This window comes from Myripristis murdjan, chromosome 8 (genome assembly GCF_902150065.1).
Source record: "Myripristis murdjan chromosome 8, fMyrMur1.1, whole genome shotgun sequence".
In the NCBI taxonomy this organism is placed as follows: Eukaryota; Metazoa; Chordata; class Actinopteri; order Holocentriformes; family Holocentridae; genus Myripristis; species Myripristis murdjan.
In genome coordinates this window covers 8,994,487-9,126,986 of record NC_043987.1, presented here as the reverse complement: position 1 = coordinate 9,126,986, position 132,500 = coordinate 8,994,487, and the positions used below count along the sequence as shown (strand labels likewise).

General features: G+C 41.8%; 6 protein-coding genes across 12 annotated transcripts in view; 3 read left to right on the top strand and 3 right to left on the bottom strand.

The window, feature by feature from the left end:
- Positions 1 to 5,756, top strand: part of litafd (LITAF domain containing) — an 11,054-nt gene extending 5,298 nt beyond the window's left edge. The window contains exons 2-5 of the mRNA XM_030058349.1: positions 2,480 to 2,534; positions 2,923 to 3,024; positions 3,564 to 3,762; positions 4,609 to 5,756. Coding sequence (XP_029914209.1) covers positions 2,489 to 2,534; positions 2,923 to 3,024; positions 3,564 to 3,762; positions 4,609 to 4,726 — 465 coding nt within the window. The 5' untranslated portion in view covers positions 2,480 to 2,488 and the 3' untranslated portion in view covers positions 4,727 to 5,756. The remainder of the gene's footprint in view (positions 1 to 2,479; positions 2,535 to 2,922; positions 3,025 to 3,563; positions 3,763 to 4,608) is intronic.
- A 4,564-nt stretch (positions 5,757 to 10,320) lies between these two features.
- Positions 10,321 to 48,219, bottom strand: usp7 (ubiquitin specific peptidase 7 (herpes virus-associated)). 6 transcript variants are annotated; one of them, XM_030058558.1, is made up of 31 exons: positions 47,999 to 48,083; positions 43,161 to 43,265; positions 40,648 to 40,846; positions 38,334 to 38,472; positions 37,861 to 37,949; positions 37,157 to 37,265; positions 36,211 to 36,341; positions 35,222 to 35,276; positions 35,059 to 35,139; positions 34,522 to 34,612; positions 34,103 to 34,185; positions 33,257 to 33,366; positions 31,939 to 32,116; positions 31,306 to 31,450; positions 29,720 to 29,850; positions 28,511 to 28,645; positions 26,935 to 27,036; positions 26,725 to 26,830; positions 26,341 to 26,433; positions 23,338 to 23,405; positions 22,971 to 23,071; positions 21,478 to 21,631; positions 19,559 to 19,626; positions 18,072 to 18,180; positions 16,866 to 16,943; positions 16,547 to 16,647; positions 13,992 to 14,091; positions 12,888 to 13,007; positions 12,595 to 12,666; positions 12,245 to 12,335; positions 10,321 to 10,885 (listed from the first exon to the last, which is right to left on the bottom strand). In XM_030058558.1, the coding sequence occupies exons 1-31, from the start codon at positions 48,081 to 48,083 to the stop codon at positions 10,779 to 10,781; spliced, it is 3,336 nt and encodes a 1,111-aa protein (XP_029914418.1). In that variant the 3' UTR covers positions 10,321 to 10,778. The 6 variants fall into 6 exon arrangements, with proteins under 6 accessions (XP_029914418.1, XP_029914419.1, XP_029914420.1 ...); XM_030058559.1 differs by having other exon boundaries at positions 10,749 to 10,885; positions 18,072 to 18,174; positions 47,999 to 48,219; XM_030058560.1 differs by having other exon boundaries at positions 10,749 to 10,885; positions 26,935 to 27,024; positions 47,999 to 48,219.
- A 3,195-nt stretch (positions 48,220 to 51,414) lies between these two features.
- hapstr1a (HUWE1 associated protein modifying stress responses a) lies at positions 51,415 to 60,034 on the top strand. The gene is made up of 5 exons (XM_030058565.1): positions 51,415 to 51,787; positions 52,888 to 52,968; positions 53,870 to 53,937; positions 54,163 to 54,373; positions 56,333 to 60,034. The coding sequence occupies exons 1-5, from the start codon at positions 51,592 to 51,594 to the stop codon at positions 56,635 to 56,637; spliced, it is 861 nt and encodes a 286-aa protein (XP_029914425.1). The 5' UTR covers positions 51,415 to 51,591; the 3' UTR covers positions 56,638 to 60,034.
- A 2,767-nt stretch (positions 60,035 to 62,801) lies between these two features.
- dctn5 (dynactin 5) lies at positions 62,802 to 66,308 on the bottom strand. The gene is made up of 6 exons (XM_030058708.1): positions 66,138 to 66,308; positions 65,890 to 65,958; positions 65,472 to 65,590; positions 65,163 to 65,274; positions 63,495 to 63,597; positions 62,802 to 63,374 (listed from the first exon to the last, which is right to left on the bottom strand). The coding sequence occupies exons 1-6, from the start codon at positions 66,183 to 66,185 to the stop codon at positions 63,277 to 63,279; spliced, it is 549 nt and encodes a 182-aa protein (XP_029914568.1). The 5' UTR covers positions 66,186 to 66,308; the 3' UTR covers positions 62,802 to 63,276.
- A 432-nt stretch (positions 66,309 to 66,740) lies between these two features.
- On the top strand, positions 66,741 to 71,550 carry ndufab1b (NADH:ubiquinone oxidoreductase subunit AB1b). Its single transcript, XM_030058979.1, has 5 exons — positions 66,741 to 66,960; positions 69,160 to 69,279; positions 69,801 to 69,888; positions 70,728 to 70,843; positions 71,248 to 71,550. The coding sequence occupies exons 1-4, from the start codon at positions 66,790 to 66,792 to the stop codon at positions 70,817 to 70,819; spliced, it is 471 nt and encodes a 156-aa protein (XP_029914839.1). The 5' UTR covers positions 66,741 to 66,789; the 3' UTR covers positions 70,820 to 70,843; positions 71,248 to 71,550.
- Positions 71,551 to 72,744: 1,194 nt separating this feature from the next.
- LOC115364147 (trinucleotide repeat-containing gene 6A protein) lies at positions 72,745 to 126,731 on the bottom strand. 2 transcript variants are annotated; one of them, XM_030058594.1, is made up of 26 exons: positions 126,519 to 126,731; positions 120,969 to 121,020; positions 111,543 to 111,641; positions 102,637 to 103,049; positions 101,946 to 101,993; positions 98,488 to 100,557; positions 98,165 to 98,363; positions 96,580 to 97,070; positions 96,269 to 96,400; positions 93,216 to 93,383; positions 90,168 to 90,359; positions 89,666 to 89,826; positions 88,815 to 88,892; positions 88,222 to 88,389; positions 86,682 to 86,801; positions 85,795 to 85,932; positions 84,103 to 84,177; positions 83,723 to 83,897; positions 83,314 to 83,457; positions 82,312 to 82,482; positions 82,004 to 82,144; positions 81,720 to 81,827; positions 80,878 to 81,111; positions 80,492 to 80,568; positions 79,504 to 79,643; positions 72,745 to 79,084 (listed from the first exon to the last, which is right to left on the bottom strand). In XM_030058594.1, the coding sequence occupies exons 5-26, from the start codon at positions 101,989 to 101,991 to the stop codon at positions 78,736 to 78,738; spliced, it is 5,577 nt and encodes a 1,858-aa protein (XP_029914454.1). In that variant the 5' UTR covers positions 101,992 to 101,993; positions 102,637 to 103,049; positions 111,543 to 111,641; positions 120,969 to 121,020; positions 126,519 to 126,731; the 3' UTR covers positions 72,745 to 78,735. The 2 variants fall into 2 exon arrangements, with proteins under 2 accessions (XP_029914454.1, XP_029914455.1); XM_030058595.1 differs by having other exon boundaries at positions 126,658 to 126,691.
- Positions 126,732 to 132,500: the final 5,769 nt, after the last annotated feature.

Below are 132,500 nucleotides of genomic sequence, written 5' to 3'. Positions count from 1 at the left end.
CATGAAGTGCACAAGGGTCAGTTGGCAAACAGAGATGTACAATTGTGTGTCATCAGCATATCAGCATAAAGATGGTATTTGACACGATGATGGTCAATAATGTTTCCCAGTAGGAGCATGTATAATGAAAACACTATTGGTCCCAAAATACTTCCTTGAGGAACACCATAATTATTACCATAATTATAAGATGAAGATTCAAGAGAGAGAGACAGGCAGAGAGAAAGAGAGAGACAAAGAGATGAATGTGTCGCTCTTGTCTGGGTCATGTGCATCTACAGGTCGAGTTATTCCGGTATGGGATCACCTATGGAGTCGGCGTTTTTTTTTTTCATGGCATCAGAAACCGGGCTGACAGCACTGGATACAAACAAAGGTGGAGGCAGATGTTTGGTGAATGACTGACACTCTCACTCTGCTTGAATGCCATTCACACGGTGGTCAGGCTCATGAGGAACAATCAATCATAAAACAGCACCATGCTTCCAAACATGTGACCCGTTAGAGAGGCTAATCCACTGTATCATGACACACACTCTGCACTAATTCCCGAGCTGTAGCGGGGCAGTGGCTCCCGTCCTGTGAGTCAGACTAGTGCGCTCAGTCCAAAGCCCAGATTTCTTATTTGTCACTGGAAAAAGTGGAAGCACCTCGGCTCTGCCGCAGACTAATACAAGTACTGTGAATTTCACCTTGCAAATTTTCTTATATGTTTTTTGTTAATTATTTTACTTTAGCTTTATTTATTAATTCATTTATTTATTTATTTTTGTTTTTTGTTTTGTTGCTATTTTTTTTCTAATTGTGCTAATTGCTCAAAAATGTTTTACTACTTTCATGGTAATGTTTTGGTGTGTTTGTTTGTTTTATTTGCTAATTTTCAATTAATTTTCAAACAGATTTTTTTTGTTTGTTTGTTTTTGTGTGTGCAATTTTCACGTGATTTTCTGGCTATTATTCTTTTGTTGTTGTTGTTGTTGTTGCCAATTGTGTCTTGTCAGTGTCTTGCTGTTTATTTTATTTTATTTTTTTTTGCTCATCTCCTTTTCCCCCACAGCTTTGAAAGAAATCAGCTATCAGCGGGTTAATAACCCAGCTTGCTCTTCATCTGACTGTATCATATCTTCTGATGTTTTTTTTTAGCTTTTACTCAGTAGAGTCATGCTTCTGTTTGAGATAACTTCAAATGCATTTTTGGCATTCCTGCACTGCAGTGTGATCATGGAAATGGTGCTGGTACTTTTTGATTGGAAGATCGCTAACCTGAGATTAATGCACAGAGTTTTAAATTAGAGTAATTTTCTGTATTCACAGCACATTACAGTCAGGTTACAGCTACATCCAGTAGCTTTGCAAAGACCTCAGTTGCTGACTGAGCTTTGGAAAGTACCTGAACTTGGTCTCATTTTGTGCATTTTATGAGAGGTCAATTATAGGCAATTATCTTCATGCAAGTTTTACAGGCGACATTACACAGTTAAAGAGTGATGTGTTCCTCAACCTGCAGGTTCACAGGCAGCGTGTTCTTTTCTTTTCTTTTCTTTTTTCTTTTTCTTTTTCTTTTGAACATGAACAAATAAATAAACATAGAACAAAATAGGTTTACTTAATAGGTTACAGCTTTGAGGCATCAGAGAGCAGGTTTTGCCTTCAGCTGGAACAGAGAAATTGATTCCAATGAATTAAGAAAGAGAAAGTAGAATAGAAAAATAGTGTTGTTGTGGTGATAAAGCAGGTGTAGGACCAAAGCTGCAGTGCACCCACATCTTTTTTATGGGTTACAAATTCTCTGTCACTCTGCTGATGCCAGCTTGCAAAGGAAGGGACTGAAAACATGGGGTACATTTGTGTAACTGTCTATCACACTTCTACAATCATATTGCAAATTAAACGCAACAAAAAAGTCACTGTAGGTTTTATATCTGAGATGTTTTACATTAAATATCCAGTCTGTTGCCAGCAAGTGTGAGTCTTGCCAGATTTTCTGTCTGAACAATACAGCCCAAAGCGCTTGAAACAAGCTGTCACACCCAGACGCGGTCACACCCGGGCATTCCTGCCCACCCAGCTCTGCTGACAGCAAACATCAACACCGAGAGGCACCTCCACTACTGTCAGTCAGGCTGTGGCTCCATCTAGTGGTCAATACTGGGATAAACTCAGCTGTGGCAGATGCAGAGTTGTGAGATTAGGGAACCGACAACCCCAAAGTCAGCTTTTGGGTCAATGTAAAGATGTTTGAATGAACCTGATTTAATACAGGGAATAGGCGTCATGTAAGAATGAGGAGGCCTTCAGAAAAATTCAACTGCATTATTTAAAAAAAGACAGAAAATAGAGAGAAGTAATGTTTCTGAAACAATGAAAATTTGTTGAGGAAACCTGTATTTTGTGCAGTACCTTTATCTGACTGTATGCAATAATAAGATGATTGTAATAATTGTAATAATCCTCTTTTTCTCTCTTTCCCTCTCTTCAGTAAAGAACAATGGCTTCAAATGGAACAACTGAGCCTCATCCCTACACCTTAGAAGGTAAACTCTCTCTCCCTCTCTCTCTCTCTCTCTGTCTCTCTCTCTCTCTCTCTCTCTCTCCCTCTCTCTCTCTCTCTCTCCTCACCTGTCTGGTCGGCTGATTTCAGCTGTTTCTATAAAGACTGTGGTGTGCAGGTTCATTTTTTGTTACTCATAATTCACTTACCTCTGTAGTTGTACTGTTCCAGCCCTTTAATCCATTCAGTTCAGCCTTGTTTGACTTGTATGACAGAGAGTACAGTTAACAATGCTTCCACTGCCTCTTTAGCTGCATGTGGTGTACCTCAAGGCTCACTTCTAGGTCCAGTTTAATTCACAATATACACGTTGCCACATGCTCATGTCATGCTCTCATCCCCCTCTCTCATTCTCTCTCTCTCTGGTCCAGTTGCAAGTCAGGGACCGGCAGACCAGGTGAAGGTTTACCATGTCCACACACCCTTCACCCCACCGTCCTCCGATGATGCCAGCGCTTCTCACTCCAACCAAGGTAAACTTACACTCTAGGTGCTCCTCCAGACAGCCTCACTGGCTGTACTTGCAAAGTCAAGTGATTTTGACTTGACAATAAACAAAGTTATGCTTGTAAAATCTTAACTCTAGTTACTTTAAGTTTAGTCCTTCTCTGTTACACTTTGCAATGCAAAAACATAAATAACACCAAACGTACACACTAGCTACTACAGTTTTTACTTCCTTGTGCATATTACTAATTTTTATGTTTGATGTATGTTTGATTGATTAGGTCATTGACATGTGATTTGTGAACCAAATTGATAAGCTAAAGATTCACACCCCAACTCTGGAGTTGCACTCACTGCATTTCTCCTCCAAAAAGATGAGTTTTTCTCATTTCTCCCCACTTTGCCTCCTCACTACTGACTTTCACCTCCAATTGACCAATTTTTCTTCCTTTGCCTCCCACTTTGTTTCCACCCTACTCATCCTACTCCCTCTCCACCTGCCTTCTCCCTCCTCTCTCTACCTCCATCTCCTCATCCCACTTTCCTCCTCTCTCCCTCCTGTCAGTTTACACCAGCGGAGGTGGTGGGCTGGGGTCAGGCCTCGGCGGTGACACCAAGAGGAAGTTTGTGAGCTACGACACGGAGTTAGGCCGAAATCCCGGCATGACAACCTGCGCCTCCTGCCAGCAGCAGGTCATGACCAACGTCACCTACAAAGCTGGAACCTACGCCTGGCTCATGTGTCTACTGTTCATCTGCTGCGGGTGAGTGCAGGAAGACATGAGGAGGGAGGCATGGGGACTTTATGGAGGCATAGGGAAGCTCTAGGGGAGGTGCATTAAAGTAATACTTGACATTTTCTGTCACTTACTGAAATCTTGTGGAAATAATTTGGTGGAAAAAAAAATCAGTTCCTTTCGTTCACTGGCAGTGTAAACAATTACAAGAAAAGACTCAAGAATATCCATATGTGAATTCAACACAGAATTTGAGTTGTCACAATCAAAGAGGTGTTCCATGAGTGCTGATATACAGTCTAATGGTGTGTTCAGACCAAACGCAATTTGTGTGGGCAATGCAAATGACGCAAATTTCCCCATCATGAATGCCGTGAACACACAAAATTCATGTCAGATGCATCATTTGCATATTTGTGTGAGCTGAAACTTTTTCAACTTGACAGAAAAATTGCATCGTGTTTGCATCATGCAAACGCACAAGGAGGAGCAGATCAGGTAGCTGCATTGTTAAATACCGCTGCTTGATTTCTGATGGAACTACTTGTGTTGGTGGAGCTGGACAATTGATTAAATGAGCAAGTGGACATCATCACGGCTGGGATTATCTTCAACACCCGGCCTGTGGTCTCGTGCCTACAACTGAATCACAGCTGTGATGATATTCAGTATAACAGCACTCCATCTTGCTTTGCTTAAATGAATGGAGAATCCTCAATAGACATGACATATGGCTGTCTGACACTGACTCTGTGTGTGTGTGTGTGTGTGTGTGTGTGTGTGTGTGTGTGTGTGTGTGTGTGTGTGTGTGTGTGTGTGTGTGTCTGTGTGTGTGTGTGTGGTGTGTGTGTGTGTGTGTGTGCCCTGCTCCAGATTAGTCCTGTGCTGCTGCCTGATTCCTTTCTTCCTGAAAAGCTTCAAGGATGCATACCACACGTGCCCTCGCTGCCACAGAGTCCTGCACGTGGACAAGAAACGCTGCTGTTCTTGAGGTGTGGGACAGTCAACGTGCACCCATAGAAATAAGACATCCTGCTGCCTTTGCCTGTGTTTGGATAGCCCGGAGCCAAACTTGCAGTGGTCACATTTCCTTCACCTTGTTCATTAAACGTCTGTGAGCGAGGTAAAGGAAATGTTTACGAAATACAAAGAGAAAGGTCATATTTTCTGGTTACAGTCCAAACTTAGCTTATTTCTATGGAAGAGGCATTCAGATGGCCTGGGTAAAATCATACTGAAAAAGTTTCATATTATATCAAATTGCTTGCAGAAAAACCAAGAGTGTTTTTCTGTTGCTTAACAAAACCAGCTAGTATATATTTTTTGCAGCTCAGGAAAGTTAAAAATCATGCACACCCCTTGCACTTTTAGGAACCTATTTTCAAATATTATTTTGTCCAGGTCAAGCAGAAAAAAAATATATATTATCCTACTCAGAAAGTTTTGCTTTAATTATAATGTAACAATGAAGGCTTGTACATAGACTTTGTCAAATATCTTTTTTTATGTCAAGGGAGGATAGTTCAGCTGAAATTTCAAAATGTTTGATTCTTTGCCTTGAAAATAATGCAAGGGGAGGGAGCAAGTCAGTTTGAAAGGGATCAACTTTTGAAAGGATTACTATTGTCAAACAAAGCTACTGTTAATGTTCATCTATAGACTCTTGCATTATAAATAAAGCACATGCCAAGTTGTTCAGTTTGCAGATCTCTCTGTTGCTAGTATCTATGCTCATCTGAGTGTTTTGTAGGTGAAGCTTGTTGAAAATAAAAGATTCGGTTAACTTTCTAGTTCTTCAGTGATGCATGAGTGAATGCAGCACGTGGGCGATTTTTCACACAGAGCAGAGGGAGAGACAAAAAACACTTCCGTTTAAGATCTATGACAGAAAAGCGATGTGATGCCTCTTCATGCCCTGTCATGTTGGGTGACACTGAACAGGCCAGGACCTCTGTATTTACTATTATTAACTATTTTATAACATTATTTCTCTAATAAAAGTACACCACTTATACACTGAAGACATGTGGCGTGATTTTTCTCTCCCAAGTTTGTCATTGTTCAAAGCCTTGCACCATCTGACACCCGTTTACATCATGGCCAGATTAGGGAGGTTTTTACAAAAAGTTGCGGTCTTTTGTGGATCAGCAGAGGCTTTGTGGTTGCATCACAAATCCTGAAGCAACCACACGACCAGTGGAAAGTCCTCTGAGCTCAAATAACGGCTCGATACATAACAAGAGGGCAAGAAAAAAAGAGCAAATGTCTGCTAATAAGGTAGTTAATAAGGGCAGATGTGACCAAAATATTGGAATATTGGATGTCAATGTCTTTGTGTTGCCGGTCCACATTGAATTTTTAAATAATGTTGTTTAACAGTATCACTCTCATCTTTTAAATTTGGTTTGCAATAATCTTTTTCATTAATTTTGCCTATTCAAACATTTTGTTGGTTTTTGTTCAAGTTTGCCCATTAGGTAAAAGTTTGAGATACTATCAGATACTGGAAACTGTTTTTGGAACCACCTCTGTTGAGGTTCCATGCGAGCTGAGCCGATACTAAAATAACATGAAACGCTGCCAACCACTGATTGGTCAGAAAAGAAATTGCACAGTGAAGACCTGTCAGTCACGGTTTACATCCATGAAATACCAAAGCGAGATTTGTGGGCCTTGTGTCATAGCTGATAATCTATTTGTGTAAAAAAAAAAAATATTTTTGTAGACACTATGTAATGGAAAAGTGACCTAATCAAATCCGGCCCAAGAAGAAGAAGAAGAAGAAGAAGAAGAAGAAGAAGAAGAAGAAGAAGAAGAAGAAGAAGAAGAGAAGAAGAAGAAGAAGAAGAAGAAGAAGAAGAAGAAGAAGGAAACTTCAAGCATGCAGACTTCCTCACTACACCTAATCAGTGATGCAGCCACAGGTACTTTGCCGCTGCCAGGTGCTAAAAAACACCTGCAGCAACATCACAGTTCGGGTGTGGCCCAATGTGCAACATGTCCGCAAGTCTCAACCCCTAGAGGGCAGTGCAGACGTTTTCTACCTTATGTGATTTAGAGCTGAACAATTCCTTTAAAAAATATATACGAACACAATAAATCACACACGGCAGAAAACTTCTGCAGCTCTGCTTTCAAAGGTTGAAATTTTCAGGCAGGCTCAGACATTTTTGCAGATTTGGACCATGGGCCACCTCATTAATTATGCATGCTGTCAGCCAATCAGATCATTCATTAAAACCAAATTATGTGTGACATCATTTACACCAGGGAGTAGACTGGAATTCAAACAGTCTGTTGGCAAGCAGAGCAAGTTTGAATAACTTGGGTAACTTCACATCAGTTGGTATTTTATTAAATGATATCATGAAACTGAGAAATGCAGCTCTGATTGCACTTGACCTTTAATAGCCTCTGAATTAGCCACTTGGGTTGTTTGTATCGTTCATCTGTGCAGAATAAATTACAGTGATGGAGCTATGGAGGCACACTGCAGACGCTGACGACCTTGAAGAGCAATAAACCAATAAAACTGTCAAGGCGCGCGCACACACACACACACACACACACACACACACACACACACACACACACTAATTGAAAACTTTTGGATTAACATCACTGATAAATTCCTCTTTTAAGTCATCAGAGATGTCAGTTTGAGGATACCACTGCAGAAATTCCCCCATTGCCTTCGTAATCAGGAGACAATTTGGGAATAAAACCTGCTAACCCCTCCCTTTGCAGATAAATAATCCCACTATAATGGCCTCCGACGCTGACAGCAGTACATCTTGAGTGCCTCCCTCTGCGTTCAAGAAGCTCTGCCTCCCACACAGCCTCATTCACTGATGGAGCCGCTGGGTAGAACAAGCAAGAGCAGAGAAATGAAGGGTTTGTGTCTGGGGGGAGAGGGCTCCTCCACTCGGTACCCATCAGTATGAGTGAGACTATTAAGAGTGAAGTATTGACATTAAAAAGACTCACAGCATTGAGTCTGGATAGACCAAGAACAATCTCTTTCAACTCACAACACAGATTTGAGAGATTATTCTTAATAACGGAGAGCTATGATCAAAGTGATACTTATTCAGATGTCTTATTTACTTTCAGAGGTGGAGATAGATATAAACACCTATTTCTTACAGTGGAGTCTCTTTTCATTTCAGTATCCGTTTCATTCCATCATGAGCAAGTTGGGAAGAGTGACTGCCACATTAGAAAGGCACAGAACTGAAACACTGTTGGAAGGGTGGTCGTAACAAGTTTGTTCTATCTAACATACTTTATCAGGGAAATAATCAAGCAAACAGATCATTATCGATTGAATTCAAACAAATCAAATAATCACAAATGCAAGTTTGGAAACCTTTTGAAACCACAAAGGTCTTATTAGCAGGATGGTCAAGGTATTAATTGTGAAAACCCAAGTTCAACTTCTTCCATTTAAGAGCCTAAAAATGGAATTTGCTTTCACTTCATTTCAAAATACAAAGCCCTCTGTTCATTTTCCCTACATAAATATACTGTTATGCACTCATCAACAATGAGAAAACACTGAAAACCAGGAGTCGTCCCTGCTTGTTTCTTAAATCTGAGTACAGGGAGGAGAGAAAATGAGAGGATGCAGTTTATTATGCCCGGAGGAAGAGCAACTTTCTCCCATCGTGAGCAGATCTCTCATAACTTTTCTTCAGCTGAAACATTCAGGTTCAACCCTTGACGATGCAAAGCTTCCATCATGCTCAAATTCCCTTGAGCAAAACAGTCAATCCCCAATTTTTGTGCAGGAGGTGGAGGGGAAAATTTCTCACCACTGAAAACACGCTCTGTGTCAAGCAAAAACCTTTCCACCGAATGTACAAAGTGCTTCAGGAAGTGCATAAACCTGCTTGTTTGCCTCTAATCCAGTTTCAGAGACAATCCCCTGTGAAAAATGCACGTGAAAAGGTCAAAATCAGCCGTCACAGCAACAAACAACACACAAAGGACATGTAGTCAAAGGCGTGCTTTGTCCTGGTCTGTTGCTTCATCTACACGTATGGACAAGCAGCAGAGTAGTGTGTTTGTTTTTATAGAAAATTTTATTCAACATACATTTTCCAGCAAAAAGGCAATATACAGGAATAGTTGTCGTACACTGCTGCTACACTGAGGATTTTAAACTGGAAAAGATCAAATTAAGGTGTGATTCTGCAGGTCATCTTTGTACTGCACTTTTAACAAGACAAAACCAATGCAATTAGTTTTGGAAAAAAAAAAAAAAAAGTCAAAATGTAGCGGAGAGGGAAAAAACCTTCAATGGAAAGTCAGGAACTCAAAAAAAAAAAAAAAAAACCTACACACAAGGAATATGAACACCTGGCTCCTTCTGTACCCAACAAAGGCGTGTGTTTCTCTTAAATTTTACACGTTCATATTTTTAAATATACAATTCTTAAATGTTGTCTTTACAGAGCCAACTATGCGCTATAAGGGGAGCATTCCTTCTGTGCTTTGAAAAGAAAAACAAAAAAATAAACAACAAAAAAATTATTATTCAAAGGGCGTAAAGTGTTTTCTTACAATGCTGGTTTTGTCTCTACACGATCCTCAAACCAGTGGGCTCTAAGTGTCTGCAGCTCCTACCAAGCACAGCGCAGTTATACCGCTCCCAACCACTTGGGGGCGACAGTTACCATCATCATGAAGGAGCAAGAGAGGGAGGGAGAAGAGAGAGGGAAGTGTGTGAGTGTGTGTATGCGTGTCTGTGTGCTTGAGATGGAAGAGTGTAAGGACAGAGGGTGAGGAGGGATGACTGACGGAGACAGTAAGCCGGGGGAAAAAAGGAAAAATTAACAAGGGTGAAAAATAAGCAGATGGTTCCTTTAAAGTTACTGAGCAACTCAAAAACCACAACCTAAGTTTACATTTGCCAGTCCTGAGAAATGTAAAACTTTCTGACATTAAGTGCCGACGTGCAAGATGAAGTACAGACAATTTCATCCTTATGTTTTTTCCATTTATTTTAAACAGATGCTGTGATTTTTATTATACAAGATTTTGCAGAAAAAAGACAAAAAAAAAAAAAAATCATTTTTCCTCCAACCAAACTAAGTGAGAAACAACTGTGTGTAAACATGGAATTTTTTTTTGTTTGTTTCGTTGACTAGTTGCACTAAAGGGAGGGAGCAGAAAATATAAGAACCACATCAGAAGCAACTAGAGTGCCTCAGCCATCTGCACCACTTTTAAAAGGGGGGAGGGGGGCACCAGTTCGCAGCTCCTTTAAAAATTCTCCTGCAAATTGACCAGTCGCTTCTCCCTCTCTCTTTCTCCATCAGTCCGACATCCCTCCATCAAACTCTCCACAAAGCAGCACGACACCTCTTGCCATAACAACTCTATTTAAAAACAAACCCCAACGTAAAAGAAAAAAAAAAAAAAGTGTTTATCTGAGGTGTGTGGGGGGGAGGAAAAATATTAAGTCTAGAAGTTCATTATCTATATATATATATATATATATATATATATATATATATATATATATATATATATATATATGCTGTTATGCTGTTTCCCACTTCCTCTCCCCTTCCTGTTTATTTTATTGTAAAATCCAATTTAATTTCTCCCACTTCCAGACGGGGGGGGGGGGAAATTATAGGCAGTCAACAGTTAAAGAGAAGCCAGGAGAAAAAAAAAAAAAACCCAACAACAACCGAACAGTCTCAAAAAGAGAGAGAGAGAAAAAAAAAACAGTCGGGAGTTGGTTGGTGCAGTTTGTTTTGTGGGTGAAGGTTAAGCCATCAGCTGCAGTGAAATCCATATCGCTGAGGGCTCAAATACATAGTGCCGGTGTGTAGAGCTGTAGAGGTGTCCAGGCGGGGTGTTAAAAGTGATGAACACACACCCACACACACTAACAAGCACGCACGCTCACACACTCTCTCTCTCTCTCTCTCACACACACACGTACACACACGGTTGGTTACAGTCTGTGGTTATGGTGCGTTAAGTAGGTAGGGAGGGAGGAGGAGGGAGAGGAGGAAGGGCGGGCTGCTTTAGTTGTGGATCTTGATTGCTTTCTCCAGGTAGGTGTAGCGACCTCTCTTTGGAGCTTTATTGAAGTGGTCCAACCCTAGCCAGGGCCGCGGGTGAGACATGTTACCTACACACAAAACAAAGATGGAAACAAGACGCAGATAGACACATGATCAGAGAGCGGATCATCACAAGTTAAACTCTCTGAGCTTCTGATAACAGTCATTACTCTGAGAACAAGACAGAGTGTATGAGTAGCAACAGTAGCTGCAGTGACAGCAGTAATGCTAGAGAGGCAGTAATAATAACAACATAATTAGCAAAGAGTTACAATAGCAACAACAACAGTGGCAGCACTAACAGGAAAACTACAACACTGGTATTACACTGGCATTAGTGGTAGTCAGCGTAAAGAAAGAGCGAGTGTGCAGTAGCAACAGCAGCATTATTATTGGTAGAGAAACAACAGTAACAGCAGCTGTAATATCACTACCAGTGGAAGCAGTAACAGTGGTAGTACCACTCATGTAAGCAGTAGTAAGAGTAGTAATGTTTACTGCACCAGCAGTGGCAGCAGTAACTGCAACAGTGATATCTGTACTACAACTGGTAGTAGCAGCATTAGCAATGGCAACAGCAACAGCACGAATCACTAATGCTAGGCAAACGAATCACTAATGCTAGCATTGGTAGTGCTAGCATTGGTAGTGCTAGCATTAGTGATGTAACAGTGCTAACATTAGCGATGGTAAAAGCATTTGAAACAGCAATTGTAGCAAAACAGCATTAGCATTAGCAGTAATGGTAGTTCAAACAGTACTAGCATTAGCAGTGGTAGTAGCAGTATACATAGCACTAGCATTAGCATTGGCAGCAGAAGTAGCAGCGTATATAGCATCAGCGGTAGTAACAGTGGACATAGCATTAGCATGAGCATTAATAACAGTTGACATAGCACTAACATATGCAGTAGTAATAATTTAAGTAGGACTAGCATAATCAGTGGTAGCAGTTGACAGTACTAGCGATAGCTAAAACAGCAGTAGCAGTGGTAATAGCAGTAGAGGTGGCAGTGCTAGCAGCACAATCCTTAATAGGAGCAGTAATCTTGGAACCCACTGGCTATCGTCTGATGATGATTTAGCCTCTGGGGCTGGTAGCCAATTCATGTTTATGGGCTGTTCTAGTGTAGCTGCCAACAAGCTGGAAAACATCTCCATTTCTTTTACTGCACAAGTCAAATGTTTTAGGTCCAGACGCCGTTTCTGCCAATGTGTTCCGCCTCTTTCGCTCCCCACATTGACAGTTAACCTTCACAAAAACACTTGGACTACAAGCTGCAACTACTCGGACTACAAGGGAAACGAGTGTTTCCGAAAAAACACCAAACGACCAAAATCTTGTCCTTGCCTGCAGGTTTTATGAACATATTGATGCATGTATATAGAATCTGTTTCTAGAGATTACAGTGGCGGTGACTGTGTACCTGGCTGTGGTTCAAAGTCCTTCAGGTTGACCTCGTACTCGTCTTCAGTGATGTACTGATGCCGGCCCATCATCACAATTGCAAACTTGAACTGGGAAGGCACACATGCACACACAGACACAGACACATGACTCTAGGTTACATACGGACCACCAGTGTCCAAAATGATAAAAGCTCGATGGTGGCTTAGACAGCCTAGCAGCTATACTGTGTTTATCATGCTGTCCACTTCATTCCTTCAGGTAATGTTTTTAGCTCTCACTGATACTGCAGAGTGCAGAACAGTGAAGAAAAAAAAGGGAGAATTCACTAGAATAAAGTGCTTGTAGCAGTGATGCATGATGATATACCTTCTCAAACTCTTTCTCCTGGATGTCAAGCATGGTCTGGATCCTCCTCATCACCTCCCGGAATGACTCACCCTGCAGGAGGGATGGAGGGAGGAGAGGAGATGATACAGGAAAGGAAAAAGGAAAAGGAAAAGTAAGGAAGGCAGGAGTGGACAGAGGAGCAAGGGAGGAGACAAGCAGGCAAACGAATCACACACATGAGCAAAAATAATGCCACTACATGAATGTTTACTGTCTACGAAGACCCACACACTCAATCTCTAACTCACTCTCCGTCTCTCACGCACACACACCTGTCTGATCTTGAGCAGGAAGGGGATCCCGAAGGTGCCGAAGACTTCCTTATGGAAATGTGCGACAGGAATCAGCATCTCACTGTCCTTGTCCAAGTCTACCTGGTCCACTGGAATCTCCTAGGTAAGGTAAGGTAAGGAAAAAGGGAGAAAGGGAGGGGGGATGGAGAGCAGATTGAAATGGAAAACATTACAGGTGAGATACAAAGGAGACAGGGAGAGAGAGGAGAAAAGACAGGGGTAAGTAAACCTACCAGAGAAAAGCAGGTTAAATTAACTTTTTAAAACTTAAAGGTGATGTTAGACAAGGTTAAAAAAAAAAAAAAAAAAGCACAGTGAGTTTGCTGCATTCACTTGAACCGAGAGGGCAACAGTCGAAATCCAGCTGAGGTCATTTTCAGGCTAAGCCACTGACTTGAACCTTTTACCCCAAGCAGCTGAGTATCCCTGCTGCTATAAATAGACTAATCAACAGAGGGTTCCTGTCCAAAGCTTCAACAGTCTATATGACAAGGCACGGCCTCCAGGGGCGCCCTCTGTCTTTAAATAAGTGAAAGGAAAGAAGTTCTGATCCTGACATGAACAATAAGCACCGCTTACTGACATGAAAATACTCCCATAGTGCTTTGTGAGTGAATTTGCAGAAATGGAAGTGGGCAATCAAAATGCAGCAAAAGGAATATCTGACCATGCAAAACTAAAATGTTCAGTATGAGGATAGGCCAGGTATCATTACCAGGTTTCGTACAATCATATTCCAACTGAGCTGTATTGTATACATGTGACGGATGAAGCCTCTGTTGATTTCACCAGCCAAAATTTACTTTAAAACAGTAAAACTCCTCCAAACAATGGAGAGTTATCTGGTTGAATAAACAAACTAAGCAGCCAAAGATTTAACAACATGGATGATGGCTTGTTAATTTCCTCATCCTGTTGATGATGAAGGTAGACAAAAGAAGGGAGCATAACAAAATGGAAAAGAAAGAAACTAAAAGAATAAAAAGAGGAAGCAGCAGCTGGTTCTTCTGCATGCGCATGCTCTCTCTCTTGCTTGCGTGCTTGCTTTCTCCCTCTCTCTCTCTCTCTCACACACACACGTACCTCTATTCTGAAGGTGCGGCTGGCAGCCGGAGATAAACATTCTAGCAGCTCGTCCTCCTGGTGCACCCCGATGATTTTATAGCTTACTATCTCTAACAGCCTGGGGGAGAAAGGAAGAGAGAGGAGAGAGAAGAGTGGGGGAGAGAATTGAGGGAGTGTGGAATATGAAAAAAAGAAGAATGAAGGAGGGGGAGATGGAGAGAGGGGAAAGGCGGTCAGACAGGGAGAGAGAGAGCAGGATGGGGAAAACAGACAGGTTGGGGGAGTAGAGGAGGATTAATGCCAAACTTTATTTCTGTCGCAGCTTTGTAAAAAGTTTGCAAAACAAGCCTGCAACAGAGCATGCAAAGACATAAATACAAGGATTACATAAGACAATTAATATACACAAGAATTATGTTACAGTTTATACAAATGGGTTTTATGAAGTGGGTAGAGTCCCCTGAAATGACAAGTGAAAAAATGCCAACATTTTTACCTCTTGTATATCATGCTGAACCAGGTGACAAAAATAAAAATCACAATTAAAACTATACAAATTTTGTAACTATCCTGCTGGTCCAAAGAGGCTTGTAATGATTCCGATATCTTCCTACCCATTATAGCTGATACAGATACAGATATGAATTATGCGGTGCAGCTGTCTGGTATCAGATGTGGGCTTGTGCTGCACAGTTGGCAGGTGCTTCAGTCTCCATCAAGACTAATACAGTCAGCCAGCTGTATTATCTTTTTTTTTTTTTTTTTTTTTTTTTACACAGGAGAGAAAATATCTCCAAAGCATTTTCATATTTTCAGTAACATATCATTTGGAATTTGTCTGACTGTAATGTTATTTGTGTTGAAACAAAATCTTATGTTGTTTCAGTGAGTTAGATAATGATATCTCAAATGCTAGCCTAGGTCATTTGGCGTTTTTGTATTTTAGTAGTTGCAAAATGACAACATCCCAGCTACACTTATAATTTTATTATTGTTAATATAAGAGCAGATACCTCCTTTTGTTTAGTCAAGTTGTCTTACAATGTTATGGTTCATTACTGAGTTATCAGTGAAGTTAAAATAACGTTAGCTGCTCAGGGCTCATGTTGCCATGGTGACAGTAAACATGAAAGCAGGGTGCAGGAATGACTATATTGTAATCAGGACTGGAGATATAGTGTAAGTACACTGGAATTTGTGTTTTAAGCATAGAGCAAAGAAACACACCAACACACACGAACGAACACACACACACACACACACACACACACACACACACACACACACACACACACATACACACACACACACACACACACAGGCCACGTTTCCAATACAGATATTGTTTTTGAAGGTGATGCACACAGTCTGCAGATACATTGTGTACTCCTGCATTTGAACACTCCCTCTCCATTTTGTGTTGTGAATGGGTCATTATCTATCAGGACATAGAGCAAATTCAGAAACTAAGGTCCAATTTGAATGGGGCGTCTGAATGACTGACTAAATAAAAGCTCCTTGACACGTTCCACTATGCAGGGGGACGTGTCAAACTGAGACTGCTGGGTCATTCTTAGTCTCAAGTGTTCAACAAGAAACTTAAGGAAGTTTATTGTTTGAGAACCTCAGGCTGCCCTCTGGCTTGACGCAAGTTCAGAGAGGTCAGAAATGTAGCTAGAAGCTGTGCCGTGCTGTGCTTTAGGCAGTAAAATTTAAAATCTATTTTAAATTTAATAAGCAACCTCAGCAGGGAGGTTAAAACACGATGTGATCTCTCTGTGTGGCACTGAATGAAGAACACATTCAACTTATTGATTCCTGATCAATTTTGTGTGTGGAAAAAAACATAGGGCTACACAGGTTTTCTGTGTCAACACAACTGAAAATATGCAGGAGGAGCCTCCATATTCTCCCATCTCCTGGAATTTGAAAACCCTCTGGCAAACCACCCCTTTTTTTGGTAACTGAGAGAAGGACAGATGTGGAGGTATTACCTGCATATTTTCCTGATCCTTTTTTCTGACTAACCCAGAGAAGGTAAAATACGGAGGCACTGCTGTCCTATCTCCCCTTCTCCGGTGCTCAGACTTAGGATAAAAGCCTCCATGCTGGCATTGATAGGAGCTGACAAGCTTGGAGGCGTACAGTTCAGATTTTCAGAGACGTACGATTCTGGTTCTCAACTGGAACCAGTTCTCAATTCCCATCCCTACTTAAGAGTCTGTTCCAAATCAGAGGCTAGAATAAAGATTCAGACGCAGGTTTGTGAGCCAGTGCTTGGTTTACTCCAAGGCTGGCTTGGGACAAGCTGAACGGGCAAGTCTGTTAACCCCCAAAAGTGCCTCAGTGTGCCTCCAGTCTGTCGGGTGTGAAACTGAAAATCAATATGAAGTAGGGCATCTGCTGAAAAATAGCAGTTAAGTTTTCACATTGACCTGTAAAGAATGGCGAAGTTTTCAACATTTCCATTCCTCAAAATGCTATAACTCCAATGAACCAAGGTAAAACAGCAATACTGTGACTTTTGTGAGACAATGATCCACACATACAAACACACACTAAGTGGTGGTTACCTCAGCTTCTCAGAGCCTTTGTCAGAGAGCTCGACTGCTTTTTTACATTCGTCCAGCAGGTCCCGAACACAGCCGTGCTTGTCAGGATAGAGGGTGATCTCCTGCAAAGCGCACACACACACACATAAAGAGTTGATTCTCTGCTTGAATTACATTTGTTGTGTTCCATTTTAGTATGTCTGAACGTGTGAGTGTGTGAAACAGCATGTGAGAAAAGTGTGTGAGAGAGTCGGAGCGCCTGGGTGAGACATAACATGTCTCACCCAGCTATGTATGTGCTATGTATATACTGTATGTGTTTGGTTTGTGTGTGTGTTACCTCCTCTCTGAACTGACTGTTGAGCCATATGGACTTGAAACTCCTCCTGTTCTCAAAGTCTGTGATCTTCATTTTCAACTGGGGATGGCAGGAGAGAGGAGAAGACAAAAAAAAACATATAATAGAACAGTTAGAACAGTCTAATAAGTTCAGAAAATGTCATTAGTTTACTGTAATACAGCCTTTATGACCAGGAAAAGCCAACACTTTTATCAACATTACGATATCCAAAATCCCAGATGATATCAGTAGAACTGTTCTATTTCCCAGACCTAATATAAACACATTTGCAGCAAAGGCATCAGCTGTAATAAAGATATGTACTGGAGCCTTGATATTTCACAGTTGAAGTATCTTTGTCTCCAAGTAGTTTTTATTGCAATATGAACATACACAGTGATACGGCTACATATTTTGTCCTAAATCTGTTCTCCCTCACAGTAAATAAATAGCATGTTAACTGCAATAGGCTTGACTGACTGTCACTGACACGATGCACAGAACAGGAGATGCTGCCTCACGAGCTGAGGCCTGTGGAAAATGTGGACCCTGCAGCTCACTAATCAGCAGCATTGTTAAAATTTAATTGTTTTAGAAAAGCCCCCAGGCGATGCTAACACAATCTGCTGCCTTGCTGCGGGGCACAAGCTGCTTGCCTGACAGAGCCTTCTGATGTGCAAGACAAGACCAGTAACAGTCAAAGCATGCTACAATGTTCAGGGTACAAGAAGTGTCTTTGGCAGGACTGGTGACAGAGACGAACGGTACAATTTAAAAAAAAAAAAAGAAAAAGAAAAAGAAAAGAAAAAGAACAAGTGAATATATGAATGAAAGAACGGCTTGGAAGCAAAACTAAAACAATGACATTTATGATCAAAAGAAAAAACATGGGTTATAGAGGTGCAGAAAAACAATGAATGGATAGAAAGAGAAACCTGAATGCAGAAAGATGACAACCAAAGGCAGAACGAAAAGAAGAAAGAAAAGACGATGGACCCAAAGAAAAACAAACAACAGTAAACAAGTCATACTCCTCACTGCCAACCAGTAACAAATGTGCTGCCTTGTTTTGAAGCTGTAATTGCAGCTTCCTTCCTTGGGCCAAACTGTGATGTTGAAATTGCCAATAAGAAGACAGACAGATGGAGACAGTCAAAAGAGGGAAAAAAACACAACAACCAAATAACCAGATTTGCATTTTCCTACCTGCTGGTAGTAGAGTTTCTTGGGCTGCCGAGGCTTGAAGAACTGCAGCAGGTCCCGCAGCGTTCCCTCATAGTTGTGTCTGAGAGGATTCCCTGGACCGTCCCTGTACCTGGCCACCACACCACCAGGCAGGGGGGACGACAGGAGGAGGAGGAGGAGGAGGAAGGTGAGAGCAGGAGAAAAGAATTAGAGGTGGAGGAGAAAAAGAGAGGAGAGCGGGGCAGGAGGAAACAGACCAGAGGTGATGAGGAAAGGGGAGAGAAAAGGAGGAACGAGTAGGTCAGGAGGAGAGAGCGGATGAGGGGAGGGTGGGAAAGAGAGGAGAGGAGAGGTGAGGGAGGAAGAGGAGCGAGGGGGAGGAGTCAGAGGAGAACAACAGAGACAGATGGGGGGGCAGATTACACAACATTTCCACTGAAACTGCATGTAATATCATGAGTGGAAAAACAGTGGAGTCAAGTGTATAAATTTGATTGTACATGTCAAACGAGGCTGAAACATTCTCACAGTAAATTATTGCAGTCATTAATTGTTTCAGGCGTAAACTGTCAGTTATGATATCGCTGCTGCAGCTTAGCTTACATTAGCTTTAGCACTGTGCTCATACCTACTAGGAGCTTTTTAGTGCTTTGCCTCAGCGTTCAGGATATTTTCACAACATATTATCTTAAGCTATGTCACCAATGCAAATTTACATTTAAATGACTGTATTTCTGCAGTGTAATGAGTAAAACAACCTTTGCAACAAGGGGTTTTATAGCAACCTCCATGCCTCAACTGAAAAAAGCTGGTTTCCAGGAAATAAAAATATTCTCAATTGTTTTCCCGTTTCAGGTTCCTCACTTGATTTGTCTTTATTAAACCTGTCTCTGATTTCATTTTTTCCCAAATCAAGCCAGGCAGACAAAAACAGTGTAAGAGTAGAATGCAGCTATTTAGCCTTTTAAATAAAACCAAAATAAAATAGTAACTTGTGACTTCACTTTCGTTTTTTTTTTTTTTTTTTTTTTTTTCATTTTTAAAGTTATGTCACAGCAACACGACAAACATTTTCCAAGTAAACATGCTTTATATTCATTAAGGAACTTTGTTTTACTCAAAAATACATTGCAACAACTTGTTGAGAACAAGTTTTATGTTAAAAATCTGATCCGAAGTACTTTTTTATTCTGGCCTGCTGGACATGCTGAGTGAGGCTGTGCAGCTGTAGTAAGCCATCATTACTACAGTCCCACAGTTCTGTATTTCAGTCTTTGTTTCCCCGGTTTGCTGCAGGGCTCATCTTCCGAGCTGCAGCGTGCATCCGTTGTTTTCAAAGTACAACAGAAATTGAAGAAGACAGTAGGCCTGATAATCTGACAGCTGACAATTTGACAGCTGCCAACATCAATGACCATGTCTAATACTTGTTGCAGCCCAGTGTGTGTGTGTGTGTGTGTGTGTGTGTGCGTGCGTGTGTGTGTGTTTGTATGAGACAGGCCTCCTACCCCTGTGACTTGAAGAACTGCAGCAGCATGGGGTCCGTGTTCAACCTCTGTGCTACTGTCTTGGCCACCTGACAGACAAAAAGAGACAGACATGGATCATTGTCAGGCTGATCAGTTTTCATTTGCTTTTAACGACTGAAAACAGTGTTAACTTTGTTGCCTAAAACTATGACAAAATCTATTTATCAACCACTCTTTTTCCAGGACCAAGCCAAGACACAAACTAAACCAAATGAATCTTCATTGACAAAAATGAGGAAATACCAGGACAGACAATAGACCAATGAAAAACAGCTCCTGACCTCAGTTTTTATGCCAACAGATATATCGGCAAATTTTACTTTTGATATTAAGTACAGTATAAAAACAAAAGCTAGAAACAAGTTACAAGAACCAATAATGAAGAATTCAGATCAATCTATGTATAAAGGCCACTAACCAATAATTTTATGAGGAATTTAGTGAAAATGTGAAAAATGGTATCAGTAGAATTAAATTAAAACTTTGAGTTTCATTGACTAAAACCACTAGAATTAGGCTAAAACTAACAAAATCCAAATGACTAAACTGCGACTAAACTAAAACACATTTCAGTCAAAAGACTAAGACTAAAACTAAATCAAATTTGGCTGTCAAAATTAACACTGATTGAAACATCAACAAAGGTATTATATGAACAACTGCAATCAGGAAAATCCGGAAATTGTATTGGAAAGAGATTCAATAATATTTGTCGTGAAGGAGGGGAAGAAAAGAAAAGCTGCTTGGGAAGGTGATTTCATCTGTGCCTCGTCTCTCCACACATTCAAGGTTGTGTGTGCTCTCAGGCAGTGTGTCCTCTGGGAAAGTGCACTCATAATGCCAACTTCTTATTCTCGTTACTTTCAATAGAAACACCCAGCAGCGCTGAGAGCTGGGTGCGTTTTAGTGCTTAGAGCAACGAGTGCCACGTGTCAGTTTAAGATATTTGAAACTCTGACTAAACAGTGTTGTGCTTTCAACTGGTTTTGAGTAGATGAAGAGAAAGAATGACAAAACAGGAGCCATGACAAACATGTCCCACAGGTGTCTGTTTAATGCTGCCTTTTTTATTTATTTTATTTAACCTTTATTTAACCAGGCAAATCATTAAGAACAAGTTCTTATTTACAATGATGGCCTGTCAAGAGGCATAAACCTCTTGGGGGAGGGTGGGGGTGGCGGGGCTGTTTCAAGAATCATAACAAAACGTAAATAAATAAGTAAAATCAATCAATCAATCAATCAATGGAAACCATGGTGAAGAGGGGTTTAGTCTTTAGACCTATGCTGGTCCTATTTTCACTTTCAGTGAATAACTGTGATCCTATCCGTCCATCATAAATATTAATTGCAATATTGATGTTTAAATGGTTCCTGATGTCCCAGTATGATGATTAATTTACTAAAAATGTATTGGTCAAAAACATAGCAAACCATGCGTTAAAACATACATGATTTGGACTGTTCCTTTGCGTCAGCACACACTTACAAGTGGAAAAAGAAAGAAGAAAAAAGTGGAAAAAAGAATGAAGGAAAAAAAGCTGGAAATTTCCTGAGTCACAGTATCTCCATCACTGTGCCAGCACTGTTACAGTAAAGGACTACAGTCATCCATCAGCAGTTAAAACATCAAAAGAGACAAAAAAAGAAAAGAAAAAAAAGACAGTGACAGAAACACATTTGTAGGATAAATGATGACAGGTTCTGTTCAGTCTCAGCAGCTCTCACATCTGCTGAAAGGAAGCTTGGGACACTTTCCCACTACTAGGCAATTCCAGCAAGACTTCACTTCCCCAATGTTATTTTTCTTTTACATTCATCTTCACATTTCAAGCATGCTCTTTAACTATGCTTGACAGATGGACAGACATGAATTTAGCAATATTTGCTGCTCCTACCTGAAAGTAGTTCATGCGGTTGGAGAGTGTGACCACAAAGCCAGGGTCGTTGTGTATGGTCTTATCGCAGAAGATGACGTCCACTCGGTGGTAGAGATCCCGGAAATAATCCTTGGCCGTAGGCAGCTCACTGCTGTCATTCTCTGGGTCGTCCCTGTTGGGAGGGAGGGAATAAGGGAGCAAAGAGGAAGATCAGAGGATGGAGGGAAGGAGGTGTGCAGGGAAGTGGAGGTGGGAGGATGGAAAAGGGGAGATATATAAGAATAGATGTTGGACAGACGATGGTAGAAAGGGGAGTGAAGAAAGATGAAGAAAGCCAAGGCGGGTAGGGGAGAAAGGAAAAAGAAGCGATGAAGGAGGGAGGGATTTAGAGGAATCAAGGTTTAGAAAAGGTGTGGGAGGGAGAAAAAGAAAAAGAATAAGAAAATTTAGAAGGAACAAGAATTTTTACTTCATAGTTGCACATCTCCACCAACCTGTCAAGTTGCAGTTTATATCCATGTCTGGCCCACAGTCATAATATTTTTTTAGTGTTTGTAGACATTGAAGGAATTTATTGAAAGGTATTAAGCATATTTTTTTGCCAAAATGTAAGTCACTATATTGACATGTATGTGAGAAACATGCGGTCTTCACCTTGAGACTATATTAAGAGTACAGAAGGTTGACAGAGAGCTTCATCATAATGATAATCACTTGAAGCTCAATATCAGCAAAACCAATGAGCTTGTGGTGGATCACTAGAGGCTCCCTGTTCTGACTGTCATCCACAGAGATGAAGTGAGGAGGGTGGATTATATTACTTCACCATTTTATCTTACTAGACATTTGTGTGAAACTTTGTCATAATTAGTGTATGAATTCTCAAGTCATGGCCAAAAACATGTTCTGTGAGGTCACAGTGACCTTGACCTTTGACCACCAAATTCAAATCAGTTCATACTTGAGTCCAAATGGACTTCTGCCAAATTTGAAGAAATGGTCTCAAGCTGTTCCTGAGATACTGCATTCACAAGAATGGGACAGATGTACGGACAGACAGCCTGAAAACGTAATGCGTCTGGAGGAATAAAAACAGTTTCTGACAAATCCTCTTCATTCAAAAAGTTTCACAATGAAAGTCCCTCAACTTGATCATCTTGCACTACACCAACCACACTTGTTACAGTCCCCTCCCCCCTCTCTAGTTTCAATTATTTCTCTGTTATTTCATCAGAAACACAAAATAGTCCAGAGACAGGAGCCAGACGTGTCACTCCTCTGTTTCTCCCAGTCTGCCACATCTCGCTCTTTCAAATTCAAACCCAAAGCCTTAATGGCAGGACAAGACAATTTCCAAGAAAACAATAAATCAAGCAACGAAGAAATTTTAAGAAATTAAATCAAAATGTAACAGGAGATAGTGTGCAAAAGCAACTCATTCAGACAGCTTTGAAATATACAGTAAGATTTTATAATCTACAACATATAAGCACTCTCTCTCTCTCTCTTACTTCTGGAAGACAATGATGTCCCCGTCCATGAGCTCGTCCAGAGCCTTGTCCAAAGAGACATCATAGTCCTGTATCCGCTCTGTTAGGTTGGGCTTTACTTCCTGCAACACACAAGGCATCATGGGAAATCATCTGCTGTATCACTACAACAGAAGCTGCTTGGTGTGTGAAGAGTGTCTGGAGTGTGTGTGAGAGAGAGCAGAGTGTGCAAGGAAAATTGCAAATGAGAGAGACTGTATGAAAAAGCAAGAGTCAGAACAGGCGAGAGAGGAGTTTGAACAACAGAGACAGAAACAGCAAAGAGCGAGTGTGTGTGTGTGTGTGTGTGTGTCTGTGTATGAATGCAAGATTGAAATAATCAAGTTACCTCATAGAGGATAAGGCTAGTTTCCTGCTGAAACCCTGCTCTCTCACACATGACCGGCAACAGGTCTCCTGGACAGGGGGAGAAAGAAGAGCAGAAAAAAATGTTTATGTGAAAACTCGATTTACTCAAGCACAGGTGAGGCACAGAGCTTGGGAATAAACATCACTTTGTAGCCCCGCTGCCTCCCCTCCCCTCGTAATTAACAGTAGAATCTTAAAGAAAAAATAATATATATTAAAATAACAACAAGAGAAATAATGGAAATAAAATTATAGTAGGAGAGCCAGTATTGATGAATGAGGTATAGCTGCTTGTGCCGTGATAAGCATCATCAGGAGGGGGCAAAATGATTCTTTGTCAGAAAGAGATTGAGGTCTTTTTACATATTGGAGCAGAAGTTGCCATATTTTGTCAAATTTGGTGCTTGAACCACTGAAGGTGCAGCAGTGAAGCTTGAGCCTGTTCACACCTATCATGAGCAGAGTCTATGTTAGGATATATTTTAGGTAACTTCAGTTTAGTCCAGTAGACATGATGGACTAATTTACACTGGATAACTGCATGTTTCGCAAAAATAGAGGAATGTATACGATCTAAAATCATATTCCATATTTACATCTGTGAATTTACTGCTCAGATCATCTTCTAATTGTTGTTTTTTTGTGGTCTGTGGACACTTTGAGGGAATGAATGTGATGATACAGCCGTGTAATCGTTTTCTTAAAAAGGGTCAAGATTTTAAAAATGTATCAAAGGGTGTGGGTTGGGGAAAGGATGGAAACTAGGGATTCAGGTCTCTGGCAAAGAGTGAATTTCTGGACTAATTGTTCAAAGGATGCAAATATATTATTTATGTAGGAATTGTGCAGTGTAGTGATAACCCAAATTGTACCATGTCGAGAATGTTCTCTATAGTACCTGTGGGAAAGAGATGGTTTTTGGTTTGTGAGATAGAGACAGGAAGCATTTCAAATCCTAGTGTCATCTAAACTGTTTCCAAATTTGGAGGGAGTTTGCTATAGTATTTTTTGCATAGCAGGCAATACTCAAGTTTAGGAGTGAGTGTTATAGGGAAAACAGAGAAGTTAGGATGCATGATAATGACTCCAACTTTAACTACTCTGGAGGTGAAGTTAGGTCGTTTGAAGAGATCCAGAATTATAGTGTTTTATTATCAAATGCCAAAAAATAAAACCGAAAATTTGGATGTTTAGGCTGCTGTGTAATTACCTTCCAAAGCATTGGTGGCTTCTTATTCTAAATAAAATTGATGAGTATTCTGTCTGATAAAAAATTATTTTGGTATTAAAATTGGAGTAGAATGGAACAGGTGTAAAAGGGCTGTGTAGTCATTTTGATTGAAATGATCTGTGCAGTTCCGAATTAGGGAAATACAGACCACAATTCAAGGTCTTACCAAAGCTAAGATAGCTATAGCTGAGGCACCTCCCCAAATCAGGTGCATGCTACCTAGACCCATATTTCACCCTTCTTCCTTGTACTTCTAATGGCAGCACAAACCACCAATTGCTGTCCACTGCAGCAAAGTTTTAATGATAACAAAATTTGATTTGTGTGTGCATGCACATCAGCTTGCTGAAACCTTGTTTTTGTGATTCAAGTTTCTTCTTCACCCGGGGGGCTTGCAGCCATGGGTTTCAGTTCCTTGTTAACAGAGTCCATGGCTGATGCCAAGTCTTGGAACCTGTGAGTTGCTCTACAAGGTGGGATGATCCTCAACACTGCAGGGTAAAATACAGTCCAAACTTGATCCTCGGGATTGAGCAAAGTTGATGCCTGACATTACCAAATCCAACTCAGCTTGTATAGTTTGTGGAGAGCAATTGTATCTTGCCTGGGTACATGAGTGGGGAGAGCTCCTCTAAGGTCTGCAGGGTCTGATTGTGAATGTGGTAGTATTGGACATGATTAACAGCTGACCTGGGAGGTGTGCCGTATTTGGGTTTAGCTCAGAGGGATCTATGTGCCCAGTGTAGTAATCGCTCGTCTCTCAGCTGAAGGAACTCTCGTAGTGATCTGGCTATGAATTCCATGGGCCTACTTTGGGCCTTCTGCGCCCCCCGGTAGTCCGACTAGTCGAACATTGTTCCTCCTCTGTCTCCCTTCCATCCTCACATTTCGCACTTAGCATGCTGACTGGTCTGCGAGTGTTTTGAGAGAAACTTCACATGTGCTTATGCTGTCACTGTGCGTAGCAAGAGTGTGTGAGATCATCCAAAGTTTTGTCATGATCATCAATTCTCTTGTAGATGGTTTGCATGGACAAATTTCTGTATGGAGGGCGTTCACTGTCTCTTGGAACTGGTGGCAGCTTGAATGATTCTTGTCCACGCAGGAGGTCTCCACTAAGGATGCAGCAGACTGTTGTTGTGAGGCTTTGGGGTGGCCTCCAGGAGAGGTGTCAGATTTATTGCTTTTTGATTTCAAAAGTCCATTTTTCAAGCCAGCAGCGCAGTCAAAGTATGCGTGGCTGCAAAGCACTGACAAACCATTCCATTGGTAAAACTGTGCAAAATATAAATTGTTGAGTTTGTGACCAATGGTGAAGTGCTGCTACATGTTCCTGCACCCTCTTGCCAACCTCTTGATGTTATTACTGACAATGCTTCCATGATGAACTCCATTTTTATCAAAATCTTCCGTTCTGATGATGTGTAGCATTGTCTGAAAAATCGTGGGCAAGCAGCAAATCCCGAGTTTCCAAGTAGTAAATACAACTAGGGAGAAGACATGTATGGTTTTTCCAAAATAGGTAGTTACCACACAAAAAATGGAATACTGATCCAGATGCACTGCCACCAATGAACTGATAAAGGCATATCTTGTGTTTGGCATGAGTGTATACTCTTGTAAACAGTGTAACATGTTAAGTCATATGCAGTTCACACACAGACCTACTATCTAGTATTCTTCATTAATGGTGGAAGTCAATAATAATAATAATAATAATAATACTGGCACTTAAACCAGACTACCACTTACGTATTTTGCAGGATATAGGTGTGTAGATATGTCCACAATAATTTAAGCTTCTGGTTTTGGGATCATACATCTTCAAGAACAACATAACGTCATCTGAAAAGGTAAGAGAAAGTCACAAAAAAAATTTAAAAAGTGCTAAGCAACATTATTGTAAGTTTCAATAATGATATGGTAACTGTTTTAAGAGGCAAACTGGGAAAATAACTGAGGGTCTTTTAACTCCTGTCCCAGCACATATCCGATAGCTTTTATGAATTGTTTATGATAACAGTTCTTTAGTAACTCCTCCTGGTGCCACCAAGGCACACTGACAAACTGTGTGAAATAGGATGAGATGTGTTAAAACACACAAAGCTGGACAAGGTTTGGGTGTGTGAAACTCACGGTCTTTGTCGAACTTGGGTAACGTGGCCCCGCTGGCAGCCATCTCTGGATCCACCGTCTCCAGAAATATTGTCCAGGGGTTCTCATTGTCGCTCAAGTCAATCATCTGATACATACAGAAACATGTCAGAAAAGGTCTTGCAATGTCCTGCGTCACTGATAAAATGCCCGACAGGTTTCCAGGCTAGAATACACACGCTAGAAACTTACCGACTTGTTGCAGTCGGCCTCGTAGTCGAGCATGGCGGGCCGCTTGGTTCCGTTGCTCCGGGCCTGCATGGGCCACAGCCTCATCTGGTCCTGTGGGAAACCCTGCAGCACATCAATAACACACACACACTCAGACTGGGCCACACACACACTGAGGACACACTCGTGCTGGGTCATTCACTCATTACACCTCAGACACACCCACTGCATCACTGCGTTGTGTCTCACAAAGCTTACGTTGGTAGTGTTGGGTCTCACTGGAAAACAGTCTCATCAATCTCACTAGATCCTAAAGAGCTTTAACACCTGACATTTATTTCAACTGACCTGAATTCTGTCTGCTGACCACAAATCATGAAATCACTGACCACACAAGATGTTTGTAATAAAAACTTTCACACACTTTTGATGTAAACTCCCAAGGGCTATAATTAACAAGTTTAAACATGTAGCTGATGATTCATTTTTCCTTTTTGACAAGTACCACTTTGTGCAAAAATTATGTTCCCATCCTAGTTCACTTGCATTTGGTTGAGTGAGAAATCCATCTGTACCTAAACAAAACTGCGACAATGTAATAACTTGAGGGCTGATTCATACTGAAACTCAAGCCAATCAGGTATGAGAATACCACTGGAAAGCATAATTACTACTAATGAAAGTAATGCAAATTGGGGACGCCGATATTATATAATAAAAATGAGCAGCTGCCAAATAGCTATCACAACTCTAGAATATATTCATACTTCTGGTCTGATTTATGACTTTGAATTTGGTAGACATGCAGAAACATCTGTGCCTTATATGCCTGTATGTAGGTGCATGTAGTCAAAGTAGCAGATCAGAGGAAGAGAAGGCAAGAGCTGGCAAACTTTAACTTCACATAAACTAATTCCAAGAAGAGAAAAATATAAATTGTCCAAAACACAATATAAAAACAAAAAAATAGTTAAGAGCTGACAAAAAAGTGCTAAGAGCTGACAAGAGTGACTGATGGGATAAATATTTTCCTTCATTTGTTGCAAACGATGGATAAGTCCATACTGCTTCTGCCACAACACGTGACGAAGCTACATAGCAATGCATTATAACGATGCAGTCAGTGTGTCCAGGACCTTAGGGCACACACTCACACACAGTCATACCAGGTCACACACATGCTTCAAACTGACAAACACTTTGAGCTTTACAGCAGTCACAAGAATATGCATTCAAGTGCATATATACACACACGCTCTCAGTAGCTCACTAGACGACTACCAGGCAGGTCCTTGGGATGACAAATGCCTTGTGTTGATGAGATTAAGACACAAAGAAGGCAGAAGGCATGACAGTGGTAAAGAGCATGAACTGAGATGACAGACTGATGCTATTAGAGAAGGATGGGCACAAAGGAGAGGAACTGAGATAAACTGAGGAGAAATGAAGGATGGGAGGAGAAGAAGAAGAGGGAAAGGAAAAATAAGATGGTTTGAAAGGTGAGGATTTTGGGGGGGGGGGGGGGTCATTGTAGTGATGTGAGAAAAGAAAGTGTGTGTATAGGAAGACCCACACACACACTCCACGTGTTCCTCACCATGGTCTGGGAGAGGTTCTGGACGAACTCTTGCAGCGTGGAACTCTTCAGTACTTTGAAGACTGTGTACTTCACCTTCTCCTCGTCATACATGTCGTTGCCCTGATGACCACAGAACTGGTCCTCTGTCACCATCTGTCCAGAGAGAGACAGAGACAGAGCGAGAGCGAGAGAGAAACTCTGAGTTAGTTAAAGAAAAAGCAGCAAGGACACAAAATGAACTAAACTTGGCAGAAAGAAGACTCTGAAAAAGGAGGAACAAACAATAAAGTGAGAGATTCCCGACAAAGAAAACATTTGTCTTCAGACCCTATCTGTGTAATATTAGAATCAAAATGGTCCATCAGTTTCAAGTTTCCTATCTGCAAAGCATTGTTAGAACCAAAATGGAAGTGCAGTTTTCAGTTTCCTACTGTTGATTTGTATCTGTAAAACTATTAGAACCAAAATGGCAGATCAGTTTCCTCCTGCACACCTACAAGTTGAAGCTCTGGTCAGTGAGACACATTACTTCCCAGTTTCTTATGATTTCAATTTCAAAATGACATACTTTTCCCAGTCCTTGATTTCTTGACCAGCGTTCAGCATAAAATTACATGCTGAACAATATGATGGTCAACAAGACCACATCATACAGCTAACCCTTTTCACAACAACAGATTTAACAATCTACTGATGTAGAAGCTATAGAGTATCTGCCATGCATGTCAGTGCTGAACTTTTTAAGGCCTTAATTAGATAAATGTGATTTTCCAGGTTTCCAGACCTGGACATTTGTAACTCTGGATGTAACACATGTAAGATGTATAGACAGACTAACCACTTCCTGACAAACAGTTGCTGACAACATTCCCACCAAAATGACTGCTCAGTTTCATGCACCAGCCTGCCTGAAAATGTGGAACTCCAAGAAAACATAACACTATATTGCCTTAAAGGGCTCTCGAAAAAAATGTCAATTTAATAAAAACTAGACAAAGCAATGACTACGTAACTATGCGATGACTAGTAAATCTGATATCTCTGGTATCAGTTCAGTAAGTGATGTTTTGAAAGCCAAATTCATTTTTCTCATTTCCAAGAGCACTTGAATTCAATCACCTCAAAGATTTTTTTTTTTTTTTTTTTTTTTACAACTTCCCTTCTCATTTACGATAAAGAGTGCCATAAGTCAGTGTTAGCATCAAAATGGCGGGCCAGTTTCCCTACCTGGACCTGCATGTAGAGGTGAGCTTCCTGGCGCTCCTTCCTCTTCTGTGCCTCCACCCTCTTCTCCTCCTGCAGACGCTCCACCAGCTGCTGGGGAATGTCCACGTCTGTTACTGGCTGCAGCACCTCGCCTGGGACACACAGGGAGGCATAGGTGAGAACGGTGGGATGGACAAGGTGAAGTGTGATGTTTTTTGTGTTTACCATAGTTACCAGTAACAGTACCGGAACTTCTGATGATGCTTGGTTACTTAGTAGCATGGCTGGTAGGGCAAAACAACCTATTCCAACCCTCACAGCACATTAGCGAATTTTCAAATCAAAACAGTGTTTTTTACTTTTTCAAAGTGTGTACCTTTAAATATTTGGCGGTCTCTGATGTGAAATTGAAAAATAAGATGATCCTTATTATGAACATAAAGAAAAAAATGCAAGTAGATATTGATGCAGGTAACCAGTACATACTGACGCAGTGGTTGGTATAGAGTGACAGACTCAGACTAATGCTTTAAGTCTATCTTAATAGTCATTTTTTGACAGTGTATAAGAATTTCAGCAATTAGAGAATTCCACATCCATATCATAATGTGTAACTGGGATTTAAATTTTTCCAGATGAGCACATTTCACTACATGGGGTCAGAGTGTTGGAGTGATGAGCTCCATCTAACATTCTGTCTCTCTGACTTGGTGTTGCATTATGGTAAACAGACACAATGTGCTTTCACACTCCCATCTTCAACCCAGAGCAACAGCATGATAAGGGCACAAACAGTTTCGCATTCATTTGCAGCCCAGGGCAGAAACATTCACCTCAGGGCGACTTCAAACCTCCTTCGGTACAGGGCTTAAAATTTTCACACCAGGGAGAGGTGATTTTCCTGAGCTGAAAAATGTAGGAGCGAGCTCATCCCATATTGGCAGCATTCAGAGGAGGAGCTTGCAACAATTGATGTTACCATAGCAACAAATAAACTAGTATTCTCCCAGGATAATAGTATTAATTGGTGTTCCAGAGGTCTTCTTCACAAGAAACTGAATAGACAGAAATGAGCATTTGTGTCGTCACTATTGAATCTAAGTTATATACGATCGAATATACGATCACTCAAATAGGCTTTTTACTGATAAGATAGGCCCACTGTTTTTGGGTTACTATGGTTATACTGTTCTGAAGAATCCAGATAATATAGTCAGGGCTGTTATAGCCCAAAATATTATCACAATAAAACTGACTGCATCAGTCAATGTCAATCATTATATGGATGCATATATTACATCACAGTTAAAGGCTACTTTTTGCTTCTGAGTGAAACCTGGAGAAACGAGATTATGCATTATTCTCCTTTAGCCAACCAAAACATTATAGTGTAGTTCCTATATGTGGTGTGTGTCTCCTTGTTCATAATTTAATTTTAGACATTTTAAGGAAAATATATTGTGATAATTATTATTGTTTTATTACCCAGTGCATACATCTGCAAAACAAGCAAAATACATGACAAAAGAAGCACAGGGGTCGTCAGGTCAGGGTGAACTGCCCCAGGTTGACAAGTGTGAACATGCTTTAAGTTGTGCATTACTTACTGAGCTTTGACTCTCGGATGTAGACCAACATGTAAGCGTTGGTGCAGTGACGCACTGAGAGATCGTCATCGTGGCCGCCATAGTTGTGCTCTATGGCCTCCTCCTTGGTGCACCGCGACACCACGTCATCATCAAACTTACACCACTGGTGGGAGGGAGGAAGAGGAAGATGCGGAGAAGGAGGGAGCGAGGACAGGGAAGTGTAATGGGCAGTGCGGGGGAGAAAAATAATGGGAGGGTTGGGAGAGGGCAGGATGATAAATAGGGAGGGATTTCCATAAAGAGAGAGGGAGAAAAGCACAGAGGACTTAAGACAACCATTCATGTCTGTTCATAAAGCTAATCATCAGTATTTTTAGCACTCTGACATGCTGACGTATTCAGTCTGCATATGCTTTAACAGTACCAACTCCATCTGAAGTGCAGGATTCATATCAGTATTAACATTAATCAGCGTTGTTCTCATCAGTCATTTATGATTTATTTCCCACCATAATTACAACCACCTGAACTCAAAAAGCTTAACACTAGTACTACTCTTTCTCAAAATTAAGACGACAACATCCCCTGTCAGTGCCAAGAGCCCACACAAAATTTTTGGTGTAAAAAGGTGAATAAAAAGGTTGTTCTCACTATTGGCTCCTTGACACTCACTTTGCCGTCTCCTTTGGGGTTAAGATAGACGACGTAGTGACCGCCGTGGTTGTCGCCGCTGTGCACCAGCACCGCATGCAGGATGTAGTTGGCTGGGTCCTTGGAGTCCGGCTTTTGGAGGAATTCATCCAGTGGGAGCTGCTCCGGGAACTCAAACCTGGAGGGGGGAAAGAGGAAGAGAGACGGGGGAGAGGATTAATGGGTGGTAAAGGCAAACGGGAAAACAGGATGGACAGAACCGAGCAAGGACAGAGGAAGGTGGTTCAGAATGGAAGGAGAATAGAAAGTGACAAGACAGAGATGGGGCAAGACATGAGAAGCGAGGGATTAGAAGAAACGCAGCGGGGGGAAAGAAGGAGGTAGAAAGAGGGATATGAGAATGAAAGAAGCATTGGATAGAAAAGGATTAAAGAATAGGCCGGGGAAGAAGAGAAGCGAGGAGAGGGAGTGAGAGTGTCAGCCCAGTCACAATGTCTGTTCACCTGCCACTCAGCAGCAGAGCACTGTGTGTGTGTTTCAGTGTCAGTGTGTGTTTGTGTGTGTACACAAAGTCCTCAGGGGGCAAGGTACCAGTGGTAGCGTCACAGGGATGAGTCAGAGCCTGTCAGAAAATCTACAGAGGGAAATTAGCTATTCCAGCTAGCACTCTCTCTCTCTCTCTCTCTGTGTGTGTGTGTGTGTGTGTGTGTGTGTGTGTGTGTGTGTGTTTGTGTGTGTATGTGTATCCCAGTTAATCTCTCAACTGGGCCTCTCTGCTCCGACACCGTTTCATTAACGTACATCATCCTGTGTGCACAAGTGTGAGTGTGTTGTGTGAGTGTCACATTATCCCAAAGGACTGTTAAAACACCATTAACTCCAACAGAGCTTTACATAGACTGATGCTGCCTGCAGGAAATGCTCTCTCGCTCTCTGAATGACTCACTTTCTCACTGTCTTGGTGCAAAAGGTCAGGGCTTTGCTGTTCAGAGAAAGTGGGCTTGAGTCAAGTATTCCTTCTGGAAATAGACTGCTCCTCTGACCTGCTTTGTTGTGGACCAAAGCCTCTCTGCAACACTGTCAAAGTATCAACCTGGGACTGTAAGCAACAGTAGAAATGGATATTTAGTTTTTTTTTAATTGACTCATGGTGCATCATGTATCTGTATGTGTGTGCCAAAGCCAAGTGTGAATATCTCAGGGAAAGCGCTGCTTTAATTACGGTTGGGTGGTGTGTGTGTGTGTGTGTGTGTGTGTGTCTGCAACCAACATGAGCATAATAAAAAGAATGAACATGTGAGAGGTGTGTGTTTTCCACCTGTCATTAATCTTGATGTTTTGGTCGGTCTGTGGGTCATACATGAACCTCATCAGCTGTAGGTGAAGGATGGGAGGGAAGGTGAGGAACTTCACGCCCTTCTCGGCTTCCTGCAATGCAGACGTAAATGTAAACTGGGGATATTCATTTCATTTAAGGCTTCTTCACACCTATAGTTTGTTTGCTGAGGTTTGAACCAGTGGGGTGGCTGATACCGTGTTACACTGTTCTTACTTCTTACTAATTACTTGTATTACTTGGTCCAAGTTGTTGATTGCTGTGTTTCCAGCGAGGATCATGACAATCATTTCCCCTGTTTTCACTGTTACAAAACAATATTCAAGTTTATCCACTTGAGATGTTGTTTTTTTTTGTTTGTTTTTTACACCTCTGTTTTCAGTGGACAAAATGCCATAAGGTTACGTGTTCAGATTGCTCTGTATTTGTGCAGACTTGATTTAAGTTCACACTGCAAGCCTTCATGCTCATATCCAAAAAAATGGCCAAATATGTCAGAGAGACATACAGAACCATTTTTGCATTTATGCTTCTCCTGCTTGTTTTGAACACATTTCATTTGCAGTATATGCCTGGAACTTCTTAAGCTATGACTTAATTGAGGCATCTCACCAAAACACCAATGATGTCAGCCACTTCACTGTCTTTTCATTGTCATCCTCCATACTAACCCCAGGCTCAGCCAGGCTGCCATGTGCGCCAATTATTATTATTATTATTATTATTATTAGCCATTGCAGGTGAATGATGTAAAATTTGCATATTGCTATAGCACTATAAACTATAAACAACCCATATATTTTAATATAACATGAGCTGGGTTCTCACCTGCAGGCCGTGCTCTCCAGCGTCATATTTGTTGTCTCCATCCAACTGCTCTGTCGCTACGTAGTCTTTGAAAGATTCAAAAACTAGAGGTAATGAGAGAGAGGGAAAGAGAGAGAGACGGAGAAGGAGTGTTTTTTCATCTATTATTCATATCACACCTTATACATGCAGTGATGTGATCAAGAACACATATTGGGTGTAAGGAACTATTGTGCCAAGGTGAAAAGTTGCTACTGTGCTAAAGAAGAGTGTGATTCATTTTACAAGGTTAATTAATGATGAGATTATATTCTTTTCATGGCTATGGGGAAAAATATGTATCAAGGATATAAGACACAGAAAGGGAAACGTAAGCCTGACAACGTTCTGGTTGATGGAGGACTGTGGTATGAAGTGGTTATGTTGGTGTTGCTACTCACTATTCTTCTTTCCTTTTATGCTGAGCTGGATGTCATAGTAGTCTTCTATCCGCTCTGACCGGTAGTCCACATGCTTACACTGGATATACGACTGCAGATGGAGAACATACATGAGTCAGATTACCTGATTTCATCGCTGTGTCAAAAATAGCATTTCTAAGAGGGTCAATTCTCAATTTGGCCTCCTTCTATTCTTAAACTGATGTTCCTGTGGGTTACAGGCTGTGCTGATGTTGTCTGAGCTAGATTACTTCATTTCAGCATCGCATCAACAAAATGTACAGCAGTATTTAATTGTTACATGCTCTGCTACTGTTTGCTGTGTAATGTGCAAGGCAGTTTATTACATCTGGAGGACTGTGCCTTCAGCACATACATTGTTTTCTCCTGAGAAATTATTTTTTGTTTAAACACTTAAGTCAAAGTCGACTAATGCACAAAATATGAGGGCAACCAGTCAAGGCAAGTCATAAAAAATGCCGACTGAAAGAGACAAAGAAAGAGGAGAAGCAATACAGACAGAGAAAGCGAACATACCACCATCTTTCCTCTGAAGAGCTTGGGGATTGTTCCCTCCACACAAGTGCCTTTCATTTTGTTTTCCACGTTGTCCAGCAGCTGGTAAATACACACAGTGTGTGAATAGTTAAGCAACAATACACATACACATGTTTAAAGCCAGTATGATGTGCGAACTCACCACTCTGCACAGCTCCTGTACATCATGTTGCATGAAACTGTCCAGTGTCTCCCATCTAGTGTGGAAAACAAAAACAAAAACAAAAATCAGATACATAAACCAAAAATCTTGTCTTCGAGTGCACGTTGAGAAAAAATGCACTGCAAAAACACCCACAGTTATCGGATATTTCAGACCATGCCATGTGAACATCATCAAATCTGAAGTTCGTACTTCCCACATCAACTGTACAAGTGTCCAGCATGCACTACAAAAGACTATAATGGCTGGCATTAATTTCCCGTTCTGCCACAGACACCAGTTAACACACACTTAAAACACTACTCTCAGAAAAGGCAATCATATGCCTGCTCATACATAGCTGAAAGCAAAGCAGCAGGCCTAACATTCAGTCTGTCAATCAGAGCGTAAAAACGTCTAATCACTATTCCACCTCAGGACCATTTCCTGTGCTACACTGGTGGCTAAACCGCACCGTGGAAATACCGTCATCACTGCTGGAGCTGCACACCGAATGTAGGAAAATATCAAAATTGCAATAATGACTACCACAATTTCCAGATTCAAGAGGTGGTTATTTTTTCTTACAGGGGGACACTATTTCATTTAAGATGGACCATTAAAGAAGTAAATTTGGTTCTGTGTGCACAATTGCTGGCTTGATATTGAGCTGCATGAGAGCATCGTTCATGTTAACTAAACTGAACAAATTCCTAGTGAGTATCTCACTTCTCTCCCCCACACTCAATATATTTGAACATTTGAGGAATTCCAAAAAGGAAGCCTACAGAAAAGCCTGTGTCCTTCTGCATTTAGAAAAAAAAAAAAAAAAAAAAACTGTCACAACTGCATTACTAAGCCAAAAACAGGCACGTTTGTTAATTTGTCAAACATAAAAACAGTAGCTCTCACTCTGATTTTAGGTCAAATGACAGGTGAGATGCCAAGATGCCACTGCTTGTGTGTGTGTGTGTGTTCACGTGCATTACCCGAAGGACTTGGTGAGTTTCTTGGTACCGACAGGCTTGTCGCTGTGTTGCAGCTCGTAGAAAACCCTCTGCAGTGCCAGAGGAACGCTCTTGGACGAGTCGTCTCCCTCCGTGGGCATCATGTACACAGCCTGCAAACAGAGGGAGGAAGAACGATAAACACTTGGCTTTGACCGATATGGGCATTTTGAAAGCTCACAAGAATATTCTTGAATTGAAGCTACCGCTGACATCCAATATCTTTAAATTGAGCCGTTTTCATGCCAAACAAATAATCAAAATTCAGAGATACAGCCCCAATTTTATTCTTGTAGGGATGGAAAAGCCTCTGAAACACGATTTAGACTATGGGACACAAGAAAAAGAAGCCACTGCTACTATAGTGAATATGGAGTTGGTTTTCACGCGGTGCTGATGAGGGGATCGGGATGAAGGGTGATGCAGCATTGGCTTGTTTTGTTAGGCAGATAGCTGCAAGTGGGCAAAATTTGGCGACAGGACACATTCTGTCACAATTCTAGGGAATGCAAAGTCACTACCGATGGTTAGCTTAGCCAGGGAGGAGGGGCTAACTTTTAATGTTGTGTTTACAAAGTGCAGCCAATAAATCCTACTCATTGTTGTAACGTTGTAACTGAATTTGATGTTTGATATGATGCTTGTCATTTGCTCACAAGCACACATTAACATGTGCAGAGATGTGCAAATGCCACAACTTAACACGTGTTATTGTGCACGCATATACAGGGCTCCAGACTCTCTCATCTCCTGCACTTGCCTGCCTTCCTAAATATTTTAGATCTAGAAGCCAAATCTGCCAAAAGATTTCTTTGACTGGGTGCCCTGATATATAACCCATGCAAACCTACATCTGGTTGGTTTAGCCAGCAGTGAAATTTTAACACATAAACACACACTCAGCCAGGAAAAAAAAAAAAAAACGCACCCGCCGTAGCTGGTTGGTGAAGAAGAGCGTCTGTAACAGGCTGTTCATGTAGCAGGTAGCTCCCTGGTTCTTCAGCCCCACGTAGCCTGTGTGTTTCTTGGAGTCCCAGCTGGTCAGAGACACAGACAGTACAGTTGGGATTATAATTCATTAGCCCTAAATTTCTAGAAAATGTGATTTGGCAACCACATTACCCAAAAAAATACACTAACTGCAGAATCCAATCTCACTTGCCTGTTTCTGTCATTACAGGAGAACTGGTCCTAAATACAGATAAGACAACTAGGGTGGATCTAGGTTTTAATTCAGTAACAGCTGAGTGAATTTTCCTGTGTATTTTGTGAGAGAGACAGGGCATTTAGGCTCCGTTTAAGTAATGTGTCTTACCCCTAGCCCTTATTGTTATCTATTTTACCAGGAGATGCTAAGATTAACTAAGATCATGTTTTTACTGTCAAATGAGATCTAAAAATATACTTTGAGGCAGGGAAATACTGAATTCACATCACAGTTAGCCAAAAATACTTCCAAAAGGAGGACCAGAAATGATGTCATGGCAACTGACTGTCTCTTCATTACTCTGCAGACCTTTGCCAAGACGTACATGATAAAAATAAGAGGGATTATTGCAGAAAATACAAAAAACTGAACTGTAGCCACAGCAGAGAGACTCTCTAGACAAGGGAACAGTGAGAGCTACTTACGCCACTCCATGTGGGGCATCTGCCTGGACGTAGACTTCAAAGGAGACTTTGTCGTCGTCAATGAAGCCCCTCTCTGGATCAGTCACATCCTGAAACATGGCAATGCAAAGACAGTTAAGGTTAACAACTCAAGCTGCAACGTAGGTTTTTAGTTACCTCTGAATTTTGTATATTAAAAATAAACAAGACACGAACAATGAGAGTTTAACTGCACAAGAAAAAACGTAGCCCAACTTTTATCCATTCAATAAGGAAATTAAATTTACATTTTTTGACCATCTACTGAGACTCCGTACCAGCCACTACGACAGGCAGCCTAGTGTCCTGTAGTGGCTTTTCCCCCATTTGAAAGAAAATCAATGTGGCTGATCACGTAGAGCAAGTGTTTTATGGGCAAAAAACAGCTTCCAAAGCCGTCTGTCTCTTTGTGGAAAACAATCTTCCCTCCCTCACGAGAAAGTCTGTGTACTCACACTCCAGGACATGAAGTTGGAGAAGCCCCAGTCATTCTCCTTGTGGAAGAACAGATGACTGATCCTGCGGCTGAAGGACTTCTCGTCATCTTTGTAGTTGATGATCTTCAGCATGGCCTGGGCATGGCACGACCATGACCTGAGAACACAGGGACAGGTGCTACTGTCAGTAACCACACACACTGCATGAAAGCATGCGTGTGCTTCCCAAATGCTGCTGACCACAAATCAACAGCCTGTAAAGTAAATCTCAGCTTTGGATTCATGAGGGCACCATGATGCAGAAAGCTTGTAGTTCTTGCTGATGTAGTTTTCAAACAGTCAAGATTCAATGCTGCCAAGTGCTAAATACTGGACTAAAGTGACCGTAATTCATTGCACCTACAGCATGACGCATCGTATCGGTGCTCCATCGGGTCACAGAGCGTCTGTGCCGACACATAATGAAAAACAGTTTCAAATGAAGCTTCCATAATCAGATGGAAGTGAACTAGTCAGCTAATTTTGCAGTGCCATTAGCTTATACTATATTGTGATTGACTGGAAAAAATATGACTTACTGGAATCACTACATGAACCACACCCCCACTGACCCCATCCCCATTGAATAAACTGACAGCCTGTGGGAATCACTGTGTCCAAATAAGCAGTCTAAACCAGAGCCTGATTCTTCAAACAAACAAGCACTGAAAAGGGGCAGAGTGAAATATTTCTATGAGAAATGCATATTAACAGTTTTGGCTGATAAAACTGATTCTTGAACGTGTATTGGGTTTCGTTGGAGAGAAACACAAAATGTTCTGGATATTGCGATGTGGCGTGCTGTGCCGAAGCTTCAAAGTGTGTGTCAAGTAATCCAGGAAGTATTTGTGAGGTGCATATCAAGGCTTGTATCAATGATGTGTGTGCTCACATAGGAGTCCACCAATGGGGAAACTCCAACACTCTGTGAGTCAGTCAGTCAGTAACTAGTGATGTCTAGTGACATGAGGACTGCAGTCATAACCTTGGGCACGGGTATTTTTTTTTGACAAAGTTTTCCGACCTTAGGAGGTTGAGTCAAAAAGTGAAGGGACCTCTCCAGTGATTTCATAGCTCCACTTCTTTTCAAAACTCGCCCTGAAATGGTTCATCCCATAAACTGATATATAACTGATATCTTTATCTAACCAATCACAGTTGAGTCTCGCATACCAAGTAGGCTAATCAGGAGCCTGGATTGGCTGTGCCAGCTGTAGGGTAACTTGTTACTCCCACTTTGTCAGGTAAACCTATGACTTGGCGTGTGATTACACCTGCTGCACAGGTGAGGCTCAACTGACTGACATAGTGATTGGTGGAGATTGCCATACATGACCCAACTGTTTAAGGAAGAGTTTTTAAAAGAGACTGAGATCATGAAACCCCTGGAGGGCACATTTAATTTCAGTCACTGTGTACAAGTACATGAGTTGCTCCAAACCAGCTGTCATTGCGGTACAATTCTCCCACACAGACTGATATTTTGAAACAGGACGACTGGGTGTCCTGTGTGATAGCGAGCGTCCAACACATTATCACAGAGAGCAATCTTTCTGAGTCTGTCTGATGGTAATTTAGTCAAGGGTCTATGCAAGCTTTCAGTGCCTCTTTCACTAGAGACAATAGTGTAGACAATTATCAATCCTAAGTATCCTTGACTTGTATAAAGTGGTGGCTGTGACAGTAAACCCAAAGTTACTAACCTACATTATTACTGACATTTATCCGGCAGGCAGAGCAGAGTCAGCATTAAATGGTAAAGTCTTTCACATTAGAATAACATGATGAGGTTAGTATGAGCCTGATGATGAAAGCTGACTATTGAGAGTTCTATCTGATTATCGCCACATTGGTGAAATAAGTACATTCTGTTAAAGACAATTATGTTTCGTCCATGTTTAAGTTATGTTTCACACCTTACCTGTGGTCAGACTCATGCCTTGCACTAATTCATTGCACTCAGGGTGCAATGAATTATGGTCTTTACACACTTTCAGTGTCACAGAGTTAAACCTTGTGTGTGTGTGTTTTTTTTTTTTTTTTTTTTAACTACATCAACAAGAGACAGCTGCATGGACTACCAGTTTCACAAAAAGGTAGCTTGCAAATTTTATCAGGCTAAAACAAAAACTTATCTCAGCAGCTGTTCATTCACCTTGGCAAGCTTGCTTGAACATTAACATTATATGGGGGAAAAGTGTTTGTGTATACTCCATGGGTGTGTATTTGTAGTACAACAATCAAAGATATGGGGTGTGTCTGTGTGTGTCTGTGTGTGTGTGTGTGCACCTACGTGGAATCAGACTCTGCGTTGCACTGCAAGAAGAAGCCGACGCTCTTCTGGTGCGGCCGGTCGGGGTAGAAGCGCGGCATAACCATGATCTTCCATGGAAGGTTGCGAACGAAGCAGGACGGGCTGAGCACCGACTCGCTCAGGCGGCTGAAGCGCTCCACCACGAACCGGAATGTCGCCTCTGACCGCCAACTAGTGTCTGAGGAGGAAGAGGGTGGAGAGAGAGAGAGAGAAAGAGTAAGTTATAGCATGAAAACCATATGCGATATCATTTCCATTATTTTAAAATGTGGGTTTATGTGGATACAGACCTGCCCTGTGTAACTGAGTGTGTACGTACAGGCGGGACAGAGGGTTATTGTACCTTTATCCACTGTTAGTAGCAGAATGACTATCAGTTAATGTCAATGATGTTTCCATTCAAAAGTTCAGCAATTTTCATACAAAATGATGTCACAAAAAATAGTAAGAATTTTTCAGATTTTTTGGGGGGCATTTCTGCTTTATCTCACAGTCACAGTACGGAGAGACAGGAAAGGCAGGAGAGAGAGAGAGGGGACGATAGGCAGCAAATGTCCTGAGGTCAGATTCAAACCCACAACTCAGGACTCAGCCTTAACAAGTGGTAGGTGCTCTTATCCGGTGAGCTACCAGGGCGCCCCAAAAGTAAGAAAACTGACTGTTTCCATCCACTGTGTTCAAGAAAATAAAAGGCCTTTTTAATGTCAGAGGAAAAGGCTACAACAACAAAAAAGCACATTGACAAGAGGACGTTAAGAGTCCTTCAGGAATTGATTTGTCCTGGGCCAGGCTGCTGTTCTTTTGTGTCAGCTAATGTGGGACATACACTCAGCGGCCACTTTATTAGGTACACCTTTACAATCTGATGTAATGCAGTGCAGCAGCTCAGTTGTAATTTTTTTTTTTTTTTTACGCTGTCACAGAGGTGTTAATTCAATTACGTGTTTTAGTAGTGAGGTCATTGTTGGCGGTGGTGTTGCACTGAGCTGCATTGTATTCAGGTGTTTCTAATACTCTGCCCCCCACTCATGTGTTTAAATAGGGAGGACAAAAAATTAGAAACACCTCTCAATGTACTGTAGTTCAGTACAACATCACCTTTAACTATGACCTCAGTAATAAACATAATCAAAGTTTCACATTTCCGAGTCTGTCAACAACAAATGAATATCAGAAACCTCATAAAAGTAGAACTGATGGCAGAGCTGTTATACTGAATTGCATCAGATTGCACAGGTGTACCTAGTGAAGTGGCCAATGAGTATATTTCATGCTTTCTTCTGATGACAAAAAACAAATAAATACATATGCACTTGGAAAGACTGAAATGTACCAACTACACCGACTTAAAGCCCCTTGACCATCCATGAATTGAGCTTAGTGTAATGCTAATTTGCGACCAATGTAGATGCGATAACACAAAACATGCTCTTGATTTTGAGTAGGCAACCCTGACCTCATTGTAACTCTGACATAGTTAATGACAAATCAACAATAAATCACCATCTCTGGGAGTGGATGACTTGTGTTCACAGTGAAGCTGTGATGACAAGTGAACATCAGAGAAAATGTTTCAGTCAGGATCTGAAAGGGTGACACTGGTTAACGTGCAGGTGAAATATGTAGCCTGGAATTTCTGCTAATGTAAACAGTGCCAGCTGCTTTTTTTCCAGCAGGTAGTCAAGTTAAAAAAATAAAAGACAAAAGAAAACACTGGCTTGTGACTGGCTTGCAGCCCTTAGCTGCTCTTCCATTGTTGTGCAATGTGCCTAAACCATTTCTGTGTCCACTCATGCCAACCCCAGAGTCCAAAATTACTTTTTTGGCTAATCTGCCAATGACAGGTAAACTGCGAAAATTTATCAGCCAAAGATATTTGTAACCAGCTATACAACTGCATCATGCATTATTTACTCACTGTGCATTTGAACTTCACAGTTTAGAAACACCTCTCAAAAGAATGCCGACCTCTGTGACTTTACTCTTCGCCTTCATCTTTTGTTTTTGGTGGCTTAACCAACATGATAGGTACGGTGGACTGTGAGGGTCACATTAGTCTCAGGCACTACGCATAAATAAAACAGCAATGTAAACCTGGTCATAAGCTGTAATTTCTTACTGGCCACCAGGCTGGTGACCCCAATTTATTTACCCACCAAACCAAAAAATGGTGTTGGTGGGCCCTACAACCATGACTTGTTGACTAAAATGTTTTTACCCACAAAAACTTTTCTGCTTAACACAAGCATCAAAGCTTTGGCTCTACTGAAGACTTGTGATCAAATGTTTCTATTTCCATTCAGGTTTTCTAACTCCAGACAAAATGTGATGCCCATGTGTAAAATCAGATCTATGGGTGAGTGGGTGGGTGATGGTGAATTTGTGTTGTGTTGACAACCAGGACTGGGTCGAGTAAGGTAAACGCAAGTGCACAAGCCTCTGCAGCATGTGTGTTAATGTGTGTGTGATCGTGTGCGTGTCCAAGTCCTCACCATCCTCCATGTCCTCCTCTGTGTTGTTGTGTCCATCTGCCATGGCCACGTTGCCGTTGATCACTGGGTTAGCCGGGATTCTTGGGGGGTCGTCCGTGTCCCCAGCTGTGTACACACACACACACACACACACACACACATAGAAAACAATGTAATCAAAGTGCATGGGTGGCATGGCAGCTGACAAGCTTTACAAAAAAGGAGAATTTCCCTGCAGGGATCGATAAAATACATGAGCTGTATAAACTCTCTTTGTGTCAAGAAGATATAAGGCTCCCTCCCACTAGGTATACATTCATTCCACATTTATTAGTTGTGATTCAATAATGAGAGCAAACATTTAGGGACTCTAATATAGACTTTTCTATAAAAGCGTTGAGGCATCTCAGTTCAAAGTTCTGCCCACAGGAGAGTCACTTTGATTATACTTACTCCTGTGGAAGTATTTTATTTCTAGGCAACATGAATATTACAGCATATCAACTATTTTAATCGTCCAATCATTTTAATAACTGAGTTTCATCCTTTGGATCTGAGAATGAGGAGAAATTCTAGTGAAGATTAAACGAGGTGCTGAAACTCTTCTTATTATATTACAGTGCCCAGTTTTTGGATGTACACATTATCTTCTTAAAAGGAGGAAATGCTGAAAAGCTGGCAATCCCGCATAACGGCAAGGAAGCAGAGAAGAGACAGGACACTTTTTTTCTTAAATATGTCACATCGTCCTCTCTGCTGCCACCCCACCCTACTGTGGAGATCTGAGTTTTTCTCCCACTACTGTCACCATCCTCAGCTTCAACACCGACCCACATATCCTCTCCTTCCCCTTTCATACGTTTAACAGGGAAAACCCTGCATGCTGAGACAGCATGACAAGTCGCTTTCCCTCTCCCAATCTGTGTGTTTGACAGAGTGAGAGAAACAGAGCAACAGAGAGAATTTATGTGTGTGCGTGAGTGTGTGTGTGTGTGTGCATAACAAAGACCGTGCAACACAACAGTAGGCTGGGTAATTATGGACACAATGGAGGATTAAGCTGCAAGTCATCTCTCGAACAAAAACACATGCACACAGAGGACAGCAATTATCCCAGCCAAATAATGAGATGGCTCCACGTGCGCTCTCATCTATCAAAACACATCGATGACAGAATCACCGAGGAGCTCGCTCTGAACAGACTTCAAGGAGTGAGTGAAGTCGGCTTGGATCCTGTGATGATGACGACAAGCCGGAGATAGAGCTGAGAGGAATGGCGGCATTGATGTGAACACCCAGGGAAATGTATCCTCTCTGTGTGTGCACGTCCTTTTGCTTTTAAACCCAAGAGCTGCCAACTCCTTGCAAAGGTGTCACTCTACCTCTCTCAGTGTACATCATCTGCATCCCCCATCTTCCTCAAAGCTGGCACATGCAAAGGCATCGATGTGTGTGTGCGAGAGCCTGTACACACGACTCCAGGTAACATTACTGACCAAGTCTGCCTCACCCAGGAGACTGACCTCATTTCCCCAAGTGGATTACACCCTGCTAACGGCGCGTGTCAGTCAACTCCATGACTACTTCATGTCCCACCCACCTTTTCACTCTATCCTGCAGCTTCTCTCAAATGCACAAGCCAAAGATACACCGCTGACAGGGCAGTGTGATGGCTAAAACAAAAATCCGCCTCTGAAATCAGCAGAAGCCTCAGGATGGCCAAAGGATGTCATATTTGACAAAAACACACTGGGGAATCAAATTGGCATACTTTGCAGCTTTGTTATTTTTGAAGTGGCTTGGGTTTTTGCAGGGAAAATCATCTCAAGTGGTTCACATATTATTTTCAAACATAAGTTCCCCAGATTCAGCAACCAGCACAATTACTTCTTGGTTGTTAGTCTGAGCTTGGTATATTTGCACAACTGCAAAAAAACGCAGTCAGTGGTAAGCCAACTGTAAATTCAGATAAATATCACAAGCATTTCCTTCCACCAAAGTGACAAGCAGCAAACAAAAGTCTTACAGTGTTTTAAATTTCATGGCCTATGATCTGAGAGTAAGGAAGAAACCAAGGAGCAAAAACTTTAGGATGCACTCTGAAAAATGTCATGTCAGACAGTTTTACATTGAGCCAACAAAATGATCTCCACATCTGTGTTTAACCTACAGCTACAAGGATGTAACAGCACAGCTGATCCTTACACTAAAAATCAAATGTTGTCTGACACATCAGACTATGTAATGTCTGACCAACTATTTAGTATCATACTATTTCTAATCATAATAGGAGAGAATTTGTTTTTTTCCCCTAAAAGGTATCCATCTGGAAATAGCATGGAGCTAAGTTTCCAATAAAATGTTTAAACCATTTCCATGATTTCCTACTACTTTCAATCAATAACCATTGTGAAAAATCACTAAATTCAGACAGGCAAAGGCTACCAGACAGTCACACCAGCCAGATGTACCTAACTAAACAAAAACACAGCAAACTGACCATGAAGCAGCAACTATCTAACATCATTAGTCACACTGCCCAGACATACAGGATGAAACGACTGAAATGTGCAGAGCTGATGACATTAAGAGGTTCACTGCAAATCCCTTGGGCCTAAAACCCATAAAGGAAGTGTAGTATGTGTTAATGCATGTGGTAAGAATGTGGTTAGATCAAATTGGCCAGTAGAGAAAAGGGTTTGCTATGTGGCTGTAGGTTGTTACCACTCACACAGAGAGTTTAGATGCTCCCCTTGTTTTCCGGATAGGTGTGAGGCAGGATTGGTAGACAGTGATCAATGTCAAGAGACAGTGAGATTACAGTGGGAACAGCAGTCAGGAGATGGTGAAGGCAGAAAAATGTATGCTAGTGAGTGCACCTGCTATTGTTTGATGTGTTTTAATTGTTTAAAAAAAAAAAAAAATCGAAAACAAAAATTGTAAATGCTGTCTAAGACTGCCTTGCAAAATCACTGGGACTGAATGACGCAGTGATGCTGAAGGTTTTCAGAAGCCTTGCCTGGTCCAAAGTTGATATTATTAAATAAATAAATATAAATGCTGATAGGAAGGGCGCTCTGCGGGTGAAACGTTTGCTAAACGCTGACAGACGTGGTCCCGATTCCAAAAAGCACTAACAAAACAGAGATCATTAAAAATGGCGAGCTCCACGCGTTGGTTCTTCATACAATGAAGCAGCAAATCCCCGCGCTGCCAGCCAGTGAAGGCGAGCCCCCATGCGGGCCTTGTTGCCGCAGCAGCGACAACCTGCCAGCACTTTTCACCGAATTCACATCACAAACTGGCAAACGTCGGAAAGTTACCGACCACACAACTAGCCTGGTGCACCACTTGGACCGCTTATATCGTGATTCTCCGCAAGAAATGGCTCAGCTGGTGTCAGTGTAACCAATGTGGCAAATGAGGATTGACGCATCTCGCTAGCCAGCTAGCTAACACTAGCCGCAGCTTCGTCTCCAGGCCATTATTGGCTAGCTGCATTCACTGGCACCAGCTAATAAGCTGGGAGCAATGCTGAAGGAAAAAAGTCACCAAACATAGAGGTATATACAGTTACATAGCATTACACGCAACTGGAGAAATCTAGCTCATATCTGGAGTAAACATCAATCGGAAAAATGTAAACAAAGTTGCACTTAGGACTAGGCCTTAACGTTAACTGGCTAGCAATAAATTGATCGTTGCAAAACAAGCCACCATTTTGGAACACCACACACCCCCTTCGCTAGCATTAGCTTATTAGCTACCTAGCATGCTAGTCTGCTAATGAACGATAGAGAGCGGGCCTTGAGGCTAACAGTTTAGCTCGCTAAGAGCTGCCCCGCTAGCAAAGTTATCAGCGTAACGTCATTTCATCTGCGTTATTAACTCAATGTGGACTATGGGAGATGCTTTCGCCTCCAACACAAGATGCATTTAGTTACAGCGAATTTGCTGCAATGGCACCTTTTTACATCCGATCTGACATGTCTCGCCTCATAACATTCACCGATAATGTAGTTTGCAGGCCCGCGAGTTTCCAAACCAACAACATAACAACATTAGACACACGATGCTAGCCGGAATGCTAACAGGGGCTCCAATACTGCGTTCAAATGTAGTTACGATCCATCTTTTACTAGTTAGCCCTGCTTATGCTGCACTACATTATTTAGTGGGTATTTAGTGGCTTTGTTGTTAACCCACAGGTAGCCATAACTGTTGGAATTAACTCATGATCACACTGCAATTCTGCTATCAGCATAATTTACGTAGCGACGGGTCATTAATTGCCATGTTAATTGCAAGCCGAGCCATAGCCACACTGTTTACAAACATTTAAACAGGAGCTAGCGGGGCTCGGAAACCCACCGCTACATTCGTTTCTAAACGAGGATAATATGGCAGCTGCATCTGGTGAAGTTGTCTAGTGCCATCTAAAAGATATGAACAAAAAACTGGACAGTCCAGCCAGCACGATTTGGAAATGCTGATGCCGAATGAATGATGTGTCTCATGCGTGTCTCAACTATGAAACGTTTAAGAAAAATACCAAAGCTCTTTTCTTGCATTACGTGCAAACAGTGATAAATAGCAAACACACAACAGGACCAAGTAGCGTTAACACCACAATCGCAATAACGCAAATGAGGTCAGCTGCACAGAAGAAGTCTGCTGCAATGGACGCACCATCAGCAAAATTGAAGCCGGCTATCCCAGCTAGCTGTAGGCCTCCGTGTTTACTGTAAAGTTGAGCTTAAGACCGAGCAATAAAAGTTGGCGAATTTCATGCGGTGGTAAAATAGTGACAGATGACGCCTCAAAGTGCCCGTCCCTGCCTCTTTCTGACAATTTCTCACCTTCCATCTCCATATCCTCGGGCTCGCTGAGCTGCTGCTCGCCGGCTTTCTGCTGCTGTTGCTGAGTGTGGTGGTGGTGGTTCATGTCGGCGACTGCTGTTGGATCTTTGTTCCCCTCGACCTTGTCCGGGGTCGGTTCGGTGGGGAACCGGGGTCTGGGCTGTTGGTGGGGTGTTGTTGGATGCGGAGGTGGGCTAGACAGGTCGAGCCGCGGCGGCTGGGCCTGCTCTATCACGACCTCGGCCTTGTCTGCTGTCAGTGCCGGGGACAGAGGAGGGGAGGTCGGCGGGGGAGCAGGCAGAGAAACGCGGACGTATTTGCTCGCTATTCGCCCAATCTCGGCGCCTTTATGGGTGCGAGTCGCTGACGGCGGGGGGATGACTGGGGCTCCGGCGAGGGAGGCCCGCTGAACTAGCTAAATCAATCCGGCTTTACCCCGGGAAATGTGGGGCAGTGAGCGAGGTGAGAAAGACAACTCGCACCACAACCCGCAGCCGGAGGAAAAAAAATACCCTGTTTACGGCCAAGCTACCTGACGCTAGGCAGCCAACTAATGATATAGGTACAACAACAATGAAAACAAAGGCTCATTTGCTATAGCGACACACGTTCAACAACTTTGCCTGCAATATCCCCAGTCCGTGTGCTGCTCCTCCGTTTGTCCCTCGTCTGGGGGAGAGCGGAGAAAAAAGCTATCCATTCAAACCAGATTCGAATATGGGAATAGCACTAATTTAGAAGTTCGCGGAGACGAGAGTTGCCACGGCCCGAGATAAAAAGAAAAAACTGTTCCCCCGCACATCCAAACCGCCCTAACACGATAAACGACAAAATACGGCGCGTCGTCGCATTTCTTAAAAGCTTGTTTTCTATGTGGAAATTTGCCCGGTCATAGCCTGTTGTGCCTCTCGCCCGCTTCCCGTGGTTTGTGATGTTGAGTCGAGGTAAATCTCAAAATGGCGGTCGCGCTCTTCTCTGAAATGTCACATCCGCATGGAGATCCAAACAGTGCGCCGAGGCGGCCTGCAGCGAAATCATAGCCCAGCCCCAGTGAGCCTGTACACCGATGTTATATGATATGGATTAGGTACATACTGCCATTACAAGGCATTTAAAAAAAAAAAAAAAAAAAAAAAAAAGCAGTAATGACAGTTGATTGGAGATAGCGGATTGACAGGCTGCAGCTACTGATATGATGCTGTGATGCGTTGGGGACCAGTCCGGCTCCTGCTGATGCACAGATCAGCTCAAAAATCCCTAAAATGGTCCAGTTATGCTCATTAAGGACCTTACAGTGTCAGCGATACTCAAAATTAGTTGAGACGAACCTTAATCACACTTTTTGGTGTCACTATAATATTCTCTGCAAGGACTGAAACTTTGTATGTGATGCTTAGTTGTCAGTTTTAGGGACCTATCTTGTCTCCTGGTGGATTTTTTAAAGAATAGAATAGAATAGAATAGAATAGAATAGAATAGAATAGAATAGAAAGACTTTATTGTCATTTGATATGTACAACAAAATTAGAAGCGCTTCTCCCTATCAGTGCAATTAATAAGACAAAACAAGCACCCATCCAATAAATTTGAAACAAACAAACAAAAAATACTATAAAAAGAATGAATATTGTGTTTAAAAATGTTGGATATTGATTTCAAAATGTTGAAAATTAAAATTGAAATCAATTAAATTAAATCATGTCTTACACAGCGGTGTCACCATTATCGTTCTCCTGTAATATTTGTGGGTATAAACTACAATAATATTCAAAATTTGTTATTTAAATGTAGGATTATTGTTTACGATAGATTTTTTTTTCTTTTTTTTACTGGTGTGTGGTGTTCTACATATATATCTTTATATAATTACACAAAAGTGATAACCCTATAATCAATAGTCCGGGGCATTGGGATTGTGCTGTATCATCAGACTGACGACAACATTATTTCAGTTTCAGATCACAGAGGTTTTGACTCCTACTTGACCTACTCAACTGATCGACAATCTTAAAAATGAAAGAAAAAAATACTCTCATTAAGAACTGTGTTTTTTTTTTTTTTTTTTTTTTTTTTCCTGCAACGTGTCCTGGATGCCCAAAGGACTATTGAAACAAGAGCTATTAGTGTGCGTGTACGGAGGGAATTAATCAAATTAATATTTTAGAGGTGTACTGTACAAATGTCACAGCAAAAAAATCTCTATTATTGTTTTGTTTGTTTGTTTTAAAATAAAAAAAATACCATGGAGTATGATAAAGTAATTATAAACACACAGTTTAATCCCCACAGGACAATAATATTGATATTACAGGCAAAAAAAAAAAAAAAAATCCATCATATGTGATGCGGTCACCATAAACTCATCTTGGTAACTCCAACACTGTATAAGACATTACGGGAATTTAGATAGATTTTCTTTAGGGAGTATCCGGTAACTGTCGTTCATTTGCTTTAATCGCGCCTGCATTCAAAGGATCCGTAGCCGCAATAATATAAATCACCTAGCCTGGGCAAACAGCGCCACTTAGTGGATAAATATGGTACTACACTGGCCTGTTGTGGCCAAACGCAGTCGCATTTGCGTTTATCATTGAGCTGACTCACTCTCGTTCATTTCATCTCATCTTTTGTCTCGTCGGGTGTTCATTGGAGCTGATGAATAGTTATTAATACAATGATCCAGAAATTATTCCCTGAGCAGTGAGGCCCCTCAGCCACGACGACAAATCAAATATTCCTACTGGCCTGTTACTACTGGAACCCATGTTTGTGGTACTCAGTGCTTAATTTAATAGCGATCTTATTGTAGTTTCATTTATTTTTATATTACGGACATCACTGCAATTTTACTTTAATAATCCAAGAAAGAAATCTGTTGTAGTGGTATCTACATGTCATTAATTAATAAATTACATGGGGATGGGGTGTAAGATCAAATAGTCAATTCTGTAAACGTATTTTATTTCATTCTGTACAATACTATTTTATTACTAGAGCCTCACCATTGTTTTAGCTGGAGGGTATACAGTGACCAAGGCGAGGGCAGAAAGATATTATACTGTTGTGTAGGAAATGTTTGCTAGTATCTCTCAAATAGCTTGCCACATACTGGCCTGTACAACATCCACCACCTCTGTGCAAAAGGCACACACCTTTTTTTTTTATTTCTAACAGTACATGTAGTTTATGATAAAACTCGTGCTCTCAAGCAAGCTTCACTAATGAGGAATTTTCACGGAGGTTCTTTTGTGTCAATGCGGTGACGGATGTGTCGTCAGCCCAGTGAAATATGCATCTGGGCGTCCAGACCCGCCTTTCACTGAATATCTAGCCAATAGGCTTTACGATTGCAACGAAAAGGCGGGCTAAAGTGCATAACATGGTAGTTTGCTTTGTATATATACCAACGTCAGCAACTAGGAAAATAGTTTAGCGTCTCTTCACAGACGGTGGTGGTAGAGATATACAGTGTCGTGAAATAGTGAAAACACTAATCGTATTCATGAATTTACTCACGTATTTTTTTTACTTGATCTAGTAGGCATATTTTTATAACACTGAAGCTGTTATTTACCGAAGTTTCGGTGCAGTAAATGGAGGAGAAGAAGGAAGACGGAGACTCGGAGATTCAGGAACACGGACCCGAGCATTGGTTCTCAAAATGGGAGCGGCAGTGTTTGGCCGAAGCGGAGCAAAGGGAACCGAACGAGGAGGAGGCCGATAACGACCAGGACAAACTGTGGCACCTCTTCCAGAACTCTGCCACAGCTGTTGCACAATTATACAAAGGTCCTAACCACTGGTTGTCTGTTTCCTAATTTAGCTAACTTCGCAGTTAGTGCCGTTAGCTTGTTAGCGAGCTAGCTACATAGCGAGCGTTTCTGTGAACTGACGTTAATGGTACTTTTCGGGGAGAAGGCTAACTAGCTTGGTAGCTAACCCGATAGCCAGTCCAATGTAGCAGCTGACTGGAGCAAAGCTAAATTTAGCTGGTGTTAGCTGCAAAGAGTACTGATCATATCCTGTTTGCTAATACACAACCGCTGTGCTCGCTAACCAGCTTTAGCTAGGTTGACTAGCGTAATTAAAACCCACCAAAGTGTACTTGGTTAACATACACCTTGGTGTCAACAATCGTCGACTGCGCTTACTAGCTCTATGTAGCGTCAGCTAACGTAACGCTAGCCGGGCTAAGTTACAAAATGGCGATGGCAACAACAATCATAGATACGCGACATTCCCTGGTGACAGTTTGCTCTAGACTGTCTGTCATACCTTCTCTTTTAACCGGGGGATATGTAACCTCCATTCCGTAATTATGTGTTTTCAGAGCAAAGAAATGCACATGACTCTTGACTTATTTTGCTTTGAAACGCCTGCTGAGTGAGCAGTTTTCATTAGCAGTGCAAAGCTAGCGTTATAATCAGACAAAATGGCGAGATATTACTGGTGGACTATGGATTTATTGGTTTATCTGCAACCTACTCCCTCTGTCTTATCTACAGTTATTTCAAATTTGAGTCCAAGTTAACTGAAGTCAACTTTTCAACTCATGGAAGGAAGTTATGTTTGCCATTGCATTGCAACTTTACTGCTGAGAGGGCAGTTAAGTGTGGGGGCAGCCTAGTTGGGAGTCCAGTTATTTATATGCTAAAGCCAGTCTTTGCAATTCTAGATGCAAGACAAAATGGCGAGCGAAAATGGTCTTTACACCAACCCTGTAATCAACCAGCTGTTATGCCTTTCAGAAGTTGTTTTGTCATATGGTCACATTAATCTTTTGCGTAACTCCAGGCTTTAGACATCAACCAAAGTCAATTTACACATTAGCTGTGTGAGGAGTGCATCTTGGTTGTGTACTGAAACATATTTTTCCTTTCCTCTCACAGACAGAGTATGCCATCAACAGGGCCTCTCACTGTGGGTGCCATTTCAAAATGCCGCTACAGCGGTTACCAATCTCTATAAAGGTAACTACCGTCATTTTCTCCCTCATTGTTTTTTGACTTTGACTAATTGATTTGCCTTTTGGATATCCTTGATATAGATTGTAGTATGCAATTGTTGTAAATGTAGACATATTTACATTGACAGACCCATCTATAAAATGGTAAACAGACCAGCACATTATCTCTCTTATCAGCTTCCATATTGATCTGTCTACAGCAGGCCATGTAGGGCTTTCTTTTTGCTGAAACGTATGTGTAGGGTTGCACTGTCACGATGCCGGCCTTTTGAGTTTAGGACTGATATGAAGTTAAATGTTTTAAATTTTATACCACAGCAAATGACCATCAAGTACCATGTTATCACCATGACATAGACAGCCTTGTTTAAGCCTTTGCAAAGTCTTCTTGATATGTTTATGTTTCCATCTCTGCTGCAACAGTAAGTGAAATTGTTATGTAGTTTGCTCTTGGCACCAGTTTTTGTAAGAGAATATAGGTAGATTGAGATTCAATTGAAGATGTGGTGGACTGTTTGACATTTATGCTTGTGGCTGTTCTTATCTAATAAAAGGAATCCTGAAAGATAGATTGCCTTGGTAGTGAAAATAGGATTTAGGTTTGAATCAAGATTTTGGCCCTCCACTTCTGGAAGAAATTGGCCCTGGGGATCCAAAGGCAGGCTATACTAGTAGCCCTTGCTGCTGTTGGGTGGTATCATGAGGAAGCAAGAAGCTGAACTTTTTTTTTTTTTTTTTTTTTTTGTACCATGCTCATGCGAAGATGTTTCCTTTTTTGCCTTTTCTATTGTGATTTTGTGAATTCTGAAGTTGTGTTTATTGGATAGGGCATCACAAATTTGTTACTTTTGTATTTGCTGAATGTTAAATTTTTTTTGTATTGATGTTGTCCACCATCACCGCAGAGAGTGTTGAGGCCCACCAGAGAGGCTTTGATCTGGGCATCCAGATAGGTCACCAACGCCGTAATAAGGTTTGTTTTATTGTCTGAATGTCTTCATACCTCCCACTGTTGTGTCTAAATGAAATATGCTACATTATGCTTACAAGATATATTTGTTTGACATTTGGGAACAGATAATAACAAACTACTCAGGTCTCACATAAATCAGATAACAGAAAATACAAGAAAACGGCACCAATGTGGAATTTGTTGAGTCACAGTTGGTGAAATAAATGTCTGATTGATGGATCACAGGATGTGCTGGCTTGGGTAAAGAAGCGTCGGAGAACCATCCGCAGGGAGGATCTGATCAGCTTCCTGTGTGGCAAAGCACCGCCTCCTAGGAGTAGCAGGGCCAACCCACGACTCGCCATGGTGGCTTCTAGCCGGGCTAACTCGTCGTCCGAGACTGGCTCGTCTGTGGAGACAGACCTACAGCCCTTCAGGGAGGCCATAGCACTACATGGTAAGCCAAATACTGCAAAAGCTCTTCTTGCTTCCAAAGTGGGATGACTTACTGCTGGGATGTGTCTGCTGTGAGGTCAGAGATGTGCAAGTGCACTTTGCATCCTACTTCCAACCGCAAATACCAATCAGTCTTTTAAACCTTTGGTTAGCATAGCTTAATATTCAGCTCAGGAGTTCAGCCTAACAAGTGAACCACTGAGGCTTAAAAAAGTGTAGGACTTACAGTTACAATTAGTAATAATACAATAATAATGACTGAAGGCACTGCAGTGCACTGTTGTTGTGAAATATCAGTTTCATATGTGCGTCTCAGGAGACCGAAGTGTTTACACATGAACTGGATGATGATTCTTGTAGTCTTATGTGTAGATTGTTGTGGAGCACAGTATGCCTAAGAACCAGAATGTGTGTATATGAGAACACGTGTCCCTCAATCACCATAGCCTGCCACACGTGGCTCAGAGATAAGGGTGTGTTATGTGTGTGTAACTATCAGCCAGTGGCGTAAGGGGCCCCCGTTTTGTCAGTCAACCCCATGCGTCTCACTGTCTAACTTGGCTAAATGCCAGGGGGTTATTTCTGGGGCCTGTTTTCTGAATGTTTTTCTTTTTTCTATTCAGTTATATTTCATATTGAAATTTCTTATGTGTCTGTCACGGTATAGTAATGGGCCATTTTAGGGCATAGTTGGGGCTAGGGTGGTTCATGTTAGGCATTTAGTGGTTTAGGTTACAGAAATGCTAGTAGGTCTACCTCACAGGGTGTCAGCATGGCTCCTTACTCAGTCATCAGATGACTTCTGCATTTCATAATTTGTGTGTGTGTATTGGGACATACAGAACAATTTTGACTTAGATTTTGAAAGTTAGATTTTGTATTGAAAATCCTGTCAATCACAGCTATGACTAGCACTTTCACAGTCTGATTCTCAGCATAATTTGTCTACATACAATATTACGACAAAGTAATTAAAACGTTTTTGTATTTCGAAACACATCTGTTGCACAGAGCTCAGTGTGTTTTCATAACTTGTCTCTATTGTGGTAAATTTGACTTTGGAATGATTTTGTCATTTGGATTTTACATGAGAAAATGCCTCCAGGAAAGTAGATTATACCTGCCAGTTAGACAGCATTTCATGAACATTTGAAAAAAACACATTCATAACATGGTTTGCTGCAGTGCTGATTTGATGTTGCACCTGCCACTTGCCTTGTATGCAGGCACAGTTGCCAACAGCAGCCCAAGCGTTTTGTGTGTGTGTGTGTTTGTGTTAATCACTGTGGGTGTTTTTTAAATAAACCAAAACAAATTTCACATGGTAATGGTTTTGTTCAACCTAAAATTTGGCAGAAAGCGATGGCCTGTGTGTGTGAGAGAGATATGGCTGCTTCAAATGCTGTATAGTGGCAAACATCCAAACAATGCAACTCTGAAGAAAGGCTGAACCCAGCGACTCCTTTTGTCCTCTTAATTCCAACACGGAGACAGGAACATAGACTGAAATAGCTTAGCTGCCAAGATAGTGACTTTAGATGATGTTGACTCCTATCAATGGCCTGTTAACTTAATGTGTTTTCCTGTCATGCTGTGTGTGTGTGTATGTGTATGCTACGTCGTAATTGCTCCAGTCAAAAAAAAAAAACAAACAAACACGTTTTGACAGATATGATACAAAACAAGTAACTACTATGCCTTTTAAGTTAGTATTTAAAGTACTACAGCATAGCTTATATGGTAACACTTGTGATAAGATGCTAAGCTAACTAGTGTGCTAAAGCACTTATATAGGCCATAGTAAGTAGATAAAGATTAGACAGACAGTGCTGAAGCTTTTGTCGCTCAGCAATAAGTGCACCAGAGAGCTTATCTGTTTTTTGTGTTCAATTTATCTAGCTTTTCTTGAGGCAGGTAAGCTTATCTCATCCACTGATGTTGCTGCTCTTTCCTCCTCCAGGTTTAAGCGGAGCCATGGCGAGTATCAGCGTGCGTTCTGGCGCTCCAGGGTCTCCCACCCATGTCAGCGGGGGCGGCGGCAGCAGTAGCGGAGGCGGTGCGGGCTCGGGACCAGTGTGCCGCAGCAGGCGTAACGGGCTCCACGATGTGGACCTGAACACTTTCATCTCCGAGGAGATGGCACTGCATCTGGACTCTACAGGCTCTGCCTCTGCAGGAGGGGGAGGGGCCAGGAAACGAAACTCCACCCAGTGCAGTGATGTCATCACAGACTCCCCCACTCACAAACGCAACAGGATGATCTGATCTGCCGTACGGAGGGGAGGGGGGCTTCGGAGCCAAGGCTTGGAGGGGAGGTTGGGGTGGTGGACGGGCTTGAGACAGACGTGCAGATGGACGGACAGACGCTGGGACGGTTGGCTATGCAGAGAATCTGGGCTGAAAATAAAAATGGGGTGGGAGGCTTTGCGTTTAGTCTATTTAAATGGTGGATGACTCCTTTTTCCTTGTCTTCTTTCATTGATCTTTCACTAGAGGTCAGTGATCTGAGGGTGCTTGTAGTGAGTGTAGTGGTGACAGATCTGAAGGACGTCTCCCTGTCCTGATGAGCTGATTGACTGGAAAGGAGACAACGAAAAACACCACCAGTCCATTCTGGGACGCAGATCTTCTCAGAGGGGTGGAAATGCACTGTGCTGCTTTACCAAGTAAAAGCCACTTGATCCTTGACAAATCTGTGCCCTTCACTCCCTTTACCTCCCTTGTCTTCACCCGCCCCCTTAATAAGGAAATGAGGGCCATGATCAAATCGTCTCACTCAGTGATTTTCAGTTTTTCGCCAAATGTTGGAAGCAACTCTGTCGGAGACCCATCTCTGCTTAAAATGACCCACCTGTTCTTTCTGTTACCATAATCACAGCTCTCGCCTGTCAGTGCGGGAGTGAATCCAGTAAGAGCACATCTGCAGCATCTTCCCAACTCATCCACCTCCCATAACCAGTTCTGTTACTCTGGCTACTCGACTGACAACTCATAACTACCAATAGCAGGCTATTGATGTTTTGATGTTTAGACCATTTTCTCTGCTAACTACTCTTCTTCATCAGTGGTTAGATTCAGTTTAGCCAGTCTCCCTTGTTTTTGTTTTGTTCTTCAACCACCAGTGTTAAAATCTAGGTTTGTTGCCACTGTTTGCAGCAGTTACAGCCAAGTTTATTTCACGTTCTCTCTACACCTTTTTTTGTGTTGTCGGTGTTAATCGAAAGTAAAAGAAGTTTGTTGTCACAGCTTCTTGGACATCGGCCTGTTTGCAGACTTCGTCTCCTCCTCCCCCCTTTTCCCCCTAGTCTTATTACAGAAGCAGCTGCTGTTTTTATGTGATCGTGTGATTATTCTGAGAGTTGCAATAATGATTTTTGCACTTCGCTTTCACTTTCATGCAAACAAATCAACTCTTCCATTTGTATCCCAGTTGTAGCTTCTTGAGCCCTAAGCAGGCCCACTTGTGGTCAATACACAAATTAATTCATGGTGGGTGCTCGGCAAAAAAAAGCCCATTCAGTGACTAGAAACGGAGCCCACGCGCACACCTCTGGCTTCAGCACACATCCTCAAATGTTTCATGTGTTGGAGCATTTTCTGCACGTGGGCTCTTCTTGTATTCATCCAGCCCAATGCAGACAACCCTAATCCTTCCCTGCCTGCCTGCGGCAAATGATTTAACTTATTGGAAGATAATCGGTGCTGTTGGAAAGCATAAATCACCGAAATGTTCTTTAGCAGAGGCAGCGTCTATGAACCCCATACAAACCAGTGCACATGAGCCACTCGATAATTCAGCTAGAGTGTTGGTTTGGGTGTTGGGACGCCGCCTGCTTTCTTTTCTTTCTTTTTTGTTTAAGGGGTGTGTGCATTATTGAGATGTGGATAGGTTTGATTGTTGCTTGGTACAGGAGAGGATTGATGCAACTCGGGGCTTTTTTCATTCTTGAAATGGATTTTGCCTTCCATCCTTTTGTTAGGAAGATCAGAGTATGAGGCGCTGCAATCACAAGTCAGATTTTTTGGGTATATTTACAGACTGAATAGTCATATTGTACAAATTTGTGGCATATTTTTGGGTGTAAAAGCTCTCAAGTATAGGAATACAACAACAGGATTTTAAATTGAGCTTAACATGAAAAGTTATCATGAAATTTTTCATTGAGGCTCTGGCCTAGTAGTAACACAGTAAGTTTTCACTGAGCTGATCAGGATGTGAAAAATGTAATATTTGCAAGAGCTCCTGGAACTGACTCATGAGATGTCAGCGTCTCCTTCTCTGTTCTCCTAGATTTTGCTGACTTGTTGACTCCCCTTCATTTTTCTCACCTGGTTTTTCTTATTTCTGTAAAGCATGCCAGTTTCCAGCTTCTGTTGTAACATTTTGGTCAAAGATTTCATGTCTGCGTCAGTTGGCTTTTGTATTCATACACGGTTGCTGGCTTGTCAGGACAAAAGAACAAACCAGCTTCGGTGCTGTCAGAATGAATAGTTTTTCTTTATGCACAGTAGTGCAACCACTGCCTAAGATAAAGAAATGTAATAAACCGGATATTGGAAAATGAAGATCTGAGGAGTGAGATTAATTTAGGTACAGAAAACCTCATAACTGTGAAGGAGGGTCAAAAAGTAACTCAAAGAGTGGCTGTTTGGATCTCAAACAGTATATCTTTTTACAGAAATGTCTTTGGATTTCTGGGTCGCTTCAGCGTTCACAAGTGCAGTACACAGTGAGACATAGGAAGGATCCATGTTTCTTGAATAGGAACTTGGCCCTAAAAATTCCAGTTTGAACTCTGCAGCTTACTCAGTGGGGCTCATGAAAGAGGATGCTGTGTTGAGCAGACAGAGGGCTGGGGATGTCTGGGTGAGCCGCAAAGACCAGCCTGTCAGCAGGGCTATCTCATCCACATGCTCTACATTAATTCACAGGAATCCATTTTGAATTTTTGGTTGTGTCTTCACCAGACACATGGCACATTGTGTTTTTGTGTCCAACATTGCCTGCTAGTATTGGTAGCATTACTCAGTGAAACCAAGAGACATGGTTAGAAGCAGATTTGATGATTTCAATAAAGGGAAACTATATACATGTACACACACACACACACACACGTCATGTGCCTGGTGAAAGCAACATAACTAAAATTCAAAATATCAAAGTGCCCCTTTAAACTGACCCCCTTCCTTGACTGAAGCCAGTCACAGGGTTGTGGTTTTGTAAAACTGACACCCCTTTGCCTCTTCTCAGTGTCCATTTTATGTGAAGGCTTCATAGCAGAGGACAGGATTGTGCCATCTCTACAGTACCACTGTTCCCACCTGCAGCATTGACCCCACTGACTAGGCTGTTATAATAGTGGGGGCACCGTCTTTTTTTTTTTTTTTTTTTTTTTTTCTTTCTCCCTAACCCACAACCAATCACAGGACTTCATCCACATTGTTTAAAAGGCTGACTCATGCCACGACTCTCTGGAGCCAACACTATTATCAGCTGTTTCTTGATACTTATTTGTTTAAAAGTAATAAATGGCTAATCTATATACTTAACATTTAGGTGTTGGTATGATATATGTGGTTCACATTGTAAAAGAAATAATACAAAACCATTGAATTGCAATTTGATGTACTATGTTTCATTAAAAAAGGACAATGTCACAGAGTTTTGTTTCATTTGGCTCTTTTTTTTTTTTCTTTTGAAATCCGGATTCACTTTGTTGGAAGTGTGAAAAGTTTAAAGCAAGAGTGAAGCATTTATAGTCAGTCAACAGGCTGCTTATACATATGCATAAATGGATAGGGAATGAATTTGTTAAATTCGACTAGTCTTGAAAACATTGACGATGCATGAAAAGTAGTCATGTTTGCTGTAAGAGCTGAAGAGTGAAGTGGCCTCTGAACACCTAAACAAAATTATAGCTTTATTTATGTTGTGATGTGACTTGAATGTGTGCTTTTTGGACACATTTTCATTCCATATGTTTTAGTTTTTCCTTTGTCTTGCCCTCCTGAAAGAATTATGTCCCATGAGCACAGTACATGGCAGAAAACTTGTTAGTGCAGTGTCTTTGTGTACACACATTCTTGTCAACACAGAAATTTGCTGGTTCGTAGAAACGCCACTTGAACCACAGCTTCCCCCCACAAAGCAGATAGTCCGATTAGATTTTGGAGCTGCTTGCTGCATATATATGCATCTCTTTGAATGCAATAAGGGACTTCACATCAATACCACTCATGCTATGTGATGTGAAGATGTGGCAACACTGACAGAAATATTTGCAAATGAATGAATTAATTATGTTACTGGCATTAGAATAACTTAGTGTTTGATATACCACAGTGAATAGGGTTAAGCGCTCTTTCATGTTGTCTAGACCTCACTGGGACTCACTGTACAGGTTTTGATGACGTCTGGTGGTAGTTATTCAACTGGTTGCCTTGTTTTTAACTGGGAGACGCTGGCATATATTAATATTTCCAGACTGAGCTATGCAAAACCATGGACATGACATTTACTGTCTACTCTTTTTATTAATGGACGTAACCCTGTTACAGACCACTAGATGGCAGCAGTGAAGTGATTATTAGGACCAAGGTCTGGCATTTTTTCATCATAGGTGCCTGTTTATTTGGCCAGTTTGTGTGGTTCCTTTAACACAACATTACACATGCACTACCATTAAAATCTTTAATATGAGTTGTGAATAAATAGGCCTACACAGTTGAGTGCATCATCTTGTGGTGTAGTATCTTAAACCTGACACCTCTGTAACCACACACACCCCAACTCAGCATCAAATCCTCCTAGAAACATCCATCTGATCCTGTTTGGACTGCACAGTCTTTCTGCACAAGATTATTTAACATCCAATGACATACACATCCCACTGAATGTTACACCTTTGCGCTATGTCCTGTATGAATGAGTGAACAGAGAGAGAAAAATAAAGGATGAAAACTGACGATTTTCATCTTAGCATACAAGACAAAGCTAGGCTTATATCAAGCAGATTTTAAAGCATTTATTTCTTTGCTGCACTATATGTACTGAGTGTGGTTGCCGTATGCACACAGGAACTAACGTTACAGTTAATCTGATCATATCAAACAATGACAAAAACAGAATTAAATATGTTTTGTAGCATAACAAAAATTTGCAAATCTGCAAAGGAGGAAGCAAACAGATGTGTACTGCTGTTGTATCCATGCAGCAAACTGAACAGAAAGCATAACAAAATATCCTTCACAAGTGTGACTTATATTTCACTGTCAGTTGATGCGTCTGTACCGCACTGCTGTCCAAATGAAAGATGGATGTGAATATTTCAGATGTACAGTCAGCGTCCTCTGCTGGGCCGACAAGTCAAGGAAGGCAACTGATGTTGCTCTTGTTTGGTCCACAGAATGTCAAATAAAAGGCTGAGTCCCGACAGTCCTCAACCACCTCCACTCCTCACCTCGTCTCCTTTCCTTCACATGCAGCTGCTGTCAGAGAGCACTCGAGTGCCTGTGTTCCTCCTCCCTTTCATCTCCAGCAGCCATGCAGAAGACCTCGAGTTTCACCATTTTAAACTGACAAAGAAAAACTATTGACCCTAGAAGCACACTACAAAAACTAATTCATAAACATGTCAACCATTAGGATTGGACAGATATTTAGAGATCAGTTTCTGTGAAACGAATAGAGTTGATAGGAATAAGTCCTCAATTTATATTAAAGCTATTCTACATGAAAGTTTTATGTGACAATTGAGACACTGGGAAGGGAGACTCCAAACTGTCTGCTGAACAGTAAAAGCCACAAAAGCCAAACTGGCCAGTCTTAAATGTTTTGAAACATTTAAGACTGTATCTTTTGTTGCAAAGCGTCACCGACTGGTCAGATTGATAAATGAGCATGCTCTGTGTAGTTTACTGATCTTTTCTTATAAAGATTTCTGGGTGTTACATCTCACTGATATTTGGCCACTGGCTGCTGTGATGCAGAAAAGCATTGTAGTACAGTCTTTTGTCCATCAGGGTCAGTTCTGAGCACTTGCTAAACAGTGGAATATAAATTCAGTGGCTACTTTACTAAGTATGCCTGTGCAATCTAGTACAATCCAATCCAACTGTTGTGCCATAAAGTTTCCTTTCCTGCTGCCTAGAATGCTCAGCTTTTCTTGTTGTCACAGTAACAGAGGTGTTCATTCTATTCTGTGTTTGGCACTAAGCTCAAAGTTAGTGCTGCTGTTGTACTGGACTGCATTTTATTGAGGTGTTTCTACTGTTCTGTCTCCCCTCATGTATGTAAATAGGGAGGACAAAAAAGTAGAAACACCTCTCAGTATAATGTAGTCCAGTACAAGACCTCTGCAAACTACAACCTCGATAATAAACACAGAATTAAATGTACACATTCTCCACGATGTCAACACAAACTGAACATTATAAACTTCCTTAAAAGGTAGAATTAATGGCAGAGCTGTTGACCTGAACTGCACTAGACTGTACAGGTGGACCTGATAAAGTGGCCATTGAGTGTATGGTGGTCACTGTCATTGTTACACGGCCCAATATTTATGATGAAGTCATGATTATGAGATGATGTGAAATCAGAGGTTGTAAAATTATGTCAGTTTCAGCAGATTTCCACTAGATTTCCACTTTTAGAGCTGTACGTCGCCCCCTGGAGGTGGCCTCACATAATCTTGTGGGTGGAATCTCTCCCTATTTGTTGACTATCTGCAGAGCCAAATGGATTTCTTCAGGCGGAGAAACTCAGGGCTTCTGGGTAGTGAAGGAGAGGGGCAGGTGAGATCTCCAAGAGTACACAGCACTCTGATGAGAGATCCTGAACCCGGCCTGCAACTGGTTGAGGAGGGGATGGGGTAGCCATGGTGGAAGATTAGGGGGTGGGACCTAGATCTGGCTGAGGGGTAGGAACTTCTGATAGTAGCTCTTAGTTACATCAATCATCAAGTCCTGAGTGCATTCTGGGAGCTCGCCTGAAAACAGACCTGAGAAAGAGAGAACAAGGAGAAAATATCAACTGGTAGAAGAGAGAGAGTGATTATACAAGCATGGGTCTGAATAAATATGAGTGTGTGTGTGTGTTGTGTGTGTGCGTTGTGACTGACCTGGGCATCCAGAGAAGACAGTGAAAGGCGGGACGACGGTCTCAGGAGGAAGCACAGTGTTGTCTAAGATCTTACAACAGTCCTTCAGCACACAGCGGCGACCCTGCAGCCCATACAACAAATGAGGAACCAACACAAAGCGAGTGAGCAGACATCGCTCACTGAGTCAAATGTTTCACTGCCTTCAAGTGTCTTCTGTAGTGCGAGACGATGGGGCTGCTTAGCACACAAAACATCCCATTAGTGAGACTCTTGTCTATTGCCAGCGCTTGACAGTAGATTTAAAAGCAGTCTGTTATTTTCAACCAGGAAAAATCCTCCTGATACTACTAGGAAGCTAGTTGACTGTCTTGTTGTGAAATCTTTTCAATGTATACACCTGCCAAAAAACCTGCCAGACAGCACACTTTGTTCATCGAACCCTTTGCATCACAGCTGCCCCTAGGTATATCTACTATAGCTGCATACTGATGCTCTCAGTATTCGCAGAACATAATGATGCCCAAACACAGACTTGTGACCGTATGGAGCCCCTCAATTCCCTTTATTTCTTTTCACAAATATTTATAAGAAATCGCTACTTTGGTCTAGGCAGATGCAATTTTTTGTTGGAAAGTGTAGTAGGTTGTAGTATGGAGATGAAATAAAAATTCTAACTCTAAGCATAAAAAAATAAAAGGGTAAATGGAAAAAAGATGACAGAAAAAAGAAAAAGGAAGGAAAATCCAAAGAAAAGTGGCTGTCATATTTTTTAAGACAATAATTTGTGCGTTCCAAAACTGAAAAAATAATAATAAAGGATAAAATACTTCTTAAAGAAAAAAGGAGAATTTTGTTCAAAGGGTTAAATAACACATTTCAAAATAAAAGCCTGTCCCTGGGCTTATGGGTTCGAAATGGTTAACTTCTATCATGCTTTTGCTGTTCTGCATGCTTAGTTGTATTAATTATTAGTGTAATTCTACAGCAAAACTGAACTGTACAGTCAGCGGTGGCTAAAAAAGTAATCCTTACTGTTTCGCTGTATATTAATGTGATCATGATATTAGCCTTGATGGCTTCAGGGAGGAAAAATGTTTTATTGCACTCTTTGCAACTTGCATCAACCACGAGATTGGTTAACTACTGTCTAAATGAAATAAAAAATTTCTATGCTGCTTATGAAGTTAGAAATCAAAATCAAAACGTACAAGTGCACATGAAATCAGTGAAATATTCTGGTATTTATTGATGTTGACAAAACAATTGTCCCTATTCAACTATTTTACATCAAGCTTTTTCTCAAACCACCCCCTGATCCAAGGATCTGCAGTAAAATCCTGACAGGATCATGGTTAAATGTAATTTGTTCCACTGTGACAAGATCAGTTAAATCCACCAAGACAGGGTTGAACAACTAAATGCAATCTCTTTCCAATAGTAATCCAAACCATGTCTGTGAGTGAGCTGAGGCAGAAATAACCACAAGCAGCAGCAGTGTGAAGCTCTGAGCCACAACTGTGAGCTGAGTGACTTCCATGTGACCACTCTGCCCCTCCAGCACGGGGCACACAGCCTCTGCATTTCCTTGTGTGTCATGACTGTGTGTTCAAATATCTATCTCTGTGTGCACATACGTTTTGTGTGTGTGTGTGTGTGTGTGTGTGTGTGCAGTTTAGTCCCACTCACTATGACGCAGTTCTTGCCGATGTGGACATAGGACCCTATCTGTGCAGCATTGACCACACAGTCCTCCTCGATGAAGACGTGGTCTCCGATATGCAGAGGGAAGAAAGCCACCCTGGAGACAAACCATATTTCTGTGTGTTGTAAAGATGCAAACACATTCGGCTGGATGCCTGGTTTATTAGACTGTTAGGTTTACAGTGTATGGTGGAGGGAAAAGGAGCATTTCACTACAATATTGAAAACGGTGGGTGGTTTAAAAAAAAAAAAAAAAAGAAAAAAAAAAAAGGGGGTGGGGGTGGGGGGCCTCACCCTTTGCTGAACTTTTTGAAAGGTGGTCGGATGACACTGCGACTCTTGACAACACAGTGTCTGCCCACCCTGACGTTGGCCAGGTCTCCTCTGATGATACAGTCATTCATTACAATGGTCTGGAGTCACACAGAGAGGGGGAGAGCGAGAGAGAGAGCGAGAGAGAGAGAGAGAGAGAGAGAGAGAGAGAGAGAGAGATTATTTTTTATCGTCTTATTAATTGGCAGGCTTTTTTGGTTTGTTGTTTTTTACATCTGTATAAACATACTGGGATTCTGGATATGCATATGTACTGATTTCTTGTCCTCTATGTGATGTCTGCAGTACAAATGCATTAGTCATAGCGCAGAGTGAATATAAATGAGTACAGAATGTTAAAACCTGTAGCGGTGCAGTAGCTGTGTTTACTGTTGCTCACCTTGCCGTTCAGGACGATATTCTGGCTCCCACACAGCACTGACTGCCTACTCACTTTGTTGCCAGAAGCCTGTAAGGAGGACACAACGATGAGTTAAGTCTCTCCAATGTTAACTATTTATTAAAACTAAAAGTAATCGTCATCTCTGTCCACCCATCGACCCGAGTTTAGCTAACGCTACTAACGTTAGCTAGCTAGCCGACTAGAAACTGACATTACTAGCTAATGACAGCTTAACAAAACATTACCGTTTCGATATACTCCGCTTTGTTGTACAGTATTTCAGATAACTCCATGGTTGATGGTTGTGTAGTTTATCTGGATATAAGCTGCTATCGTGCAAACAACGAGATTTTGATGACAATAATATCGCAACTGTTCTCTCTGCTCCCAACCGCTCCCTTCTTCCGACTCCAGAGTGGACTTGCAGTCCAAATGAGTAGAGCGCCAAATTGCTCGATTGCTTTTATGTAGCCAAAACAAACAGATGGAATATGATAGAACATTAGCGTCTTAATATTTTTCGTTACAATTTTCATGACGTGCAAGGAAGTGTTGATTTGTTTAATTATACTTATTCTGGCGAATTAATAATTAACCAAACAATCTGCGCTATAGTTGCAAGATCGATTACTTTCCCCTTGCCATCTCTTATAACGCTCATCTGCAGTGCTATTTCATTGTTCATATTATAGAGGCGTTTAATGAGTGTTTTAATGTGAAATGTGTGGCTATTGTTTTGAATAAAAAGCACAAGGTAATTAAAAATAGAAACAAAAATAAAAACAAAAGCACAAATTATGTCTGGTTGTGCTGTGCGCATGCGCACCGCGAAGCACTTGACCCCAGTTTCTTCTCGCTCGCCTTGCACGCCGGGAAACCAGCAGTCACTTCTCCGTCATGGCGTCCCGTGTCCTAGCGCAGTGTGTCCGCTCGCTTGCCCGGCCCTCGGCGAGGTTTTCGGCGGGCAGCCTGGCCGTAAGAGTCGCTGCCGCCCCGGTCACGGCGGCCCACCGGCCCCTCTCCTTCGTGTCCAGCCAGCAGCGGCCGCGGTGGCTGGAGCAGAGCCGGGTGAGTGACGGTAACATTGAGGTAGTGTCACCGCCGTGGCCTAGCGGTACTGGCTGGCCGCCGTGACCTACCTGCGCCTTTCACTCCTCACAGCACAATTCACTACAAGCTGCAACATTTAACACACTTACTCATATTAACTTTACACAGCGAAAGTCTGTTACTATCTAATTGAACGCACATGTCACTGCGAAATGCGTGAACCAGGGTGGGTTTTCACCACAAAACGACCGGGTTTGCAAATGCTAACTAGCTAGCTAACATTATAAAACTATTGAATTAACGCTAATTGACGTGCCGCTAATTGTTCGCCTCACGACAGTGTTAACACAGTGGGGATACCGGCACTGCACTGTAACCTAAGAGTTTTCTAATACAGTTATACATGAATTAGCAGACGGTGTCAAGCATGAGAGATGATCAGTGTTGAACTGCTGAAGTGTGTTTGCATGTGGAGGAATGTTGTTACTGGAAGAGTGCTGTAAGGACTGCACGATATGGACAAAATATTATACCCCCATATTTATGCTTAATATTGCGATAACGATACGATATACGACATGACTATGGGTTCAAACTTATTTTAAATGTTAAATGTAGCAACAGTGAAAATTGAGTATTCTTCCAAAAAAGTAGAATAATACTAACTAGATGTAGAAAATGCAATTACTTGAAAAAGTATTTTATTGATCCGAACAGATCAGTCGGTGTCTTAGGTTTACCGTAACCCTAAAATTGATATCATCCATATTATTGCCTTTTGAGATGTTAATATTGTGCATGTTGATATCCAGATAACCATGGTAATGATCAGCGTTAGTGTTGCGTCCTCCTCCACACCGTCTTTAGCCTCATTTGTATCTTTACATGTGTTACATATGTTTGTGCCACATTGTTCTTAAGTAGTGCTTTTTGATCAATTTGTTTGGTGTTTGCCTGTATGTGCTTCTGTCTGCGAGGGCTGGGACGATATGCTATATCCTGATTCGATACTGTCATGATATTCGGGTGTCGATTCCATATGTATTGCAATTCTTAAGCATTGTGATGCTAAATTATTGTGATTCAGTGTTACAGTTTATTGTGATTTTGTGCTTTTTTATATTATCTTTTAGTTTGTGGATGTAAAGTGTCATGAAGCTAGACTACACTAGAGGTCACTATAGGTCATTTTATACAGGGATGTCATGCATGCGTGTAAAGGGGAGACCTGTGGTCAGAGGTCAAGAAAGCCCTTAGAAAATGGCCTTGTCTGTTTTTCATTCACTAAAATTTGGGCTAACTTTGGAGCAATATTTCATCTGCTTGCTGACAAACAAACAAACAAACAAAACAAATCATCCCTAAAAGAATTGCGATACTGAAATCAAATGATTTGTTCCCCCACCCCCTCAGCCCACTCACCTTGTTTAGCCTACAGTCAGTGTCAGATGGGTAGTAAGTGCAGAGAGGTAGCTCAGGGCTCACCTAGGGCTCTGTGACATATTGATATTATATTGATATTGTGATATAAGACTAGAAATCATTCTGGATATTATAATATTGTGACATGGCAGCAATTGTTGTAAAGGTTGCATTAAGGCAAAGGCATGCAATTTTCAGAACTCTATAGACAACTCTATGGCATTTGTTTCCACCTGCTGGTAATCGTATCCACTTTACTGATGACTGCTTCTTAAAAATCTCATTGTGTAAATTAGAGATGCGCAATGTTGGATTTTTTGCCGAGATGTGATATGCTTTTTGGCTAATGCCGATATATGCATGAAGTCTCTCCTGTGGTGGTATTAACATGTTATTATGGCTACTCTTATTGTGAAGACCGACTGGCAGATGTATAATACAGTGCTTTTCAAAATATACATATTCACTGGGAAACATAAGAAAACTACTTCAGTTTAGGTAATGTAAAACATGCTATATATATATATATATATATATATATATATATATATATATATATATATATATATATATATATTATAACATTTTCTTTCAAACAAAATAGCAAAATTGAACTTACTTAAACAGGCTTGGCTCTCCCTGAGAAAAGCACCAGTAGTCATCCGTACAACATTGTCACAATATCAGTATCAAGGTATTCAGTCAAAAAATTAAATAATATTTGATTAAAGCGACCACCAACTCTGTTTCTCTCCCTACCGCTCATGCATTCACCTTCCTCCTCCTCCTCCTCAGATCTCCTCAGTGGGTGTGTTGTGCAGACAGTACGGTGACCTGCCCCCCCTCACCCTGGAGACCATCAAAGACCGCGTCATGTACGTCCTCAAGCTTTACGACAAGATCAACCCCGAGAAGGTGAGAGCATGACACACACTGCCTTAATAACTGAGACGATTACCTCTCAGTTATTTCATGATCTGTTGGACACCTTGATTCCAAATGTGAAGAACGTTCACTTGTTGAGTTGACAGTGAACTTAACTGTGTTGCCTGTAATGCTCTGCTACAGACTCTGTTTGCCTGCTGTTTGTTAGTCAGTGATCATCACCTGGCTCAAGTGAACCTGTTTGAAAGAGGGTCTGGCTCTTGCATTGGATCATCAAGTTGCACACAAAAAGCAGACTGCCATTGAGGTTGTGTTTGTCTGACGTGCATGTGTACCTGAAGCCGATGTTAACTAAAAAGTGAACTTGTTTTGCTCAGTGACTGGCAGGCTGCATCATTTGCAAAGAGCGTTTTTCAGTCTGCATCAGACCAAACCTTTTTTCAGAGTGCATCAGGGCTAAATAGCGTGTAGCAGGAAAACTGAAAGGGGTCTTTGAATGATTTTGAAAATCAAAAAAACAAGTTTGATACTGGTGTTTCTCCACTCCTCAGCTGCAAACCTCATCCCACTTCATGAAAGATTTGGGCCTGGATAGCTTGGACCAGGTAGAAATCATCATGGCCATGGAGGATGAGTTTGGTGAGTTGATTTTTGTCTCTCTCTGTCTGTTTTTTTTTTTTTTCTTCCCCTCAACACAGAAAGACAACTAGCTGCTGTCAGCAAGACAGAAACATTTGTGTAAAAGGCTTCTTGCTGGTTAGTGGCGAGCAGCCTGATGACAGTGAGAGAGGAGCAGCTTGGATGGAGGAGAACATGTTGAAGGTTAAAACACAGGGGCAGGGTTTAAAGGAGAAAGCTGTGAAGGATTTTGTGCTGTAGTGCAACTGGAGTCTCCCTCTAAAAAGCCTAATACGAAGTCATTTCCCCCTCCTGAGAAGTTTAGAAACGACATCCATGGTTATTACAGCCTATGGGCTGGAAAAAACACTTGCTGTCTTATCTTTGCAAAATGTGGTGGACATTTTTCTCCTTAAGCTTTTACTGGTGTTGACAGTCAGGCTGAAGTAACTGAATCTGGCAAGCCTCAACAGGCAAGAAGAAGCAGATGGTGAATGCAGCTAATCAATAAAATAATAATGATGAGAGCAATAATAATAAACGATACTTATGTATATTTATGTTGTGGCTGCTAGCCCTGCTTTGATAGCCACAAATTGGTTTGCCATGGGTCACGCTCACAGCCAATGGCACCTGTCCCAAAATCTAAACGCAGTTATTTTAATGTTTTAAAAACCGTATTGCACACTAAAGGCATGTTTTTGCCCAGACTTGGTTTAGAGTTTGTGTTTTATGTACTGTATTTCTTACTGTGTGTGTGTGTGTGTGTGTGTGTGTGTGTGTGTGTGTGTGTGTGTGTGTGTGTGTGTGTGTGTGTGTGTGTGTGTGCGTGTGTGTGTGTGCGTGTGCGCACGCTGCAGGGTTCGAGATCCCAGATGCAGAGGCAGAGAAGCTGATGACTCCTGCAGAGATCGTACAGTACATCGCAGACAAGAAGGACGTTTATGAATAGTGTCGCGTGTAGCACAGTTCACAGGTAAGCGAGAGGGTGTGTTTGTTTTTGTGACACAATTCAGAATCGTGAGAATTTTTTTTTTTTTTACATAACTCAATCTTTCAATCAAATGTTTGTTTTTTCATGTGGTGGCAATCACCTTCTATCTACATATTTTTGACATTTGACTGGTGTATATATTCATTCTGTTGTTGTCTTGACCTTCACTACAACATCAAGGTGACTGCAGGTGTCAGAGCTGGCAAATTGCATCTTCTTAAATCACGAGCTATTTATGAAGTTGGTTGAAAGATAATTTCCAAAATACTAAAATCCGTAGTTTCCACTGAGTTAATGGGTTTTATATTGACTCTTCAGTGTTAGGAAGCATTTATTTATTTATAATGTTGGACCATAAGGATCTTTTATTTGCCTCTCCTCCTCAGAGGGTGACCCTGACGTGACCTCACAGGAAGTCCTCGTGAAGCAGATGGCCGCCAAACCATGTTCCACTTGCTCCTCAGCCCCCTGTCCTGCGGCGGTGTTGGTGTCAGCTGCCTTGTCTTGTGTTTGACTGTATTTAAATGAACATGTCCATACACTTTGGGAGCCTGGAGACTAAACAGACAGAACAGTATATAAGGTTCAATTACCACCTTTTTGTTTTATTTTATTTTTCTTCCAGCTCCAACTTGTGGTTCTGATGTATAATTTCTCATGAATAGAAAAATAAAAACACTTACTGTAAAGTTGTGTGTTATCTGTGGTCAATATATATAACGTTAAAAAATTAGGACATAGGAGTCCAAAGTGATGTCCCCAACTTGCTTCCTTAGTCTGACCAGCAGCCAGAAAACCCAAAAGTATTCATTTTTATGATATGAACAGAAAGTAAGCAAATCTTAGCATCACGGTGAGCTAGGGGAAGCAAGAATCAGAAAATGTCAGTTTTACTTCATTAATGTAACCTTGACCTTTGACCTAGATACTCCAAAACTCAATCAGCCCATCCTTCCTTCCTTGCCAGACTCACTATGACCTGTCCAACTCCCTTACCTTGCAAACAAACAGGCAAAAACAACCAATAATGCCGCTGCTGGATGGACTAATCACTCCAGCATTAACCACTTGGTTTTCAGAGTAAAATGAAGGTTAGGGGTCATTCTGACACCCAACTCCCAGCATTTTACCCCTGAAAGTGCAACAAGTACAGGAATTATCTGATTCATGTTCAGGGGACATCAATTTGACTCCAACGAATGCAGAATCAACAGAGCCAGACTTAAGTTTTCTTTAAAGATTGACAGTGACAAATTATACTTAGCTTTAACGTTTCTCTAGAGCAGTGGATTTCAAACTGAGATCCTGGGACCTCCCAGGGTCCTTCAGGGGCATCTGGGAGGTCCACAATGAAATGAGTCAGTGCTTTAATTTCACTGTAATTTGAGTGGAAATCATCACTATATGATGTTTCCAGAAATACTACTGTACTTGTCTTTATGTATATTTTATCACCAAGTTATTTTATCATGTTAATCTCAGTGTATGTTCAAGTGAACACAAACCAGAATCTCTTTTCACATGAGGGTCCCTGTACCAAAATGTCTTGAAATGGGGGTCTGGAATATAAAGAAGTTTGACAACCTCATAGCATGAGCACATAGAGATCTACAATCTACCAAACACAATTACAGGATAAGAAAGTGACTGAGGCATTTTTTTTTTTTTTTTTTTTCCCCATTTCCCAAAACCATATAAGGACAAAACAAATATGAAGCCAAGGACAAGGCAGAGCAGGTTCAAACGGGGACAAAATGTCTAAAATGTGATATTTATGTTGAACACAAAATGGCAATTCAGATTTTCCTAATTCCATTCCTTCCTCAGGTGGTTTTGTAAATTATGAACAAAACAAGAGAAAGAAAGAGACGTGGCGCCGGCCGTTGAGTCACTGTTAGTCTTTTATTGAGGGTTGTACCCAAGTTATACAGCTTTGTATGCTGGCCGCAGGGGCCAGAGGGTTACAAACAGTTATCAGTATACGAGTACAGCCAACAGAAGACCTACTACCTACTACTCTACACCTTAGTACGGATTCTCTTAAGAGCACTAAAATCCAGAAAAATAAGGAAGAGGAGAAAAAAAAAAAACAGAACAAACCAAGCAACAAAAAGGAAAGGAAAAAAGATTAAATGAAACCAAAAAAAAAAAAAAAGAGTAGACAGCATCAGAGGAGACATTCATTATTAGAGCACACTGGAGTTGGTTTTCTATACCTTGTAATATCAGGCGACTTCGTTTTTTTTGTCAATTTTTATACCCATACAAATAAAGATTGTCCTTCAAAAAGTGCAGTTTCCCCCGAAGTTTAAGATAAAATCCTTTAAGATGACCCGAGGAAGACGTTTGAAAATAAAAAGGTACTTCCTGTTTTCATTTCAGTTTGTAAGAGAGAGGAAGGCCTCCCCTCGTTGATTATAGACATTGTACGTTTGTATTCATATATATATATAGTTTCAACAGTCTCCCAAAGCAATGTGCATAATAGGTTTACAGGTGATCCAACTACACACTCTGGATTGATAGAATCTCTCTATAAAAAAAGTTGTAGTTGTGTAAAATTTGCAGTTTCGCTGGTCTCCCTCGCCTCAGTCTTATCGAGGAGGAGACGAGCTGTGAGAAAAGACATGGACTTCGCAAATCTTAACCTTTGCTCCTCTCCTGCTACAACTGGCCCGATGATTGCTAGGTAAGAGTTTTTTTGTGTTTTTTTTTTGTTTTTTTTTTAGTCTTTATTATTATTATCATCATTATTATTAGTAGTAGTACGATTCAACGATGGCACAACATGTTTCAGTTTGAGGAATATTACTGGGAATACCATGTCAACTGTGTTTTTTTTTTTTTTTTTTTTTTTTTTTTTTAATCTGTATTTTTTTGGGATTATTAGAGAAAGCAAAAAAAAAAAAAAAAAAAAAAACCCAAGGTGGACATGGAAGCCTGGGTTTAACACTCCACTGCATAGTCTCTCTGAGCAACTCCCATCCCTCCCCCTCTGTACTGCACCCGCCCCCGCCCCGAAAGCCCGCCCGCCCCACCCAACCCCACCCGAGTCTTTGTGCTGGTTAGACTAAAGCTTTTCAGGGTTTGTGTGTATTCATACTAAAATGTAAAATGACAAAAAAAGAGAAAAAGAGAAGACAGCAAATCCTCACAGTTTTTTTCATGTGTGTAAAGTCAAAAAAATAGCCTTAGCGCTTTTTGATCGACAGTAGGAGCCATTGTTTCTTAATAGACATGGGTGTGTGTTATGCGTACTGATATATATATATATGTATGTATATATATACACATATATATATATATATAATATATATATAGCATTTGCTCACAGGATAAGTCAAGAGAAAAAAAGAATCACAACATTTTATCTTTAAATATTAAACAAAAAGAAAGTAGTATCACCAGCCAGCTTCCCTCCTCTCCTTCCTTCCTTGCTTCCTCCCTCCTCCCCTCATCTGGCCCTATCGGGAAGCTGCTTGGCAGCCCTGGGGATTGTACATTGCTCATGGTGGTTTTCATTTACTGAAAAAGGTTTTCCTCACATCATCCTTTTGCAAATGACTTGTTTTTTTATATCTTCAAGCATTACATTGTCCAGCTTTTTAAACACACGTTAATGCAGACATACATACGAAGACACAAAAAAGAAAGAACAAACAAATCAAATCAATCCCTTTCCTCCCTCTCACCCTCCCTCCTCGATTTGGCATGATAGTATGTTCAAATACACACACACACACACACACACACACACACACACACACACACACGCACACACGGTAGGTATCTGTATGAGACTGCGACGCCACACGCTAACAGCAGATTGGACGAGACAAGGGGAAGTACGGACCCCTAAAGTCACAAAGCTAAACAGTAACATCGTCGACAAACAGAGAGGCATTTTACAGACCGAGCTTGTCCCTTCTCCAACAGCAGAGCTAAGCTGCCTCCAGAAACGCTCATCTGGGCTCAGGTTGTCCTCATACCACTTAAAGGTACGGATGCCGAGGAGGGACAAAACTGTTCCCGGATCTGAACCAGGAGAGATTCACTGCCCAAAAATTAAATTCAGAAGAATGAATGAAGAGTAAAATACCATGTTTTTCCCCATGGACAAGGGAAAGGAGAAACTAAATGACACAGACTCCAGGGTCGACTTGGCCCAGAACTCCCGTCAGTTTCCTCTCCTGAAATTCACTTTAGGACATCAGAGAGGGGAGAGCTGATCTTGGATCAGCCGAATGAGAGGCAAACGTAACCCTGCATTCCTGAAAAGCCAGGAAGAACCAACCATCTGAGCTGATGCCACATTCCTTGTCCAAGTCCCCCTGCCCCAAAAAAAAACAAAACAAAAAACACAGGCCTTGCATCCTCAGAGCCCAGCATCTCCATGACAACCAGACCTGCCAGACCTGGGCCCAACAGTAGCTGAATACTAAAACACACTCGGAGTGATCTGTTTATTTGATTCCACTTTAGAGGCTGACCAGGCACATCGTTCCATCGTTTGGATATTTCACTCAGTTTTTGACTGGCCCAGTGACATAAGGAAACGTAAAGCTGAAGAGAAACACCCTCCTCCTCCTCACTGGAACCAACAAAGCACCATCGTCTCTAGTCTCTACACTGTCAGAGCAAACACGCCAACATCCACTCCTGTCAACAACAAAGACACACACACACACACTTGACCCTGTCACGGCACTCTCACAGACGCAGTTTTCTCCTCACACCCATCCTAACACGCACCAAAAAAAAAAAAAAAGCCAATGTACACCACCTTCCTCCTGGACAGGCTGGCTCAGCTCTCCTCCGCTATGCCTGTCCGTTCTAGTCCACACCAAGTGCAAAATCCAAGGCTCCTCAGTTCAATTTGTCAATTAAGTTACTCAAAAACACATGACAAACACGGTTCAGATGTTCCGCTTATTAACATTTGTTAAACAAGACCAAAAAAAGAAATAATAATACAAATAGAGATATATATTTTAAGCAAAGAGATCTGGAATTACGTAAACCAATCTTTTTTTGTTTGTTTGTTTTGATTGAATAATATTTGGTAAAGAGCGGTTCAATACTGGCACACACCACTGTCAAGTCTGGCTAATACTCAAGGTTCTGCCTCAGTACGTATGCTTTGAAGTCGTTAAATATTCACGGATAAACTTAAAAACACAACTAAAGCTTCTGCTACTTATGAAATAAAACCTATCGGGAGGGGAAACACGCACACACACGCAACAGCTTTACACAAAATTACACGATGAAGACAAAAAAAAAAAAGAAATAAAATTAAGGTCCATGGCTTCGCCTAATGCTGACTTCTCGTTCACGCACTCTCTCTGAAGCTTTTTTTCCCCCCGACAAGTTGTGCATCATCGTAACTAAACAATCACTGGTAAATAGGTAAATCTATGTACGTTATTCACACGTGTGTATTTTTGTTGACTACACCACTGGTGGATTACATTCACCCTGTACCCCACCCACCCCAAAAAACACCCAACTCCCTCCCCCCATCCCTTCCCCTACAGCGGTAGAACTCACATATCTACCAGTACAGAGCAGCCTAACACACACACACACACACACACATACACACACATACACACACACACACACACACACAGACAGGCTAGATTCATCAGGTCAGGAACTTCGGATGAGCACAACCCCCACCCAAAAAAAAAAAAAAAAAAGAAAGAAAATAAAAGAACAAAAACCAAACCAAAAAAACAGTACAACAATACAATCATATTCTATTTGTAAACAGGTAGAAGCCACTTGACTTTGTTGTTGCATCTTCGGACACAATTAGGATCAAGGCAATGAAATGTGGACGACTTTTGCACTATTAAAATATTATCAACCAAAACGAGATTATAATTTTTTTTTTTTTACACTTTTTTTTGTTTTCTTTCGTTTTTTTTTTTTTCCAAACACCATTTGTGGCAATGAGAGCGATTCAAGAAAAAAAAACAAAAAAAACAAGGTAATATTTCGCATTATGCTGTTATTGAAATACTTAAAACATTTTGTGAGACATGGAAAAGAAAAAAAAAAAAACAACCAAAAAAACACCTCTCCATAGGCCGTGTGAGAGGCTACAGTATGCATAGATACAGATTCGCCTTTCTCTTGGTTTATAAGTCCGACAAGACAGAATATTTGCTTTGACAGTCAGTCAGTCACACACACTCACACAAAACACTCCCCACTGTTTGTTTTTTTTTTTTTTGTTTGTTTTTGTTTTTTACACCAGTGGAGCGGAGGAGAGGAGGAAGAGGAGGAGGAGGAGAGGAGAGAGGGAGCATCGGGATTTCTACCGCCCGTCCTCCACCCCGCCCCCAAAGTGACCCCCCCCCCCTCAAAAAGACAGCATATTGAAAGCAGTGTGTCGAGCTTCTCCAGCTTAAAGCAGTTATTTGGCAGAGAAAAAACTTACAGACCTATACGTAGTTTTCAGTGCTAGAAGTTGGATTTTCCTTTCCTACAAGGAGTAGTAGTAGTTTTTTTTTTTTAATTCAACTACAAGGGGGGAAAACTGGCTTGATTTCCTGAGAACCATTGCTGGTTATTTAGCAGACAAAGAGGAATAGTTCAAATAACCAACGCCATGGCCAAAAACACTGATCCGAATTCCCAGAGTTACAAAGCATCGTCTTCATCCTCAATAAGAGTTTAAATTCTTTTTTTTTTTGTAACATTTTCTTAGCTTTTTAAATTTTTTTTCAAGTTTTTTAAAATACTTTTAATATTTTTTTGTATTTTTTTTCTATTTTATTCCATTTTCTCTTTAAAATGAAGGAAGAATGAACACACGTTCCGCCTCCTAAGTCTTGTAAACAAGAGGTTGCAGTGTGGCACCTCCAAAACAACATTGAAAGCCTATTCTGAAAGTGCTGTTCCCCCCCTGCCCACTAGGGGGACTAGTGGGAGGGGCTTGCTAGATAGGCACCGCCTCCTATACTAGGGTGGGCGGGGCTTGCTAGTCCCAGCTGCGGCTACAGTCCTTTGCACTGCAGAGCTCAACGTTCTTTAGTTTTAAAACACAAAATTGGTGCAATACTTTTTAATGTCACTTTTAATATCAGATAATCCTCCTAAGTCAGCTTTTTTCTTCTTTTAACTATCTGTTGATCTTGATCTCCACGACAACGCAGTAAGGTAGGCGTGCCAAGGCAGAGAGGAGCGCACACACACACACACACACACACACACACACATACGTACTCTCACACACGCACGCACGCACACACACACGGGCGTGCACACACGCCACGTGCACACATACGGTAAGGACCTCAATGAGTAAACAGCTACACTGGAAAAACTGGCTGCTCCCTCTATATTGCAGATTATATATACTGAGAAAAAACCACATTCAGTGCAAAGTTAAAAAAGCTCATACTCCAACATTGTCAGCAAACAAATGCAAAGAAAAAAAAACTAAAACAAAAACAAAATGTTAAAAATAAAAAGAATTGGAATTCAAATAAACATGATGAATGAAACAAAAAAATATAATAATGAGCTCGATTGAAGCTTTTTTTCGGTCTGAAAGAGCACTACCTGGAAGCGAATATCCATCCGTTCACATTATAGAATTGGCCTGCATGATTCAAGTATTCCGACTGATATGTTTTTGGGCTAAAACAAAGTGGACATATGTGCAGAGAGAGAAACGTAACTTGTTTTCCACAGGGAGACCCCGTTTTTTTGTATATCTTGTAAGTGAGAAAGAGTCCAACTAGTGCCATTGCGTTTTTAACTACATTTTTTTGAGGTTTTTTGATTTTTTTTTTCTTCTGGTGATTATTGATGATTCTCTACTGACCCCCTACCCCCGACCTGTTTGTTTGACAGGCGGCTCACATGGAGTCCCCGCCCCCTGTCAGGTGATCCACCGGAAGGAAGGAGCTGATTGAAGAAGGGCTGCTGATCCTCCCGCCCTCTGTGCCACTGGGGCTCCCCCATAGGCTAGTGGAATAGTTGGGCCCGCCCCAGAGGGAGGAGCTGTGGAGGTCGCTGCCATTCCATTGGTTGGGTTCAGGGGCGCGGCTGGGGAAGGGATGGGACTGATCCATTCTGCTCTGAGAGGAGCCAATAGCCTGCCAGCCCGAGGAGGGAGCGGCCAATGACTGCCCTTGTGCAAAGAAACGGTTGATTTCCTCCTCGCTGGCGAACTCAGCCAGAATAGTAGTGTTCCCCAAAACACACCTGGAAGGACGAGAGGGATTCAGGATTCAGTCTATTAGTGTTAAAAAAAAAAGGACATACTTGTGTTAAGCTAATAAATCCGGATAGGTCCGTTCAACCAAAAAAGAAAAAAACAAACAAAAAACCCCTTGCATCAAGTGTAATGTTGGGTTGGGAACTGATGTTGTGAACAACTTCCGAGTTTTTGTAATTTCTGGTTTCCCTAGGTTACAGCTACCTCTTAAATTTTTACTGTCCAACAGCATGGATTGTAACTTTACTGCAACTGTATTTCCAGTGTGAGAAAGAGCAGGCATGACTGAGAAAGAGAAAATTACAAAGACAGAAACAAGTCTCAAAGACAAGCTGGCTGCGAACAAACAAAATGAGATGTTACAACTGTGAGTGTGTGTGTGTGTGAGAGACACTATGGCTCTTACATGTGCAGGCTCTTCTGGGCCTTGGCGGCCTCGTCCTTGGTGCTGTAGCAGACCACGGCGTTACCGTGCGGCAGGTTGAGGTGGAATGTGATCAGAGGGCCATGCTGCATGCACAGAGTCCTCAGGGTAGAGCCATCAATCTGGGAAAGACATAGGACAAACACAAAGACAGTAGAGGTGAGGCTGAGCTGACAGCTGTGCTTTCCTCGTAATAAAGCATAAAGTTATGGGAGAGGGTGAAGATGGTGGAGAGGAAATTAAAACAGTACAGCTGACAAAACTGTCCAAACTGTTGGCTGTCTATCAGCAACATTAGGCTAAAAACATAAGGGAAAAGAACACACTTCAAGACAAAATACATACTAGTGTATAAAATGTACAGAGAACATTATGAATTCAAGTATTCCATGCAAAGGTTAGCACATGAACACATTTGGTGTGTTAAAATTCTGTGTTGGTAGGCTTTAACGTCTTAACATTGCAGATTTATCGCCCATTGTTGTCCTCCTCTGAATAAAGGCAGGTAACACAGTGTCAAGCAAAGACCAGAGGGGTTTTATAATTTGTCATTTCAATCGTGAATTCCCTAACTTACACACTTTGCTGTGAGTTGTGGTATTACATATTTTCAAAAGCCATCAAAATGATGGAAATGGATGGAATTACCGCAAGGGGGAGCCTGCACGTTTCATCATTCCAAAATCCTATCTCCCTAAGGAGATAGGATCCCCTAAGGATGTTCACTAAGAACAACTGAATGTCCTAGCTATGATGCAACAGAAATATGTTTCTTAGTGCCATTTTGAGAGTTTTAAGCATATTTTGTCAGGTACTGGGATAATATCGTGAATCTGAATCATTAATCATTAATATAATCATGACATCAAATTTTCATAATGTCCCATGCCTAACTGTATTGTGTCAAAAAAAAAAATAAATAAATAAATAAAAGTATATACTTAAGGTGTCTGTGTATGTGTGTGAGTACCTGAGGTGTGAGATTCTTCAGTACGAGCCATTGGGTTCTCCCTGAGCTGCTGCTGCTGCTGTCGCCCCAGCTGGAACCTGCCAACACACACAGCAGAAACATAATCATCTCAGAAAATGTTTGTGTGTGTGTGTGTGTGTGTGTGTGCCATATCTAAGTATAATAATCCTCCTGGGAAAGAAGGGCATTGCAGCAACCAAATAGCAGGATGCAGTTGAAAACAATGGAACATAAGACAACAGAGGAGGCTTATATGAACACGCAAATTAAAATTTCAACACTAGAGGCACAAATGCATCAACAGTAGCAGCAGAAGTTATAGGAATGAATAACAAAATCTAAGTATGTACAATGTGGCAATGTACAACTTGTGTGTCCGTTCTCACCAGGTGTGTATCTGGACTCGGCAGAGCCCCAGCTCCCCAGTCTCCCCAAGGCGGAGCCATCCCAGCCGGAGGAGGCCGAGCTAGGCTTCTGGCCAGTCAGGCCGGGCGGGGGTCTGGAGGGGGCCGCCACAGACAGCGCTTTGGGAGGCAGGGGGACCTTCCACAGCTCGTGGGCCAGGGAGGAGTTGGACACAGAGCCGCTGCCGGGAGACCACTTGGACTCACTGGGTCTGGCTGTAAGGAGAGAAGAGGAGAGAGGTGAAATGTCTCCCATGTCTCCCTCCACTTCAAGACAGAACATTTGTCTGCATGCACTCTTCTGTCCTCTGGGCCAAATTTGGAAATGGAAAAATATCAGACAGCCAAAATGCAATGACTAAACAAAAGAATGTTGATAACAGAGGAGAGAACTATCCCCAAAGTTTACTTGTCAAATTCAAAATACTGAGGATGTGAACAGATGGAAACATATAAGATTATAAAACTGATTGAAACTCATCGATACATCATGTCGTGTTCTGTCAGAGTGATGCACTTTGAGACAGGAATATATGTCTGTAAATAGCACCTTAACACTTAAGTTACCAAAGTGTGTAAAAAATTAATTTCTACTGGAAACTGATGTCACTGTAGGTGAGGATCATTAATGCATTCATGATCCACAACAGCTCGGTTGCTCATTCTGAGTCTCTCTGACGGCTCAACTGTGAAGTAACTCAAACCTGTATTTTCCAGTCCGTTTTCAAGCACAGGAATTGGACTGAGAGACAGAGGAAGAGTAGGTGGAGATGACTGAGGCTCATCTATAACATCAAAATCCACACAGCCACAAGAATTCATACCTGAAGTGCTTTGTGCTGTACTGGTGAGGGAACCGCTGTGGCTGGAGGCACGAATGGATGACCAGGCACTGTTAGAAGGCATCGTGGTGTTCAATGATGAGGATGGCCCTGCACACAGATGGACAGAGAGAATGGTTCAGACTGCAGTATACGGAGAACAAAAGAGAGGGCAAGCTCACACATGTGAGGCAAAGTGTGGCGCTTGCTTCGTCACCGCAAACGTGAACACAAAATCTATTCAATTTCTAGGGTGCTGTCGTCCTCAGTGTTTGTGTGTTTCCTACCGTTGTTCCTGTCCCTGAGGTGGTCTGTGTCGCGGACGGTGTTGATGGAGAGGTTGTTGATGACACTGCCGGGGGTCACGTAGGGGTCAGTCTCAGGGTCAATGTTGGGGTAACCTTTCCAAGGCTCCCCGGGCCGGAACTCTGCACACAAAAACACACACAAGTTAGCAGTTATGACACTGCAACAGAATTCCATATTTTGCACCAAAGAACTGCACTTATTGCACTGCAATGACCTATTGCATCTCTGCCTTATTTTATATCACCAAGGTTGTGTTTTTTGTTGTTTTTATTATCTGACTGTGTACCTGGGGGCCAAGTGACGGTGTTTCCGTGGGGAGGGGGAGAGTTGGCACGGGGGGGCCAGCCGTCACCCAATGAGCCCATTGATTGGCCGGGAGGACTCAGGGGGGAGGGGCCAGGAGACAGGAAGTCATAGAAGGGAGAGTCCTCCAGGCGCAGCCCAGACGACATAGCACCTGTGGGACAAGCAGAGGCAGATAGATACACACAAACACACAATTAGCATCAAAAAGCAGGTGTCTTAGATATGTGTTGTAAGTCAGCCAACTGAAGAAGGTAACACTGTCATCACAAATATAATAGGCTAAAATATTGCAAACAAGGCAGGAAACCTCTAACCAAAGCAGCTGACTTATTCCTGCAAGATTTCCACCACTATCCCTACCATGCTAAGCAAATATATTTTTTTAGAGGAAAAATGAGCCCACTGGAAATTCCAACATTTAACTGGTGGTTGGTGTTCATTTCCTGTCATAACTGAAACAATATTAGAGGGTTTTATGGAGGTTCAGATGACAAAGCGAATGTGGCAGAGTGTTGAAATATAAATTGTATGTTTAACTGCAACCAAATCTTCTGTTTGGCATGCAAATAAAAATTCTTTGGAATTGTGGTCTGAATATTTATTCTCGCTCTGCAGGGTGGCAGTGTGTTTGCCAAACAAGAGCAGCTGGTTAAGCAGATGGATTGTGGCTCCTTTGAATCGCTAAAACTTAAAACTTTACTGTTTGTTACTGCCTTTTTTACGAAATTACGTACTATAACTGTAACGCATTATAGTTTTTTTTCTTATTTTATCGAATTTATTTCATTCTTTTTTTTCCTTCAGTGCTGACCTTTGACATTTAACAGACAATTAGGCCCATTAGCATGACTAAATCATATACTGTGCAGTGCAATAAAATACTAACCCTACTACAACCCTAACCCCAACCCAATTCTGACTATGCTGAGCTAACCTCAACATAAACTCATACACACATACAAATAAATACATGCTTCCGCACCAGGTTTGCTGTTCTGCTCCAGAGGGTCAGTAGCCCAAATTTTCTTCAGTTTGGACTGGGGTAGCTCCTTGTAGCTCACTGCTCCACTACCACTGCTACCACCACCACCCATGTCCAGGGATACATTCAGGTTAGAGTTCAAGCCTGAGGGAAGGAGAGCCAATGACAGACAGGAAGTTAAGATTGGGAGAGAGAGGAGAGATGTTTGTATGAAAAACCTTGAATTTCATTATTTCAATAAATCCATAAAACAGTCCTTAAGTACAACATTGCTATGCAATAGTTATTCCTGCATGTTATACTGGTACTGTATGGGTATGTATATACCAGTAACAAATCCACATGAACTTTGGTTATACAAGGCAATAGCTTTACCAATCTTGAGATTTAATTCTAGCGGTGAACAAACCTAAAGGGAAGTTGCTAAAGGAACCGAGGGCAGTGGGGTCCTTCTGCATCTCAGGAGCATTGTGGGACATGTAGTTGTCCAGGTACGGTTTGAGGGTCGGGGCCTGTTTCAGCAGGGAGGGGTCCAGGTGCCGCGGCGGCTGCATCATTGACGGGGATGAACCGATCGGACGAGTCTGAGGACAAAGGTGAGTGAGGAGTTACAGAAAAACCCCAACCAATAGAATGACAATGAAAAGAGGAGGGGAGACACTACAGGACCCTGACATAAGAACTTTTAAACGTAGAGGATCGAAGGGGAAAAGATGAAGACTGAGATTTTAAATCTCTCTCTCACGCAGACACACACACACACACGCACACACAAACACACACACATACCTGTTCAGTCTGTCGTCCAACAGGCATGGCTCTCTGGCTCTGAGCTTTCTGCTGTTGCTGCTGGAGGAGAAGACGCTGCAGCGAGGAATAAAAAAAGTAACGATTATAAAAAGAAGTTTGCTGATGTTTTTAACACAAAAAATTCTGTGAGATAAACCTGATACAATTACGTAGTGCGATTAAAAGTAGGCAGTGTTGACTGTGAACACTAGTGGCATGAAAATGCACAGGAGAAAAAATTTGTCCTTGTTTTGTTTACTTCATGTTCTTCCAAGATGCCGTGTGCAAGCAGGCAACATGTAAGCAATGCAACTTCCCAAATATTTCAAAATAAGGTGTTGCAATGTCTTCTGAGGTAGCAATGTCATGAAGCAATCCACGAGAGTTGGAGTTATGGTTTACATGTAGGCTATGTATGTCTGTTTCTGTACATTGTGTGGACTACTGTTGTAAACAAATTGCCCCTCTGGGACAATAAAGATTTTCCAATCCAATCCAATCCAATCCAAATGTATTAAATATGTTTATTAGGCCTCAAACATTCAGCAAGTGTTTTGCTGAGAAACCTTTCCATGCAAATAAATGTGTTTGTAAGGAATACCACATTGGGCACCTTTAACCATACTTAGTGGCACACTGAGTGAGTGAGTGAGTGAGTGAGTGAGTGAGTGAGTGAGTGAGTGTGTGTGTGTGTGTGTGTGTGTGTGTGTGTGTGCAAATGCTGATCTGAGAACAGTGTGAGTGAACATTATTTGATAGGCAGTATGTGTGTTTGAGTGAGTGCAAAAATGTGATGTGGATTTATTTTATTTCATTTAGCAAGACCAGAATATTATCTGGCATCTTTTAATTTATTGTCAATGAGACTAGCATTGGCCATAATATTACTGCAACATTAATATGCAGTTGTGAAATTAGACCTGCAACTAATGATTAGTTTCATTATCGAATAATCTGTCCATTATTTTCTCTATCAATCAATTACTTGTTTGATCCTAAAATAACAGAAAATGGTGAGTGTTGGTCACAATTTTCCACAGCCCAATGTGACGTCCTCAGATGTCTTGTTTTGTCCTAACCAACAACCCAAAGATATTTAGTTTACTGTTATAGAGGACTAAAGAAACTAGAATATCTTCACATTTGAGAAGGCAAACTTTTGCAATGATTCAAAATGATTAATTAAGTATCAAAACAGTTGGCAATTAACTTAAAACATAGAAACTTATCAATTATTTGACTGATCGTTGCAGCTCTGTCCCAAATCACCCATTTTGGTAAGCAAATATAGGGCGAAAAAGAAAAAGGTTGCCTCCTCAACACATTATCATAAATACTGGTCCTTTGTAGTCCTCTGACATGCTTTCATGTTTGACAGCAGTAAACTGTTGTTGTTTACAAAATGCAATGATAGAAAAACACCAGGTTTGGACAGAAGCTCTGTCCATCACAATACCAAACAAATCTGAACCCAAAGTTTACTTGGGCAGCTGTCAGTTTACCTGGGTAGGCGTCCAAAACATAATCAATACATGCAAAACCTTTGTGTATAGTTGCATCACTGTGGCAGTAACTTGTGAACCTATGCTATCAGTTATAACTGGGACTATCTGAGTATAAAAGAGTGTGTGTGTGTGTGTGTGTGTGTGTGTGTGTGTGTGTGTGTGTGTGTGTATCTTTGTATATGTGTACCTGTAACTGGTTGATCTGGCTGAGCTGTGACAGCTGGTTGAGCTGGGTGAGCTGGTTGAGAACAGCCACCTGCTGAGGTCCAAACAGAGGGTTCAGACCTCCGTTACCCCCTGGATACTTCAACAGAGGTGGAGGGACCTACACACAAAGACAGTTTACTGTAATTCCTTTCAACTTTTCAAATAGAATTCAAGTATAAAGGTGCACATGTTAAACGCACATTACATCATGGATAGGAGAGAGGCAGAGAGAAGACGAAAGGGGCGAGGTATGCTCAGTTAACATGTAAGAAGTTCATGTTTGGTGAATTCCTGTGAAGTTCCTCTAGTCTTCCAGCCATGTTGGCACAAAATCAATCACTGCATGAAAATTCTTTTACATCCTTAAAAGTCAGGTGGTTGGATGGTTAAATCATTAAAACAGATGACTTAAAGTGGACTTGCTGATGAAAATATTACTTTCTTGCCCTAGTCAGGTATAGAAAAGTGTTAACTATAAACCTACCATTTTAAAAGATAAAATAAAAGAGTACAGTGTGACCCACGACCCAATAATATATAATACAAAATGCATCAAAAGCACAAATATGTTCATGTTCATCTTTTTACTATCATGTGTGAAATGGCTTTTCTTGTATACTTTGGCCATGAAAAGAAATGTGTATTTAACATGTGAACAAACCCACAAAATTTAAAAGCTGAAATTGATGAAGGAAGACGAGAAGGAGGCTGAGGTGAAGCAAAGTATGGGAGGCGAAACACTCAGGTGGGAACAGAGATGGCAGGAGGCAGAGATCTTTATAATCCAATCCGTCATAGGTCTGGACACAATTTCGCAGCCCATGCAGGTGTTTTAGTTCATTTTACAAATGTGTGTATGTGTGGTACCTGAGAGGACAGGATGGGTGGAGGCACTTGGTTGCGGAGGTTGGGCTGGGGGGGGACCTGGGGCTGGGGGCCGCCTCGGCCCTGTGCTATGCTACTGCCACCCAACATGGGGTTTACATTCTGCAGAGAAAAACACACAAGCACACACATACACACACACACACACACACACACACACACACATTAATGATCATCAACAACTTGTAAAAAGAAAAAAGATATATTACGTTGTATGTTTCGCAATGCAATGTTTAAAAAAATAACAGATAAGTAAATCCCGGCTGGAGAAATCCGAAACTGCAAAATGATCACAAAAACAGTTTGCTCTCCAACATAATCACAGCAAAAACAGAAACTCTAATAAATGTTGTACATTTTGACATGTAGCATAACACATTAGGTCATACGTATAAATGCAGGTGAATTGACATATTAATCCCTAATTTCATTTTGTAAGTAGTATATCTGAAGAGTGTTTGATAGATCTCAAGCAAACAAACACACACAGAAGAAGAAACACCATCATCTCCATCCTGCCGCACTCACCTGCCCGGAGTCGAGACAGGGGATAGGCTGAGCAGAGTTGGAAGGGGAAAAGCTCATGCTTTGATTGGAGGAGAGCTCCTCAGAGGCGGGGCTATCGTAAGCAGAGGGGGGAACGGACAGCTGCAGGAGCAAAGCCAGGCGCAGAGCAGACGAACGGACGGCAAGCACAGAGGGACAGGAAGCACAGCAGCAGCCCGAGAACGTGAGGGAAGGAGAGCGAGGAAAAGGTGAGGAAGGAGAGGAGAGGGTGAATGAGTGAAAGCAAAAGATGGATTAGGAGAAAAAGGGCACAAAGACAAACCAAAGAGGTGAGAAGTGGAGAGAAAGTGAGAGCAACAGAAAGAAGGGAGAGGAAGCCCAGGACAGAGGAACATAAAAGGCAGAAAACAGGAGGAAGAGACAAGCAGCATTAAAAGAAGTGCAGAAAGAAAAGCAGCAGCTAGAGGTCAAGCCCAACAAAACCACATCACCTTTCTACATGACTATGAAAGGGAATGAATTACTGCATGACCACTAACAAGGCAATCAATTGTTTTTACCTTTATCAACAAAGCACCTTAGTTTGTGACTTTGTTCTTGCTGCTGCTAACTGCCTCAGCAAAACTGATATGCCTTCAGTAAATTTATCACTCGGTTTTCTATATGTAGATGTTGAAATCTTCCATCCAGTCTACACAACAAATGCAGTGTGTTTGAGGCACCACTGTGGGGCGCTGCAGAGCTGCCAGAAGGTAGAGGCAGCACAGTGAGCACAACATGGCTGAAATGACCCTTTTCTTCTTGCATACCTTCCTTTATCACCACCAGGCCAGCAGAGAGATTCACCAAACCTCTGCTCCCTGAAAACTGTTTCGTAATGCCGTTTGTACACCAGACTGCGTGTATTACCATGCGATTAACTGCTGGTGCATCAGACCTACACTGTTTTGTGTGTGTAGAAGTCTGCACTTCCCATTAGTGTGCCTGGGACATGTTTGTGGTTTTTCCTACACACCTTGTCATAGTACGGGCTGCGATCCATGGGAGAGTCCTTGTGGAGCTGGTGTCGGGACCCAGGGTTTTTCCCCATCACTCCGTTCAAGTCTCCCATGCCACCCACATCCATACGCTTGTCCTGCACCATCCCTCCTCCTGCCTTCATGGAGTCCTCAGGAGAGTCTCTCTGTGAGGGGAAAAATATCCGAGGAGTTTGGATCAGGAAGACAAAGGAGCAGGAAAATAAAATGCAATTCGCAGCAGTGCCTTCAAAAAATAAATAAAATAAAATAAAAAATAAAACTTTATTATGTGACTGTGCATGATGTGAGGCTGTGGAATTATGTTGCCATTGAAACAGCCTTTGTGGTCAATGCACAACAGGTTAAGTTGTTAGGTTCGACACAAACACCTTCAAACTCTTTAGCAAAATGATGACACCTTTGACATGGTAACAAATTAGGTTTCTGGATGTCACTAACACTAGTTTCCATGGCAACATTATCAAAAATTCCAGTTCAAGAGTTCAACAGATTTATGGTGGTGTAAAAATAGTGATGTTCAGAAGGGAATGATAAAAGAGTGAAACTAAATGTAGGAGAGAGGACTTACAGGGAAGTTCATGTTGTTGAACTGATTAATAAAGGGTTTCATCCATGGTTCGTCCTGCTTGTTGACTGGTTTGTTCATCTGAAACAGACAAAAATCAATCAATTGGTGAAAACATTGTATTAATATTGTGTGGACAGTGAAGACAATTTGAAAAAGCTGACAGACTTTGCTTCTTCGCGCTTTCTCACGCTGACCTCACACAGGTGCCACTTTAATGAGGCAGCTACTGCATTCACTTGTGACTTTTGGACAAGCTTGACTATCTCCTTGGTCCATATATACAACTCACTTTTTTTTTTTTTTATAAATCATTCCACTTTGTTTTCTGTACAGCTCTGGCATTTTGAATGATTAAGACGTTTTAACTACATTTGCACTTGCATTTGCAATTGTAATTCTGTTATGTCCACAAACAGCTCCAGTCACTCCTCAGGTTCTTTGCTCATATTGCATAAACATGTGATTTAGCATTCTCATGTGGACAGATATTTTCAAAAATGCTCTCATCTGGATGGAGGGTTTTCTCTTAATCAGATAAATGAAGTTCATTTAAAAAAAAAAAATCTCCATCTGGACCTGGCTATGCTGACTTCAACAAGAACCCATAATATGCTTTATTGTTGGAACAGATATTATTTCCCCACACATGGTGTTAACTCCTGTTTTGAAAAAAGCCTGCACACTATTATAGGTGTTACAAACATATTCAAAATGCAATGATATTTTGGGCATAACTTGAAATCACTGAAGTTCTTGCACCCATGCACTGAGCTACTGTTAAGTCCAGTCTGTTCTGTCACACAATGCATAAGGTTGCTGATTGGTCGTGTGTGAGTTAAGAGCTAAGGTACCTTGTTGGAGCCTTTATGCTTGTAGTTCCAGGTGTTCTGTTCATGGGACCTGCTGTCCTGCTGGCTGTTGCTCCACATGCCAATCTCTACCTCCTCCTCCTGGTCCCAGCTGGAGCCCATAGACACCTCCTCCCCGCACCACGTCTCCATGGGCTTCGAGCCTTGAGCAAAGCAAGGGAGAGAGAAATTGGCTTTTATAACCTGGTGATTATCAGAAGTCAGGTCAGCTACATAGCAGCAGCCCTGGAGGTGGCAGGGATTCTATGTCTTGCTCAATGACATTTCATTTACTAGAACTGATGTCACTGAGCATTGATTACTAATTTTAATTTTACATTAAAATGTACTTTACCTTTACTATTTTTGTTTATAGAGCACATTTTTGCTGATGCAGTTTTTCACTTATATTTCTACTCGCAATGTAAGCTAAGCAGTGATATCGTAAATATTAAAGTACACAAAAAGCATGTGTCTGCTCAGTGCTTGTGTGTGTTGTGCCTACCAGACTTGTGCTGGCTTCCCCATCCGGATCCAGACTCCCTGCTGTCCCTGCTGCTGGGCTCATTCCAACCGGAACTGCTGTCCGTGGGTTTACCCCAGGCAGACGTCCCATTGTCCACAGTCACTGGAGGGCCCGCAGCAGGCTCGCCCCATGGCGATGGCTCCTTCTGCTGGGGATATGGCTCGCCCCAACCTGGAGGAGAGCAAGGCAGGGAGGGAAATTAGTAACCCATCACATAGAGGAATTAACTTCAGTTTTTTTACAAGATGTCTAGAGAGTGACACAGCCTTAACATTACAATTTGAACGTGCACCGTATGCATCTGTTACCTGTTACATATTTTTGTATTAATTTTGTTTACTACTATCCAACGTCTCTAATATAATCTTGGCTCTATATTAAACCCAGAGGTTCCCCTATATGTCCATACAATATACTGGGTATTTTTTTGGGGTTCTGCAATTTAAAAGATCCAAATGCAAGAACCACTGTTTTAGCACTCTAAAGATCTGAATCAAACATGGGGCCAAACAGCTAAAATAGATAGGTAGGCATACACAGTTTCCCCAGTCTACTTTGCTCATTCTCTAAAGAAATGCACTGGTCTAATCTTTAACTTTACATATAAAAATACCCAAAATTACTAAATACATCTCAGAACACCTATTTTAATATTTTAAAAGATGCCACAAGCATTAAACTCAAATTGTTCTCTTTGTGCTGACATCCCTGAGGAACCCTGCATCCACTTGCTTATGTAAGTGTTGTTTATTTTCGTGTGTGTGTGTGTGCGCGCGCGTGGTGGGGTGCACTTTCAAATGTGTGTTGAGACAGCTCCTTTTACAGCTGACCACCTAGACCTGCCACTTTCTCCCTCCACAGGAGGCGCTGGGGAAATGCCAGGGATACCTTCCCTTATAAATAGGACAGATCATGGGGTGGCCTCAGGCTCCAGTGTCCCTCATGTGACAAGGTACACACATGCTCACACACAGACACACACACAGACACAAATACAAACACACAGCAGGACACCTATGTAGCTAGTCAAGCACACACACAAGCAAGATGCATATACAAAAAGACACATTTAGGTAGATACAGGTATTTGACACACTTTCAGTCAGACACACAAACAAACAAACGTGCAAAACACACAGTCACACACCAATCGGGTGTTCTGTAACCCGAGCCTGCATCGCTCTCTGCTCTCTAAAGCAGCAGCACCAACTGACCTGAGACTACAAGACCGATGAGACATAATGCGCATGTGTTTGGGGTAAGGGGGGTGAAAAACAAGCCTAAAACTCCCATTTTATGCTTACAGTTTATTCAATTTTCTAGGGAATTTCAGTTTATGCAAATGAAGTTTAGTAAACCAAATGAACACAACACTCCACTGATTGCTGTTTGAGAAACTAAAATGAGAAAACACTACTTTCCATTGACAATTTATTGAAGCTTTTACCCAAATGGCATAACTGTAAAAATTTTAATAGCCATACAAATGATCATTTTTTATTTAAATTTGGTAAAATCACCAGCACACCAGCGCCACCCTGTCAAACATCCTCAGGACAACTCAGATTTACTCAGCACTTCATTATAAGACCCACAGTAATAAAGCTGACTTCTTTACCCAAGGAGGTTGTGTAAATGTACATGTGTTTTGTTTTTTTTTTCTGTTTGTTTGCCTATGTTGTGTACATGCATAATGGCTAGTTAGCCTCAACCTTGCCATCGCCAGTGAACTGGTTTCCCCTTGAATAACCCCACCCTCCCTCTTTCCCTCTCAGCCACTCTTGCCCTGCTTCTCTACGGAATATTCACTTTACTGCTCTCCTCCTCCCCGCAACCATTTCCTTCACTGACAAAGCTGCCAGTCGTCCTCCTCTGCTCTCTAACACTCATGCCCCGATGTCTTGCTTGCCCTGTTGTCTCTCTCAGTCTTACCAACTCTTCTTTTCAGTCCTAACAAAGACCTGCGTTTCTGCATAACCTCACAGCAGAACTGACGGGAGAAGAGAGAGCGAGTGAGAAGCGAATGAGAAAGAAAAATCGATGCTCTTAGCATTCCAAAGGGATGACTCAACCTGCCTTACAAAAAGCCCTCAACACAGACACCATGGGGAGATGGAAGAGAACAGCTGTGTGCATGTGTGTTTATGTCTGCCTTTCTATGCTTCTGCACAAGTTGTGTATGCTTTTGTGTATTCTGTGTGTCTGTGTGTGTACACCACGTGTATGTACATGCACTTCAATCTATGTCTGTGGAGGACCTTATTTTAGCTGTCCCACTCAAAAAGGGGTAGGTAGGTGGTACTTGCACCTTTTTATCCATTCTTAAGACTTGCAGGCTGCACCAGAGGGCTTGCAGGAACATGCTCAGAATATTCCAGATACCAGCTCATATACTGCAAAAGGTCATACTTGCAGTGAACGGTCGACATTTTCATTATCCAGCTCAATAATGTCCCGGTGCATGCAAATAAACAGAATATTTTCTGCAACCCACTGATGCAACCCAGAGCCACAGCAAATAGAATCAAAAATGGGCATCTGAGAATCTGTTCAACTAAGGATTTGACTGAAATGTCATTCATGAGCATGCAGTGATGGAAGGCTGCCTGAGGGCTGAAAACCACAGCGCCGTGGAACTAATGACAGAATCTGTTGTAACGCTGCCGACTGCCGGCCACATCTAACCTGCGTGGGCCTGAAACATAATAGGAGCAAGTGTGAGTCAGCTGTGGTAGAATCATCTTTGTTGCTTTTCATGCAGTGAATACACGTGGTAGAGATGTTAGTGCACGTGTCGAAGATGTGTGTGCACGTGCTGGCGATGTGTGTATGTGCACATTTCTCTCTAATTTCTTTTTTGCTTGTGTAATTTGTGAGAAAGCGTGTGTGTATATCATTTATTTATCTGGATGAAGCCTAAATCAAAAAGTCTCTTTGACATGGGAGATGAGCCCATGAGTAGTAATAGTGCGTGTGTGCGTGTTTGCGCGTGTGCGTGTGTGTGTGTTCGCTCATGTTCCAACTGACCAGATCTGCAGCTCTTGTCTTGGGCCGGAGGCTGCATGGGCTGAGGAGAATGCATCGAGCCCTGCGATTGGTGGGACTGGTGCTGAGAGGATGGGCCCATAGCCATGGATTCCTGGTCTGACTGGCCAGTCTTGTTCCACATGTTGACAGATCCACCACTGTATTTACCTAGCAAGATTATGTGAATGCTAAATTATTGCTGTTAGGCTTTACAGAAAGGAATTATGACCTATGACTTCACTTGAAAAATGTTTGGAACAGAATGTTGTTTAGAAGAAACCAATCTGTGAGGTTCATTGGTTGGTTGATTTTTTTTTCCCCATGAGAAATTGTAGTTGTAAATTTGTCAAACAACTGAATGTAATGACAACTGGATCATGCCAATGTCTACCAGTCATGACCAAGATCTTTCAGCAAATGCCACAAATCAAGTCATTACTACCATTTGTCACTACCACTTATCAGCGGCCTGCATGTTGTCATGACTTCACTGTATTAGTGAGCATAATGACCTAAAATTACATGTGGTATGGAGCCAATTCTGATTCTCAACACAGGCACAGGTTTTACAGTTTAAATAGCACAGAGCTTCCCCAAACCTCAACTGTTTGTCATTGTAAATTTAAAATATTAAGATTATTGGCAAATATTATTACTGACAGGCCACTGTGCACAGGCTCATAAGCAAGCAGACCAGTGCTGCTCAGGGTTTCCTCCAGAAACAATGGCGACAATGTGGGGGTTAACAATGAAAATAGCCATTGCTGCAGCACTACTGATTACACAGTAGAAAAAGTTACTCTGTATTTTAATACTGTTTTCTATGTATGACAAACATCTATTAACATTTCTAAAACATTTTTTTATAATAAATTATGAGGCAGCTGTGTCCAAACAAATAATGGCGTAGCTTACGACTAAGACACACACATATATTAGGGATGCACAATATTGGAGTTTTTGCTGATATCTGGCAATATTTTACAACTCTTTGGCCTATGCTGATACCGATATACGCACATATTTTTTTCCCACCTAATTGGCCCTTCGGTAAATACCGCCCCCCCTTAGTTACTGTTGCTTTAGCCTTACGGTGCAGTCCGATATGTAAATATGGCGTGTTCAACCTTACCAGTGACAGATATTCCGCAGGAAATCATTTCAAATTTTTGCCAATGTTCAGAAATATCAGAGAGGAATAGACAGCAAGGGCTCCAGTATGCTTTTGAGAGATATATTCATTACATTATTTGTCAGCGCAATGATTTAAATGCAGAGATCACAGTCCAGGCAAAAGCTCACCGGTCTCAATGTAAACGTGAGACACCCCACGTCCTTTTACAAATAGTACAGGACAAACAAATCAAAGAGCAGGGTGAGTCAATGTGCGTTTTATCTTAAGCTAATTAACAATGACTACTGCTGATAGCTTTCATTCATGGCTGTTATGTTTGCTAGTAAAACTGTATTATCCCACTTTTCCATGTTTAAAAGCGCGCCAGGATACTGCTCCCACATCATGGGGTTGATCTAATTAAGGCACGCCATCAGAACATCTGACATCCTGCTCAAGTCTACCACAGCAATGGCAGAAGCCAAGGGGGCGCAAAATAAAGGCTAGCCTGTACCCATCTTATCAGCGGTAGTTGCCAAGGCCCGACAGAACCGCAAGCATAGACCTGTTGACTGTCATTATACAGTACCGACCAGGTAAGACCACAGTCTAATGTTAAAGTTAAAAATAAGCAACTTATCCAGTCAGCAAAGTTAATGATAATCAACCGTCTTGCTGGGTGCTACGTAATGCTAGCTAATGTTGCATTAGCATCTTAGCTTGGAGCAAACATAGTAGTTTCCAGTTATTTTTGACGGATTGAGCTGAGAATGAGGTCTTCCACATTGTTTTATTCAAATCCGACATCTCTCCTCTTGTGTTTTAGGCTTTGGGAATGGAAAAAATACAGCACCACCCTCTAAACTTTGAGGATATCGCGCATCTGACTTGGAAGTACGGTAAACACACCGCTTCGGCATTTTTACTGCGAGAAAGCTTGCCAAGGCACACTCACCTAGTTACGGTTGCTATGGTATGATTGGCCAGAAGCTGTTCTAAGGCGGGGCTTACCGAAGGGCGAATTGCAGAGATAATCAAGTCTCTCCTGCAGTGGCATTAACATTTTATTATGCCTGCTCTTATTATGAAAGCCCACTAGCAGATGCAGACATAATATAAAATGCTTTCCAAAATACCAACTTGATAAATGAAACTAGTTTAGCCAATGCACTTACTTGCGTGCTTGGTGAGGTCTGAAGGGGAGTTTGAGAAGCAGAGATGTTTTTTGTGGACACAGCTGGCATTGCATAAGTGCAATTTGTCTTTTTTAGATCATGGTAAAACAATGTGTCCAGGTATGGCCATGGGCCAGGAAGATCAACTTCTTTGTGTCTCGTTCAGAGACTGGTCTCTCTTAAACTACTGGCTACACTGCCCCACAGTTAGCGGTGGTACTGCTCTGTTTCATCCCTATCTGTAAGCTTCATGCAAACGTGCGGAAATACGGACAAAATGAACACAGAGTACGGATGGAGCCTTCCATTCCGTACTCTGCGTATCCGTACTTAATGAGCATGAATGAGCTTGTATGCAGTATTGTTTGGGAAGTATGCCAATTCTTCAGCTCCTGCAGCACCCTTGGTTCCCACATCCATACTTAAAATTCATTTTCTCACGATGCTTTGACCTGGTGGGGAACTAAGCTAGGCCCGGCAGCCCACCAAGCTTGTACTACACTGGCGGAAACCCTGCCTATCGGAATTTTCAGTGATTTTTGTTTTCCTTCACATAAGCCAATATTAACAAAATCAGTTTACCACCCACTCCATACTGGCCAAAATTTTACATGCAATAGAGCCACTGGGTAAATGTGAAATCAGAAGCTCTGATATAATCAAAATATGGATATTCTTTCTATTAACAGATACTACTACAACATAACACTTATTGTAAACTGTAAACCTCAATTTAATAGGGTTACAATGAACTAAGTGTTTACCAGGGTCTCCCCATGCCGCTGTCCCATCATCAATCTCCATCCTCCGCCGGATGGACTCTGGGGAAGGCTCCTCCCACCCAGTAGCTTCCTCCTCCTTCTGACAGACTGCAGGCATAGGACCTCCCAACCAACCTGAGGGAAGAGGAAGAGGGGTAAAAAGATAAGTCAAATTTTCCATTTTTTTTCCCCCAAATTAATTTTCATACATTACATAATTTTTCAAATCTTATTGAACTTACTGACAGAAAGTGCTCGGGAACTTTCATATTTCAACTACTAATGTGTAACATAAGAGAGAATAATCAAAATACCTGTGGGCTTGTTGGGACCTTGGTTGCCTCTGGACATGTTCGATTCAGGACCCTTCCCCCACTCATTGGAGGGGTTACAGGGCTTAGGACTTGGCTCCCCCCAGTTCTGGGCTCCGTGGTTGGACTTCATCGGCTCCCCCCAACCCTGGCTATTGTTCTGAGCTTTAGGTTTCGGGACGGGGTCGCCCCAGTTGGAGCCTGGGTTCGGGGTGCTCTGGTCTGGAGTATTGGACCCTCCACTCCCAACCCAGGTGTTACTGCTGCTGGTGTTGGTTCGGCTTGGCTCACTCCAACATCCAGAGCCAGAGCGGTCACTGTCGCTGTCCCAGCCCACTGACCCCGCACCTTTCTGGGGCTCACCCCAGTGGTTGCTGGCACCTCCTCTGGAGCCATCTCCACCATTGCCCCAGCTATCACTTCCACCTCCACTGTTGCCTCCCCAGCCCTGCTGCTGCTTAGGCTGCTTGGGAGCATTAGTCCAGGTGTTGGACCTAAAAAAAAAAAAAAAAACAACAATTTAAGGTTTTGCTCACAAGGTTATGATCAAGATAAAACCAGGGCAGCAGATAAAAAGCATAGGAAAATATGTGTTTCTTGGCTATCGTTACAAATAGGGCCAAAACGCTTGAAATACTGGAAAAAACAACCTCAATAAGACCCATAAGGTCTATATGGACCAATCCATTATAAACCAGATTCGTGTCATGTTGCCCACTCAGGTTCTAAGAGGCCACTCACACTGGCAAGTTTGATCCGCGCCCAAGCACGATTGCCCCTAAAATCCGGATTCTTTGACCTGTGTGATCGCTCCGTATCGTGCTTGAATACAGTACACTTCCCCCGCTCTGGCACGGTTGGAAGAGGTGTGCTTCTGCACGGTACGGGCGCGTACATGAGCACATGCACGGTCACGCACGCAGTGCGCGGATGTAAATCATGCAACTTTCCTCCTGCCTCTGCAAAACTGTTTAATGTGCACAGCGCGATTACCGGCGAATGGCCGCGTTGCGCAATCAATAATCGACCATGTTGTCTGTGTCACTGTCCGTTGTGCTGCTGCAACCGCGTATAAACAAAAGTCGGTTTATAATGAAAGTACAGCAGTCTGTGTGCGGAGATCCGGCAGACCTGGTGCTGGCCGGCACCGCGTCAGCACCGGCCGGCACTGGCCGCGGCACCGCGCGGTGTGGGGCAACCCGGTCTGCCGGATCTGCCAGGTGCCGCTCCGGCTGTCAGTTGGACCTTTCTGAAGGAGGAAGTTACCTCCAAAACTGTCAAGGTAAATAAACATCCCATGTCTGATTAAAAGGACCAAAAACGTTTTTTAGTTAAAAGGAAGACATGATGTATTTGAACTACATTTATTTATAATGACGTCGGGCCATGCCTGTTGTTGTCGTATTTCAACGTGATGACGTGCACACCGGGAGCAATCGTGCTTGGGCGCGTTTGGGAAAAAGGTAATGTGAGTGCAGGCCAGCCGGGGACTGGGGAGGGGGGGATTTTGGCTTTAGCACGATACGGGCTCAAACTTGCCAATGTGAGTGGGCCCTTAGTTACAGAGCGAGCTCTAGATATATATCACCTGTCGTCTTTGTTGATGTTATTACTCCAGGTATTGCTGTTATTGTTGTTCCCCTTGTAGGTGGATCCACTGTCCCAGCCTCCCTGTCCTCCTCCACTCCCTGGGCCTTTGCTGTCCCCCCACCCAGAGGTTGGTCTCTGCTCTCCCCAGCCAGAACCTCCTGTGTCTGGGCCTGTGCCCACTGGCCCATCCCCCCAACCTGGAAGCAAAAGAGAGGGACATCAATTATAATGTTGTGATCTGAAGTGAGTATTCATATGCGAATACTGTTAGCTTGCAACACTGAAATACAGACACAAACACCAAACACATTAAGGCAATACCTCCAGAGCTGGAAGTCTGGGAGGGGGCTGCCGATGGGACTGAGCCCCAGCCGGAACCTCCGTTGTTAGGCTTCCTTTCATCTCCTCTTGGGCCTTGGATGGGGTTGGTTACAGGAGAACTGACATCCCAAGCTGTGTTCTGCCTTACAGGCGTCTGTCCCCATCCGGTGTTGGACAAAACCCTGGGGTCTACATCAGCCCGGGTCAGAGAAGACAGCGGCATTGCAGCATGGGTACCTCTTCGGCGGGTTGCCCCTCTCTGCTGACTGCTTTCTCTATCTGAGCTGGAGCGGCCTCCAGAGCTCTCTCCACTTCCCTCACTTCCTCCAGAACGACCCCAGCCTCCGGTCACACTCCCTGGGCCCTGACTTCCAGCTCCTCCTCCTCCACCTCCCATGCCAAGGGCATCATCCTCCAGGCTCTTCCAGCCATTGTTGGAGGAACTTCCTTTACGACTTCCACCATCTCCATGGTTGTTACCGGGAGGCATCGTGCCCCATTCCCCGTTGGACATCTTGTTGTTGGATGTGGAAGAGGATGATGAGGAGGAGGAGGAAGAAGAGGCGCTGCTCCCCCAGGGGCGAGGTATCCCTGCTGGAGGGCCCATTATACTTGGGTTCCCGTTTCCCGGTGTTTGGCCTGCAGATCCTGGGATTTGATTTGGGCTGGCACCCCAGGACAAACTGCTCTGAGCTGGGTTGGGGTTGTTGGCGAGCCCCTGGTCCCAGTGCGGGGCCCCAGTGTTATTGTGGTTATTATTACTCTTGTAAGCAGCAGCAGAGGATATTTGGGGGTTCCCAGCCTGCATTAAGGCAGGGTTTTGGGGGTTCACAGTGTCTGCATTAGAGGGGCCCTTGTCTCCAGGGTAGGTAGTGGTGCCCCAAGGCGTACCGAAGGCCCCAGGACCCCCCAGCTCTCCATGGGGGTGCTGGGGGGCTGATGAGGGGTTTCCATTGGCCAGCGGACCCCCATTCCCTCCTCCGATGGAGCCCCAGGAACCATCCCCGCTGAGCTGGGGCGAGGCGGTAGAGTTTGGTAGACTAGAGGTCATTGTGGCGTTAGTAGTAGTAATAGTAGTATTCATCATCATAGTGTTATTTGGTCCATTGGATTCAGTGTTAAGGTTGGTAGGCTGCTGGCCACCATTACCACTGTTGCTGCTTCCTAACACCTTGCTGCTTGCTGTACCATTATTCACCTCGGTGTCTTCCATCATGCTGTTGTCTGGAGCTGCCATGCCACCCCAGCCCATCAAAGGGCCCTGGGGTGGAGCCATGCCAAGTTTAGAATTCATCCCCGGGGCCTGTGGAGGCCGTTGCCCCTGGGACGCCGGGCCCGGGGTCGGATTCTGGGGCCAGGCACCATGGTTGGCATTTGGGTTCAAAGTGCTCGGGTTCAATCCTCCGTTGATGCAGGGGGTGCTGCCACCAACGGTGGTAATGTTGCTGCCTGACTGGGTGCCCCATACACCACTGTTACTGACAAGCTTGTTGTTGCCGTTGCTGTGGTTACCCATGTTATTGCTGCCAATACTGCCGGAACCAGCCACGGAGTAGTGGGAGGACCCAGTGATGTTACTAATCCCGTTGGTTGCACCACCTATGGTTCCCATCCCTCCACCAATGATCTGTCGGCCATTGCCATTGCCGTCTCCATTCACTGAAACACCGACCATCATGGCGGAGGTCACAGAAGAAGAGGAGGAGGAGGAAGTTGTAGAGGATGCAGAGGAAGAGTTTGCTGACATCATCATTGCTGTTGTCACAGCAACAGCAGCAAGGTTCTTCTCCGAGCCGACCGAGGAGCTAGAGTCTGCATCCATGCATTCTGATGCCAACTCAGGATCTGATCCTGATCCACAGCCAGAGGAGGAGGAAGAAGAGGAGCAAGAGGAAGAAGATGAGGAAGGGGGCCAGACGGATGAGTTAGTGGAGGAAGGGTTGTTGGACTTGTCGGTGCTTCCGTCCACTAGGACTTTGCCCCAGTTGCTGTTGCTGTCACTGCTGCAGGGAGAGCCAGAGGACCAGGGGGAAGGCTCATACTGCGAGTCCAGCCCAGGGTGCTCCAGACCTGGAGAGAGAGAGCAAGAAGACAGGGTGACCAGGGGTGGAGGATACTGTTAAAATAAGGTGAAAAAATGTATTTCTCATTTTTTTGTTTTCAGTTCCAGCTTTTCAGTATTGCAGTGCCAACTTGTAAGGCATGCTGGGCAAATTCAATCAAGTCTTGAGGACGGGAGCTGATTACCATGATGAAAATAAAATTGAGAATGTTGTTCGACCCAAACCCTTCTCTCTCCACACTCCCTTTTATCCATTTCTCCTCCCTCTCTATCTCTCCCACCTTCAGCAATCCAACTGTTGTGGGTGCGATCAGTGCCAGGCCCAGGCTTGCACACAGCTGCCACCATTTTGTACCCACAGCGGGACCCGAAAGCCTGCCAGAGCCATAAACTGTGATCGAGGGACGTGGAGGAGTAGGAGAGCAGCAGGAAAGGACAGAGGACACAGGGGAGGTGGCAATCGAGCGTGGAGGAAAAGGAGGGTGAAGGGTAGAGGAAGTGAATGGAGGAGGTGGCAAAGAAGATGAGGTGGTAGCAAAATGAGGAGATACTAAGACAAGTTAGGAGAACTGGGGGAATAGTAGTATTCACAGAGTGAGCAGAAAAGAAGAGGCAAGGAAGGGAGAAAGGATGGAACTACTCTATTAAGAAATGGAGAGCAAAAGCAAAAAGAGATTGTTGAGGGAATGACTGAACGCTGGCGAACAAATTACACTGAAATGTAGTCAGCACCAGGAATGGAGAGGATGGGAGTGTAAGATTAAGTGGAGAACAAGGGGAGGGTGGCTGGACAGGTAGAAAATGCCCACTCTTTCTGTGCTGTGTCGAGTGTTACTCCCAAAATAACCTTGCTTCATAATAACGCTTTCTCTGCACTTCCTCAAATTCTTTCCGCAATGGTAATGTCCACACTTACATTTTTTATGACTTTCCAGTTTAATCGTGTGCCATTTATGCTGCCTCGTCTTTGCTTGCATTAAAGCTTGCACTGATAGAGAAACCAAAACTGTGGCCTTTCAATTACGGGGGTCTCTAACCACCAAGGCACCATGTTTCTCTGTCTTTCGCTCACTCACAGTATCGTTCGCTTTTAAAGCCTCTCTCACACAAACAAACACTTAGAAGATGGCTGCCAGCTCTCTGTGGCGCCGGTCCTGTTCGCCTGCCAACTTTCCTCTCACACTCTTTCACACCCACAATCTCACTCGTTTATGTTCTGTCTCTCTGCTTTCCCTTTCCCTCTATGTGTCACACTGACATGCTGTGATTAGAACACATTTGGCGGGGCAGGACTTTCACCTACCTGGGTGTCTACCTAGTCAGATGATCACCATGCAGAGAGCCAAAGTGGGAGAGAAAGAGAGAGGAACGGGGAAAGAAAAGAATGTGTAGTCACCTGTTTGATTAGGGGAGTGGCTGACGGAGTCCCGAATGGGAGCCATGCCTGGAAACAGAGAGGAAAGACTGTCAGACAGACTGAGAGAGAGTTAAACAGAGAGGATGCACGACCCAAAAGAAAAAAGGCAAGGGCAGGCAGATCATTCAATCAGTATCAAGCAAACAGAAAAGGAAGCAAGGAAGACAAAGCAGAGGAGCTTTGAGGTGATCAGCAGCTCTAAGGAGAAAATATTAGTGGACAGAACCAGTTGGATGCTGGTTTAACACAAGCAATTGCAGCTAGTTATTCAAATTCAGCAATCACTCTGGGCAGCGCTTCTGCCTAATGGTGAGTTGTTACATATGTGTGTAGGTTTTAGTGAAGCTGATTTGTTTTTGAGAACTAAATTTTGATCATGACTGTTTTGTATGGCCGTTTTTGTCCTGTTCAAGTTAAAGTTTTTCGCACTGTTCAAGTTAAAGAAATATCGGTCCAAGAAATTGTGATACCTGCACTTTGCTAACTGCATGGAGTTTGTTCAAGGAAGTATAAGAACAGTCGAGCAGACTATTTTTAAATGGATGTGACCACTTACAATTTCACAAATCTTAAGAAACATTTTTAGACCCAGCACAAACAGAACTGAGTGAATATGCTGATGTAGGCAACACATTGTTGCTTGTTTTGTTGTTTGTTTTTTTTCATTTACCTGTGTGTGTGACGTCTGGCTGTGGCTCCTGGCCGGGCGTGAGGACGCCCCCTGGCTGACTGGAGGACAGCTGACCTCTGGTTCCCAGGGTGATGGGAGAAGGTCAAAGGTCACGGCGTGGAGGGCACAGCCTCAGGGGTTGGAGGTGAAGGGGCAGGGCTTATCAGAGCGGGCGGCAGGCTGAGCGGGCCCCCTTGGCATCGCTGAGGACGTGCTGAAGAGTGTGTGTGTTTGGGTGTTGTGTTTTTGTGTGTGTGTGTGTCTGTGTGTGTGTGCGTGTGTATGTGTATGTGTGTGCGTGAGGGGGGGTATGTGGGTGGGTGGGCGTGTGTGTGTGTGTGTGTGTGTGTGTAGAGGGGAGGGGGGGTGTGGTTCAGATTTAGGACTCTGCCTGGACTTGATATGCTCTGGCACTGCAGAAAAAAAAAGAAAAAAGAAAATAGAGTGTCAATTAATCTAGGCCAGTTTAACGTCTTGCTCAGCCATTAGCAATACGTTAAAATAGGGTCATCAGTTATAAACCATACAAATAGTCAAAAGGGAACTTATTTTACAACAAGATGGAGCAACGTTTAAAAAGAAATGTAAAATAAAAAGCCCAAGGCAAGAGTCAAGCTGTGGATCAAAGTGTCGTCTGTTTCCGTCTCTCAGCTTCTCAACCAGGGTCACTGGGTCAGTCTGAGTCATGCAGGGTGAAAACACCAACCCTAATGGTAATTCTATTCCACATGGATGTGTGTGTGTGTGTATATGTGTGTCACTGTGCATGTGTGTGTATACAGAAAAATCAAAGATGTGTAGATAGAGAAATATCTGCACACCTCCATGTCCCCCGTTCCTTTCATCATGTGCTCCTGAAGCTTAAGAACGGAGGCCTCCTTGCTCTCCCTATTTTCCTATACACTGCCTGCTTTCCGCTCACACTCTCCTCTCCTTTTGTTCCATTCCTTCCCTCACTGCACTTCTGCTGAAGGAGACAGATTAATTCCTATTTCTTTATCGCCTTTTCTGGCCCCCTTCTCGCTCCTCCTGCTTGTGCTACACTGGAGCATGAGTTACAGGTTAGCCAGACATAGAGACTAATACTACTCCTTCCTCCTCCTTGTGACAGAGTGTGTGAATCAGCTTGGTTACTTAGAAAAGAGGCAGAAACAGAAAGGAAGTGTGGGAGAGGAAAGTAGACATCCCGCTTTCCTCCTTCTTGAGGTGGATGAGTGTTTATGGGTTAGACTAGATTAGGGTTATACAACAAGCTTTCAGATGGCAGCACTGCCCTGGGACGCCATGGCAAGCAAAACCTCTTAACAGGGAGGGGGAGAGAGGGAGAGCAAGAGAGAGAGAGACAGAGAGAAGAAAAAGAAAGAATGTAAGAGTGACACACACACACACACACACATATAGATAGATAGATAGATGGGGGAGAGAGAGAGAGAGAAGAGAGGGACAGACATTCTTGAGTGAAAGTAAGCAAGTGTGTGTGACAGTGAGAAGTGAGGGTGTGTGTGTCTCCTGACCTTTCTTGGTCTAGGTTAGCTAGCATGTTAGCTCCTCTCAGCCTGCTGCAGCGGTACACAAGGTCTATTTATAAACCTTCAGTGCAAATAGAAACCTCTCTGTTCACTAGCTACCCTGATAAGAGAGCAAACAAACCTGTGTGTGTGCAAACAGCAAGTGTGCAGCTGCATGCATGAAAGGGTGGGCACGTGTCTTTTACATGTTCTGAGGTGTTCATGTGTTAGATGTATCTGCATACAAAACAATGAACGAATGAACATAATGCAACTTTATTTTACAGGAGGTAATGTATTTGTTCTGGATACTTTATCCAATGCAATCTTGCGACAAATACTAAAAACCTCAGTTTGCCTGCTAACAAGTGCACACTGTGGCGAAAGACAGGACGCCATTTTAAATGAGGGCAAACTCCACCGCTGTTAGCTGAAATCCACACTAACTAAACAATGCCTCGGCAGAAAGCTGGGCGTGCAGCCAGACTCCGAGCCAGAGACATAAAGCCTGTTTGTCGCTACTTAGCCAACCTCTGGAACCAATCAAAAACAGACTAGACAGTGATGTCATATCATATCGAGAGAATTTTGTGGTCAAGGGATGGACGGCGGCCCCAGAATTGTTTTACGGAACAGGTAGTGCTCACAGGTTTTGGACACAGAACAGAGGGGGAGAGCGCTGCCTGTGAAACAGAAGCTGCAGCGTTCGAGGGTGCCAAGTCCTTTCGAGCAGCCCAAGTTGTTTACTTCCATGAAACTTGACTCAACCTTCTTACATGGAAAGACCTTTGTCAACCTAAAAGCATCTGACTCTGCTTCACTGAGAAAAGCAATTATCCTTATATGGTATATTGTACAGTGCAAACCAAACTAATCGAGAAAGACAATCGGGGGACATTTAAAGCTGTTAATGCATTTCAAGGCATCGTGAGGCATTCTAACCACACTGTAAGCTTAGGAAAATTACCCTAATTAAAACAAGATATAACAAGCACGATGTGCAAGACATTTAGGAGTTTGCATCTTTCATGTTACACCTATATATGGAATATTAAAGTCACCTTTGCTTCAGTTCAAAATCTGCTTGTATAACAATTTAATATAATACATAATAAACTTTAAAATGTTTCTGATAATTTAAGTCAACAGCATTAAATGTGTTCATAAGCAACCATAAGAAGACTCTAGTTTTGGACAGGCTGAAGTGTTGGTGTAATAGATAGTGTGCCACAGGTGTGCAGAAACTGAAACCTTTACTTCCTTCTCTCCGTCCCTCTTTCGTTCCTGTTTCCTTCCCTCCCTCACTCTCTATTTTCCTAATTTCTTCCTCATGCTGGATGAGGAAGGGATCTTCTATAATTTTCCCTCCTCGATCCATTTATTTCCGACCCTTTACAACCTTCCTCGTCCGCTCTGCCTTTCTCTTGGCTCCTCCAGTCCTGTTAAAGTGAAGAAAGGATGACTTCCTGTTCCCTTCCTCCTCTCCTAGCCTCCTCAGCTCACTTAAACAGACCGTGAGTGTGTGTGTGCGCGTGTGTGTAACCATGTTCATCATCACCACTCTGCACACACAGTACAGCCTGTTCCTCTCTCACTCCATCTGAGAATGGCTTTCATGAGGGCCCCAAGAGCTGGCTGCAGCCTGACTACTGCTATCATCTTACAGACAGGGGGAGGGGAGAGGGAAGAGGCAATATGGGGACAAGAGAGAGCGAGAGAGATGAGAATACAAGAATAGAAAATATAGTTGAGAAAAATACCGGGGCAAGTAGGGGGAAGAGCAAAAGGAGGACCCTAGACGGAGAGAAAGGGAATGGGAAGAGGGAGGGAGAAGGAGGTAGAGAGTAACAGCGCCTGTCTAGCCTGTCATCCAGGTTGATTTGAGAGGAATGCAGCTGCAGCTTCTAACATGTATAAGGAGAGAGGTCATCTTCCTGCAGTCAGCACCACAGGAATCCAGCACACAGCGTTCCCCTTTCAACATGTGCAAAGAGGAAGCCAAGAAATCAACGGTATAAAAGAAACCAACAATCTAAACATGCTGGGACACAGATTAAAAAGGAAACAAACTGGCTAAAAATGCCAAGAAAATCACTGGCTAAAACTGCAAAACATAAATAAATAGCCATTTAACATTATGAGAAATAAGCTTTTTAAACAAGCTCAGAAACCCACTGCAAAAAATAGAAATCTGGTTAAACATGCTATAAAAAAAAAAAACAAACATCTGCATTATTATAATATTTTAACTGGTTTGCCATACAAAGACACAAACTGTTGATGATCTCATACATAGAAATCCACTATCAAGATGCACAAGAGATGAACTAGTTAGAGGTACTTGGAAACAACCTAGGAAAGACAACAATTGGCTAAACATGCTACAAAACAGCTAGCTAAAATGGCAAAGAAATAAAACAAATACACAACAATGAAATGCACTAAAAAAAACATCTTCAACATGAACACAAATAATACAAAAACAGCTGGTACAGCCAGAAGTGCAGCACTAACTGGTTAAGCAAGTTAAAACTTCATATTTTCATCTCAATGAATGCTTATGTCTTAAAAAAAAAAAAAAAAAAAAAAATCAGTTACTCCCTTTTAATAGGCCTAGAGCAGCACTGTCAAGTCATTTATCTAAATACACAGTAGTTACATATTTCGACATCTATTTAAATATATATATATATATATATATATATATATATATATAGATATATAGATATATAGATATATAGATATATAGATATATATATATATATCAAACCTTGCACATGAGAAAAGGAACAACAGTATGAAGCAAAGTGATTTGGCCTATTTTTCTAGTTATGTAAACTAACCTGAGAGTAGGAGTAGAACAGAGGTGGATCTAAACTAAGGTACATCCGTATGGACACCACAGGGTGTTTGGTTGCTGTGTGTGTGAGGAGGAAAACTGCCTGTTTTTGGGTTACATTAACTTCCATACATCTGTATGCATGTGTGAGGCTGTGAGGCTACGCGTTGAGGGAATTGCATAACTGTCTATACTGCTGCTAATGTGTAGGTGGGCTGATATCATAGAGGAGCGGGAAACCTATTATCCAAACAGTTATGTTACACATTCCGTCACTGTGCCAGCCTCTCGGGAGCCAAGTTGTGACGTTCAACTATTTCTTGTTTTGTGGGGGGCTTCCTAACCCTCTGAAGGACCCCTCTGCAGTCCATCCAGCCTGTTTGTAAACTGGCACTCCCTTACAAATTTGTTTGAGACAAGAAAACACTTCTACATTCACTAGTGTTAAAGATACAAATATTTGTCAGTATTTATCCATACTCTAATGTGAAACTAGGCATCTTCTGGGATCGGTCATTATATCCTAATTTTTAATAACTTAAGAAAGAAAAAAAAAACACAACAATATTAGTGAGTCAGCAATATTGTGATATTTGATTTTGTCCAGATCACACAGCCCTAATTCACATGAGAAAATCATTTTTCCTCTTAGACAGCGATACTGCACGTTAGTTTACTCAGCATTTGATTTGACAGTTTTGTTTTCAATTATGAATGTGGAAAAATGGATAAAACCGAATACAAATGTTCATCGATAGATGACTGCCATTTTATTTCAACTGATGTTATTGTACTGTAGGGACGCAAAACTGATCCATTCATACAGCAAGTACTTTCCAAGCTGAGACACAACCACAACACACAGCACCACCATGTCATCTTCCATGTCACTGGCGCCATCTTCCATTTCCATTTGTGATTGGAAACTAACATTTTGTAACACAAACGTCAGCAATATGATCATTTTATAAGAGATGTGATTAGGAAATTGAGTGCTGCATTTCATATGAATCTTACTGCATAACCTAACAGGCCATGGGTAATGTTCTTCATCTTTATTATCAAAATAAGACATTAATTTAGCAGCTAACCACACTGTTTGCAAAGTTTTTCTAAAAGCAACTAATGACAACACAGGAGGCGATCACTTCCTGCAATCTCATGTGTCCCATCTAGACGCCGCCCTGAACTCAGCACAGTGAGGAGCAGTTGTTAGGGATGGCCCTGTTGTCGTGGCAACATTCCTAAACAGTCTGAATTCCTCTGGGCCTGTCCAAGCGTGATGACATCAGTAAAGCGAGCACATGATGGTTAGAAACACACACAAACTTAGATGCACACGGAGTCCTCATCTCGCCACTTGTACATTCCCTCCTTTTATTGAATTTTAACATGAAGGACTGACGGGAGCGCATATGAGGAGAAGCTGCGGTTGAAACCCTGGAGACTACAGGCACATTTTATTCCCTGCAGCTATCTCTCAGCATATTCAGCAAACAACCACAATCCTTTGTTCACATTGGCTTTCAAAAAAGTAATTACTTCTCAAGAATCAAGCTGCAAGTTAAACAAAATAAATAAATACTTAAATGTAATATAAATAGAACGCACATCACGTTAAAATGATGACAATGCACTTTTCCTAGCTCGGGTGTTTGCATGTTGACAAGCTTCCTTAAATGGTACAGATGTACAATAGATTTTAATGAAGGGATGTGTGCGCATGTGATTACAATGTGGATACCAGTCTTTCATGTGTGTGCAAGTGTGTGTGTTTGTGTATGTTTAGGTATGTTCATTCACAAGCTTTTTTTTCTCCCACATCATTTTCAAATTTTCAAACATTTCCAAAGTGGCTGACAATTTGTGCGTGAACCTTTGGATTAACCAAGATTAGGCTAAATTTTCATTCAATTCATTATTCACTATTTGGCCATTTGACTTGAGAACTTTTGCTTTGTTGTTGTAATGACTCAGTATGAGTTTCTGAACAACTATCCAACAATTCTGCTTTCGCCAAAACGTATCATATCAGGTGCAGCAATGTAAAACCATCCTTTTCTTCGTGAAATGTGGAAAAAATGGCAAATTGAACTACAGCTTTTCTAAAATAGCTTTGACAAAATATTGTAATTCAGCATGTTCTATTAGATCATCACATTTTTGGTAAGGAATAATAATTAACCAGATTCAAAACTTTTCATATGATTTAAAGTCCAAGCAATTTATTTCATTTCTTCCAGCAGCAGTTTGCAATCGATGCAAGAAATAAATCGGTCCACCCCTAGCTGACAGGAGATAACATGTACAGACACTCGAATGGTGTCTGAGGCTAACTTATCACCCTGGTGATTACAGACTGAAGGGGACCCCTGTTAGAGTGTGAGTGTGTGTGTGTGTGTGTGTGTGTGTGTGCATGTGTGTTAGTCATTAGATAAGCCCACTTGCCATATGTTCGACAGGGTCACATCATATTAGGGAGGGGCTTGAGGGGGCCCCATGCACACAAACTCAGATGAGGGTCAAGGTGCCAAAACAAGGGCAGATCAAGTATTACTTATGACTCATTAGTGTCAATCATTCATTCATTAATCCGTTCATCTCTCCATCCATCTATTAGGCACGAGGCAGGGTGGCACTCCTTGCCACCCGGCTTCCTCTGGTAAACTGTCTCCTCTACCAGCCACTGTGGCAGCGAACAACCTGGTGTTCAGGTCATTTTCTGTATTCTCAAAGTTTGTTTGTTTTTTTTTGCCAGGCTTGCTGTTGGTTCATCTATCTACCATCTATTTATAATTTATTTGCCTTTCTCCTTTATTTGACTGTACACATTAGAGTGCAAGAGAGCCGATAAGTCATCCAGATTCAGTCATGAAGTGGACTTAAAGACATTAATGATGCACCCTCGTCCTCTGAGTTACACAGCACAATGTCACTGTGTTTTGAGTGCAGCTTAATAAAACCAGCTCTAGCACATGTTCAAAACTCAGTGCACCCCATGAACATGACCACACATACACACATACACACACACACACACACAGCTACTGGGGCTTGCTGGAGGAGGAGTCATGGTCATTCAGATTAAGATAAAGAGACAGCCGTCCAAAACACTGGCAGCAGCAGCAGAAGCACTAGATAGTAACACGGTCATGGTGCACCCATAGTGCCTCAAATAGCAATGAGAAAAGTAAGATGTGTTTGCACAGAGATGTGTTTAAGAACATGGAAAAGCAGGGAAACAGGAATGTCACTTAAAAAAAAAAAAATTCAACAGAAAAATAGTACAATGTCACATTCCTGCTCTGACCGCAGTGAGCAAAAGTGGAGGCAAATTAATTTCAAGTAGAGGCAGCTACAATAAAGTGACTGAGTATTTCACAGTTACAGCGATTACAATCGTTATTGCACAAATCTGGTGGAAGGTTTTCCCTGACAAAGACTGGCTGCGGCGGGTCTGAGACAACAAAGACTAATAACCTCTGAACTACTTGTCTCTTCGCACTAGAGACACATCCACCACATCTAGCAGCCCTAAGCTACTGGGGCGAGAGTAAGCAAGCAAGCAAGGGGGACAGAGTGAGAGAGAAAGACAGCTACAGAGGGAGGGGGAGAGCGAGAGTGAAAACAAAAGAGAGAGAGACTCAAGGTCAAAGACGTAGAGACTATCACACTTCCTGTCCACACTAGCCATGACAATAGCTCCAACTGAAACAGTAGTCGGCTCGTACACGCCGGGTTCAGTGGAAACTGTAGTGGCGACACAAATGGAAAACATGACTACGTCACACAGCAAAGCGCACAGCACTGCAGAGGACTAACACGCAAAGAGCAGTTATAAGGAATATCTTAAAAATGCTCATCAGATATTGCGAGATTTGTCTGAATGTCTCTATGCAAAGCTGCAGCATTGAGGGTTGTGGAACCATCGTACTTCTAGGACCAGAATCCTGGTTAATAGCAACATTAATCACATCTGTGCGTACTGTGTGCGACTGCGTTTGGAGCTTTGCAAAAACAGCTTATTGAGCAGTCTCTGAGAAAGGAGCGAGCGGGACCTTGTGGTTTCAGTGGCACACAGCTCATTGTAGATAAATCGCTGTGCGTACGACTAATGGGAGCTGGTGTCTGGAAAGCAGCAGTTGCTGATAAATCAGAGAGACTCGGAGTCTTGACAAAGGGAGAGCAACTTTACAATAGCAAATCAATAAAAACAAGTAGACCTCCCCGCATACTGACAAAAAGCAGAATGCATTTTGTCAGTGTATGTGTCCGCAAGTCATCTGAATACTGAGAATGGCACTCACAGTTGTGAAAAGCAACAAACTACTCATAGTGAAAAGAACATAAACACTAAAACAAATGGTTGCACAATTATAAGATGTAGATGGTCCATAATGAATTGGAGAAAACTGCTTCATGATGTTACAGGCTGGGAGCAGAAAATCGTGAAGGAGACTGTCCCTGTGAGACATGTGAACACCGCTGTCCGTCTGTGCAGAGGCAGCCTGAACACAAACTCAACAATCCGATACAGAAACTGTAGCCTGTTGTCTCACCTTTTGTCCAGTCCTGTGTCTTCTTATCCTCCTTCCTCGTCACTCTCTCTGTCTCTCTCTCTCTTCCATCCACTGTTCTTCCCTCTGTGGGTGGGTTCCCTGTGGTGGGAAAAAGCACAAGGTTTGAGGCAAATGTAAAGGTAAGTACTTTTTATGTGCTCGAGTGCAGAGGTATGTGTCTGGTTGGAACAGGGTCAGTTATCAACTACATGATTCTAAATATGTAGCCATTTTTTTACCCACAGAAATTCAAACAGATCTTCTTGCATTTCTCCCTACAGGAATGTATAACTCATCAGTAGCTTCAGACATGTTGATTCTTTCAAATAAGACCTCAAATGTGAATTTAAAACTACTTAATACATTGATGTGTGCGGTTGGAAGACATGACACTCGGAAGCAGAGGGAAAACTGTTTAACTTGGAAATGCACACATGTACACGTGCACACTAACACGTGCATAAAAATCAGCAGAATCGATGCTGGCTGCTGGTCAGTCAGCATCATCCCAAAGAAACACCATCTCTGTGAATGAAGCTCATAAAAATCATGGTTTTGTTCTTACAAAGTGGTAAGAGCCAACACATTAGAGGCTCACACTGAACAAGGAAAAACAGTGACCAGAAGGTAGGTGCTCATCAAATAAACAGTCCTGAATGGTCAGTTAGCTAGCGTACTAAACATGGATACCATAATATTTGATGATGCTGGAAGAAAATACTTACTTTTTGTAGATGTGTTTTTTTTTTGCATTTATAAAGCTGACACAAAGTTCTCAGTTGCAATAAAATGCTGTATAAAAATATCTGGCCTCTAAACACAAAAACCTCTAAACACAGAAACAAATCAGCATGTTATGTTTAATATGAGTGACAAAGCTATTTCTCTACACCCTGTGAATGATATGATTTTTTGTCCCAGTGTAAAAAAAAAAAAAAAAAAAAAAATACAGTCCTCCTATTAGTGTCCTATTAGTTTGTAATCAGACTAGGGCTTCCCCCTCAGCGAGTGTTAGTTTAGCAGTATTGGCCCCGGTGGGTGTGCCAATTAGCCTGCAGGAGAAAGCTGCAGCCTGCTGCCTCCAGTCTAATCTGATAATGGGATTACAGCATAGCACTTAGCTATAAACAGAAAGACGCACAGAGACACACAGACAACTTATACACACACCAGCGCTGCACAGTTAGGCTAATCATCTAAAATTATACAGCATCATATTAGTTTCCTAAATTAATGACCACAGAATAGCAAAACTACAATATTTAATTTTATTTGGAAACTGTGATCACAAATGGTGAAATGTTAATATAAAATAATAAGAATGCACTGAAATCATTTTATTCCATAAATTAAGACAAATTTAATGATTGAGAGAGTAAAATTCTGCATGTTCTTGCTTATAGAATGCAACCTTGTTTGATCCAATGCACGTGTGCCCAAAGTAGCTGATCATGCTTAAAAGGAATATGTAGGGAGTTATTCATTCACTTAATGCACTCATTTTATGACCAAATTGATCCCTGCTGCATGTATTGTGCAGCCAGAGTCAAATACTGTTTTGCCCCTTTCATTAGTTTTATGGTTGTTTTAATATGAAACATTTCTGTCACACTACAAGCTGCTTTGAAAATGCATGCTGCAATGCTATTACCAATAACTGATCAGTGGTGAACTCAGCACAGAGGCTGCAGTGTGGGAAATGCATCAAGATTCAAGTGAGATTAGTGTCTCACACATACACCATAGTGTCAGTTGCATGTGCAAGGCACAAACAGAGAGACACGTCAAGCAGCCTTTCACCAGCACTGAACCTCTCGGCCAACTGCATGCAGCACACAGTCCTGGACACACTCTCTCACACTTGGTAATCGGCCTTTACTCGTGCTCTAAGTGGCTCGTCTAACACCATTTCCCATTCCTACCATAAAATCACCAGCTCTCCCTCCAGTGCACCAATCCTCTGTCTGTCTACTGCTGCGTCCCCTCCCTCTCCTTCATTAGCTCACTGACACGCTCAAGTCCACACCATTCTATCTCTGCACACTGAGACCCCCCATCCCCCACCCCTTACAACTTAACCTCAGACGACTTCCCTGTTCCACACACATTTTCATTGCCTTCAACCAAACTTCAGAGCGAGTCCTGAACAAGCTTTCAAGTCTTCATGCAGTTTAATCACCAGACAGGATCTTATTGTCTGCAAATCTTTGGCTTCAGTTTGTTATGTTCATGTTGTCTACTGACCGCTATACATTTTACATACTTACATACATTTACATATTTGAACATATTAAACTTGAATTAAGAAAAAAAGATCAAATACCAATTTCTAAATTACCACAAGCATTTTTATACATTATGTTCATTAAAGAAACCTGATATCCACACATGTTCTTATCAGTGTATATGTTGACCAGTATATCAGTGAGTGGCCAATATCGGACAAGATCAACAACTCTATTTTAATGTATATTTAAAAGATTTTATAAAACAACTGAAACTAAAGTACCATTTCTAGTCCAAGTCTAGTACCAAGTCAAGTCATTGTTACTGGAGGTTGGGAAGTTCAAAAGCCACCAGCCAAATGGTAAATCTAACATTTCTAACATGTCTGTTCCCCTGGTATAACAGCCACTTCAAAAGGAAACCACTCTCTGATGTCATTATATATTTTATGGCTGCTAACCTAATGAAAGCACCTGGTGAAGATTCAAATCCACTGCAACTGTGGCCGGTGAATGAAAACAGTTTTCCTGAATGTTCTTTAGCAGTTCACAGCAGACACAAGAGGCCTGGCAAAAAACGGCATGCTCTTCCCTACAGTCAATAACTTGACTATAGCCACTTTCACACATGCGCTGGACACCGCAAGTTATCCCAACATTAACTGGAGAAGCCACATGTGTGACCACTAATGTCCACCATCAGTTGCTCTGCACATTATCCTCCCACCTCCCTGGTACTAAGAGTGCAAAACATGCAGCTGAGCCCATCCGTGAATAGAGCAGGCACAGGTCAGGAGCAAGCACAGTGAGCATCTGGCCGTATGTCCTGCATTCTGCACACTCTACCCTGGCACACCTCATACATTTACAGTAACATAATTAACAAAAAAAGGACAGAAATATTGTTTTGCTTAGGACATGCAACAAGAGGTAGGTCATTACAGAAAGCAAAATAGCCTTGGAAAAGACTCTGAATTACATAATTAATAACTGTAGGATACTTAGTGATACAACATGGCACCAAATACCCTACAGTCAAAATGTTGATGCAAATTAATGCGAAGTAAAATAAAAAAGTTCCTCAAATTACTTGGACAAATTAAATGGGATAACAATATCTAGTCAAACAGTGCAGACTGCCAGTAAAATCCTGGCTGTGCAGTCCTGAACATGCAGGTCAAACAGCACTTAAAGCAGGACAACAACAGTCGCCTCGGTGGACTGCAGCTGCATTTGGATCCTGCAGGACTTTTTCATTTACTGTGACATTTGCTCGACTTCATCAGTGCTGGCTGGCTGCTCTGCCTCAGGCTCTGAAAACTACTGGAGGCTTAGCTACAACATAAAATACATGAATATAAATAAGGCGACGAGCTTGTCCAAACAATAAAACAGGTGAAGGACGTGGCATCTGCATTTGCGTCGTGATTTCTTTCAGTTTACTTGTTGCCATAAGTTTTGATTTTCTTCTCTCCACTCAGAGTTCTTACCAAAGGGGAGATGTGTATCTTTTCTCTCGCTGCAGATTCTCTCGTGCTTTAGCACCCCTGTCAACCCCTCACCCATCCACCCACCCTACCACCCTCTTCTCCCCGGCTCCTAATGCCACCCTCCAGCTTTTCTAATCTACCTCGACCACTGTCTTGGCCTTCCCTCTTTCCCCCCACCCTCTTTCCCTCTGCCACCTTCAGCCATCCCCCACCCCTCACCCTAATCTCCTTCCTGCCCCTCCCCGCCTGCACCCCTCACCCTCCGTTCCCACCCTTCCCCCTCCCCTCCTTTCCGACCATCAAGTGCTTCAGCAGATGGCTGGAGGTTCAACAACAACAACAACAGAGCCCGGTGGGGCCCTCCTGGAGCACGCACACATACACGCCAGCGCGCACATACACACACACATACACACATACACACACACACACACACACACACAACAGCATCTGTTTATGAGTGGAACAACAATTGCCCATCCCCCGACAGCTACAGCTGACGGGTGGGGGGGGCTTTGGTTGAGAAGTCAAACCAAAGCACAAGGAGGGGTTGACTAGGAACTGGAGAGGACTTGTGAATAGGCCTGTGTGTTATGGGTTGTTTTAACCTACAAAGATGGGTTGAGCTCATTGCAGACAGACACACACACACACACACACACACACACAATTCAGAAGATGCTTAGCATTCTAACTTTGACAGCTTTGTCAAACTGGGGTTTACCTGAATTGTCTTTATATGGTAAACTCGAGGGATGGAGCAGCTTGTGATTTTACTAAAAAAAAAAAAAAAAAACTGACAAAATATCAAACTTAGTTACACCGTTCCAAATTTTAAGCATCACAACATCCATTTTTTGATTTGCGAATTTTTAGAAAGCCACAATTTCAAAGTTCATACTTTTTAGCATCAAGAAAAGACAATGTCAACTAGTTAATGTAAAGACTAGTCAAAGAGGATTACATTTGATATTTGGTCATGTACCTAAATAAATAAGCTGTGGAAAATTGCAAGCAAAGCTGTCAGCTACCCTCTCACATCGGAGTGTGACATCTGCAGCAAAGTTATTATTTTAATGCCAACAGTTCATCATGTTGATCGTTTAAGTTTTAATTTTCCAATACTATACCAATGAACCGAGATGAATTTGGGATATTTCCAACTTTTATGTGTTATCACATCAGGTAAGTCACTTATTAGACCAAGCGGAGATGTGATGGATGGCACAACCCCATCACTGAAATTAGGATGAAAATACTTTTCATCCAAATCCTGAAATACTTCTGTGCCATCCAGAACAAGATGCAGCACTATCTGCCTTGCCGTTCACCTTTGAAGGTCAGGGGCTCAATGGTCTGGGAAAGTCGACTCGCACAGGTAGCAGGGCTGTAAATATCACAGGTGGGTTGTCCTGCCCAGCAGCTGCAGCCTGCTCACATAATTCCTCATTTCCCCATCAGATATACAGTATATATATTCTATATCACAAGAAAGCCTTTGCTTTAAAATAGCTTTTTGTTGTTTGCCTCCACCTCACAAAGCTTTCCAGATCAAAACGAGCCTGCTTTTTCACTGTGACACACACGTCACCAGACTGCATAAGTGGGGGTCACTTTCCTAAAATACCTTAGCTCTAAATATGGTCCTCTCTTTGTTTTAAGTCAATAAAACAACAATTCTTTTTATAATGTGGATAGTTGATTCCACCAACAGCCTACTTTTGTTGTTTTTTTTTTTTTCGTCTTCAAACGGAGGGGAGCTGAGAGGAATACAGAGCAGGAGACACAAGAGAGATAAAAATAGTTTTAAAAAGGTTGTAAGCAATGTTACATACAGTACAGTAGGATAGTCGATTAACAGGCTTAAAAACAGGATACATATTTACATTTGCAATTAAAAGAGCACCCAAAGTATGAAAATGTTCCTCACAATTTTAAGTTGTGAGGAATATTTTCATACTTTGGGTTGCCAGGATGTTATGGTGAATAAAGTGGAGCGAGCCGCGTGCAATGTGCTCACGTCATAAATACAGGCCTCACAAACGCCCTACGTTGAGTGTTATTCTCTCTCTCCACCTATGTTTCTTGCTCCATTTCCCTCCTCTCCCCTGTTCGACTTCAAATGCTTTGTCACATTCTGCAAAGTTGAAACCTACTGCTATTCCACCAGTCATACTGAAAGTTCAATGCAGGATTTCTATCCCTCCCTCCCACCCAACTTTTCTGTCAACCCTCTGCCTGCCTGCTGCCAAATAAATCAGGAGTAACTTAAAAATAATCAACTATATTTGGATTCCTCAGGTTTTTAGAGATTAAGAGATCTGAAGCTTTCCAGAAAGCCTACGGGAGTGTTTCTCACATTTAGTAGCGAGACACTGCATGACGCCAGCAAGTATTTTCAAATTCATAGGAGACAGAATATTGATTCCATGTGTAGGCTTGTAGAAGCAGCGTTACGCACACAAACACTGACACAAACTAACGCTCACATCGCCACACAGGCACACACAGTCAACAAGGGTTCATCTGTCCCCAAAGAACAAAAGCCAGAGGGTAGTCACGTGGCTAATTTGCATGTGCAACACCACGTCATTTGCATCAATTTGCATTAGCATGTTCTCACAGTGGCTGAGCGCAGGAGGCTCTGTCCAGCAAAGTCATCACTCAATTACTGAACAGCAGCGAGGAGCTCTTCAACACACAGCCCAAAAGTGAAGACTGCAAGACCAACATCACAAGGCATGAAATTTCCGGCTTATCCACATATGCTCAGTCACTTCAGTGGCACTGTTAAGCTCAGGCCCGTTCATTTCAGGTCATGATAAGACAGGAAATGTAGCTCTGTGTTTATGCCTGTAAGTGCATCTCCCCCCACATCATTTAGTTCAGTGTTGCATGCAGTGCTGGTACTGAATCAGTATAGTGCAGCTCATTTTGATAAACAACACTATAGGCTTTCTCAAGAGCTGGTGTTCTATTTGGTGGGGTTTCACATTATTTACTGTTGTTACACTTAAATCTTATCAGAAAAATTAGGCTTTACGTGGGTTATGAATAGCATGTGTTCAGTTTGGTAGAGTGGGTGAAGTTGTGCATCAAGGTGTATCCTGCAGACATGCTTTCAAGTTGAGGTATCTGCAGGTTTCAGGAAGGCAAAATGTAAAACACTTCAATTCTACTGGAAATTAAGTTGAAAACCAATTAAAAAAAAAAAAATAAGATGGTGAGAAAGCTTGTTACAAACGCAAGATTAAGGCACATGAGGTGCCTTGTGTTGTGTACAGCAGACACTAAGCATATTGTACTACTAACCCTGGTTTGTAGTAATCCAAAAGTGAACACACAGCACAAAGAAACCTTTCACAGCATGGAGAGAATAGAAGATTTTTAAGGCCTTGATTCAAATATTTAAAGATTTTTAAAAGGACTGTTTTAGAATCAACACTACAATACCAGCAGTGAAATTTTCTGATAATCTGCTACTTATAGCTCATTATAATCATCCAAACTGATTTGAGCCCATTTATGTTCCTATGTGAGCCAGTGCAGGTCAACAGCATCAAGTGCTTTATTTCTGGTCCTCGGCTGTTCCAGTCTCATGATCATTTGCAGGTGTGGTTTTACTGCTGACAGGGGCAACGGTTAACTAGCTTATCCCCAAGCACTGTGGCAAAAGCCCTGCAAAATCTTATGAATGTGTGGTGCGGCAGCATCCAATTCCCAATATGATGATGATATGAAATTCGTTACTTCAACAGGGAATCATCTGGTATTACTTTACAGTACTCCAGCTTCACCACGTCACTCGCCCCCAGTGAAAAGTCCTCTTATTATTAGCCTGGAATGAAAACATGTCTAGGGAACAGTAAGCTCCAGACCACATGGAGTCGGCCAAATCAAAGCGCAAGTGGAGCTAGAGAGCACATTCTTGCACTAAAAAAAAAACGGCTAGTCACAACAGATTCAACTGTTTAGAGATCATTTTTCATTTTATGTTTAAGGAAATGAGCAACCACCTGGATCTGTGAGTATCAAGTGATATAATGGCTATCTGTCTATTTAAATGTCTTACAATTGTCTTACAATTAGTATTTGGGGCTTGGATGCATACAGAAATTCAGAGTAAACATGCTTAACATGTATTCTTTTTTTTTTTTTTTTTTTTTTTTTTTTTTTTTTTTCAGAATGTAATCCCAGTGGGGATTACACACACACACACACACACAGAGTAAATTTATACATTTATTATACTGCGGATTACTTCTGATAAAAGCATCAACAACATGGCATTTGTTCACTTTTACACATGTTATGAGCTAAGCTCATTTTGTCATAAGTGAATCCATTTTCTAAATGCCAGAAATTAGAATGACCTCTAAAGTGACAATAAATTGTCTGTGGCTGACTGTTGGTCGATTACATGAAAATACTTTTGTGGAAATGTACATATTCAACACATTTACAACACATACTATGCCTCTCTAAATGGCTCATATTTCAGATAAATGAGTGTCTGTGTTAAATATCAAATGAATTAAAAGTGGTCCCTATGAGAAAGTTGCACAATAACTTGCTTGCCAGCAATTTCCTTGTTATTATGTGAGAACCTCAAGTGAATACATGGAAACACTACATGGAAAAACATTCAAATAACACCCACATACACACAGCTGGAAAACCCTCTACCAGGTCTAGGAAATTGTAAACCAAAACATTAACTAGCTTTATCCATTGAGAGTCGATTTAAGCGAGGGTGGTTTAAACTTAACTGACATAAAATATAACCGTGTTATTTGATGGTTGAGTCTATATGGTTCTTACTGGCCTGAATCACTGATGAATTAGGCCTACACACTCATTACATGTTTTTGTCAGATGAGCCTCAACAGGCCTCATGTAAATCAAAACTTGGCAATTCTGCAACCCAAAATAAATCAACACTGCAGTTTAAGAGTAAAATTAGTTGATAATTAAGTAATTTTTAAGCCATGAGACCTACCATAACTGATATATGAACGGGAATCATTGAAAACAGCTTAAGTTTGTGTACATGGAATATCTCCCTTCTGTCAACAAACACCTTTAGAGACTGAAATGGGAAAGTCAAAGAGCAGGACATTCTCGTAGTAATTGTGCAAACACAAGTCCAATTTGGGAAAATAAAAATGACAACGACATTAAAATAAACCTGATTTTGGACCTAAGGGCAGCTGGAGCGCGGTGATGGGCTAGTTGTGGTCTATGGGTCTTTTGTGTGCCTGTATGCAGACCAACTGTATGGCCACAATGAGCTACACAAACACCTCTCTACGCACAAAACAGCGGCACTCTGGCTTCTCATTTAGCGTTTTAAAACAGCAAAGCTTACTCAGCACATCGCGGCTTGCACCGACCCAGACCCTCCAATTCAATTCAAACGGAACTGCATGTGCTTACATAAGCAACAGATGCCCCTCCCGTGTCCCCCTGACCCACACACACACACACACACACAGATCTTTGCTAGCCCTGTGGCTTCTGGTAACACACACTGGTTTAGTATATACATGGGTCCTGCTTTCATCTAAAGAGAAATGACCAGAAAGGCGATGCAAACTGGCACACAATCCTGCAGACACATGAAACACTCTGACCATTTGATCCAAAGACGACACATACTCTGAAATGTTTTGTGTGTGTGTGTGTGTGTGTGTGTGTGGTGGCATGCTCACCTGTTATGACTCTTCAGTTTCTTTGGTGGCAACAGCTTCCAATTCCGAATCTCTGAAGAAACACAAACAAGAGATAAGGAAAAAGCACAAAACATACACAAACTCAGTATACACCTCTTGTTTCCCTTTCTGCCAATAAGAACAGCCATTAAGGAAACAACTGATATCAGGTATTATACTGTTTTATCATGATTTTACATGAACAGGTATTTTATTTTATTGATATAGTTTAAAGTTACAAGGATAGTGCACATTAGACATTTGTGTAAATGTGCCAGTTTAGCCATCTTGGCTAATTTTCAACTGCAGTCCCTGGGCAAGAACAGCAAAACTGTACATACAGCAAAGCACACTTCATAAGAACACATTAAATAGGTTAAAACAAGGACAATAATACATAAAGCATGTTTCGAGTTATTTGAAGAAGTCAAAGAGTATGGTCACACACTGGACTGTCTTTTAACCATGATTTTAAATACATTTTAAATGAACAAAACGTGCCACTGTCTCTGATAAATGTTGGCAGATTGTTTCATGTGAGCCACTCTCACTTGTAAAAACATTTGAGACTGTTATACACGGAAATACTCATCTCTGGCTTATCTATGCAACCTACTACAATCACACAAGATTCAATTCAAATTTCTCCTGCTACTAATTGATGCTCACAGGTTGTAAGGCATGCACTTCAACCACAAAAACCAAATAAGGACAAACATATGTAAACAATTAGTCAGACTCAACAGTAATAGTTGCAAACCTTCAAAGTATTTCACCTAGTTAGTGTGGAAATGCAGGTTAAACTGCTTAGGCTACATTCAGACCAAATCCGGAAATAGAGGACAAATGCTACCCTCCCATTAATTTGAATGAAGGTAGTGGGTTTAGGCTGCAAGGGTGCGTAGAGCATGGGGTTCAGCAACAAAACACAGCGGCAGTCTGGCAAGATGTTGAACCAGAATCAACTTTTGCCAGAACACAACCCAATGTCACACTACAGTGCCCGATCATGTCAGCTGGCAATCAGGCCAAAGACACCCAAACGAAGAAGAACTATGTTCACCATGTAGCACTGTAGCATGAGGGAGTACAAAGGCGTCACTAAGACAAGGGGAGGACATTTCTTTCTTCTGATTAAAAAAAAAAAAAGAAAGAAAAAGAGTGCAGCTGTGCTGAGAGCACTAGCTAAAGAGTGCAGCAGTGGTCAAATGAGCTCAAGTGTGAATAAAGAAAAGGAACGGCAGAAGTGAGAAGAAAGCAGTGTATCAGAAATAAAACATTATTTTCTGATTGTTTCATGGCAGTTGCATTGTAGAGCACAAATAAACACAGCTACACCTCCACACAACCTTGCAGGAAGGTGGCGCATAATCTGGTCTGAATGCAGCCTTAACAAGTCAGTACACCTTCAGGACCCCCTGCCTGAGGTCCTGTGCTAGAAGTTGTTTGCAAATTGTACTGTATTGTAACAACCGTCCTGAGAAATCCAAATACAAGTGGACAGCCTGTTGTCACTTAGGTGGATAAATCGACCTGTAATATTTCTGTGGTATTCCTTCATATTGCAGTAACTGTAACATGAACATATGCACGGTCACGGCCAGTATAATATTTCTGTAGTATTCTGAAGTAACTCTGTCACATCTAGGGTTAGAACAGGGGTAGGCAACCGTGTGTCATGGAGAGCCTAGATTCTGCAGGTTTTCAATTCCAACCAAAAACTCCATCAGATAATTTCACTGATTAGTCCCTCTGCTCAAAGGTGAGGTAATCAGTGAACTGACCTGGTGGAGTATTTGGTTGGAATGAAAACCTGCATACTCTTGGCTCTCCATGGCACATGGTTGCCTACCCCTGGGTTTGAAAGACTGTTTAATTCTGCCAGGGCACAAAATTTAAGAAAGGCAGCTGTCTCCCAATTTCATATGGAAGAAAAAAATCCTGCAAATTGTCAATATATATTTTAGAGACCCATCAAATTTCTTACATCATGTTTTTAGGGGAAGCTCATGTCTTATTAATAGGAGTTTTTATTCATTAACCAGCTGCTTTAGAGCCGACCTGCACTTTAGTTTGAATTTGATCCTTCAGCTGACAGTTCAGCTGCACTGGGTAGAGTCAGGTAAGATACTTTTTCTATAGGAAAAGTGACTGTCTGGCCAGTGTCAGGTTGTTGGGGTGGACAAGACAAAGGACATCAGGTTAGTGGGCGGTCCTTCAATCCGTCCTGGGACACAGGTCTGTTTACACCCAGACCACCTCCGAACGCGTCTTGAGATCCAATCACTCAGCACACAGCGCTGCTGTTTACACCTGTACTTGGGAGGTGTCAGCTTGTGTTCGGATTTCTCAAGATGGATGTTAATACCAGGTGGAAACAGCCTCTTATGAGTTTGTCTGGGTGTTAGATTTACTGGTGATATGCACATTCATGAGGGTGCGGTTACCACGGGAATCATGACATACTGATCATGATGATGTACTTTCAATTGCCTATGTAGTGGTGGTTATATCCATAGATGTATTTGTCAGTGTTTTATGAAGTTAGAGTTGATTTGGTAAATATATTTTTATTCTGCCTAAAAAATAAACACATTGTGCGACATGCATCTTGACCATCTCTAAAAACCCTGGTAACTTGTGACTGTTAGTTTCCATAAATAAAGGAATAGACTAATGCACCACTGGAAAGATACATGACCAGAGAAAATAGGAAGAAGGGCTGTGGTATTCCCGTAGGCTCAAAATACAGAAAAGTTACAATAGGCAGAATCCACTGCGCAGATAGCACCATCATGTTAACAAAAATCCCTACGTGCTAAGCTAGTCTTGAACTGGGCTCATAAAAAATGTGTATTGAACGAGGACCTCTCAGTGAAGACAACATGAAGCGAAGGTAAACATTGTTTTATTGCATATATAATGGACTCTGTAATAATATCAAGCTGCTTGGAAATCAGCAAAGTAGCCTACTCCTTTAACTGAATCTGATTTCATGATTGCACATGATTACATGTCTATTCTACCCAAAGCACGCAGCTTAAGCTTAATGCACTGCAAATGACAGTTAACTGCCTCTGAAATAGAGCTCACTGCTGTTAGTTCTGCCATCGATTTTGGCTATTCTTTAATGATTTAAAATCCCTTCAATGACCCGACTCTACAAAACAAAATATTAACAAACACTTACAGCTATGCCACTTTCTGTTACATGAAACATCTCCCAATGCATGAGAGCCAATAAATCAGTGAAGCTCACCATTGTTAATGTAGTTAGGTTGTTTTCTGTTTAGTTTGATTTCCATTGTTTGTCTATATTTGATGCTCTGTTGTCCATTCTCCCTTTACAAAGCACATCGCATTTGTAGAATGTGTGAAATATGCTGTATAAATAAAATGTTGCTGATTGTTAGATGTCTATTTACATTAGTATAGCCTAAGGGAAGTTTGAATTATGCCGCAAAATTGTGAATTTTGAGAGATACTGAAAGACAGGGAGTGAGGCATTTTGTTGTTTGTATGTGTGAAGGTGTGAAGGAGATAAAGAAATCGAAAGAGGAAATGGAGGAGACAACAGATCTATAATATAGATAAGAGACTGCCAAAAATGAACCCACAATTGTAAGATCTGATGAATTTAAAACCCATATTTCAAAGTATCATGTATAAAGAGATTTCTTATAAACCTAATAACAAAATGGACAACACTTTTAGGCTAAAGATTACATTACAGTACTGCAGATGTCAGTAATTTCCCACAGCACTCTCAATAAGTCCAATTTAATATTTTGACTTTTTCACACCAGGTGGGGAACATTTGGATAACTACTCTGCAGAGGCTGAAGATGGGATGGGACCCTTGCCTAAGTTGTATCTGCAGCTCAGAGAAAAATAAATAAATAAATAAATAAAAATTACCATAGCCATTTTGGACACAGTCAAATAACTGGACACTGGCTGGGTGTGTTTTTATGTAGCATACTAAGTACATGGGCGTATGTGTACAAAGTAGCCTACTCTACCAAGTATATCTGGGTAACATGAAGCTATTCAGTCATGACTCTTTCGTAGATCTAAGTGAATTCCTGAAAGTAATTTGAGAAGAAAAGTGGTGCACGGGTAAAGTAATGGCTAAATCGATGTTTGTTTGTCCATGAGACAGTGGTTTGAATCTCATGTGTTCATTTGGTTTTAGAGAAAACTTTTTGATCAAGGGGACAGTTGCATCAATCAAATTTTAAAGAAAAAAAGATCAAACTGAAATGTTGTAATTTTTGTCTGAAATGTTGATGGCAAGATGATAAGTTAGTTTATGTTTTATCGAGACATAAGAGCTGAACTTTAATGTCCTGGTTAACCATCGTAGGTCCTCTAACACCACGCCTACGACGGAAGCGAGCAACATCTGCCTCGTGCACGCGCATATCACCAGTTAATCCAGCTCACCGGTAGATCGGTAACACCTGCAAGGTGAGCAAGGTGAACTGTGGCTGTGTGTCAGAGAGAGGAGGGGGGACAGAGAGAGAGAGTAGGTCAGGGGTACAGCTCAGGTCCTGATCGGCCATTATCTAGCTGTTGCCTGGCTTGCAGCTTAGCCAACATGGCTTCTCTCTCTATGCTGGTATTTTTCCAAGACAGCTAAGGCGAGCAGCACCGTTCATGTGCCAAGCAATCAGTCCATACAGCCAACGTACATGCGGTTTTCCCGATTTTGCAGCGTGATAGGACAAATGAAAGGGCAAACGAAAACAACTGCAAAACCAGCACAGACCTGCGCTGTGCTGTTAAGCTAGCCAGCAAACAAGCCGCTCTATATTTCTACCGACAGAGGGTGTTGAACGCAAACTACAGAGTATTAAATTACAGCTTGGCAAGTATTGGTTCGATCACATTAATATCACATCGAACAGCGAATACGGATAAGCAGTGGAGAAGCAAGATCCGACTCTGTCCGAAAATGAACAGAGTGGATTTCCTGCCAGACAAACTGCGTCGTCTAGCTAGCGATAGGTGCTAAGGTTAGCTAACAGCTACCAACAGAATACCCGGCTTCAATTCACACACACTCCGAAAAGCACAACAATAGTCTATGAGAGCCACAAACTCACATACTGTTGAGTTTTTTTACTAAATGCATTCGTGTTTTACAAAATACAGAAAATTTCACACTTAAAATCGAGAGCAGAAAATGAGCGTAGCTTGCAAGCTACCTAGCTCCCGAAGCTCCTCTTAGCTTACGTTAATCGTTAGCGCAGCAAAGGGTCAAACAACATACAAATACCACAGTTACCCTGCCAAGCACAAGTGGTCACAGCCGGCCATCTGCACGAAAACTTTCCTGGTTTTCTCGGTCGACTCGTCTGCCGTTTTCACGGCAAACAGCAGCGCAGCCGAGCCACCTTGGCAAGCGCTATGCTAACCCGAGCTCAGGTCAATGATGGCTAAACAACAGCGGGCAAACTCGACTAACTACGCCAGTCTTCTCGCTGCGCAGCTCGACAAAACGCACCGTCCTCTCAGTGAGAAAAACACGATAAAAAGCAGCCTTACCTCATAAAGTATAAAGTGCAACAGAGTGGAAAGGAAAGCCGGCTGTAAGGCTAAAGAAATTCAACGCATTTGCAGTATCTACGAGGGGAGGCATTCGTCCTGCGTGATCGCCATTTTCTTCGCTCGCTAGCTTGCTAACCTTGTTTCGCTTTGCTCTGCTCTGCTTTCCCCTCCTCTCTGTCTGTCTGCTCACTTCAGCTCTGCCGGGGAGAGAGAGCAGGAAACACGGCCACCACTTCCTCTCACTGACTCAACCAAAGCCTGCCACTGCCATATGTACCACGGCTCAGCCATATCTCTTTATCTACATATGAACATGCGTCATATTTATATTTCAAAAAGGCATCTGTATAGATCATGTCACATTTAGGGTTTAGAATGAGCTCAGTCACTGGTCTCTTCTGATCAGTACAATACTTTGTGAAGGAACTGCTTTTTCTACTTCCAGTTTTTGTTTTTTGTTTTTTAATAATACTCAATTTTCAATGTTTTTACACTGAAAATATTGTTGCAGCATTGTGTCAAAGCAGAGGTTGCAGAAAAATGTTTGATTTTCACTGTTGCTACTCTTAAACTTTCACATAAGTGTGAACCCAGAGTCATATCATGTATCATATAACTATCAAGATATTTGGGCAGAAATATCAAGATATCAAAATTTTCTATATCGTGCAGCCCTAATAGGTATAGCCTATATACACATATGCTTGCATATACCATATTCAAGTATAAGTGGGATATATTTAAACAGAAATGAATGGAAAACACTGTTTCGGTGACTTCAGAAATATGTAATTCCAAATAAAAGGAGTTTATGTTTAAGATTGTACACAGGTACTGTCCTGTAAAGCCAGTATTTGTTAATTCTTCCTAACTCTAAACAACAGAGGCATTTTTTATGATTGTGAGGGGGAAATTATTGAACATGTCCCTGTAGATTGTTTTCATAGTATTTCTTTTTGGTTTGATTTACAGAATAACTTCTCCAAATAAATAAATAAACAAAGATTTCATGCTAACAAACACTGATGTATCGCTCATGTTTATCAGTCCCAATTTTTTAATGAGATGAATTTTATAAAATTACTTTGATTATTATTTTGGCTAAATCTTATATCCTTAAAATGATTTGGCTTAAAATATTACCCTCCTTTTACATTTTTAATGATTCTGAATTTAAAACATATGTGACTGGTGTTGAAAATTTCAAACTCAGAAATCATAAATTGGCAAAAACTATGAAATTACTTAGACATTTCAAATTTACTAAAATTAGTTAACAGACCCTGAAGGTTTTTTCTTTATTTTTCTTTCTTTTTTGCTGCTTTCTTTTTTCTTTCAGTACATTTTGTTTCTTGTTGTTCATTGTAATTCATTTCTATATCATTTTAAACTGAATACATTTACAGAATCCTTTCTAATGAAAAAATTATGTATCACATATACTTCATGTGTTTGGTCTGAATTTAATCAAATAAAGGAGAAGAAAAAAAAAAAACACTGCCAGTGGCTGCTTACCGGTGACAGAGAAATAAAAGTCCATATAAAACTAGTGCGGTTCAGTCCCGAGCACAGAGGATGTATTAATCCTGTAGTAAATTTCAGAACGTCAGGCCTTCTGTGCAAATATCACACACCAACACTGTGTCTGTGGGAATATTACAGGAATATGGTTGTTCTAGTAGTGCCATAGAAGATACAAATCACTGTTGAATAACACTCTGTAAGTATAGTAGCCTCATGCCATCGTTCATTTAAAAAAAAAAAAACATAAATTGATAAGGTCACACTATAATCAGTGAGAGAACCAAACACATTGAAAATTCCTGGTTAAGAGTTTTTTTTATTATTATTATTCCTGGTTAGGCTGCAAATAATGTTTGTTTTTGATCAATCAAGTAATTATTTAGTCTGTTAAGTGTCAAAATATAATAGCAAATGCTCATGGGAAGTTAGCGGAGTCCAAAATGATTGCTTCCTTAGTCTCACCACAGCTAAAAATAATAATAATTAAAAAAAAAAAAAAAAGTTTACATTGATATAAACAGAAAAGTGAGGCAATTTCAGTATTTAGTGTTTTAGTCATCTTAGTGAAACTGCAATTTCAGTTTGGGATTATTCCTTGATAAATGGATAAAATTAATCAGTTATCGAAATTAGAATATTCTCTCATTCATCTAATCAATTGATTGACTTGATGATTGCTTATGATGGGTGAAATGGGGAGATATTGCCCCTTTTTAAACGCTTTGCTCTGTTAATTTTTGAGTACATGATTTTAAGCACTGCTTTTTGAGGCCTTTTACTCGGCATTTTAAAAGACCCTGTCCTTCAGCTTCCACTGCTTTTAACCAGCAGATACCGTTATTAGCTTAAAATAACTTTCTTACAGAAATGTAAACAAAGTCATATATATCTATCAATCAAGTTTTTAAGTGTTGGCAAATTGATTATTTTCATTTTATTCCAGAGTATTGCAGCACATGCTCTTTATTTACTGACAGAAAGCAAAGTCACAAGACAGTCCCTCAACCAGAGGATGCATGTTCAAGTCTCTTTGTGTTGATAAGCCTCCACCTTGCTGAAGTGCCTTTGAGCTAGCCATTAACTGCCTGTAAACTCCAGCAAACCCTGACCTCTGACCTCCCAGTCCAGAGGGAGCTCAGCTACAGTAGATTTTACTTTGTTGAGAGGAAATTGGGTCAGTTGAGGTTGCTCAACTTCTTAAGAGAACAATATATTATAAGCATAAGTTAAGTTAAAACAAAAGAAAAAGAAATAACTATAAAAATATGTGTATTTGAAATTTGAAAAAGATATCTGAAAAAAGTGTGTGCATTGTGTATAAACATGTGCATTATTCCCATGTGCACTAATCCTAGCTGTAAAAAATAAATAAGTATGTGCATTATGTTTAAATGTGCTCATTCATCCTATAAAATATATTACAACAATAAATACAGAAATCAGAAAGTGGGCATATGTAAAAAGAATACTTATGGTGAAGTTCTTATCTCTGTATTTATTGTTGTAATAAATACAGGCTCATGGTGTGTGTCAAAGCACTTTTATGATAGTGTACTGTGATCGTGAACACCAGTTTACAACACACACAACAACCTGAAGTCAAACCTGAGCTGAAAAATATATATATATTGCTCATCAAATAACAACACTCTCATTAAAGTCATTAAAGAGATTATTTTACCAGGTCTGATAAGAGCAAATGTTTAGTGTTTTGGTGTTGTGTTTCAACTAATAACCCCTGCGTGTCTACTGGTTGGTTGGTGTAATGTCATTCATGTGGGTCAAACACACAAAGACGAGGAGGGTTCCAGCATCTCCCTGCCGTATTCACAAGTTTGTCTTCGTCATCCACGCATGGCTTTGGCTGTTACGTAAGAAAACACCTCTAAAAGAATAATACTAATAATAAAAACGAACAAAAACACAGGAGAGAGAGACAGAGAAAGGGTGAGAGAAAGAAAGAGAGAGAGAGAGAGAGAGAGTGAGATGCCTAAACAGCAGAGAAACAAATACAGTCTGGAATCTGCCAACGTTTCACCAATGAGACAAAGGCTGTTGCTACTGCTGCTTAGAGGAGAGACCAGTGTGTGTGTGTGTGTGTGCGCGCGTGCATGCCCACTGTCACAATGTGATGACCATTGACCCACCGACGGCAAAAACAACTCCCAGCCTTGTGTGTGATTCACCCCCCTTATCTGTGTGTGTTTGACTGTGCAAAGCAGTGAGGGAAAAGCAGAGTTCATCCACTGCCAAGTAATGATTTTATTTGACCAGGTAACAGAATCTGACAGATTAGATAATATATGGACCAGTGGGTAACCTCTCAGCTCTTTAGGACTCTTGCCAAGTGCTGTCTGCTTGGGCAACAGACCAGATCTGGGTTTCCCAACAGTACAAAGATTTGATTTCTCTGTATCGAATGACAGATGACAAAGATTTCGCTATTAGTGCTACGATGGCTTCAGGAAACCAGTGGCAGTTTCACGAGATGGCAGCTGGGGTTGCCCTGTTAAACCACTGCAAAAAAAAAAAAAAACAAAAAACAAAAAACTTATTTTCTCACATTCATCACACAGGCACAAAAGCACATGAGCAAACCATTTTCTTTATCCTATCACTATGGAACGCACCACTTTCCCCTTCATTATGTATTCCATTATTAGAAAAAAAAATAATGGACCATGCTTTTTGTTTTTTACTTCAACAGTAACTAACCGTCCTCGGGATGCACTCCTAGTTTCCTGGCTACTTCCAGTCCATACGCAGCCAAACAGTATGAATTTTTGTCAAAATTTAAGAGCGAACAGAAACCTATATGCCCAACTTGGTTCACACAGTTTCACAAAGCACTGTTTTAAATCATCATTTCAGATTTCGGGGGGGAAGTCACCACAACAAAAGAGGCTGGATGTCCGGTGTGTTCCGGACTGGGTTCCGGACTGTTCTCCGTTCAAGCTACATCTCCACAATCTGGGGAACATCAGCGGTTGGGGAGGAGCCCAGTTGTTCCTGGCACATGTAAACTGGGCTTTTTGACTGATCAGATTTCCTGCCTTAACCTGGTTACTCCCAATACACAACCAAACAGTTCTAATTTTTTGTCAAAACGTATGACCTCATAGAAACCTATGAGCCCTGCATGATTCATAGTTTCACAATGCAGTGTTTTAGATGTTGTTCACTAGCAGGCCAAATCAGAGGTTTGACAAAATAGGAGGAGATAGGGCAGGAAAACCCGAAACGCTAAAGATGGCGGCACCATCAACATAAGACATGCTAGATGACGGACTGATCTGCATGATTAACAAATATATAGTATTACAACAAAAACAGCATTTGTGAATGGCTATAATGAACGTTATATTGTGTATATGCGCTATTCATGTCCACTTTTGCAGCTCTGGGGGTGTGTAAGGCCAGCTGTTGTCTGGACCATGGTCATCCCAGTGAGAATGACCCACATACGTGATGTGGGACTGGGGAAGGAGAGTCACAGTGGTCCCCTCTCTGTTATGTGCTATAACATCACGTTGTCGCTAAATTACAGTACTGTGTGAACACAGATGTTCTCCCAAAGATCCGAAAAAGTCACTATATTTGTTGTTACTTGCTTTTGAGGAATCAAGTCACCAAGGGGCTCTGAAAACTAGCTAAATTACAGCCCAAGAAGCAACGCCAAAGACCAGATTTTTTTCTCAGTGCATTTAGTTTAGCTCGGACCCTCTTTGTGGAATGGGGATTTCTCGAAATGATGTCGAAAAAATCGAACAAGAAACCCGGTTTCTATAATTAGGTTCAGGGCATAAGACAAGCCAGCGAGATTTCTGCAGGAGAAGCTCCTTCACTGGGCCATGCAAACCCTCGCGTGGATGTCTGATTGGCTTTTTAACGGTACACATGTGCAGGAAAAGACAGCAGATAAAGAAAACAACACAAAATAGTGAAAACAAAGAATGTTTAATGATTTTATGTCAGTGTTACCTCAGATGAAAAATTCGTAGTCACCCGGCCCTCAGACTTCACGGGGAAGTCACGACAACAAAAGAGGCTGCATGTCCAGTGTGTTCCAAACTGTACTCCATTCAAGCTACATCTCCCCAATCTGGGGAACATCTGGGATTGGGAAAAATCCTTATTATTTCTATCGCATGTATGCTAGGGGTTTTGAGTAATCAGATTTCATGCCTTAACCTGGTTACTCCAATAATCTGGTTTCTCTAAAAAATTTTCTCTGAGGATATAGGCCAAAAGAAGCCCGAGCTCTTCTGTGCAAAAACCCAGAAGTGTTGCGTGGCTTTTTCCAATATAAAAGGTTTAATAGTTGAAAATGTGTCTGCTAAGCAACATACAGCAAGAATGCAGACACCGCTGGACTACAACATGACAAAAGTAAAAGCCAGAGAATACTTCACTCAATGAAATGCTGTTATGCTATATCTCAGTGTTGCTACATGC

Excerpts from the sequence above, each read along its gene's own strand:
- LOC115364147 (XM_030058594.1), bottom strand. The coding sequence starts at position 101,991 with ATGGCTCCCATTCGGGACTCCGTCAGCCACTCCCCTAATCAAACAG. Across the intron at positions 96,401-96,579 it reads AGGTCCCAACAAGCCCACAG|GTTGGTTGGGAGGTCCTATG; the intron begins GTATTTTGATTA and ends CTCTTCCCTCAG. Across the intron at positions 93,384-96,268 it reads AGCGGCATGGGGAGACCCTG|GTAAATACAGTGGTGGATCT; the intron begins GTAAACACTTAG and ends TAATCTTGCTAG.
- usp7 (XM_030058558.1), bottom strand. The coding sequence starts at position 48,083 with ATGAACCACCACCACCACACTCAGCAACAGCAGCAGAAAGCCGGCGAG. Across the intron at positions 35,140-35,221 it reads TACAGGAGCTGTGCAGAGTG|CTGCTGGACAACGTGGAAAA; the intron begins GTGAGTTCGCAC and ends TGTATTTACCAG. Across the intron at positions 16,648-16,865 it reads ACAGTCAGTTCAGAGAGGAG|GAGATCACCCTCTATCCTGA; the intron begins GTAACACACACA and ends TGCGCTTTGCAG.
- hapstr1a (XM_030058565.1), top strand. The coding sequence starts at position 51,592 with ATGGAGGAGAAGAAGGAAGACGGAGACTCGGAGATTCAGGAACACGGA. Across the intron at positions 53,938-54,162 it reads GTCACCAACGCCGTAATAAG|GATGTGCTGGCTTGGGTAAA; the intron begins GTTTGTTTTATT and ends GATGGATCACAG. Across the intron at positions 54,374-56,332 it reads GGAGGCCATAGCACTACATG|GTTTAAGCGGAGCCATGGCG; the intron begins GTAAGCCAAATA and ends TTCCTCCTCCAG.
- dctn5 (XM_030058708.1), bottom strand. The coding sequence starts at position 66,185 with ATGGAGTTATCTGAAATACTGTACAACAAAGCGGAGTATATCGAAACG. Across the intron at positions 65,959-66,137 it reads AAGCGGAGTATATCGAAACG|GCTTCTGGCAACAAAGTGAG; the intron begins GTAATGTTTTGT and ends TCCTCCTTACAG. Across the intron at positions 63,598-65,162 it reads TCGGCAAGAACTGCGTCATA|GGTCGCCGCTGTGTGCTGAA; the intron begins GTGAGTGGGACT and ends TATGGGCTGCAG.
- ndufab1b (XM_030058979.1), top strand. The coding sequence starts at position 66,790 with ATGGCGTCCCGTGTCCTAGCGCAGTGTGTCCGCTCGCTTGCCCGGCCC. Across the intron at positions 66,961-69,159 it reads GGTGGCTGGAGCAGAGCCGG|ATCTCCTCAGTGGGTGTGTT; the intron begins GTGAGTGACGGT and ends CCTCCTCCTCAG. Across the intron at positions 69,889-70,727 it reads GGCCATGGAGGATGAGTTTG|GGTTCGAGATCCCAGATGCA; the intron begins GTGAGTTGATTT and ends CGCACGCTGCAG.